At 45.0% G+C, this 124,111-nt stretch overlaps 3 protein-coding genes and 4 long non-coding RNA genes across 9 annotated transcripts; 5 read left to right on the forward strand and 2 right to left on the reverse strand.

Moving 5' to 3' along the window:
• The first annotated feature begins 11,351 nt into the window (after positions 1 to 11,351).
• On the forward strand, positions 11,352 to 17,365 carry LOC146437480 (uncharacterized). The gene is made up of 3 exons (XR_014852247.1): positions 11,352 to 11,481; positions 12,873 to 12,962; positions 13,292 to 17,365. It is a non-coding gene; the product is annotated as an uncharacterized LOC146437480 (long non-coding RNA).
• A 21,049-nt stretch (positions 17,366 to 38,414) lies between these two features.
• LOC146437481 (uncharacterized) lies at positions 38,415 to 40,293 on the forward strand. Its single transcript, XR_014852248.1, has 2 exons — positions 38,415 to 38,878; positions 39,982 to 40,293. It is a non-coding gene; the product is annotated as an uncharacterized LOC146437481 (long non-coding RNA).
• A 2,527-nt stretch (positions 40,294 to 42,820) lies between these two features.
• On the forward strand, positions 42,821 to 48,965 carry LOC146437482 (uncharacterized). Its single transcript, XR_014852249.1, has 3 exons — positions 42,821 to 43,239; positions 46,018 to 46,143; positions 48,879 to 48,965. It is a non-coding gene; the product is annotated as an uncharacterized LOC146437482 (long non-coding RNA).
• Positions 48,966 to 51,418: 2,453 nt separating this feature from the next.
• On the forward strand, positions 51,419 to 82,322 carry STK26 (serine/threonine kinase 26). Its single transcript, XM_085060540.1, has 12 exons — positions 51,419 to 51,672; positions 51,778 to 51,899; positions 66,584 to 66,814; positions 72,933 to 72,989; positions 74,640 to 74,748; positions 74,841 to 74,998; positions 77,493 to 77,678; positions 78,308 to 78,456; positions 79,119 to 79,212; positions 79,696 to 79,758; positions 79,849 to 79,985; positions 80,392 to 82,322. Exons 2-12 carry the CDS (start codon positions 51,858 to 51,860, stop codon positions 80,414 to 80,416), a joined length of 1,251 nt encoding a protein of 416 aa, XP_084916666.1. The 5' UTR covers positions 51,419 to 51,672; positions 51,778 to 51,857; the 3' UTR covers positions 80,417 to 82,322.
• Positions 82,323 to 84,970: 2,648 nt separating this feature from the next.
• Positions 84,971 to 97,540, reverse strand: FRMD7 (FERM domain containing 7). Of its 3 annotated transcripts, none has more exons than XM_085060542.1 (12): positions 95,628 to 97,540; positions 91,549 to 91,653; positions 91,156 to 91,198; positions 89,797 to 89,830; positions 89,046 to 89,143; positions 88,805 to 88,919; positions 88,503 to 88,650; positions 87,331 to 87,426; positions 86,894 to 87,057; positions 86,619 to 86,687; positions 86,451 to 86,526; positions 84,971 to 86,280 (listed from the first exon to the last, which is right to left on the reverse strand). In XM_085060542.1, the coding sequence occupies exons 1-12, from the start codon at positions 95,682 to 95,684 to the stop codon at positions 85,264 to 85,266; spliced, it is 2,022 nt and encodes a 673-aa protein (XP_084916668.1). In that variant the 5' UTR covers positions 95,685 to 97,540; the 3' UTR covers positions 84,971 to 85,263. The 3 variants fall into 3 exon arrangements, with proteins under 3 accessions (XP_084916668.1, XP_084916667.1, XP_084916669.1); XM_085060541.1 differs by having other exon boundaries at positions 89,797 to 89,875; XM_085060543.1 differs by lacking the exon at positions 95,628 to 97,540 and adding an exon at positions 91,949 to 92,085 and having other exon boundaries at positions 89,797 to 89,875.
• A 7,170-nt stretch (positions 97,541 to 104,710) lies between these two features.
• RAP2C (RAP2C, member of RAS oncogene family) lies at positions 104,711 to 114,606 on the reverse strand. The gene is made up of 3 exons (XM_085060544.1): positions 114,081 to 114,606; positions 112,024 to 112,343; positions 104,711 to 107,172 (listed from the first exon to the last, which is right to left on the reverse strand). The coding sequence occupies exons 1-2, from the start codon at positions 114,351 to 114,353 to the stop codon at positions 112,065 to 112,067; spliced, it is 552 nt and encodes a 183-aa protein (XP_084916670.1). The 5' UTR covers positions 114,354 to 114,606; the 3' UTR covers positions 104,711 to 107,172; positions 112,024 to 112,064.
• A 763-nt stretch (positions 114,607 to 115,369) lies between these two features.
• Positions 115,370 to 116,301, forward strand: LOC146437486 (uncharacterized). Its single transcript, XR_014852252.1, has 2 exons — positions 115,370 to 115,417; positions 115,517 to 116,301. It is a non-coding gene; the product is annotated as an uncharacterized LOC146437486 (long non-coding RNA).
• The last annotated feature ends 7,810 nt before the right edge of the window (positions 116,302 to 124,111 follow it).

A 124,111-nucleotide genomic window follows, 5' to 3' on the forward strand; every position in this document is an offset into this window, starting at 1 on the left:
ACATAAGGAACTCCAGAGACAGGGCAAACAAAAATCAGTCCAGGATAGTTCAGGTTCACGTCATACTGCTGTAGGATATGGGACAGACTGGCTACCCTCTCCAAGGCACTCCCAGCCTTATCTCCTGCTATTATCATTCCTGTTTGTTGCAGGAAAGCAAATTTTAGTGCTGCTCATGCTGGGATTTCTCTCCTTTCCCATCTGTGCAGGATCCCAAGCAGCACAGAGGGTGCAGCTGCAGTGCATGGAGCAGCTGCAGGCTGTGTGTGCAATGGTGTTAACCTCATTTCCAGCCCCATAAGTGGTGCTTAGCTCCATCCCCCTGGCACAGGAGCATGGATCAGTCCTCCAGGCAGCAGCATGCAGAGTGTTGCATCCAGCTGGCAGCAATGCTTTCGCCTTCCTGACCCCACCACTGTACTCCCTGTGCTTAGCTCTGGCTGTTCTAGTTTTTGCTGATCTAGACGTGTTAAAATTAATTTTTCTCTTGGTGCCTGACTCTAGGCAAGGTTGTTAGATAGCTGGGTCACTGCAGTCTGTGACTGTCAGCTGCTGAAATCATTTGCATTGGGCTGTGAGCTGGTAACCCACTAAATACCCACTTTTGATGACTAATCAGCATCAAAACTCCTGCAAGATTCATTTTTAAAAACAAGGAATGTTTTATTCAAAGAGGATAAGAAAATGCACTTCCATGTTGTAAAATGATTGGCCTTCATGTGGCAAGAGCCCAGCTCAACTTCCCTCGGGTCTGCATTCTGGAATCATTACCACACTTATTTCCAGTAGTGCAGAAAGACTTTTCCATATGCCTCCACTTCAGCCAGTAGTCTGTAGCTAGTGTTTAATGTCTCCTAGGCAGGAGGAGACGAGGACAAACCAACAGCTCTACTGTGATGACAACAACCATAGAAAACGTAAAATCTTTCTCCAAAAGAGTCCCTAGCTATGAAAGCAAGCCCTGTCCTGCAAACAGTGCTTTAGCCCCTCTGAGAAGTGTGCAGCCTTGGGACAGGCTGTGAAAGGAGCTCACAGAAAGCTTCTGTGTCCCAAAAAATCCTCTTTGGCCAGAGCAGCACTGTAATTCCTCCTGGCTTGGGAGAGAGGGCTCAGCAATGAATAAGATGCATAAAGTTAAAAATTAATTTGGACAGATGATTTTTTCTGAATTCATAACAAAACGTGTTTTGCGTGAATATTTGCTTTCACAGCATTGAAGAACCTTTGTGCCAAATGCAATGGATGAGCAGAAACCTCATCTTCTGCATTCACATAATTTGCATCACAGAACTTTTAACTGGACGCTGTCCTGGCATTTCACATTCCAGCCCGACAACAGTCCACAGGTTCTGACCAACATGCTCTATAAAAAAAGTAATTTACTGGAAAAGGACAGTAAACAGCTCATAAAAAGTGTTTCTCAGCATCAGCTGCAGACAGGAATCCCTCCCAGGAGCCCCTCTTGCTCCCTTTGTTAGAGCTGATAGGGACGTGCTGGGTCACAGGGAATTCATAGCTGCGACGTGGCTTAGAAACAGAAGAAAATAATACTCCTGTGGAAAAAAAGGGTTCTCTAGTGGGCTGGGCACAGGCAGAATTAGAAAACAGGCTGTGTTGTCCTCAAGCAAGGGCACTCCATGTCCTCCTGCTTCTGCAGCAGACACTGAGGGTTTTTTAAGGGTAGCAGATGAGAACAGTGAGAGCGCCTCAGTTCCTGTGTGTGGAAGACACCTGAGCTAACCAAACCCTGGCCATACTGACCTGTAGAGAAAGGATAAACTGGTTCTCAGAAGGGCACTGTGAGCCCCTGCTCTCAGCCATGCCAAGCCAAGGATACTCCCCAAAATACCTGCTCTATGCATTTTATCACCTCAGTGTTTAAGGATTGGGTCTCTGCCCCTCTTTTGGGTCCCTGCCTCAACAGCCACTCCAGTGGAAGAGCCTAAAGCTATATTTCTTTAGAAATGCAGATTTTTGACAAGTAGTGTATGGTCCTAGACTTTTCCAAGGGCCACACTTTTAGGAGAGGTGGCCATGTGCAGCCCAGCTGGTGACCCCAGGAGCTGCCTTGCAGGGTGGTGTCTGCAGTTACAGCTGTCCCAGCCTCAGCTCCTCCTCTGCTCCACATGGAGACAAAACAGGGTTAAGAGCTGCCAGCATCAAGTGCCCCAGATAGAGCAGAGAGCTCGTCTGATGCACAAAGTAACATACATCTGTCCCACAGAGATCTCATCTCATTTTTGACTTGGTGGTGAGAAGAGTTTTGATCTCTTACTGCTTTTGTTGCTGTTGTTGTTTTAGCATTATCTGTCCTCACTTTTCATATTTTTGATGTTCCATCCAGACCAACATCAACTACTGTGACAGCTATGAATAAAAGGCTTTCTTGCAGAAGTATAGCAAGCAACATTTGGCTTTAGTTTTGATTTTGCCCTAAGTATATAACAATAGACTTAGTTTTTGTGTTCACACATGTATCTCATAAGAAATTTGAGAATGAAGAACTGCCAAAGGCATTAACACATAAAAACATTTTTCAGCCACTAAATATCCCCTCCTGATCTGTGAAAATGTTTTTTTCCCCAATCATTATATGCTCATGGTCCATCAAATTGGTACTGGAAGAAAATCTGAGGTAGCTTTCTCTGTCACATAGCTGCTAAGTGGCTCATACTTGCTTTATCTTTTGAAACACACTGTTTTTGGTGGTGATGACATCAACACTGTCTGATGGATTTGTCAGGCCAGCTAACCATGAAGGCAGCTTGGAAAACCTGACCTTGTTTACAGATGATTGTAAAGGCCTGTGTTCCCTGTGGATTTAATTTCTGTGTTGATGCAACTACTTCAGGATTATCTTGAAAGAGCTGTTTTACAAAGAGTTGGAAATCACACATTATGAGAGGTCCTGATGGACTGCAGTTCTTCAAAAACTGCCTCAGAGTGGGTCCCTTCCATGGGGTCAGTCCTTCAGGAAAAGACTGCTCCAGGTGAATGACAGAATGTGTGGAGTTAGGTCAAACTCAGCAAATCATCCCAAATCCTGGGGAATTCAAATTCTAACATTAAAGTGCAATGTTTTAAAGCACTATCACTTGACATTTATTTTTGAATGTGAGGTTAGACACTTAAAGGAGACTGCAACTCTTGAAAATCTTCAAGTCGATACAAAACAAGTTATTTATTTTCACTCCAGCTACAACTTATCCTTTTCCTGTTTTGTTTTGCCAGCCAAACTCTTATTTTCCCATTCTGTAACTGGGAAAAAGAATCCAACTTCCCCACTGGGGACCAGCCTCACAGACCTGGGAGCTGGAAGATGTGCTGTGTAGTACACACTAAATAAAACCTTTGCCCTGCAATTCAAACAAGTCTGTAATGATTTTACACTCCCAGCTGGGAGGAAGGTTTTTCCACATGCATGCAGCTTTCTGGTGCATGCACAGCTCCTCAGGTCTAAATGTCAGCATGAGACTCTGGCATCTTCTTCTCATCATGATAGCAATCTCCAAGTGAGTAAAACAGAATTATTAATGCTTCCCCTATCAAGTCCCACCCTAGCTAATGCCACCCAGCTGCTTAATCCTTGTGGCCTCTGAGTTGGATATTCCTCTTGGCACAGCCCAACATTTTTTAGTAAGACTTGCAACATTCTGCCTGATTTTTAAAAAAATGACCCCTTCCTGAACAGTGCCACATCCTCAAATCCACCACTGTGTGTCTACCTGCCACCTTTCACTCTCCATTCAGAGTGTTTAGGTAATTTGGGATAATGATGATCATGTCCCATGGCCATGTGCCCTCTAACACAGTGGGTGCTGGTGCACTCATGGGAATTCTCAGAACTGTGATTATGGAGGCAGCAGTGACATCACTGAGGGGTACAGGAGGGTGATGGACTGTGAAAGGTCATGGCAGTGGAAATCCATGTTTGCTGCAGACAAGCCCCAGGGTGACACATATGCTGTGTCAGGGTGGCCTTTAATGACAGTTTTTCTTTCTGGACATGGATTTGCCAGGGGCTGACAGTGCTTCTGTCCCAAACTGCCCTTTGCGATTTGCCCTTGGTGTCAGTGCAGCTCTGCCTTATCAGTGTGGCCACTGCCTCCACCCCAGGACAGATTACTCAGCTCCCAAGCGAGCCCTCCTCCACAGTGGGAACTGCTGTGAAACCCCAGGGAGGAAAACTTTGATCTTTATCAGCATGAAAATAAAGACTTCTTGGAGACCACGCTTCCCCATGCTCCCAGCTGCTCTGGCCAAGCAGAGCTGCAGCCATCTCTGGCAGTCCTGGGCATGGCAAGGGAACACTAACACATGGTAGGGGATTAGGATGACACAACTGGTGGGAGAACAGCTGGCTAGACTGACCCTGGGAGCAGGCAGCTGCCTGTGGTGTGGCCAGCCAGGGTGATTATGGAATCACCTGTTGCATGGGGGGCTCCTTCTCTCAGCACTCTTGTACCCCACATGTGTGCAAAACTGATTTTTCAGCCTCATTGCTATTATTAAAAGCAATATTTATTCATGCAAGAGTGTAGTACTTCCTTGCTGTGTGAAAATCATGATTCAGCTGGGGACAGTCCATTCTACTGCTTGCACCTGCATCGTCTTTCTCTTTCCTTTTCGTCACACAGTGCTCAGTGTGGAAGAAAACAGGCAGTGGTAGAAATCACACCTGGTCAGTCCATGGTCTGTTTTAGCAGGGTGGTTGAGACCAGAGGCTGCAGTTGTCTGTAAAGGACCACAAACACAGATTTACCCAACAGGGTCCCAGCTGTCAGCAGATCCTCCTTCACTGCTTCTCTGGCCTTGACCATGAAGTAGTTGATCAGATCTGCTCCCTGCTTCCTCCACAGCCTGCTGTGAGTCCACAAGTTGTTGGGCAAATACTCACTGTTTACTTTTTATTGCCTGTGCTATCTCTCCCTTAGCAGCACAATTATCTGCTGTATGTAGGATACACCAGCTTTCCTGTAAAACCATCCATGTTTATGGTTTTGTCAGTGAGGACTTCTCCATGACATTTCTGTACCCTAAGTCCCTCCATGCTGAGGAGAATTAGACAAGGCACCAGAGCAGATACTGACACTTCCACACATCTGTCTGCTGGTCTGTATCTTTATAGTGCCACTCTTGGCTGTCCCTGATGAGCTGGAGAGAGCTTTAAGTGTGTGATAACCACCCATCCTGAAGTGAACACTGTCAGGAATCCATCAAAGTGCAGAAGGTGAACTACAAAGCAAGGAACCCTATGTGTCATGAAGTATCTCCAAAATGCTTTGCCAAGCTCAAGAGCCTCTGAATCCTCATGTCTTGCAAAATAAGGATGCCTTCAGGAGTGACAGTTGATCTGCAATGTGGCAAGGGACACCCATGCAGCTGGGCACCATTGATGCAGCAAGGCAGACACCCACTCATGGGGGATGAGAGCTGGAGCTGCTCCCTTGCTCATCCTCCATGTGGGAGGATTGGGATGGGCTCTCTCCCTCTGCTGCCCACCCAGCCAGGCTGACAGAAGAGGTTCTCTGGCTTAGCAGATCAGCAGGTGATATAGAACTCATGATAAGGGAGGACTGTGACCCAATCTGCCACATGAGTACTTACAAGGTATAAAGGGTAATATAAAGGGTAATGCAGGTCCATGGCCTTGGCTCTGCCCAAGGTGAGAGGAGCAAGAAGACCTGCTAAGATCAGATTGGCTCTCTTACAAACAAACAATAAAAAAAACCAATCAAACAAACAAACAAACAGAAAAAAACCTCAGGGGAAAGTATAAGTGTCCTTCTTTCTCCAAAAAGAAACCTCAACGCTGGCATTCAGGGGGACCTCAGGTTTCCACAGCTCCCTGAGCCTGCTCTGCCACAGCCCAACCTGCCCGCGGGGCTCAGCGTGGCTGCCTCCACCATCACAGTGCTGAACAAGCCTTTTCTCAGCTGGCAGGGGAGAAAATGTGCTGGAAGGCAGAGATAAAGGTTTCAAATTCAAAGAGCTCAAGGCAAATGAGAATGCCGGGGGGAAAAACAAGAAATGTACTAAAGGTGCACCTACTGTACCCTGGAGCAGGCAGAGAAGGGAGCATTTGTCAGCTCAGAGGTCAAAACAAACCAGAAGGAGAACATGTCTGGGTTAGCAAGACAGGGAGGAGAAAAATATTTAATCTTGAGCAATCAGAAGCATTTCGTTCAACCTGAACATTCCTGTGTTTCCTAACTCTATATTTAACTCCCCTTATACTTAAGGTTACTTGTAATGGAAAAAATGCATTTAAAAATCCTTCATTGGAAATTCAAATAGTTACAGAGGTCTTCAGGTGAACCAAAGGGAAAAACAGAAGATGTTGAATCAAACATGTTTTTCAGCTGCAGCTACTGTCAAAATCTTGAGTACTTTTTGTTCTCCCAAAATGCCTTTGTGGACTCATTTTGTGGAAGGAGATGTGAGAACTACTCATGAGCAGCAGCTTCAGGGCTGTCCAGGTGAAGGAAAAATCATTAAAGATTTTAAGAGGGAGGTAGCTCAAGCCTGTACCTGTGCCCTGGTGTGCACGTGATGAAACAGGCTCCTGACCGCCCTGAACTGATGGTGTATTTGTTATGAACACATAATCACCCATCTGCAAATAGCAGTGGGTGCCAGAGTTCATTAACCTTTGCATCTGGCAAGGGCTCGTACCCAACAAACCCCCTCTGGCTTAGTTTTTGGACTATCCAGTGCTGGAGGCAACGATGAGAAAGCAGAGCCTCCTTGCCTTGGAGTAAGAGAGGCTCAGCAGCTCAGAGGCTCTTGGTACCAGGGGGAGCCAAGGATGTGCCAAGCAGGGGAGCCTGGGGTTTTGGCTTCTATGTTTTTTAGGATGGGATGGTGCCAGACACCTTCTGGGGCCTGATCTCCTTTTGAGTGTTTATATGAGACTTGTTCTTTAGCACTTGCAAAGTGAGGGGCAGTTCAGCCCCAGGGCGGTGGTGCAGCGAGGGGCAAAGGGAGTGACATGTGGCACCTTTCCTTCTCTTCTCCTGCCAGGACACCTCCCAGCCTGTGGACTTTGTAGCAGTGTTTTTCAGCTTCCCTCTATGGGAACACTTGGAACTCACTGTGCAGTACTTTGCCCCCTGTTCTGAAAAAAGATATAACTTTTCCAACAGCTAAAGCATGGAGCAAACAACTGAATTAAGAGGGATCTTTGGTTATTAAGAGTCTTGGAGAGCAGTTTTGGACTCATGAGTTGATTACATAGAGTATGGATGAGAAGAGCAAGCATGAGTGTGTACAGGGCTCCAGCACAGCAGATCCTGGTACAAACAGCCTTTTTCTCTTTGTCTTCCCAGGGGCATCACCCCTGACAGCCATGCATCCTAAGGATCCTGGTGTCTCATGGGGAGTACTCAGGAAAGGTGTCCTACCCTGCAATGGCAGCCCCAGCAAAGCTTCAGATGCATTAGAAAAGCAGTGTCAGCATTAGAAAAAGAGTGTCCCTCAGCTAGTGTGGCAGTTTCAATTTGGACTTTACCTTGGACTGTGTCCACTGCAGGGCAAAGGAAGTCAAGCCTTAAAAACAACTTTGTAATGGCTTTTTGTATCAGAGACGTTTTGATCTTGATAAGATTTTAGGTTATCATATGCTACATACCAGCAGGTCCTTGAACCATTATCTTTCAGTTTCAACACCACCATTCCATGGGAGGGCAAACTCCTGCACATGGTAGTGAGGTGACAGAGAGCAGAAATCACTCTGTCTCTCTGTGCTGTCTGACACAGTGATCCTGGGAGCACAACCCACAGAGTGGCTCCCATGCAGTGGGGAGCTCCCACACTCCTGTACTGCTGCTGGACCTCTGGCCCTCAAAATCCAACACATGCACAAACCTGTGACACAACCCTAACACTGCCACCCAGCATCCCCCTGTGCGGTCTGAGAAGTTTTTCCTGCTGTGTCCCCCCTTCACTCTACAGAAGGCACCATGTAGTGACCATGGCTCCTACTGTAAATAAACCATCTGATCCCCAAGACAATATGGACCTGCAGCTAAATAAGGAGCTTAATGCTCTGCAGAAAAGCCACACAACTTTTATGCTGCCAATACTGAAGCTCTCACAGCAGTCATGATGATCTCCCCCTTTTTCTTTCTTTTCTTCACACTGTACTTACTGTTTCCATTTAAATAATAATGTTCCTATTACTCAGCATAGCCAGAAAAATCAGACTCATGTACCTGAGAAGCAAAGGCCTGATTCCTCCATCCATTTTGGATGTCAATAGCAGGAAATCAGTGGCATTTTCCCAAAATGAGCTTAGAAAAAGAGTAGAGCAGCAGCCTGTTTCAGCTGCGTCTGTGATTCCTTTGTTATGATTCACCTTATACAAATATCCAAATAAACAAGTTTGCTGCCAGAAATATTCTGGCGAGAGGAAAAATGTTGAAAAACCACTGAACTCTCACTCTGAATGGAGAAATCTCTTCCTGAGAGTTTGATCATTGAAGGTGCCCTGGCTTGTGCCCCAAGGTACCCACACCATGTGCTTGGCACAGAGCACAGTCACACCAGGAATATGCACAGGGTTTTCTTGGCACATCTCAAGGAAATGCATATTTTTCCGCTGTGCTGTCTTTCTGAATCCTTACATAGGAAAGTATCATTAAATGCTGTTCCAATATTTCCTTTGGTTTTGCTGATCCTGGTATCTGGGTTCACATGTTCTTTTAACCAGGACTTTGCCACCACAACAAGGATTTCTCCCTCATCAGAGACTTCCTCAGCCTGTTTTATTTCATGATAGATTCTGTGTCTCTAAAAAAGATAGCTGATTTCCCAACTACTGTGTCCAATATACCAGCAGATCTGGTGATTTCAGTAGATCAATAAATATCTAGTATTACTCTTGCTTGTGAGGACAAAACCCTTCAGCATGTGCCCCAGTGCCAGGCTCACAGTGTGGCAGCATAAGGCGGCCTCTTGACCCAGAGTGAAGCCACCACAGTGGTGTCTGCAAGGATTTAGCACAGTTGCATAGGACAGCAGCTTGCAAAATATTTGAGATGCTGAAATATATCCCGAAGACAAATAAGACAACTGCTTCGGACAGGCTGACAAATGAGCCTGTTACCTTCTGTCCCTTAGCAGATCTCGTGCCATTTATCAACTCCTGTCAGAAATGGCTCAGGGCTGATCCCCTGGGTATAATGTTCTCATGTCTTGGGGTTATGCATATGGGTCACGCAGAAGTCCAGGACCTGGAGCACACAGAGTGTGGCTCTGGAGACTCTGCAGCCATTGACAGCCATTGCTCAGGAAAGGGGGTCCATGGAGGGTGGAAAAAGAGCAGGGAGAGAGCCCTCCCCCAGATTCAGAGCCATATATTGTCTCCTTTTTCTCCCTCTTGAAAAATTCACTGAGCCTTTTTGAGCTTGTATGTTTGCATTAACACATAGTCAAGTTGTTATTTAGCAGGTATTCCAGAAAAAGAAAACACAGCCTCCAATGTATTTTAAAATCCTTTTGCTAGACGTAAGCTCAAAACTAAAACTATTCCTTCTCATTTTCCTCAGACAGTGCACACTTTCAGGATACAGAAATAGCCCAGCATCCCTTTTCAATAGTTTATGAGTTGTCAAATGATGCTCATTGTGTTCTGTGTTTAGAAATCATCTAGAGCAGCAGGATGTATGTACCAGGCCCAAGAAGTCTGTTTTATTTCGTACACATCACTATTTAGACCAGCTGTGCTTGTGAGATTTCCTCGCATTACTGCTATTGTGAGAAGAGCAAGAGACACTGAAATACTCTATTTCAGAAGGCTGCTAAATGACAGTGTTTGAAGTCTTGATTGCAGACAAAGCCTCTCTAATTCGGAATTATGGAGCTTTCCCTGGAGCCGCGTGGATGTTTCAGGAAGTCATTCAAAGGAGCAGTTTCTGTGAAGGGAGGAGGTTCACAGGAGGATCTTTTCCTCTCAAACAGGTCTTGAATGTTTCTGAAAAGAGACCAGTTGTGAGAGTTGTCTGCTGACTATTTTTGCACTATTTCATAAGGTATGTGCCCCAAGGACACCAGGGAAGGGGTTTGCAGGAACCCACAGATGGTCCCACCCAGCGGGGAAACCCTACAACCTTCCCTGCTGACAAATGGCACAAGGAGATAACTCGCAGAAATAACGACCATGAGAGAAGCTGGGGAAGGGGCAGGGGCAGATAAACGTGCAGAGACACAGGACACCACCATCCTTTCTCCAACAGAAGTTTTCATTTATATGTCAGCATTGCTGACTGTAAAAGAGAAATATACCATAACAATATTATAATAGCCATCATATACTAATGCAGAAATAATATTTGTTGGTTATGGATCTGCTGTTGAGCCAAGCAGCTCCACACAGCCCTGGCTGTGCAGTTCTGCTGAGCTGCTGGCTGTCCTAAAGGACAAATCCTGCTCTGGCTGCAGCTCCCCAGCCATGAGTCACACTCACTTGCTGCTATGAAGGGCAAAGGAATTTGTCTCTTTCAAAACTCTTGAAACTAGAAACTCATATTCCATAGTAATTTGAAGTATTCCAGGAAATTTATTCTTTCATGCATAATAGTTCTTTGCTCTTTTTTAAAAATTTTATAAAAGTCAAATAATTTTGATGCTCAGCATTTTTCAAAATCGGAAGTGCAATTGCAAAGGATGCTAAAAATGTCAGTCTATTTTCTCCAAGTCTTCAGATTTGCTCAAACACAACCATTCTCCTTTTGTCAGACATCAAAATATTTTTATAAAAATCCAGAATTTCCCTTATCCTGCATTTCTGGTGAATTTTGCCTGTTTAAAATAAAAAAAAAATTTCTTGTTCTTTGTTGGACAAATGAGGGATGAGCTGAGAGGCAGACTCTGCTTCTGCATCCTGCCTGCTGCAGGCAGCAGGCTGCAGATGACCTGCTAAACTGGGAGCAGAGGGATGCAGGCATATATGCAAAGGAATCAGAACTGCCCTGGGAATGCTCTCATTATATGAGCTGTGTGTCACTATGTGAGCCTAAAATCAGCTCTGACTGCTGCATTCAGGCACCTAAATACAGGAGGAACACAGCATTTCCATGCAGGTACGGTCAGACATCTCCATAGGTTGTTCTCTCAGTGGGTAGGAGATGTGCTGATGTCTGTGTCAGTCCAGAGCAGAAAGCAGCTGTCTGGAGAAAGGATGCTCCCTGGGGCATTGCCTTTCACATCCAGCACTCTGCAGCAGCCAGTGCTGTCGCAAATAATGACCTCCAGGCAGGCAGGAACTTTCCAAGTCAGGCAGAGTTTGGAAATGCCCATGTGGTGTGATAGGAAGCATGTGACAACACCCAGACCAAGCACGCAGGCTCAGGGTCCATTTGTGGAGCCATGCTTAGGGATGGACTCATCACAGCCCTCCTGGGACTTGCTCTGAAAAACCATTTATACCCCAGAAGCAATTAGGATCTTAATTTTCAGGCATCTGTGAAAGGATGGCAGGAGGTGAGCTTTTTTTCCTTACCAAATACATATATTTAGGAGACCCAACCCTGTCCAGTCTGGGGTGGGAGCACAAGCCAAGCTGCCCATGAGGCGATGCCCTGTGTCATTCATGACGTGCTATGATTACAAGTTACTAAATAAACTCAACTCAGTAACTAAACTAGGCTCCGCTGAGGAACAGTTCCCCGGATGCCTTTCCTTCCCCCATTCCCTGCACAGCCTTTTCCCTTGGCGCTGCCAGAGGTGTTCAAGGTGAGGAGCAGGAGACAGGCAGCCTTCACAGGCTGACCCACCCCGTACTGGGTGCCATCTCATGGCGTTTCCCCCCCACTTCTTCTTGTATTCTTGCAAAATCTGCACATCAGTGTTCCCCCAGCAGAGCTGGTTTCCTTCCTGGCCACTTTTTGAGCAGGAGTAGATGGGTGCATGGGAGAGACAGCAATAAAGGCTGAAGTTAGGAAAAGGCAGAGCTCTAACCCAGGAGGGGCAAAGGAAAACTTCTTTTGTTGTTTTTGGATTAGCTCACCCAGGGTTTCTCTTTGTTTTTCTGCCAGGGCTGCTCTTAAATGTCTGACTATACACTTTTCAATGCTTATTGAAAGATCATTGCTTCCCGCAGCTCAACATTTTTTCCACCCAGCTCATAAGCCCTCCAGTGCCACGCAGCTCCCCGAAACTGCTGTGCCTCCCTGCAGCCTGGGGGCAGAGAGCCTGGGGAGGCTCTGGGGATGTGGGGAGAAGAGGGCATCTCTGCAAAATGCATGCTATTCAGATTTCATCAGCTACAAACTTGTGAAAGTTCAGAGGCAAAAAAAAATTCGGCGCTAATGGCTCAGAACTCAGTGATAACTTTGTCAGGACTGGGTGTGAGGGAGCTGCTTCCAGCTGGGAAATTGCCGTGGGGTCAATTGGAGGAAATAGCAGAGCAGAGGTGGCGTCTCGGAACACCGTGTACTTGCAGGCAGGGCTGGCACGTGGCTGTGACAGGCACACCCGGGGGACATCAGCTCCTCTGCAGCCCACGGCACGGGAGGGAGAGCTGCCCTGCTCGCCACGGACACGCGGCGGGGGAAGAGCTGGAATTTGGGGTGCTGGGTGTCGGGGTGCTGCACTGGGTCTCCTGGTTCCTGGTGCAAACCAACCTCTTTGAAACAGCCTCACCCTCAGGTGTAGTTTAGGGAAGTGGCTCAGGCCAGCAGCTTCTCCCAAAAGGTGAGTTTGGGGCGTTGAGTTTTCATGTGGTCAGAAGAGTTTCCTTCCTTGGGCTTTCTCAAAGGCAAAGAGGGACACAACAACTTCCCCCTTCCTTGGAGGGAATATGCTGTGCTGCCTTAGCTTTCTTCCTTAGCCTCAGATGCTGAATGCTCTCTTCTTTGCTGTCACCCTCACAGGTCCCTTAATTTTAATGGTTACAGAGAAAACAGAGGCCAAGCAAGGAGCATGCCAGGCACGTAAATCCTGACTGAGAACACCATAATAAGGTTTGAAATCATACTCTGGCAGATCACCTTGAACCCCATCTGTCTGCGAGGAGCACCAGCAGTGCAGAAAGGCAGCTGGGGAAATGGGATGCCATGGGTGGAGGGAGCTGAGCAGCCCAGTCCCCTGGGCTGGGTACCATGTCCTGTGCAGTAAGGTCAGGGCTGGACCCCAATGGGGCTGGTGAGGAGCATGAGCCAGGAGATGTTGCCCCTTTCCTGGAGGCAGTTAAACTGACAGCCTTATGTAGCACACAGGGCTGGTGTCCCTTTCCTTGCCTCTGACCGCAATTCTCTTTCAAAAGTGATTTTTTTATTTCTGAATCTCACAGGACCGACCTGTGTTCAGTCATCAAGTGAACTGGCCTCCGTCTGCTGCTCTTAAGTGCTTTCAATCCGTGTGCCTTGCTAGGAAAAACACTGTCTCCCGTAAGAAAGAAATACATACGGTAAATTCAGAAGCATTTTAGGCATCCCAGCAGTGCACTAAGACGTTTAAGATGCATTTGAGGAAAGCTGCCCTTTGTTGAACTGTTTCATCACGCACTGTTTAATGCAATTGCTGTCTCCTTGCCTTGAATAATGTATGTAATAGCCAGTGTTAGTGGTGGTCTCTGGTGTGTGAATAACAAACAGCAGTGATGGTCGGAGGTTGGCTCTGGTGAGGAGGCACAGTGCTTCCACTCTCATCTCCGTGGAAGAGGAAGTCAGCAAACACTGGCAGCTCTCATAAAATAAAGAATTAATGCACGGTGAATATTGGGCAGATATATAGGCATCCTCTGTCCGAATCAGTCAGCAGTCAATGTTAGCGCCCAGCTGAGGCTTCATGAGCTGAGATGCACCAGCAGCTCTGAGAGGAGCTGCAGCACCTGGGAGTGGAGCACTGAGAACAGCAAAGCACTTGCTGCTCTGGGGAAGGCTCCTACCACTCCCTGGTATCAGGATGAGAACTGCAGGAGAAGAGGTCTTTTCCCAAGTGATATTTTGATCAAGTGGCCTCAGGAGCAAGGATCATCTAGGAAAAGGGATCCATATAGTTAGGTTACCCATGGATTGTGTAGGTAACAGTGAACTGAGGTGGTGGGCTACAGAAGGAGACTGGAGCATGAGGGACAGACTGTTAAAGCAAGGACTGCAGCAGAGCAGCCAAGAGAAGGAAAAGGAATTAATAAACATTTTTTTCCCCCTACTATGTTGCAAAGCAGGTACTGAAAACAGTCATGGAGGAATTTAAAATGTTTTAATAACCACCTCTCATCTTATCAAGGGGATTTCCCCAGTGTGTCTCAAACACTTTACCAATGAGTTTAATACCCTTTGTGCTCAAAGAACAGATAAGAGGACTGAGGCTCAGCTGGGTAACAACTCCCAGCCATCAGGCACAGAGAACTCCTGTCCCACACCAGGTTCTGCCCCCACACACTCCCCAGGGCAGAGGTGTGTGTAGCAAAATCCTCCTTCTCAACACATGTGGCCCAAAATGTGATGAAAATGGCAGCATCCCTCAGTTACATATTCCTAATGCTCCCACAGCCTGGCTGCCACCACCCTTGGCACCATGAGCCATGACACACTGTCACGAGGAAGGTGACAGTGCAGCACATTGAATACACAGAGATTGTTCTTTCCAGCTTTTGAGACTGAGATGTACCACACACACAGAAATGTCCCTTTTGACTTATCTGAAACATCCCCTGAATTATCTGATCATCCTAAATATTACAGCTCAAGTGAAAGGTGGAAAGAAGAAAAAGAAAAGCCTGTAATCTTTTCTGCAAAACTGTTGGCTCTTCACAGTGTTTTCTTCGCAGGCCAGGCAGTCCTGCAGGTCCTGCAGATGCCCAGCCAGTTTTACTAACATGTCATTTCCAAATGGAAGCAACATCTTGACAGGCACTGGGTCAAAACCCTGCAGCATCCCTGATGCCAATGACTGCCTTGGCCCATTGAGCTGGTGGACAGCGTGCTCTATCCAGCTGATCATGTCACACAGAGCAGTAAGAAACCTGTTGTGATAATTCCATCCTCTTAATCACCAGCTGCTGCTAAATTTCTCTGCAGCATGTTTGAAATCATCTACTGTTTGCACAGTCCTGCTGCTTAGCAGCTGCAGAGAGGACAGGTCTCACCAGTTGCTGCTGGGGACAGCTGTCATGTTCACTGGTCACCCTCAGCCTCCCTGGCCTTGGGGGAGATGCTGTTCTGCCCCTCACATGGCATGAGCCAGCTCCAGTGGAGCCTCTGGGCACCATCTCAATGGAAATGTGCAATAACAGAAATGATGTGTTTGGGCACACTGCAGAATCCCAAGGAAGGAGCCGTATGACACAGTGCCCTCTCTTTTATTTCTGGAGTTTCTTGCCGGAGTGCAAAGCTCTTAGGCTTTCAAAAGGTCTAAACTTCCTTGAGTACTAATGCAGGGGAGAGAGAGAAGGCAGCAAAGTGCCCTACTTCTTGCTTTCATTCTCATTGTGGCTTGACAACACATTGCTGCCGCTAGCACATCTCCTTTCCCTCTCTCTTTTATTAGCAAATGCACTTTGACTGTTGAATGATTCATGCAAATAATTTACCAGGCCACATAAAGCCAGCTTTTCTCTTCCTGTGCTATCCTCAAATGAACAGGTATTTTTTATTGATGTATTTGCTGCCCATAACTGCTCAGTGAAAAGGCTGTGAATACTTGAGATGGCGAGTTGTTTGTGAGCTGCTGTGTGGTTGGACTGACCTGTCTCTGGGTAGGAGAAGGGAGCAGCCAGGCATGGAGCAGTCTGACCCCATTTATGCTGGAAGACATGGAGTAACCATCGTCCCTTCTGTCTCCCAAGTGCCCTGATTTCTCAGAGCAGCAGCCACTGTGAATATTGTCATAGGCAAAGCCCTGCACCCACCAATGTTTGCACAAATGGGACGAGAAAAGGTGACACATAGTTGAACATATCATCTCCAGTGAACATTTTGCACCACTGGGTCAGGTCAATTGCTCATCCACCATCAATTTATGCTGCAGGAGAGATTTCAGTTGAATGAAAATCCCAGATTCATTGTAGAATATTCACAGTCATTCTGTGAAGGCAGAACTAAGACTTTCCACAAGTGTAGACAGTCCTTACCTGTTACCAGATCATCTAGGTTTTCTCCAAGTGTCACATGTTTCTAGCAGTTTACCTATCTAGTGTGGCATTTTTTATTTTTAAGGTGAATTTCAGTGCTGGTTGTGCAAAATTTAACTATGTCATCAGGTCTGGAGTCTCTTGGTATTGTAGAAGTACAAGCAAATCTGTATTTGTCTATTGTAGAAGAAAAACCTTTGCTTGAAGCAGCACCGGTTTACACCAGGGAAACATTTCCAGGATATATGACAACATCATCTAGGTATTTCTTTTATGGATATGTCATAAGTCTGGGTTGCTGGAATACAGTCTACTGTAAAGAGCATTTCCCATCAAGGAGGTTGTTGTGCTCCAGGAGGTAGAGATAATACAGCCTGCAGTGGCTGCTAGATCCACCTCTATCACTGGAAACAACTAGAAACCACCAAGGATGCTTCTGTGACTGATAGGCCCAGAACAAAATGTGTCATGCTGTTAAAAAACAAAAAAAAAAAAGATGCATTATAAGAAGTGCTCTTTGTAATACAAACTTTCTGTCTTCGTTTAGCTTCATGTAATGAAAGTGCTCCAGTTTTTCCTATTCTTACCAGATTTTTGTAATCAGACTGGTTTTTGCCTTATAGAAACTTTTTCTCCTTACATAGAAAAAGTTTAGGGCAGAAACAGAAGGAAGCAATTGTTTGCTATTGCCAGCACTTCAAATTTTGCAAATTACTTTTTAATTCTGCTCTGCTGCTGTAAATTCAGTGGGACATTAAGTTTTATCACAAATCCGAGTTTTATTCAAAAATTAATTAAAATTCAAAACTGATTTCTGCGAATGGGGGAAAAAACAATTGTTGTGCAGCAAGATAAATGTGAACTTTGTATTGACATTCACTGGCACAGCTCTGCCCATCACTGCACACTCAGTGTTTCCTGCCTCTGCAAAGACTTTCTCTGGAGAAAAATCTCATTCATTCCATGAACAAGTCTGACAAGGGTTGAAATTAGTCTGCTGAATTCCTGAAATTTCATCTCTGTGACCTCAACAGCACAAAGGAAGAAATGTTATCGTACTGGAATTCATCCTAAAACCATAATGAGTGTCCTCAAAAATGGAGATTACTGCAGAATGATTATAGGAAAGGTACCCTACTACCACTGCAAGTAATTTCCATGAATTTTTGCTTAAAAATAAAATGAAATGAGATTTTAAAGTAATGGAAGATCAGTATTAACTAATCCTACAGATACCAGTGGAGTCATCTTCTCACTAATGAGATTAAAAGCTTTAAAATATGCTGTCAAGTAGTTAAGATTTTTCTTTTTTATTGTCCAAGTGGAGTCCTTTTCCTGAAAACATATCAACCTTCTTTTCTAGTCTCATTTTCCCTCAAAAATATGGGCTGTTGGAAACGACCAGAACTGTCTGTAGTCCACCCTCTACATCTGCCTGTCCTAGGCAGCAATGCAAAAGAGCAGTACAAGGAGAATAACAAACTACTCCATCAGCATTTCTAATTCCTGAAATTCGGGAATGTAATAACAGAGGACATTGAGTCACTGTTCAGCTTGGGGCAACTGCTCCCTGCTCATGGCCATCAGGTGGGCTGAGACTGGGGCAGCTGAGCTCACTCCATCCCTGACCATCCCTCAAACACATGGCAGAGAACAGATTATTAGTAAAGCAGGAAAATGACAGAGAAGCTGAGAAATGGTGCTCAAGGCAGGTGATTTGATAACCTGGCTGATTTTCATCGGGTAATGGAAATACCCAAAATATTTTCTTGGGAAATGAGACAAAAAAAACCAACGTGAAACCAGTCACATTGTTGACTGCTGGTGAGTTGCTCTGGTTTGAGGGCACTGGTACTTCCCAGCCACCCTCACAAAATGTGGTGGCCACTGTCTAGACTGCTGCAAACCCAGGACTTCTGCTGGCACAGCTTGAAACCTCACTGTCAGCCTCAGGTCCTGCTTTAAAATGCTCTTCCCCTTTTTCAGTGGAAACTGCTTAGAAAACAAAATGGTTCCCTGCTAGGCATACAACTGACAGGCAGCTTTTCTCACACAAATAATGCATGGTAACTTGAAACTGAGATCATGCAGGACTGGTACTTGTGCATATGAAGCAGAAGTTGGTTCTACAGGCTGAGGGAGTGGAAGAGGGAGAAACAGGCAAACAAAATTCAGCACCTCCCATTCTGATGTAAATATATTCCAGGATGCTCAGTGCTTGGAAAAGGTTCAAGGGAGAGCCACAAAAATTGCTTGCAATCTAGAAACATACCTTTGGCATGAGAGCATGGAGCTGAACAGTCTGTTTATCCAGGAGGAGAAAGGAGGGTGGCTCCATCACAGTCTGCCTACATGAGGATGCATTTTTAACAACAAGCACTTTTAAAATCGACCTGAAATGGTAACATTGAACTTGAGGTGCAAATAGCTAGTAATGAAGCTAGGTAATCATTAAGACAGAAAGAAGTTAAGTTTTTCCATCACATTAATAGCAACAGAAAGTGGCTGTTGGCCTTTTACAAAATATGCTACAGGACATTCAGCAGTGACAGGCTGAATGCAGGAGCTGCTCAGTGAGAATTTAAAGCCCACATGTCTGTCTTCCAAGAGATGTCATCCCATATCCTTTCTTTCTGCTTGGAATATAATCATGCATAGCATTCCCAGATGTGAGTAATGCCATCTATTTGGCTTTAAATAGCAGAAAGACTTGAATAATTTATTACTATTAACATTAATGACTTTTCTTCATATGTCTCAAAGAGCTAGGAAGAACGCCTGTGCTGGTCTGAGTTCTGCAGCACTGATGACAGATTTGTCCCTAAAGGACTTCTTAGGAGCTAGGTCATCACGGGGAGGCTGGTAGTTAGTCTAGAGAGAGAGTGTTTATTCCAGCAGCCTTTCCAAGATGGTTTTCAGATGAATTTTTCTTCATATTCAGAGTTCATAGGGCCTTGTGACCAAAACCTGTGTGATAGTGACACAGCAGTTCTGGGATTAAATTATACAAGCAGGAGAAAAAAAGTTCATGTCCCTTTGCAAAATGATGCAGCAGCTCTGTCAATGTTGCTCTGTGCTTTTGCCATGCAGTCCTGAGCTGTTTCTCCTACCCACATTATCTGAAATATCTCTCTATTAAAACATACTAATTTGTGGTGACATTCTGTGCAGGATCTGCTCTGTCTTGGCAAAGACAGAGCACATGTCAGGAACTGGTGACTATCTCAGGTCTTGCTAATACTATTCTTCTTTATTGAATCCAGCTTCTTAAAACTGGGGTTGGTATGGACTTAACACACAAAGAGCATATTGCTGTTATGCATTACAGAGTTAATTAGCAAAATTATAACAGTTAACATGGAACCAACTGGACACAGTGTCTCCACAGTGAAAAAGAAGGTTCAGGTATAAAAATGGTGTTTTGGTTTTAAAATATGAAATTAAGTTCTTCGTTTGCAGTTTATTGCCACATGAAAAGGCTCTTTTTGCTCTTTTTAAAAAGAAAAAAAAGGAGTCTAAGATGCAAAAAACATTTCCTGATATGGAAAGCAGAAAACTCCTAACCCATTTCCCAAGGTCAGCTCAGAAAAATTAGCTGTTTCCAGACTCTAGATACAAAAATTAGCAAGCCAAAAGTTAGAATTGTCTTCTATACTTAGTCTGTTCATAAAAAAAGACTGAACACCTTGGTCCTCTCTTCACCCCAGAAACATCCTGTCTTACATCGTTGGGACATACTGGGTATTCAGTAGTCCCAGAGCTTGAGTAAATATCCAAATATGAACTCAGGAGCCTACATTTGAATCTGCTATGTAAAGAAACCCCAAAGTCTCTCATTTCAAGCAGCAAGACAGAACAGTAGCCTATAGTTTCTACATCTTCACTTAATTTAAATCTGAACCTATTCTCTCTCCTCTTCCTTTACTGTGCAAACTGCTTCCCTACAAAACAAAATTAACTCCCCAATCCAAATATCACTTTATTTAAAGCAGTGGGCAAGGCGTTTACCCTGGGAGGTGGTGAGCACACGGCAGTGCTCACTGACCCTCCCCACAGCTCCTAAACAAACAAACCAAAGTGCTGATTGTGGCAGTGCAGCCATGAAAGGACTCAGTAGCAAGCTGTGTATGTTCAAGATCAGCAGCCAGGCAAAGCACCATCGTGAGTTTTAACTTGTGTTTTCTGAGGGTGACTTGCTGTGACTCCACAGATCTGCAGTATCTCAAGACATTTACAGATCGTCCAAGTATTTTCGTCTGGATGAATAAAGGGCATGTGCCCAAAAACACTTCAGCTCCCCCAACAGGAGTCCACCTCAGTCAGGATGGGTCAAACACACCAGATATTTTCCCTTGGTGCTTAGAGCAGCCCTAGGAACAGGCTCCAAACAAGATCAGCTGCTGCTCCATCATCCTTGTCAGCAGAGATGCACTCAGCAGCTGCTCTGGCAGAGGAAGGGACAGGTATCTGTCTGTGGCTGGGTGTGTTGAGCACCTGCAGGTCAGAGCAATGTCCATCTGTTTGCTGTGAAACTGCCAGGAAGAAGCAGCAGTGCTCTGGGAGTCTCTGTGAATCTTCCACTCAGAGCAAGGTAGAGACACTAAGAGGCAGGACAACACATCAGACAAGGATGCATTAAAAATAACCAAAAAAACCTCCAAAAGTGTGACTTCTTTGTGTCTTTCTGTTCTGTGATCATCCTGAAATAGCATGTGTGATTTAGAAGCAAGCCCAAAGCCACAGCCACTGCCACCTCCCTCCAACCTGCTCACAGGAGCCACAGGACCCCACTGCCCAGAGGCTGCTGTTCAGCTGCCCTGACTCCAACTTTAAAAAATCCTGAGCTGTACTTGCTGTAATGAGTATGATCAAGACTAAGCACAGGGGACATAAATAATCCAAAGGCAACTTGTACTCTCAGCCTAATCCAGTTACAGCTCTAATTTGCACATTTCCTCTTTGAAAGCAGTTCTTTCATCTTCTATATAGAGCTGAACCTCTCCCAGATGCCATTTGCAAGGCAGGAGAGGTGCTTTGCATTGGAGCCACGGCAACACAGAGACCTGCAGGAGCATTTCTGACCCACCCACCATGCTCTCCATGCAAGGTGCAGGACTGAGTCCTTCAGTCAGCTCTTTTCATCAGCAGTTCCTCAGTCTCAGCCTCCCCAGCTTTCCTTTTTTTTTTTTCTTGCTTGCAGTTCTTTGGCTGTACTCATCAAACTGCAAAGTATCACAGAGGCTGTTCAGAGACCTTGTAGGTGAGGTGTGTAGTCAATGACAGAGGGAGAGCATAACATACAGCCTGTTTTTATGAAAATAGTTATTGTTTACCATTCCAGCATTTCCTGCAGTTTTGGGATGTCATGGCTGAGAGGTTTCACTAACAACTCTTTGATGACATTATTCTCTAAGAAATCTCATATGTATAGAAACCAAAAATTCATGAGGAATATCTGCTGGAGGTCTGGCTTGGCGTTGGAAACATCTAAATGTAGCTCCAGAGCAAAGCTGTGTTTGTATAATCCTAACCATTCAAGCTGCTCTGGGAGCCTGGGTGCCAGCTGAGCTCTGCTCTTGCAGCTCTGCCCTCACCTCACTCCTGCCCATGCCACAGGGTCTGCCTGCTCACCACAGCAGCTGTGGCTGCCCCAGCCCTGGAAGTGTTTAAGGCCAGGCTGGATGGGGCTTGGAGCAACCTGGAGCAAAGTGGAAGGTGTCCCTGCCCATGGCAGGGGCATTGCAGCTAGATGAGCTTTAAGGTCTCTTCCAACCTAAACCATTTTGTGATTCTGTCTTTCCTGATGGCAGAATTGGAAATTACCATTTCACATGGAAAAGACATTTTTGCCAACTAAGGAAAAGCTTGTATTTTCCTGTGTAGATAAATGGAAGAATTTCATATTCACAAGTGGAAAAAAAAAAGCAAAACAAAAACCTGAAAGTGACAGTTTTGTTCAAGAATAGTAAGCCTGGTTTGGCAAGAAAGTTCAGCATAAAAATTTGAATCTCAAACTCCTATACTAAGATGATGGTTAGCAAATCTATTGTTTAGAATAATCACTTTAGCATCCTTTTTTAAAACAAATGCCAGCCAAGACTGGGGGAAAAGATTTTGTAAGAAAAGTAATGGGATAATTCAGTCATGGTCTCCCAACAAAATATGTTTGTGTTCATTCAATAGAAACAAATAATGTTTTTAATCAATATGTGGACTACATCCAGTTATTCACTGTTTAGTCAAGAAATGGAACAAATCCACTAAGAATTATTATTTATTTGGAGATTGGTAAGGTATATTATAAACTAGCTTCAGCTGTCCCTGATCCAGCTTAACATACAGCCTCTGAGATTTTTTATTTGTTGTTCTGGATTTCTCAAACCCATTCAGTTCCAGCAATTTGCTTCCAAGGCCTGACCCAGTGTACCTTTCTCTACCAGGTAACTGTGAGTATTACTGGATGGCAGATGCAGGTGTTGGAGGAGCAGAAGGTCAGTAAGCTTGGGGCATTAATGGTTGTAGGTCTGTTGCTATGAGACACTTTGATTTCTCTGAGGAAAATATTCTCAGCAACTCAGTTCTGATCATTAAAGTCCCTCAAAATATTATTTCAGATAATTCTTGAGGATGCTGGCATAATTCTCTGATTAGAAGTAATTGCCACAGGAAATTTACCCTTTCCCTTTTGGCTTCTGCAGCACATGTCAACTAAAATATATTCTGTCATTTGCAGCAGCAGAAAAACAATAAGTGGATCTAAACACATACATTTCACAGAGATACACATGGCACAGCCAAAATCTTCAAGAGGCTGTACATAGATGGAGCTGCTTCCCCAGAGGAGCTGCTGGTCTAGAATTTAAGCATTGGTCTTTATTTGGGCTTGCCCAGAAGCCCCTGTGTGATCCCAAGTGGTTGGGTGCCTAGTTTAATGGGAAGCCATCCTTAATAAGCTTGTTTGGGGCACAGACTTCAGCAAGAACATGTTGTCTGGAGCACTACACTGAGCTTGCTTTATTCTGTGCTGATCACGAGGCAGAGCAGGAAGCCCAAATGGCTGTGCTCCATGAAACCTCAAACACGATGATCCACGTGTGCTGGGAACCCAAAACTCTGCATGGTGCAGTTTGCACAGAGATAAGAGCAGAGTTAGGAAGGTTGCAGTTTCTCTCCCGCAGGAATTTGACATTTCAACCTTTCCAGTCTTCCTGTTTAGGGGAAGGCTTACTGGCTTTAAACAAAGTTTCCACACTAATGATGCAGTTAATATTGTGCATCTCCACTCATGCAGAGTTTCCTTATTGCTCATGCCACATTAGAGTCTTTCAAGGCTGTCTGTGCTCTGACTGCAGCCTGTGAGCTCTGAGAGTGACTCTGCACCTCCACCTGAGTGATGCCACCTTCCTGTGGCACAGAACCGAGCCCTATCTGGCACCTCCCATGCCATAAGCTGCAGTTCCACGGATCCCAAATGCCTTGGGCAAGCCAGGAGAAATGCTTTGTACGCAGAGTTCTGCAGGTTGTGCATTATTTTCTGCCCTGGGTGCTACAGGGGCAGTGAAACACCTCCTGGCAGACCTGGCTGCTGCCCAGCTGCCTCCCATGGATTAGATGAAACAAATAAACTCAAGCTACTGCTGTAACAAGGTATCTGAAGGCAAACCAGGCGGCCAAGCAATTAGTGTCCAAACGATGCCTAATTAGTCCCTTGGGTGCATCTTATTACAGAACAAAGCAGCCGATGTCTCTGTCTGGGTGTTATATCGGGAGTGTGCGATTCTGATCCAAGTCGGGCTGGTGCAAGGCAGGAGGAGCAGGGCTGGTGGATGATCATTCCCAGGACACGTCTGGGGAGAGACATTTCTTGCTCTCATGGCACTGATGACAGCTCTGGCTCAGGGAGGCTTGTGCTGGAAGGAGAGGGCAGGAGAAGAGCTCTCAGTCTGCAAGCTGCAGGTTTTATTCTGAATTAGCTGCAGTCGATAAGATAAGGACACAAAGGCAGTTTTGTGTAGCCTGTAAGAGATACATTGTAGAACTTGAGACTTTGATACACAGTAAATTTCACAAGATGAGTACTGTAAAACGTGCTGGTTTGGGGGGTAGTCATGAGAAATAGTCTGCTTCTAATTGACAACATGAGAGACTTCCTAGCTAAAATCAGGCATTCAAAGCTGACCAAATGTTACCATTATACTCTAGATCCAAAAATAGACGAAATCTGAATGGGGACTGAAATGCTGCTCAGTAACTGTTGGTAAATCCCAGTAAACCACACTTCTGTGTCAGAAGGAAAACACAGGCATGCATTGGTTGGCTTTGGCAGAGCAGAAACAAATTTGCTTTCCCAAATCTGCTGACATGTTTGTCAGGATAACATGAGTGAATGCATTGCACTTGCCAATATAGCACACAGTGGCAGCTGAAGATAGAAAATTATTTGAAAAGAAATTACAAATTATTTAGCTGCACACCCAAGGGCTTTATTTGCCCTGCCTGCACAGTGAATTGCACTTCTGAGGAAGATGAGATCGAGCAGCAAAGCTGAAAGCTGACTGTGGCTCTGGGAAAAGAGTGGTAGGGGAAAGTCTGGGGGAGAAACAGGTCACCCAAACACTGCAGCACCCAGTGGACCCCTCCTGCTGTCTCCAATGCCCTGGGCCTCTGCAGAAGCTGAGAAGTCTTTGCCCTTAATGGATATTTATTTTTTAAAAGCCTGGAAAATATTTTCAACCCATTTGTTTTAATTCTTCTGTAGAGATTTTGCTCAGTACTGCCTGGTTGGAACAGAGAACATGCAAGAAAAAGGACAGGAGTTAATGATGAAAAATACCCTTTGCTTTCAGCTTTTTGTGTTTGCTGGAAAATAACAGATATTCTTGGCAAATATCAAGAGGATATTTGTGACTGAGCTTGCTCTAATGAACATGAGCTGTGCTGTGCCTCTAAGGCCTGTTGCACTTTCAGATGATTTCACCACTTTACAATTCAGCTCTTATGATAACATTTAACACACACTTGTTAAACCATTCAGTGCAAAGGTGGCATGAAGTCCAGCAAAGGGCAGCACTGGGCACAGTCAGCTTCGAGGTGGAGTCCATCTTACAGAAAAACTCAAGTGAACAACACAAAGGCTGAGGTGTTGTAACTTTTTAGGGCGGGGAGTAGAAATTCATTGACAGTGCTAATGTGATTTTAGCAAACTGGGCAAAATAACACGTGGAACTGTCTTTTAGTGCTCTTGTATTGTGTGGGTTTTACTTCGTCAGTTGTTTTAAAAAGCAACCAGCAATTTCTGGGAATGCTGAGTTAAAAAAAAAAAAGGAGGGGGAGAAAAAACTTATCAGGCATTTCTATAGCTTAGTAAACATGATTAATCTGACTCAGCAAGACTGAACCAAAGAGATTTCATTGACCAGTTGATATTCAGAAACGTCTTTGTTTAAATATGGTTTAAAATGACACAAAAATTGGATCTATTCCTGGAACCCTGACACATGCAAAGTTCTTGTTGTCTGTACATCTGGGCTTATGGGCAGATCTATTTCGATGTCTTTTAAAAAAAATACAAGTGCTAGTGGAAAACCAGAGAGTCTTTAAAAGATGTTCACCCAAGTTTGGGCAGAATGAAATTCATTGCCACTGCAAAATGATGCAGCACCTCTGAGCAGGGCCTCTCTCAGCCCATCTGACCCTGGCAAACAGGCCACATTAACTCCTATAATTTGTTGACTATTCTTTGAAAACCTTTGAAAGATTTTCTTTCACTGTGTCCAGAGTTACAGCTCACAGTTCCCAGTAGCTATTGGGAAGGAGAGGACAGATGGATGCAGACAATAGCAGCTCTGGGAAGAGAGACCTGTTAAAATGGCACCTGCAGAGACTGATAGGATGTGGAAAGGAGCCTATAAATTGTTGAATGATTGAGGGACTTGATTTAATGTATACAAAAGAGTCTGAAAAAAGACTGAATATCCTCTATCTTGCCAGAACACTGGTATGTAATAAATAACCCCTATGGAAATGTTTACCTCCTTTATTCCCAGCAGTGAGAGCTTCTTGACAAGACACATAATTTTCGTGAAAACATTTCTGGTTCTCCTCAAGAGCAAGGGGAAGGTTCACCTGAACAGCTGAAAATGTTTGCGACCAAAATGGAATTAAATTCAGAATTCCCATTCCTGGTTCAAGCTGTCTTCTGTAAGGATTTTATTCACAGATGATGGCTGCTATCCAGAGAACCAAATGAGGGCATTCAAGGAAAAGCACTGTTTTGTTGGCAGTTTATTGCAGGTTACCAAGTGCTGTAGTCTGGGGTGAAATAATCTCCCCCAGCCCTTCCATCACCCAGCCAGCCTTCCCTGATGGAAACCTCCTTGGGAATTGTGAGTAACTGTGAACTGGCTTTTAACAGCTCCAGGTTCTTTCTTGGCTCTGTCTCCCTCCAGCTTTCCATGGCTGGAAACTGCCAGTGTGTGTGGCTGAGCAGAGGAGGACACCCACAGCTGAGATAACAGAGGATCTGCCCCTGGCCCTGAGGTACTCAGCAACCGCTTATAAGTCAGCAACCAGGCAAATATACCAAAAACACATGGTGAGATGGAGCAAGTGCTGACCTGGAGACTTATGCAAGGGATTTCTGCACATGGATCCAGGATGGAGTTGGGCTCTGATGGCTCCAGAACAATAAACCCCTCTGTGACAGCAGTCAGGCTGCTGGAGCATGGTCCTGACAAGTCCAGGTGGGCAGAAGCCCTGGGCCTTTTTGCTATTTGCTTGATTCTGCCTTTGCCAGGACACTGCCAGCCCTGGTCCAGCAGGGTCTGCCCCCTGCCCAGGAATGAGGAGCTGCTGCACAGGAGCTAAAGAGGTCCTTGATCTATACACAAGGATGGATCAAGAGCAAAGGAGAAGGTCGGGAGCTTGTCAAAGGAGGTGAGGTGTGGCCAGCAGCTGTCTGCACTATTGTCTGTGTGCACACCACAGCCTGTGCAGAGCTCACTTGTAACACAGACTGTAGCAGGACAGCTCAGAGAGAGGAAAAACTCTGTCCTGGCCCTACCTGCACTCTGTGCAGCTTCCTGGTGGAAACCTGCCCTAACCCACCAGAATACCAGTAAGCCCTCAGCTCATGACATTTTGAGTATTTTTTTCCTGGCTGGCCCTAGTAAGGCAGCACCTCAGCAGGGAACCAGCTGGTAATTTGAAATGAATATGAAAATGCATTTTTCTAAATACCGTACCACATAGCCTACTTTCAAGCAAAGACAACCACAAATAGGCTGCTGTGATTGGGGGCTCTAATTAGAAGATAAAACCTTGCATTAAAGCTAGGTGCTGGGTTGAAATTGCTACATTTTTATTCTGTTTGTGGCTGCATTCTGTTACCATCCTGCTTTCAACCTTCTGCAATTAGTGTCTATTTTAATGAAGACTGCTGGAGCTGATCTGCATACCAGAACATCTTGTATGTGGTACACAGAAGTCTGTTTTCCCTTCGGAAGTGCTGTAGTGTTCATTTGCATCATAGAGTCATGACCAGGCACATTTAACAGGATGGATCAAAGTGCTTCTAAATGCAATGTTAGATCCATTGTCAAATCCAGGGCATCTCCAGAGTCAGCCCAGCTGTAGCTCTACCTGGGCCTGTCAGTGTGTTTCTGGATTGCTGTGGAAACACAGCCCAAAATGCCCCTTTTTTTCCCCCACTAGGGTTGCTCAGCAGGGATTGCAGGCACAAACTGCAACAGGCAAGCTCATCCAAATGCCTGGGCAGGGCTGAGGATCCTCTGCCTGAGGAGACCCTGGGAACAACGGTGTCTTTGGTGCTTGCTAACCCTCAGATGCACCCTCCAGCATTTCATGGCCATGGAGGGCGCAAAGTGCCTCTGTCTCAGCAGTTTCCTTTCTGCTGCCAGGGTTTCCTAGCCTGGGAGGAGGTGATCAGGGAGCACAGATACAAAACAGAGGCAAGCTTTGTGCCTTGAGCAAAAAAAATCTCTGCAGCTCCCACAGGGTTTCGTCTCCTTTTCCCTTCCTCTTGCAGTTTCTCCACCTTCTCCAGACCTTCTCAGCTGTTTGATGCAGAGATCTAAGCAGGGCACTTTCCCAATGGTCCTTCCCTTTTTCATCACTCTCAGCAAAAGAAACAAATGTATGTTTTTTCCCATGGTATAGAGCTGATGAACTCTTAAAAGCCTGTTTTCTTCTCTAAGAACTGAGATCCCGGAGGAATCTGCCTCCTTTGCATCTTTCTTGTGTTGAGGTGGAATTAGTCACATTTTTTGCAGATGACAGCAGTTTCTCAGAAAAAAAAGAGCAAGTTCTGGACAATTTATAGGCTTACATAAAAAAACAGTAAATCAGTCTAGTTGTTTGGATTGTGCTCTCTTTTCATTGCACACAAGCAACTTCCATCACTACTAATATGCAAATAAAGATATTTGCCCTCAATCTTCCCTACAAGGAGAAAACCCTCAGCAATGCCACATATCCTACAGCCAAGGCTGGTCACATGTCAGACCATATTTTCTTCCCTAGCCTCAATCCATACAGGCCAAGAAACCCACAGGCTCCCACATATCCATAGACAAGACCTCTAAAGATGTTTCAGCTCAGTCCTTCCTCAGGTGGTTTTTCACAAGTTATTTTTCATATCACAGAAGTGTTATAAGTACAAAGCTGTGAAATTGAGCCTCAGCTGGTGAGAGCTGTTCAGTCTGTTGTTAATGTACAGCAGGCAGCTCACAGACACTGAAAATGCAGCTTTAGATCCCTGTCCTTACCCAGGCATTTTCTGCATACCAAAATTAACTGTGGTCAACAAAGAAACCTTGGATTGGTCGACAGTGAAATCCTTTAAGCAAATGTACAGATGAATCATTGTGCCAGATCTGGGGAAGAGGGAAAATCTGTATTTAGGATGCATGCTTTCTGCAGGCCCAGAGGAGTTGTGAAATCCATGAGCTGCTGCAGATACCTCCTTGGCAAGGCTCACTTGGAGTGGTGCAAAAGGTGCTGGTGTTAAATATTGCTGCCTCGACTGTGGCACTATGTGGTTGTGCTCCCAGCAGAGCTGTGCTCTGTGGTGTAATCCTGAAGAGAGTAGAGAGTTGCATGAGGGTCTGAAAAATTCAAATTAGGGCTGTCCATCTACAGTGATGGCCTTTCTCATATCTCATGGGTGAGGCAGCTTATTCAGCTGTGGTACATCTGAGAATGGGGTGTTAGGATTGGAAATTTTCCATTTGTGGGTTTGAAGAAGGGCTCTTAATAGGGCTTGGAGAACTGTCATGAAAGAGGCAACTGCAAATACCCAGCAAAATGTGGGCTGAGAAGGGAATTCTGCCTGCAGACACTGCTGGGGGACACAGGGCAGTGGGGAGGGAAAAGCCATTCCAGCAGAGAATAAGGCTGCCTCAGGGATAGGTTTTAAAGATTTTCAGGGATAGGCAGAGTCCAGTTTGGGCCACACCTCACATTTCAGTTTGGGAGTTTGCTGGTCTCTTCTCAGCCTCTGGTGGCTCTTTTCCACTGGCTTGCTACCTGGAAGAGGTTCTTCTTGTAGCTCAGCTTATCCCAGCTCTGTAGGGAAGAGCAGAGCCTGAGATGCTGTTTGGGTCTCAGGTTTCTGTTTAAATACATGCCTGTGGTTTGTGGCTGTCTGAATGCCTCCAAGGACCTCTAAAAACTAACTCCTGCTGCTGACAGAGGGCTCCACTGACACTCCCCCTGCACCTTTGAGTACTGGCCAAGAGTTCCTGCCCTGGCTGACTCTGCTTTGCAGCCAGTCTGACAAACTGCAGCACCAGGAACCCACTGCAATGTGGGACAGAACACCAAACCCCAGCAGTGATTCCTCGGCTGCTGCTTTGGTACCAGGATGGAGCTGACTGATGGATCTGCCCCAAACTACACCTTTTATTCTTGAGGCTTCTGCCACGCTGGTCCTGGGGCACCATTTTGGGACTCTGCCCTGTGCTAGTCCAGGGATACGAGTGTCCCAAAATTCAGGGAGTAACCTGATGCACTTCTCCTACTGGTCATATGACACTAAAATCGTCCAGAATCGACAAACAGAGAAATTTGGAGGGAACACTGTCCTTGTCTCCCATCTGTGAAGCTCATTAAAGGTGGCTTTTAGCATCAAACCAGACATCCCATGAAAAGCTAAGAAAATACCAAACGTCATCTTAGCTGGGGAAGCAGACCCTTGGGCACATCCTCTGGCAGCCAGCCTTCCTAGGAATCCTCTCTCCCACCAATGTGTGAGCTGAAAGACTGGCTTCTGCAGAAAATGTTGCCTGGAAACTTGTTGCACGAAACCAGTAGAACTGCGCCTTTCCATTTCCTACTCCAAGTGGCTATTCTGGGTTAGAAAGCAACTGGAATGTTAGGAATTGTTAGGAGAGGAACAGAAAACAAAGCAGAGCCTCCCTATAAATCCGTCTCAAATATCGTGTCTGCTGCAGCCCTGCTGTCTGAGGCAGAAGCAGCAGAGCTGCAAAGGTGACAAGAGGGCTGGATCAGCTTCCCGGCAGTGGACAAAGAGATACACGAAGGCTCTTCTGGAACAGAGGTGAGCAAGGGAGAACACAGCTAGGGTCTGTAAATTTCCAGGGGCTTAAAGGAAAGAATATTCACTGATAACACTACATTTTGGAGGCACAGAGTAGTCAGAAAGCAAGCCTTGGTCCCCAGCTGGTGACACTGGGTTCCCCTTGGAGGCTGATGCCTCTGTCATTTGTCATTTGTGTTGGCTGAGCCCTCCCTGAGCACACTGCTGAGCAGAGCCTCTCCAACAGGCACAGACTGACAGGGGCACCATTTTCTAGTCAGGACTGCCTTTTGCATCAGTCCCTCCCATTGCCCTGATGCAAGACCCAAATCAGGGAGCTGAGCTCAGTGTCTTGCTGCAGAGGAGATGCCTTCCCCAGGGTGCAGGAGAGCTGTGCTGCAAGGCTTGGTGACCTGCTAGAGACTGGTCTGGCAAACAGGCAAGAGAGAGGGGCAAGCCCAGGGTGGTGGTTGAAGGGAACAAAGTAGGAGAAAAGCAACTTAAAAGAACATTAACAGGAATAAAAAACAAAGGGCCATTAAACACAGTGAGACCATATTTGGTCAAAAAGAAACAGTTTGCCAAATTCAGTGTTTGTCAAGAGAGGAATATTTGCACACCTGCACTTCTGCAGTGAGGGGACATCATTTGCAAAGAAAATAACTGCTGGCCCCACAGAGCCTGTGACCTGCATTGTATTTTGTGCATTTTCCCAACCAGCACCTCCAGTTATAAGGAGTGAAGAACCCCAATGTGCTGTTTAGGAGCTGCTTCCTGCGGGCATTTTCCCTCTTCAATAAAGGCAGTAAGTACGGATATGTCCAGCTAAAAATAAAATAAAATAAAATAAAAAAATAAATATTATGGTCCAGTCTTCACTTGTCAAGTGCTAGAATGTGGGCACTTAGAGTGGTTCCAGGCTGCTGTGGGGTTGGCTTCTGGATGTTCCAGTCACTTGTGTATCTTCATCAAAAGGCTTTTCCCATTTCACAGTTAATTCACAACAATGTGAACTCAGATTGACAGGTTTCCTGATGTGAGTGTTTCTGCCTTTATGAGGAATCAGAGTGGTGGAAGGCTTTTCTCTCCTGTATTATTTCAAATCAAATAATGTGTTTGTCAGAATGTTAGCGAGACATTGAGAAGATAAATTGTTTAATATTATGCAACATTAATTTCATTTTCTGGAATAAATTAATGTGATTTTTGCATCACTATTTATACAAATATTCCTATATTACATTAAGTTAACCTTGTAATCACTTTGTAACACTAAGTATAAATGAAGTTCTGAGGGATGCTAAAATAAGAGTTTATTATTGTAGGATAAAACTGTTTTATATGAGGTTTGGGACAACAACGATAAAATTGGAGACAATTCAGGAATGTTATTCCTGGTTGCAAGAGAGGAGCAGCTGCCCCATTTGGTGGAGTGAGCCCTTTAAATTGCCAGACATCAGCTCAGGAGGTGGGGGAATAAGGAAGGTACAGCTGTTCCCAAATGTCATGTAGAAATCTACTGAATTTTATGATCTTTGATCACCTCAAAGAGCAATCTACATAAAAATTTTACAGGCACCCTCTTTGATATGCTTGTGCACAGGATTTGTATGCACAGGTGAGTACAAGCACATGTGCATATGGAATAGCATTTATCTCATTGGTTTTATAAGCTTCTGACTTGGCATAGTTTTACTAAATCAGCTCCTGTGGGGTTTTACAAGAAAATACATTTACAAAATGTGTTCCTAAAATATTTTAAACTATTTCCATAAAAACAAATTCCATGTCATGTCACCTTACTATTACCATTTAGAGGAGGCATGTTAAAATTCAGCACTATTTGTCTTTCACCCAGAGCATTTCCCAAGGTGCAGCAAAGTCAAAAGAGAGACTGTTGGTGACTTGTCAGGGGTCTGTGGTTCAGAGATACACTTTGCACTAGCAAATGCCAGAGACACTGATTCCCAGTACTGTGACAGCCATGGGGCAGATTGCCCACATTCTTCAGTTTAAAATATCTTTTCTTTTTCATTCATGATTTCTCCTTTTTCTAGTTTGAATGTTTAGGTCTTGTCTCTGCTCAATAACACATTGAAAATAAAAGCTTGAAACATTTTCCTTTGAAAATAACTTTTTGAGTTATGTTTAAGACTCAAGAGATGGGAAGGGAAGTATGTGTTCAACATTAAAGTAATTCTTACTTCTTTGCTCCAAGTGTTGCTAATATTAGACTGGCTTGGTGTAGAAGGTGGAAATCCAGCGGGTAGATGGGTCTCTGTGAGAGGTGATTGTTATTTTCTGCACTGATGAAAATCCATTCAATTAGCAGGTCATGTGTGCTCAGTAAGCTTTAAAAAACCCCACCAAAGTGGTAAACATGATGGTGCAGTTAGTGGCTGAGTCCTGGGGCCATAAATAAGAGAGCCCTAAACTGAGCAAACATGTGCATGGAGTGTGGTTATTCCTGAAAATAAAGACTGGGATGACTCAGGTATTGAGTGTGGCTGGCTATTAGAGTAATAAGCAGTTGCTGGGAGGCATAACTCTACAGTAGCTTCCAGTGAATAAACCAAGGGGCTGAAGCTGGGAGCACACCTCAGTTAGAGGGTAGGAAGTGGTGGTGGCTGTCCCACAGAAATAAACAGGCTGGAGCCTGGGGCACCTCGTGTAAGGAACTGCAGGAGGACAGACACTGCTCAGGGGTGCTCTGATGTGCTTCATCTTCAGGGCTGGACTGGGCAGCTTCAGTGTCCAAACAAGAGAGAGTCAATGACCAAAAAGAGACCAGAGCAAAGCTGTAATACCTTTTTTTTCTTTCCTCTTCCTGGAATTGGTACTTTCATGCCCAGGGATCGAGGCACACACACTGATTGCTAACAGCAGTGTAAACCAGGGCCAAATGCTGAGACTACAGCAAGCTACTCAGTGGAAGCATCCCTGTTGCTGATACAAAAGCCCATGGACGAGACCAGGTTTTAACAGATTTAGTGAGGGATCAGTGTCCCAACAGGAAAATATGGAAGGAGGAAAAAAAATCAAAAAACCAAATGGCACTTGCAGAGTTCTACTACAGAACTGCAGAAGCTGCAAAAGCAAAACAGTTGGGAATGAGAATAAACAGCGAATGCAGAGCACACGGCTTGGGCTTGAGCTCCTTTGAAGTAATCACAAGTGGCACTGAACATGTCTGAGAGCAGAGAGGAAATCACTGCAGGATCAGCAATCCCCACCTGGACAGAGCCAAAGGAAATAACAAATAAATGATGCCTTTTTCAGGAGGCAGCAATCAGCAGAGAAGGATGATTCTGTGCTGTTGCTCACACTCGCTCCTGTTTGTGTCCCAAGAGTGTGGCAACACTGGAGAGTGTTGAGGTCTCACTGCTCTCTCAGGGCAACAAGAACAGCAATGCCTTTGCCAAAAGCAGCAGCAGGCAGCAGGAGGGACAGTGACAGTCACGTCCAGGCCCCAGGCCCCAAGAGATTCAGAGCTGCCAGCACCCATGCCCCAAAGAGAAGGTAAAGTCTTTGGTAACTCTGGGCTTTTCTGGATTTTGTCAATTCCACGTGCAGCTCCTGGGGCTCCACTCTTGGTGTGTGCCATCTGGGAGTGGCTACAGCCAGGAGCTTCTGCAGCACGAGAAATAGCCCTGGGAAGGTTAGGAAAGCACCTGGATAGAAAACAATCTCATGCTCCTGCTTAGTAATTCAGATACTACAGGTGTCATTTTATTTTGGAAGGCACGGGAAAATGTGACCTTTGCATGTTTATTGAAGTTTTCCTCTGTCACTTTGGGGAAAACTTTTGAAGGGTGAAATAGCATTTATTTTTGTAAATGCAAGAACTACAGACAAGAGATAGGCAGAGAGAGGGAGTGTGTCCCAGTGAGGGGCTGCAGGAGCACGTGCAGCTCAGGAGGTGTGACAAAGACAGGCTGCCAGCACTGGGCACAGCCTTGGTGCCTATCTCATGGTGATCCATGTGTGCTCCAAGCTCAAAAAGAAGCCCCTTGCAATCACATCTTTTTCTGCTCTGAGCAGAGCAGTGACAAAATGACCTCCAGAGTTCCCTTCCCACCCAGTTTTTTCCTAAGATTTTCTTCTATGATTTTCTAATTTTATGTTAATGAGCAGACTTCAGAACAAACACAAGCTGTTGTTTCATTTGAGCAGGAAAACGAGTTGCTCTGAAACCCTTTGCTGGCAAAAAAACCCACTGGAATTAACTTGGTAACACACAGGGTATTGCAATTAGTTTTGTAGGGCTCCCAACCTAACAAATCAGCTCATTTATTTATGCCCTACTCTGACTTGGCTGGGGATTAACCACAGAATTGCTCCTGGGTTGGGTTTCACTTGTCACCTGCCCAGAGAGGGAGATGTCTCCAGGTTTGATTTGAGTGTGAAAGAGCACGTTGACTTTGCAGTGTGCCTTTGTTCATCAATTACCTTCTCATCCTTGGTGGTTTCCCTTCTCCATGAGCATCCATCCAGTCTGAAATATTAAAAAAAAAAAAAACCCACTTAGAGAATTAGCTCTCAGAAACAATTATTCCTTTCCCAGTATTTCAATTGGTGTATCTGAAGAACTCTTTCTTTCACGTTTTCAAGAAATTTGCTTATTTGGGACTTCCTCCTGGCACACTGATCTCTTCAGGGTCACTTTATTTGCCCTGCTTGTGCTGCTGTATAAGTGGCAAGGTTTATTTTTTATCACCTGCCCAGATTCAAATTTACTTACTTGCCATTAAAACAGGCCTGTCCTGCAAATACTTTCCTAGCAATATATATGTAGTTTAAGTTATCCATGTCTCCCTTTGGAAGCAAAGATACAAGCGGGCAAACGCTGGTAAAACTGAAGGTTTGTCACCACCAGCAGGTTGCAGAAAAAATGTCTCAGCACTGACCCCTCTCTGAGAGCTGCTTTGGAGAACCACTGCAGCACCTGCTTCCCAGTGCTCAGCTCAAATCAACCGGCTGGGAAACAGCATCCTGGCTGATGGGAAGCAGCAGCAACAACAGAGAATCAATCCGCTCTTTTTAAACAGTTTTCCTCATTTCTTACATCAAAGAAATGAGGGCTAGTAGCTTACCATCTGGTAAACATATGGAGATTATTTCTTTTTATGTTTAATTCTCTCAGTGACTGCAATTTTTCTGTTTGCTGGAGAAGAACCTGAAGTTCATAGCAGCTAATATGCTAACAAAGACATAATTAATGAATTAACTGAACATCTGAAGTGAAATTAAACAAAGGAAAACTGTTGTCAAAACTACTATAAAGCATACAATTAAAGAAAGAAGAGATCCCATCTTTCTTGGGTGTTTCACAAAAAGATATACAACAACAAATCTCGTTGTTTCTTCAGTACTTAGTGTACCAAGTTTCAGGAACTCAATTCAAGCAGTTAAATCATGATGAAAGACTGGTTCAGAGATTAAAATTGTAGCCTAGGAATCAGGAGTTCCTGGTTAAGATCCCACATCAGTCAAAGATTTCCTGTGCAACTGCTGGCAAATGACCAGCCAGAATTCAGCTTTTTTCTAAAAATTCATCTTCTTTAAAAAGCCTTGAACCAATCCATACAGCTAAAAGTTTACGGAGAGAAATAGCAGGCTCACCAATGCTTTGATACGAGCACTAGAGGGTGACAAAGCTGCACCAAATGAACACAGACTACAGCAATTTCTGCCACTAACGCAATATTTGTTACTGTGGTCAAGACTGCTTCAGCAATCACACCGATAAAGATAATTTCTAACTTTTCTTATTTCTAATTCAATAAAATTTATTTCAGAGATTAGTGTATCTACTTCAAGTTCTTCTCTGTCCATATGACCAAAGCTGACATGGGATTCCCTTCCTGAAAGCATCTTTCTGGCACATGGCTTAGTTGTCAGCTCTCTTTTTTAAATATATATATGTATTACTAACATTCCAAACGAGCATATCACAGGCACTTGAAGGAAACTCTCTAGAATGTCTTTAATCTGTGTCATCAGGCATGCATTCTAGGTTTGACAGCTTTGAAAAAGGAGCCAAAATTACTACAATTTTAATCCTCAAAAACATTCATTTCCTGTAAACAATAGCAGTGATCCCACCTTGAAATGCCATGACACTGAAGTGAACATAGAGAAATTCTCACTAAATAGTAAAACACATTAGAAAAGACTCACAAACATCCAGAATATTTCACAGTACTTGTAAATTAAAAGAGAATGTTGATTTAAAGCTCAGAAATTAGGTCATTTGGAAAGAATTTCCAGGGCATACACAGCTATTGTGGAAATGGGATAAGGATGCCTTGCACTGACCACGAAATCATGAATGCTCTTAAAAAAAAAAATCCCTGTTTCCAGTGCCAGGTGAGTGAATAACTGTACATAGTGATTTGTGTTTATCCCCCATTTTTGAAACTCTACAATACATTACACCTGTAATTTCAGCTCAAACAGAAAGAAAAAATAAAAGTGCCTGCAGGTCCCAAGCACTGGTCAATGCCTGCAGATCCTCACGAGTGGCAGAAAAAAAAGATCAGTGAGGAATCTTCCACGGCACAACAAAGGGAACAGGAGTGAGGTGGTCACCCTTGGAATGGGTCAAGGAACACTCACAAAAGCCTCAGACACTACTGCTCTTGGCTCAGAATGTGAAAGGGGAGTGGTGAAATATAAATCAGAAGCTGGTTGCAATGTCTCAATATCAGTTATCTGAATAAAATGAGACTCAATTGTTGGAATAGTGGATGGATGGATGGATGGATGGATGGATGGATGGATGGATGGATGATTTCATCTGTTACCATGTGATCTGTTCTTCCTGGGTGCTGCACATTTATTAGTCAAAATTAATCTGGAGCCCTAATTAAGAAATACTGAGGAAGGGGTCATAAACCTGCATTTTGATGCCATTGCTGTGGGTTTGATAAGTAGAATCTGCTTTTATATCTTGATCTCCTGAAGGTCCTTTAATGGATATTTTTAACTTTTTTTCATGTTAGTGTGGGTATCTATGGGAAATTCCTTCTATAAGCAGGATGGAAGACTGGCCCTCAGTCAGCAACATGTCAGTGAGAGACACGTGAGGCATTATTAGTTAAAAGAGGAATAGCCCTGTTATATAATTTAGGTGATCTCTGGTTGAAATTTGGAAGAACCAGATTAGCCAGAATGAGTAAGTAGGTACTGAAGAATGAAGAGTTTAATCCTTTGGTACAGTGTTGTATGGACTTTGGTCTCACTGTGTCATTGCAAATGGATTGTCCTTCCAGCAAAAGAGGCCAATGTGCAAAATCACAGAATCTCAGAATGGTTTGGGTTGGGAAAGAACCTTAGAGATCACCTCGTCCCAATCCCCTGCCATGGGCAGGGACACCTTCCTGTAGACCAGACTGCTCAAAGCCACATCCAACCTGCCCCCTAACCAATTAAGGGATGGAGCTTCCACCTCTTCTCCGGGGAGCCTGTGCCAGTGCCTCATCACCTTCTGAGCCACGACCCGGGAGCAGAGCAGCCGGTGCTGCCCCTGGGGAGCGCGAGGGCAAAGGGACAAACGGACAAACGGACAAACGGACAAACGGACAAAGGGACAAACAGCCGCGGTGCTGCGGCGGCAGCGACTCTAGCGATCCGTTAGCTCCTCTGCTAGTTCTCCTCTCCCTCCGCGGTCTCCGTGTGCCGCTCCCGGTGTCACTGGCCCTCTGCCGGCCCTGTCCCGCTCCTCCCGGGGATGTCGCTCCCTCCCCGCCCCTGGGCGGCTGCCACGGGCTCTGCCCCGCCCGGCTCCCGCCGTCCCGGCTGTGGCTCTGCTGGCCCTGCCGCTGCCACCGCCTGCTCTGCGGGCTCCCCGGCCCGAGCTCTGCCGCTCGCTGCCCGCTCCGGATGGAAAAGCGCGGTCGGGGGCTGCCCGGACCCCGGGAAGGAGAAGGTACTGGGTTGGACCGCTGCTGGGGACTTGACCAAGTCAGCCGAAAGTGGCCAGAAGGTCCAGAAGTTACTCGGGAGCGAAGCGTTCAGCCCGTCCTCTGCATCAAACCAAGTTTGCACAAAGGGAAATGTCACATTTGAGTGCAAAGGTGACTAATGACCTGAGTGCGACCGGACAGGCCTGGGGTGCTACTGTCATCAGCGCTGACACCAGACTGCACTGCCAGCGTTGGGGACACAGAGCTGGTTGGAAGCTGGTTGGTCATCAGCGGGAACCTTGGTCGTGTCCTGGACACCTTCGGGGTGCTTCTATGGCCGTGGGTTTGTTTGGTTATTTGAGGGGTTTTGCAAGAAGAGCGTGTCTTGGGGATTTGTTTGATTTTCTGGCTGTTTTTTAAGGGGTGGGAGTGTTGATTTGGGTTTTGCTTTTGTTAAACTGGTGTTTGGAAAGCTGTTTGTTGCAGAGCCCCCGGGAGCCCCGGAGCGCGGCGCTGGCTGGAGCCGACACTGGGTGGCAGGAGGCTCCCGCAAACGACTCTTGCCCGGGCACCCCGTCCTTCCCAGCCGTCACCTCCGGCACAGGCTGCGCTGTGCACCCCCTGGGCTTGCCCAGGACCCCCTCGTGCCCGCCTGGCCACCTCTGCAGGTGCCCTGGTCCCCCAAGTGCACACAAGTGCCCACCTTGTTCATGCCCGGACACCCAGCGGCTCACCGGCAGCCTCACTGCCAGGGCTGGGTGTGCAAGGTGCTCAGGGGCGTGCAAGACTGCTGGGGGGATGCAGGTGTGCTCCGAGGTGTGCATGCACATTCCAGGGGCACTGAGGACAATGCTGAGCTCCTGGCTTGGCAGGTGAGCAGAGGGAGTGCATCCCTCCTGCTGTTTGAATAAACTGGGGGATGTCTGGCGGTGGGGATTAACAGCTCCAAGAACTTCTCAGAGCACAGAGACCTTCCATCTGAGAATGTGCCTGAACTGCAGCTTCCCACCCACCTCCTGCTCTTGTGTGGGAGTCCTCCTGCTCTTCCTACTTCTCCACTGTGGACGCAAACCACAGTGGATGCAAACCTTTACCCAAACACTGAGCAGCACCTAGAGAGACCAGAAGGGGCTTTGGTCGAGATGTAAAATGTAGCCCAACAGTGAGAAGGGAGCAGTTGGGCTCTTGTGGTGTGAACCTGTCAGGAGCTGCCTACACATCCATATCCTGAAATTCAATTTTTGTTTTCAAAGCAAATTCAGTGGCTGAGAGTTGCCTATGGCTGCCCAATAATTACGCAGTGTCAGCAGCAAGTCTTATGTTCCCTTTTGCAGAGAGGGCACTTGCAGTCACCTTTGACCCCCACTCCCTGGGAACAGCCAGTGTCTGATACTTCCACAAAATCTGATTTTTTTTGCTTTAACTGACTCTGTGTTTTCTAGGAAGGAGGACTGAGCAGCCTGTGACCTGTGACCAACCACTCTGGGATGTTTGACAATGTGCTTCACTCTGCTTTAGGGCTCCCGGTAGCAGAAAATGGGTGCTGTGGTCATTCAGCATGTGGCATGGTTAAAGCCACCTCTGCTGCTACACATTTCTGCAGGTTACCTCTGCACCACTGCCTTCCCATGGGATTGTGGACATCCAGCACTGGTGCCTGGAGGAATATTTGTCAGCACGATACAAACATGCTTTATGCTCCTGCCAGATCAAGGGGGACAAATAAATGTGCAATGGGAGAAATAAATAGGAAAGGCCTCAGGGCATGGGCTGCTCTGCCGACAGCCTGAAGTAGTAAAGCACTTGGGAATTCCCTCAGGGTAGAAGGCAGAGTGGAGTGCCCAGGCCCTGCTTGAAAGCCTGAGATGATGGGGAAGGGTGACATTATATTAGTAAACCACTAATGGCCACCTCTTTGGCATTTCCTGAAAACTACCATAGGATGGCTGGTCCCTGGAGTAGCACTGTGATGTCAGCAGCCAGAAATCCCGTGGAACCGGCCAGACTGGCAAGTGCATGAAAGTCAGCTAATCTGCTGTTTTATCGCTCCTCCGCCCCCAAATCCCCATCCACTTCAGGCATCAGAGGGAAACTAATTGACTTGAGCTTCCTTTTCGTGCTCGAACACCTTGGTTGATTTGGTTATTTTCTCTCATTTTTGTTTCATAAACAGATCATCTTCAAAGGCGGTGCTGGCGCAGGTGTTATGTGATGCATATCTACCAAATAACCAGGGAGAGGCCTTGCTTCACCAGCTGCTCACTGCCTATGAGTGATCTGGACACAGTTTTGCTGCCTCTCCCCACTAACTGGGGTGAGAGTTAATGCTGGGAAAGGATATGAGTTGTAGCTCACCTTCCTTCTTTTCCTTTATCCTGCAAAGCAGAGGAAAGTAGGGATTTTCAGGCAGCACGGGCCAATGTGGAGTGGCTTTCCAGGGAATGGGACCTTAGCAGGGACATGGCACCATTTCTCAGAGTTGCTTTTGTAGTGAGAAGGGAAGGTGTCCATGGGAATGGCTTCCTGTCTGGGGGCTGACCCAGAGGATGAGGCTCCCATCTTCACCTTACCTGACCCAGTAAGTCTGACTCTAACCCTCATCCTCCTCCACCCTGTAGATTACTGGATGGGCATGCTGCCAGGCTGTATTTTCCTTTGCCAGGCTGGAGACACAGTATAAACTTGGAGGCAGGTGGGAGGCGCTGAGCTCTTGCCTTGGCAGCAACTGGGACAACCCACCTCCTCATCCCTGCGATCTTACTGATGTGAGAAAATAGGAGCAGGTTGCATAGAGCTCCTCACAAGGGCCCCCACTCTTTAACACCCAGGGAGTTTCAGGAATCCCTGCAGGGAAGGAAACTGTAGCCCTCCCCACTGGCATGTGCCGGGAACATGCACTGAGCCAAGGACCAGCTGGGCATCACCTCTGTCCCTGGCAGGAAGATGTGTACACAGGTCTGCACCAGCCACCCATGGAAGAAGCTCTCAAAAACCACTCCAGAGCAATGGGTCACCTATGCTGGACACCAGGGAAAGCAGATAGGGTCTTTCTGTGCTGTGTCCTGCTCTTCAGGTCCCTCCTGGGGAACAATTCCAGGCTGGGGGAGTAACTGGGACAAAACAAAAAGGCTGAGGAATCTGTGCTTTAGGACACATCAGGGTGTTTATGATGGTGATGTAAAGAAGGCCATGTACACGAATAGTTGCATATGTGTGAGAGCTTTGTTGTTTCATTTGGTATAGTACCCCAGCAGTGATATCCAGCTGGCATAAAATTATCCAAAATCCAGGCACTTGCATGCCACAGGAGTACCAGCATGGGCAGGCAAAGGGAGGTGAGTTGCTGGACCTGAGAGCAAAAGCATGTGAGTGAAATGGGATCCATTTATACAGGAGCTCTGGAGCACAGCAAAGCACTGTCAGACAGTGTGTCAGACACACAGGGACAGGCAGCATGGGCACACAGCAGTGACAGAGCTGAGACACCACATGCACCTCGTTCCGCTCACGGGACCATCGACCCAGGCTTGTACCTCCTGCCACTGCAACACTTTTCCTGTTATTTAGCCTGTTTGTGAAAAATCACTTCACTTGTTTGTTTGCTTTTGCTACACGTGCCTATGTGGCCTAGCCAAACTGTCCATCCTTTTCGCTTATGCAAACCCTTTCAGGAGGCTGGCTTGTTCCTTTTGTCTGTGAGTTGATGTTTAACCAAGTCAAGCTTTATTTTGTTACAATCTTTCTGCATTGGCATGGTTGCCCTTGAGGCTTCCTTCTCCTCCCCTGATGTTTTCAAAAAGTCTGTCAGCATCTTCCTTCACTTTCCCTGCCATGAGCACAGGCATTTCACGGTTACACTGTGCTTTGTGTCCATCCTGCTTGGCTTGCACAAACTCCCAGATCACCTCTGATCTTCTATCCCCGTTGTAGTATGAGTATGGGTTGAAATGGGAAAGTTCTGTTAAAGAATGTTTCTGTGCGTTCTATGCATTTCACATGTGATCCATAAGTTGCCACTGAAACTGTAAAAGCATAAAGTCTGGTGCTTTTTTGAGTGCAAAGAGGAGAGGACAGGGGCAGGAGAGGAGGAATGGGAAGAGATGCCTTGCTGTGCTGCATGGGAGCAATCAGACCAGCATAGTGTAAAACTACAGCATGTCAAATTTGCTCTCTCTAAATCGCATGAAGACCAGCTCTTTTTGCAAGAATACACAGCTTTGCTGGGTTTGTTTCCTCTCCAGGGTTACAAAATCTCCCGGGCCCCCAGGCAACAGTCTCTGCTGCAAAGGCAAAGCGTTGCTCTGGTGGGATGCTCTCGTGGCAGGAGAGCTTTCAGAGAGCGCTGTAACCTTCCAAAGGAAGGGTGAGACCACTTTTCACAGCTTGGTTATACATTTTATCCTGCCTGCCACAAATACAACTTTGGTCCGTAAAATCGGTGTGTGAAATAAGGTTAGTCACAGGACTTCCTGGCCAAGCAGCTCATAAACAAGCTTTCCTCACTTCCCTCTTATGAAAGTTCATGTCTCCTCTGCTGCGCTGACTTCTTTGTTTCCCTCTTGTCCCATTTATCCCCTGACTCTCAGTCAGTCTAGTAAACATTTTGTCCCATGGCAGCCTCGTCAAACATAGCAGGAAGATCAGGCTCTGGAGCACACTCTTGACATATCTCCTGGTGATGGATCCATTCACACTTTCTGGTAGGTTATTTTGCTATCGTTCCTCATTCACACATTGAGCAAGGGGGAACCAATGGCCCATGTATTCAGCAGCTCGTTAGCAGTGAAGGGTAATAGGATCTTGTGAAGCTTCCTCTTCCCTTCATCCCTTTCTCACACATCTCCTCCCCCTACTTTAACCTTTGTAGTGGCAGTTTCCTGGGCTGAGTCTGCTGCACAACATCTGGTAGTAGAGGGTGATATTTAACTAGGTCTCGCAACTTTTTATGTCTCTCTGACAAATACGCCCACTTTCCTGGCTGCAAAGGTGGCCAAGCATTAGCACACATGAAGGATTCACCACCCATTGTGTGTTTCATAGATGCAGCCTCTAGCACACAGGTCACACTGTCACCGTCATGGCATTTACAGTCTCACCAGTAGCCTTGCTGGCCTTGATCCACGTTTACATCTGACTTCCTCATCAGCACAAGGGATAAGTGTATGCAGCAGTTGGACCAGACAGAGGAGAGTTCCCAAAGCAGCAAGGGGAGATGTGTGCTCATGAGTCATCTGCTCTTTGGTTGCTCTTAGTTGGCAGAAAATTGATCTGTAGTGGAAATTTCCTCTTTCTTGCTGTAGCCTCTGTCATTTAACACACTGCACTTAGATCCACGCTCTCACCACACTGGTGCCTTCGTCTCACCCATTCACCCAGAGAAATCCATGCCCTGCTTGGAGTTTTATTTTACCTACCAGACTCTGCCTGTTCCAGCCTGATTGCAGGTCTGCGACTAAGAAATGTCACACTATCGTCACCCCATCGTCACCCCATTTGCCCCCTGGCTAGTCACAGCTATGATGGCAGCTAGGTTGGTTTGTAGCATTGCTTGAGGGTTCATTTCCTGGAAACAATGATTGTGAAGCCAGGAAATTTTTCAGATCACTGTATTTACATATTCAAATGGAGATGAAAACCTAGCAGGATTTTCTGCTAGCCCTGTGTTTCCTTTTCATCTCTGTCATCCTTTCACCCTGTCTTGCTGTAAAACCGAAAAAGCTCTCAACTGTCCTCATCTCAGCCTCAGATTGCCCTCCTCTTCCCTCTCACTGTCCTTGTTGAAGTCTTGAGCATCTCCCAATTTTCTCCACACAAGAGCCACCATCTGTGACATCTAGCAGTGCACACAAAGCTGCGTGCTTGCTGTTCTTGAGTGACAGCTCAACGGGGACACAGATGTTGAGTCTCATTTCCCACAATCCGGTGGCTTTTGGACATTTTTGCAAGAGATTTGTTCCATTCTCTCCTCTTGTTCAAGCTCCCTTCTAACAACCAGCTCGATTGAGTATGTCTTTTACACAAACAGCACTTTGCTTTTTAAGCTCTCACTGAAGGCCATGTTTGTCACTTAGTGCTCTGACGGGAATTTGGGTAAATTGGATGGGAGACAAAGCTGTCTCTGTTCCCTCTCCCAGGAAGGTATCAGATTCCTGCATTTCATGTGCATTTCTGCTCTAAGAAGCTCAGTAACAGTGGTATTATCAGACTGTCTCTTCACATTGATCCCTGGCTCAACCATACTCAATTCACTCATTGAAAAGACCTCTTGCCATCATTACTAAATTCCAGCTGGAGGTTCAGCTGAGTCTCCACGACCAAAACTGTGATCTTTCCTGTGCTAAGGCACCATCACTAAAAGCAAAGGATATACATGACAAATGCAGCAGTTGGATGCACTGGCTGTGACTGTCACTGCCTCATTTGGACTCAGCTCAATGTTGTGCCTCAGCTCTGCTGCCTCTGCCGGGATATGGGAATGGAAAGCTAAACAGAGAGGTTTAATGTCCCAGTTTGTCCAGGCAGAACCTGTGGTAGAGGCAAAGGCAACAGGCCAATTCTGACCACTGCTCAGGGAGCTGAGTGTAAACTGAGAGCCATCAAACACACGTCTCCTTGAATGCTTTCCAGGGACAAATGCTTTTCCACAGCCACATCCCCCTGCTTACTTCCTCTGCCTGCATTGGGGCGACTGGGAAGAAACTGTTTGTGGGCTGGGGTGATGAGCACACATCCCATCCACAGGGAAGAAACCATGGTGCCACCGTTTCTTCCAAGCTGCCAGCATCGCTGCGGGGGCAGTGGATTTCTAAGCTGTATTCCTCCAAGGGAACCATGAAGTTATTTCTAGCTTTGACCAAAGTTTTCTCTTCTGAGTGTCCCCGTCTGTGCTCCCCACTGTGCTGTGACCGCTCCATCAGCCTGTTTTCAGCAGGTACTGATAGCTGTGATGTGCCAGGAGCCCTTGGAGGTCTGCCCGTGCATTTTGTGTGCCCTGTTGCCACGATACTGAACGCAGAGCAGATGTTTATTTCAACAGAGATGGCTTTGATTCCTTTTCAACTTTTCTCTCAAGCTGCCATCGTGTGTGAATACTTCTTCCCAGGAGCCAAGCGCGCTGTCAGGGCCCAATAGGCAGGCGTTGTGGCTGCAGCCAGTGAGGAGGGGAACAAGGCTGAGAGGCAAGTAGCAGAGCAGCACAAAGCAAGCTGATGGCCCTGGCCTCTCAGGAAGGATGGCTGAGGCTCTGGGGACAGGGACTGAAGATGTGTGTGCATCTGCATTTGCGTGTCTGCGTCTGTGCATGTGTGTGCATGTGTGTGCATGTGTGTGCATGTGTGTGCATGTGTGTGTGCATGCACATATGTGTGATCATGTGGCTCTGTTTTGGTGCTGAAAGCCTGGCAAGGTTGGAAAAAAGCAGTCTCTTTCTCACAACTAGTGCTCCCTAGCACTTCATTCTCCTCCTTTTCCCCTTCCAGCTGCCTCCATCAGATCACTGCTGCCTTGCTGCAGACATGGACCAGCTTGGCTGGGGGCTGAAAAGACCATCTTCTTGAGAGCAGCAGGAGCCAAGCACCAAAAATATTGAAGATGTAGTAGGAAAGGTAAGGAGATCCCTTCTTTTAGTACAGTAATTCCAAATGAAAATTACCAAGAAGAAATACTACTACTTTCTGAAATTTTTCCTTCTCCTTTACACTTTCCTTCCTTTTTTTTCCTGTTGGTATATTTTAAAAATTACCTCTTTTCTTTCTCTTTCTCTCTCTTCTTTAACCCACCTTGTCTGTCTTTCTCTCCACCCTTTTCTTGGTGTTGGCAGAGAAGTTCTGCCCCCACAAGTATCCTGCCCAGAGTTCTGCCCATGGCTATCAGCCTCTTTGGAAAGTGTGCTTTGCTAGAGTAGGAATTCCACCAGAATCAGCTTTTTGTTGCTGTTCCCTTATATAGAAATGTTTCTAATTCTATAAATACTGTATGCATTTTACTAAAAAAAAAAAAAATAAAAAACCAGTTTGAACTGGCTATGTAAAGACACTGTGCTGTTGGGGTTGGTGTTTTGTTTGCCCACTGGCAGGGCCTCTCACTTCCTTCACCCTTTCCACTGTTGTGACCAAACTATTTTTGGTATTCCAAGAGCACAAGCTTTGCTGAAATTCTGCTTTCCTGCTACAGGGGGGAAATTAGAGCAGGGAAGAGTTATTTAAAGTTACAAAATGTATTTGCAAACAGGGAGGAGAATATATACGAACAATAATTTGAGAAGACCAATGTTCTGTGATATTAAACTGTTGAATTAGATATAATTACGTATAAATATATATGTGTGTGTCTGCGTGTGTGTGCATATATTTAGAGATGTATAGTTTATTTCACAGATGGAAGTATATATAGAGTATATTTGTAATAAAGAGGTCAGAAACACAGCACTAGTCCCATCTCACTTAGGCTGCAATCTTAGAAGCACAGGACTATCCTGCAGAGGATCATCTCCTTTAAGCCACATATTATATTGAATTTAAAAGTTAACCAGCAAAAGGATCTTTTTGTGTTGAAGGTGGAAAGGTTGCCCTTGAACTTGTGAACAGTCCGTTCAATTTATCATAATCCTTAGGAATGCAGTGACTCACCATTCACCAGACTGGTACAATACACATCCACTATCAGCTGTCATAAAGACAACACACTGATTTTTTTTCCCGGTTATGGACAATTAAAAATTATGTCAATGCAAAATTCCTGTGCTACAGACTCATCTAGTACCATGGGAAATGTGTCTAATGGTCCTATTAGCAAGCAGCTCTGCCTACCATTGCAGGGCAGTTTTCCCACCTCAGCTGAGTACTTTGGCCAAATTTTAACCCTCCAGGTTGAAACTTCCACATGGAACAGGCCAACCATGCAATGAAAAAGCCCATCAACCACAGTAGCTCATCTCTGGCTGGAGCCAGTGGAAGGGGCTCAGGGAAGTGGGTGAGAATGGAGTGAGCAGGGGCAGTGCCTGCACTCACCTGAGGGAATTTGCAGCTCACCTACTTCCTCAACCAGAGGTGCTGGTTTTATAAACAGTATTTCCCAATGTTAGGGTTTTTTTCCTTCCATTAAACTGTCCAGTCACTTTTGGCCTGTAGCAAATAGTTCACCAGCTTAACTATACCCTGTGTGAAGAAGTGCTCTCTTTTGTTTGTTTTGAACTTGGCATCTGCTTGTTTGATTTAATGATCTTTAGTCTTTACATTGAAGGAGATGGCAAAACAGCATCCCTCACCCACCTTTTCCATCCTAGGCATTTGTGTCAGCCTGATTATTTTCCTGAAAAGTACAGGAAGTGTCAATTAAAAAATAGTTCAGCCATTTCTAAGAGGAAGATTGCAAGAAGATGTATCATTTTGCCCTGCTAAGAAATGTAATTTTGCTCCCTTGCTTTTGAGGGAGGACGTGGAATGTGATGAAGCCATCATGTTTGTGTGAAGGATGTGCCATTCTTGTGTCCTGGAGGAAATGCATGGTTTTGCAATATTACATGAAGATCTCAATTTTTTAATATTTGGTTGGCTCTGGCAGGCTCTGGCAGGCTCTGGCAGCTGAATTGTCTAAATAATCCATTTGTGCTGGAGGAACTCCAGGCACCTACACAATAACTGAGTTTCCTCCTCTAGAGGAACCCAGAGCTACAGAGGCTACAGGGAGGGTGGGATATTGAGAATAGTAGAGAATGAGGGGAGACAAGATGGATTCTAGGCATGGGAATGAAGGTGGTGAGCAGAAGAGACTGCCCACTATGTGCTGTGGTACTGTTTCTAGTCCAGTTACAAGGCTCTATAATTTTAAACAAAGCTCCCTGCAGTCTTCTGATGTAAAAATAATTATATTTTCACACCAGAGACACAAAAATAGTAGTTAAAAAACACGAAACAACTGTAGGCCTGATTTGGGTCACATCGCTACTGTGAGGCCCTGAGAGCTGCCCTAAGTGAATTATAGACACATTTTAAGTCTTGGAAAACAGCAGCACCAGGTATTTAAAGGGCAGGCTGGGAGGGAGCAGGGAAGGTCTTTCATACAGCAATATCAGCAGCTGCCCACCTGACTTTCTTAATGCACAAACTAGAATTTGCTGATTACAGAGTGGCACACAATATTACAGCCCTTTTCTTAGATGTTATGGTGCCAGTCTACCTCACTTTGCAGCCTGGCTCAATGACTCAGTCATTACATGACCAGCTGATTACTTGAGATTGCCTGACAGATTTTCCTCCCTGGCTTTGCTCACCATATCATTCCTGGGCTTTCTGACCTCCCTTTTCACAGGATGTTTTTCTTTGTGTTTTTGTCACTGCAGTTCCTTTGGCCAACCTGCCGTGGGTGGGAGACAACTACAGATATATTTGCTGGGGAGAATACCTTATCACATGCTTCACAGTTGTCCTGCAAGAGCAGAAGTAGAACTGTCTTAAATAAATCTGCTACAGTCCCTTTCATGTTATATTAAGCTGCATGCAAGTCAGAAATGCATAAAAGACCAAAAGTCTCAGAATATGGTCCCAAAACAGGAAGAATGTATTGGCAATTAGTATTCTCTGATACAAAGTAAACAGGGAGAATATATGTGAGGAAGAGTATAACATCAAGACAAGGCTGAGATAAACAGCAGGAATCTGGGGAGAAAAAGCGAGGTAATGGATGGATAGAAAGAGGAAAGCAAAGCCTCAGAACCAGAAGAGGAGCAGCAGGTCTGCAATGCAGCAGCAGCATGAAATAAAAATCATCCTATTTCATTTGTCAGGATTTGTTCAGGGATCATGTTGTAAAGGTTATTAAAAGGTAAAAGATGAAGTGATTTAAATATGTTTGAGCAGAATGAATCAGGCAGGATTCAGAAGTACCATGAGTGAATATTCATTCATTTATTTTCTGAAACACTGTACATAATTAAGAAAGCTTTTTGTCAGTAGAAATCCCCATTTCTCCCTACAGGTTTATTAATGGCAAACATTTTTTGATTTAAGTATATGATATAAATTTTCAGAAAATACTTACCTTAAACATTCCATGCATTAAAATGGACTCTATACAGGCTCATAAGTAACTTATATGTATAACTATCACACAGAAGCCTTTGAAAGTCATGCTATTTTTTTAAAGGTGCAGAAGAAAGTAAATATTTTAGTAACAGTAAAGGCTTAACAAACTGGCAAGTTGGGAAAAAAAATATTCCACCATGATGCACAAGCCAGCCCTTAACAAACATTACTGTTTGTTTTTTGGTTCAAACCACAGTGAGTTAAGGATGGAAAGACTGCCTAACTTTGAAATTCTTGGCTTCAGCCTGGTTTAACACAACCTTACCTTAAACAGAGGTGTTTTGTGCTCCTTGCCATAGTGCAACATTCTTCTGAGTCCTAAGGGAGGGAGACTGCCTGCTGTCACATCCTTTCTGAAGGGACCCACCCTCTCAGCAGGATAGCTCTGGTATGGCCAGCAATCCAACACCTCCAGCTTACCTTACTTTTTCTTGGCTTTTAGACCTAGAAACCTATGAATTTGAGCGAAATCTTTGCATACCCATGAGGATATTTGTGATGGATCCATGTGATTTCTATACTCTTGCTTAGTGCTATAAAAGATGTCAATTTTAGCTTTGCTTGACTAACTGGCAAAACTTTCATATATAGGAATGTGAATCACACACATGAATAGGTGACTCATATATGAACAGGAAAAAGGTCACTTCAAAACACTGTTATTTTCCCCTCTCCAGGCCCCGGTAGAATGTTGGGGGCAGCCCACCTCACCAGGAAAGCAGGTGGTGGTGAGAGACAGGGGTGCGTGTTGGGAGAGTCCTGCAGCAGCTGGTGCAGGGTGGGGAGAGCTGGCCAAGGAGGGGGGAGCCCTCCTGGTGAGCCCAGAAAGAGCTAACCACCCTGAACAGAGAGCTGAACCTCCACAGACGAACCGGACCTCCGCCACAGCTGGCTGCCAGGAGCACCCTGAGACGAGAAGACATCACCATTTTGTCACAAAAGCAAGTAAACCCCATCAAATATCCCCTCGGTTATTTGCTCCCTGTGACTTCCCTGTGTCTCTGGGGCGCAGGAGCCAAGGGTACAGGGGTGATGGGGTTTGGGGGACACCGGGGCCAGGGAGCAGGGCTGTGACAGTGCAGAAGGGACCGCACGGCAGCACCCGAGGGGTCAGGCACTGCCATTCATTTAGGACGCACCTCGAGTGCTGTGTCCATTTCTGGGCTCCTCAATGCAGGAAGGATATTGAGGTGCTGGAATGAGTCCAGAGAAGGGCAGCAGAGCTGGGGAAGGGTCTGGAGCACAGGGCTGATGAGGAGCGGCTGAAGGAGCTGGGGATGTTCAGTCTGGAGAAAGGGAAGCTCAGGGGAGACGTTATTGCTCTCTGCAACCACCAGAAACGAGGTTGTAGGCAAATGGGGGTCAGGCTCTTCTCCCGGGGACTCAGCGACAGGACAAGGGGATAAAGTCTTAGCCGTGCCAGGGGAAGTTTAGGTTGGACATTGGGAAGAGTTTCTGATCACCCCAGAAAGGGTGATTAGACATCGGAACAGGCTGCCCAGGGAGGTAGTGGAATCCCTGTCCCTGGAGGTGTTTAAGGTAAGACTGAACGCAGCACTCGGTGCCAGGGTCTGGTTGACAAGGTGCTGTTGGGCCACAGGTTGGACTCGATGACCTCAGAGGTCTTTTCCAACCTATTTGGGGATTCTTTGACAGCGCGGGCGGTGGCACTCCCCATCCCGCGGTGCGCGGCCGCTGACGGCTCTCCGCCGGCCCTCCCTCCCTCGCCGTGCCCCGGTCCCGGCCCGCCCGGGGAGGCGGGCGCTGTGACGCCGGGGCCGTGCGGCGGCTCCGCCCCGCGAGGCCGGAGCCGAGACGGAAGCAGCCGCCGCACAGCAGCCGCCGCCTGCAGCCGGAGCCCGACATGGCGCTCTGAGCCAGCCCCGGCCGCGCCGAGAGCCGCCACCCCGGGGGGCCCCGAGCAGCCGCCCCCGCGCCGGCACCGGGGAGCGGGGCATGGGCAGGGCCGCTGCGGGGAGCCCGGCGGGCAGGGGACAGCGGCGCTAGCGACCCCCGCCCGCCCTTCGCGCAGCGCAGCCCCGCGGCCGCGAGGTGAGGAGCCGGCGGCGGGCGGGGACCGGCGGGCAGGGCGGGGAGGGAAGGAGGGAGCGCGGCCCGCGCTGAAGCCGCCGCCTCCCCGCCGCTTTGTCCTTCCAGGCCCCGCCGCCGCCGCCCAGGAGAAGGAGGCCGAGATCGGGGAGCAGCGGGCGGCGCCCGCCCGGCCGCCGCAGCCCGCCATGGCCCACTCGCCCGTGGCGGTGCAAGTGCCCGGCATGCAGGTGAGCTCCGCGCCGGGCCCAAAATGGAGGCGACGGGCCCGGCCCCGGCTCCGGAAGCGGCGCTCGCGGCCCGCACCGGGCGGAGCCGGGCGCGGGGGGCCGCGGGTGGGCGAAGCGGAGCGGGGAGGCCGCGTTCGGCCTGGGGGAGCCGGGCAGGCCGCCTCGCCGGGGGAGCGAGGGAGGCAGGGGCTGCTCCGAGCTAACGGGAGGCCTCGGGGCCGCGTACCTGCAGCCCGGCGAGGGCGAAGGGCTTCCCCTCCCTGCCTGCCCCCTTTGTTGGCGGGTGGCCGCGCATCCAGGAGCACGTAAGAGCCTCTAAAACTGATTAAAGGCGAAGTGAAGTTAATCGCAGGGTGTGTGGGTGCGCTGTAAATGACATACCAGGCGCGCTGGCAGGCGGACCTGCTGCAGGACTTCCCCATCAACCTGGCGCTGGGCCTGTAGCGCAGCTTCCCGAGGACCTTGGCATTCATGGAAAGGTGGTAACTGCCGGGTCTGCTGGGGACAGGGAACTGGGGAGCATCATCTGTCAGAAACCTGCACCTCTTCTCGCCCGGGAATGAGGCCTGGTGTCATTTTTGTGTGTTTGTGTTACTTGCTTAGAAAACAAAGAAGTTGGTTTGTTACTGGCTTGCGTAGGAAAGGTGGAATACTTCTGACTCTTCTTTCTTAACCCCACTGGACAATTTAATACAAGTTTGGTCAGAGATCTTTATCAGTGTAAAGGAGCTGAGAACCCAGCTCATTTCAGTGTAGATTTTTGCTTGTCAGACACTGGCAGCCCAGACAGTGTTTTGAGCATTCTCTTAACTTCTGGGATAGTAATACCTGTATAACATCGGAGGTTTTTCACTTCAAATAGCATAGAAATATTTATGATGCATCTCTGTGTATGTAAGAGATACAATAGAGAGTTCAGGAGACTGAAGAACAGAAAGTTAAGATTTCTCTTGGTCAGGTACCTTTATGACTTCTAGAAAATGTAGCATTGATGTATAAACAATATCTATATATCAATTTAGGCCAGTTACAGTGCTAAGGCTTAGTTTACCTTTCTCATTTCTAATTATTTTTAGGCTTTCTGCAATCTGTTAAATTGTGGTCATACACTGACTTTCTGTTTCTATAAGAGGACACAAGCCACATCTTCTCAGTCTCCTTGTTCCATTGTGTCACAGTGACTGTTGTATTAGAACATCCTAAAGAAATTTTGTGATAAAAGATTTAAAGGCTTTAGTCTGAGCCTTTTTATTTACATCCTCTGGGCTTTCTAGTGTGTTTGTATTTGGGAAACGTCTGTTTCAATATTCTAGTTTGTCAATTTCCTATTTTTATATCTGCTTAATGTATTGCTGTCCTTTTTTCCATAACTGCCATCACAAAAGGACCTTGAAATTATTTAATACTCTGTTTTTCCATTGTTCTACCAATAAACTTTATCTTAATAGTATCCTTATCCCCACTGGTATTGTTATTAGTATAACCTACAGCCCTTAACATATATCAGTATGTTAAAAACATTTTTTAAACTGTTAGATAAGTACAGATGTATAGAATTAAAGTACAGCTTTTTCCTTGGGGACTTTTTTTAATGAAGATGTTTACACAAGTCCTGAAACCCTCAGACTACAAAGAAATGGAATTTGATGCAATATTAATTTGCTCATCCTTATTCTAGAAGAGTTATAATACAGAGTGTTTTAATTAAAAGAAAACTTAAAACCAACACAACGGCTGTGTGGCAGTCTGAGGTAGAAGAGTTGCTTCCTTTGGGTTTTTTTTAACATATCTGGACTATTCAGTCAGGATCATCTAAGTGGTGGTAAAAGCATCCTTGCTTCTGTTCAGTGTTAAAGTAAGTGTGTGCTAATTGATTGAAGAATGAATAAACAGGTTCTTCTGTGATGGAAGATCTAATAGTTATATTAAAACTGTTACTGTGGGAAAGTGCCTGTAATGTCAAACCTCTTGTTTTGTAATCTGTTGAGGGAAGATTTTATTGAATATAACAATTTGAAACTGAATTTTTCAGAGAACGTCACAGGTTTGAAGTTTTCAGTTTTATTGTAACTTTATGTTTTCCTTTATATTTCATTATACAAAAAGTATCAAGAAAAATCCGGAAATAAACATGTTATGTAATTCCCATATTCCAAAACCAGGACTTAAGACAGTTTGTCACCAAAGTATAATAGAAGCTTTTATGACTCTTTTAAGATTTTTCATCTTATGAAGAGTCAGGTCCCCTTTAAAAAAAACTCAAACATGGAAAATTACAGAAAGTCACACAGAGTTATTTTGGTGGACTTGGAGCCTGACTTTAGTCCCCTGGCAGCAATGGCAGACCCAGAGGTAGTATTATCTGTTGCCCTTATGAGTAGTTACAGAGCCATTTGTTTATGTAGTGGTTACATTCTGTTCAACCTGTCTTGTGTCCCTAACAAAACCAAATTTTATACCTAACAATTCTTGCCTCTGCAAACAACTTCCTAAACACATTCATTTTCCTTGCTCCTTAGGAAGGGCTCCACTTGATCCAGTTGTACCACATTCATTTACCCAGCTGCCAAACTTCTAAGCCCATTCAGTAAAATCTAAGTACTCAGTGTATATATATATAATGAATGCTCTGAAGCTGAATATGATACTCCAAATTACAGCATTTTACACGGAATCCAATATGAGAGGAGAAATGGAAAGGATGGTGGAGCCATGTGAGCACAGTTAAGGTGTCCTGGTTACGGGAAGCACAGTTTGCGGTGAGCTTGATTGTCAGGTTGGAGGTCTTATTCAGTACTGTCACAGTAACTTTGTTCCTTGGGATAAAAATATTCAAACTAGTTCTTAGTCTGGAATGCTTTGAGATCTCAGAGTGAGAAACCTGTTCACCAGCACTATCTTCAAGGAATCCAGTTGCACTCCTACATTTGTGGATGCAGCTGGTGAGAGAGATGTTACTGCCTCTCTGTGTTTTTTGCCAGCCCAAGTGCTGAAAACAGCTGGAGTGAAGTAGGTATTGGACGCCTTCTTATTAGTCCTACACAAGTGCTTTTGTCTTGTCCAGCAGGCAAGGCACATAGTTCAGAGGGTTGTTTGTTTCAAGCAATCAGAACATTTATAGTATGTCAGTCATTTCAAAGTGATGTGTTTCTGATGAACTTAGGTTCTTGGCAGCATCTCACACAATACTCCAAAACTTATTTACAAATAAAAGAGGTTGGAAATGGTTCACTTGCAAGTGAGCAACAATTAAGCTTTCTAAGGTGGACAGGGAGGCTACTTTTCTATATGTCAGCATTTAAATTTCCTAAACTAGTCTGTAAACTTCATGGAGAATCACTCAAGTAATAAATGCCTTTTTTAGCTGGTAGATTTTTAATGTATAAACTTATCATTTTTCTATTCTAATTTGTTATGCAAAACCTTACATCTGTAAAATGCTATTAACTGATTGAATTGTTGCATTTGTTGTTGGTGTGTGTATCTTTGGAACCTGGTTTGGGGCTTTATGTCCCATTATCTCTGCTATCCTACTCATCTAAACACTTTCTGTTTCCTTTCTCATGGCTTTGTTGCTGTCTCCTGATCCTGTATGACAGTAGTTTTGAGCACAGCCAGAAAGGTTGTTTAGACCTGCTCTCCATCTGTTTTTGTTGGCATTCAGACTATCTTGCAATAAAGAGCCTAACTTCCTCTAGAAGTGGAGCAGCCAGGAGCATGTGACCTGTCAGCCGGTGTACTCTGATTCACAATTGAAGGATTGCTTGATTAAATGAAAACTTGGATGTCAAGGTGAGCTTTGCTCTCTGTGCTGCCAGTTAACAGAGTGGCTGTAGGGTGCTGCTCACTGAGCAGCCTGAGCCTGGCAGCTGGAGAGTCCCTCCCTGCAGGCTGCTCAGGGGCAGATCACTTAATGCCTAGTTGGATGGCTAGGGAAAGATTAAAGGAGAGGTAGTGTTTAATTTTGTAAGTGGTCTTTTTCATAGCCCTAGAAAAAGACCCACATTTTCTCTTAACTTAGTGCACATCTAGAAATGTGTGGTACCTAAATCTAATCTGGAAGTTTGTCAGATTTCTAGTTAACCTTATGTACTGCAGTTACAAGAATATGGCTTCTGTTAAGAGCAACCAGCCTGCTGCTGTAAATACTTAAATGTTTAGATGGTGGATGTTAGAGGAACTTAAACCTTTGAAGAAAGATCCATTCAAGGTTCTTTTAATTTATTCCTCTCATAGGAGCTGAGCTGTATCCAGATGCTTCTACAGTGAATTTGAAAAGGCTTTAAACTTTTCCTGTTTGGTGACATGTCTTACTTGCAGGAAACTGGGAACTTGCAGGACACCAGGAGACTTCCACAGTGCCTAGAAAACTGTTTTCTTACAATTAAGTTGGTGTGGACTGTGATGTTTTGTCCAGTTTCAGTTCCTTGATTGGTGCTTTGAGCCACAGTGCAGGTAGACTGCAGGAAGACAGTATTTCAAGACTTGTGGAGAACATGCCTCTTTGCTGCTTGAAGTAGGTCTGCATTAAAATATTTGTGGAATTCAACACTGCAGTTGTTCCTTTCCTGGTTGTGCAGGATGTAAAAGCTATATTCTATCTAATAGTAGATTGCTAAATCAGCTCAGGCTTTATTAGCTGAACTTGGTTTTCCTATCTTGTGCTTTGTGGTAAGTTACTCTGGTGGCAAGAAAAGTCGGGCTCAGTCATCCTTGCACTGTCTTACTGCTGTCGAAGGAGAACAGACAGAGCTCTGAAAAGTATATGGGAGCTGTGTAGATATAATCACCTGGAATTCAGCAGATGCTTTTATCAGGGCTAAAAGAAAGAGTCCACAGCAGTCCTGCAATAGTATTTTTTTGTGCATATTGTACAGTTTTGTAGACAAATTAAGTGCTTTGACCTGGAATTCAGAGGTAAATCAGCTGAAGCTGGAGAGAGCACATAAACCAACTCACCTTAATCTCTGCTGTTCTGTACCATCATACACTGTCAGTTTTGAGCAGAAAATAATATTCCCCCAAAGGTAAAAACATTACATCTGAAAACAGAGTTTTAACTTTTAAAAGGATATAATTGTTATTTTATTCTGATTTTAACGTTGAAAATATTTGCACTAGCTGTTTTTGAACTGCTGTGTCTCAACTTCACAAGTCCTCATGAAAGTTTTGTCTTGCTTTTCTCCTTTTTCTCCAAAAGGAAAATTTATAGCAAGTAATAATTCAGTAATGCATTGCAATTTTTATTAAGGTGCTTATTTTTAGGGGAGGAATGTTTCTTTATATATAGAAACTCAACTGCACACACATATGATTGAGTGTGCCTCTGCAACAGCATTTGTCCTATGACACCTGTGAAATGTTTTAGTGAAGATAGACAAGAATAGTAGCCTTAGTTTTCAGTCATCTCTAAAAGTGAAAGGATGAATTTTAAAACCAGTAGTAAAAGTACCGCTTGTTTGCTCTTTAGTGACTGTCTTCAGATTTAGAAGTTGTGAGCTTTGGAAAATTATAGAGAGACTATTGTTTTGTCTTTCACTTATTCTTATGGACCGAATCTAATAATTGACAGAAGGGTTCAGGAATGGGTTTTGGGAAGATGAGGTTGGAGATGAGCAGTACAAAGTTGGTTTTGAAATGCTTCTGGGACAAATACAGTCATGCTGTATTGTCTGCATGTATGTTGTCTTTGCAGAAGTAAAGAGTTGGTGAGGTATCTATTGTGTCAGGAGTCACTGTTCCAAATCCTGCTTGTTCTTTCTTAAAATAATTGGAAATCAAATCACTTCCTAATACTGTCTCACCAGTATTTACTCTATTTAAAGAACTGTCATTTGTTCTTTATATTTAAACTTCTTGCAGTTCTTCTGGAACATGTCTGTTCTGGTGATTAGATGAGGATCACTGAGCATACTCCTTAGCTTTGAAGGAGAGGCTTAAATTTCATGGGAAGGGTGCCCACCTAGTGATAGGCGCTGAAATCTTCTCTGCTAGCTAAATAAATTTGGCAAAAAGAGCTCAAGGATAGAAACTGTTAATACAGGTACTGACAAGGTACCAGTAGCTTGCTGGTCTCATTCTTCCTCATATTTTTTGCACGTGTTTTTGCAGAGATGGGCTATATTGATTAGGTCCATAGCTCAGGAAAGAGCATTGCTTCAACTTAGTTCCGTCTTAAGGAAAACTGTGAGGAACTACACAGAACTGCAATTTTTGGAAGTGTGTAGCCAGGTTTGTGTTGCTAAAATCTGGATTTGAATGGTCTTGATTGAGGCAGCATATCTGAAAAAGCTTTGTGACAAGGTCTGTCGTGCTTCTGCATGAATTCTCTGTGCATCTGGGAAGGAAAACAAGGAATGAGAAATGTGCAGAAACCTGCAGGTTTCACACTTGAGCCTTGGAACACAGAGTCTGAGAGCCCAGAGTGTCTCACTGTTTACATGAACCAGAATTCAAGAACCATGTGTTCAGTCCTGGAGAATGGGCATTTTTTTTCCTGTTTCCCCCTGCTCCCCAATCTTTTACAGGCTTTCCTCTCAACTGGGTACTGTTGTACATTCTGAATATCTGAATAATGTTGACTGGGGGAGGATCAGAGGGTGTCTATGCTTTGCTAGATGTCAAGTTGTGTTTCAATGGAAGCTTCTGTGTTGGGAGCTGAATGCAGAATAATAAAAACACTGTACAGCTTGAAGTGACCATGAGTGTTGTAACATGCCTAAATGTAAAACACTGAATAAAAAAGATTGAATTTCTACTGACATAAAAATCAGTTAAAAACAGAATTATGAGGAGAGCAAAATGTTCTTGCTGTTGATCTCTCACCTAGGAAGGTGTCATCTGGCAGCTGGTCATAGCAAGAACATTTTTACATTCCTGCACAGCTTTATTCTAGCCTAGTTGGCAAGAAGAATCTGATTCTTTTTTTTTTTTTCCCAGGGTGTTTCTTTTCCTCCCCTCCCCCTTCCCCTTGCCTTTTATGTAATGAGATGCTTTGCCATGCTGTGAATGAGCTGCAAAGTAATTGAAAAAGGAGTTTCCTGAAATGGGCAGGTTGGTTCTGGCAGCAGAGGTTTCTTGCTTTCTTTGTAGTTCATTTTGGAGTTGTATTTCTGGTTTTTCATTGTGTGCTTTTTGTAGCTTCAGGTCCAGTATCATTGATATGATCAAGGGCCAGTGCTTAAGAGGAGAGTGCAGATTTCAAGCTTGTGGTCCTCTAGCCTTGGGGAGAGGACAGAAATCGAGGATTCTAGTAAACTGGTGTGTTTGCCTTCCTTTCTCCAAATGGCCTCTCCCCAAACTAAAAGAATGGTGATGCCCTCTAAGCGTGGGGTCCCACTTAGGGTTCACTGCAGACAGTTACTATGCCTGGAGACTTATCTGTGGTAACTAAACTTGTGGCTTGCTATTTAACCCACCCACACTGTGGTTTGGAGCCATCCTTTTTCAACTAGCGTGTTTCTGCCTCACTTCAATTTTGTTTTGCCTGAAAATAAGTAATGACTTCTTCAGTGGAGGGATTTAGCACAAGTACTAATGTGTGTTATACTTGCAGTCTTGTTACTACCTCTTAGTTTATGAACTGGCGAGTTAAAAACCTGGATTTTGTTATTATTTTTGTTCTAGCTGGTTTACAGTATGAGTCTAATCTTATTTACAGGAGGAAAATCTGCGTATCAAGTCCTAACTTAGAAAAAATGCTAAAATGGCTTCTAGAGTGAGAAGGCCAGTGAAATTTATGTAGCAGTTGCCGCTTAGCTGTATTTAAATATTAGGAAAATGGTTGAAATGCCGTAATGATACATTTCATTGCTGGCAGAGTTCTTAGGTGGTTGTTCCTTTAAATGGGTGTGGCAAAAAAAAATTGTTTGTGTACTGATAAGCAGGCTGGTGCTGAAAGGAAAGGCACACTGCTAAAAGTAGTCTGCAGCCCATAAATGGTTATTTTTCCATATTCCTATTAGATGCAGCCTTTGAAATCTCTCTGCAGAGTAGGTTTTTCAAAGCAGTTCTTAAAATGGAGAGGTTACAAGTGTTCTTTAGCAATGAGAAATTGCAGTAGTCCTTTATGTTCTGACTTCTAATTCAGGTTAGTTCATTGAGTTGGGTTACTCATTGAGTAGTCATTTGTCCTGCACTGTTCAACAGTGAAGATTAAACTTGTGAAAGATCAGTTTGTTGAACTCTTAATAAATGCAGAACAGAGTTAGTTGAAACACTGGAACACCAGAACCTGTTGATTTCTTGAACTGATTTCTGTCTCCATTTCAGGATGTCCATCCTTCTGGCTAGAAAACATTCAGCCACTCACATAATTTTCAAATCATAGTAAAGACTCAATCATGTAATTTGTGCCCCCTCTCCTTAATTTCTCTGACTTTTTTAATAGGCTGTGCTCCTCAGAGATCTGAACAGACTGAAGATTATGCAGCTGTATGCAGTGGTTTGAGGACTGTTTAAAAATATGCTAGGTGGTTAAAAGGTAGTGATAACATAAAATAGAAGCCAAGTGGGATTCCATTGGAAGTGTAGGATATGTAGGATACCAGTTACAGAGAAATTCACTGTCATGAGAAATTTCTCGTTTCCTTTCCTCAGTGCAGAGTACTCTTTGTAAATAATTGATATAAATTTTTTTAATTGCTTATGTCAAAGAGCTAATCTTTGGGACATATGGTGTTAGTATTTTTTGTGCTTATTTATGCTTTTTCCTAAGCTGCTTTATGTTGTGTGAAAGAAAAGCTAAGAATAGAGGAAGTGAGTTCAATGGTTTCCATTTTCAGCAAAATGTACAATTGACAGCTCGCATCTGCCACAGGTCAGAGTTGATTTGAATATGAAGGTAATTCTTTCCTTGAAAATCTGACAATAGATGGATTTGAATGCTGATTTTAGAGTTTTGATAGTCATATAAATCACCAAGCAGCTGGCCTTATGGCTGACGTGATGAAAACAAAGCCACATACATTTTTCCTTGCTATTTTTGGTTTTATATGAAGTTCTCCAGGTTCTCACTAAGAATGGCAATGAGTCTTGGCCTTGTCAGATAAGAGAGATGTTTCATAAAGGGTGTAATGGAGGTCAGGTCCCATTTAAGGACAGCAAAACTCTGATCTAGTTTTAACTACCCATTGAGTAGAAAAGCTTGTAGATAATGTAAAAGTTTGATAAATTGTTTTGTTGTTAAAATAATTTTCATAAGTATCATAGAGTTCCAGTAAATATAATCAAATCCTGATATCTGAGTGTTGAACAGGACTGCAGGGCAGCATCAGAGTTTATTTACGTGCCAAAATAGCTGAAAACAAAAGTGTGTGTGTGTTCAAGATGGAGAAAAAGAGATCTGTACAGGTTCCACCCTTGTCTTGAATGTCAGCAGGTTCGTTTTTTCTGATTCTTTGTAAGTAATAATGGATCTGCACCTGTGCCTTCATTAACTTCAAGCTATTTAAATTTTTATGTATATGCACACACACACAAATGCCTGTAGCGTTGTTTCTGTGAGGAACTTTCCTTATGCAGGTAAAATATGGAAATACATAATGTATGTGAATAAATATTGTTATGTGATTTAATATGCATGGTGTATAATTATTGTGTGTGTGTGTATATATATATATGTGTAATATCTGAAACTACATGCTGGTAGTGTATGGGAAGAAATTAAACTAAGAAGACTGTATCTGTTGATTAAGATGTTGCTCTTAAGTACTGTAGCCTATCAGGTTTGTCAGTCTCTTTGTCTGAACAGAAGAAAATTGAAGAGGTACTTTATTTTCTGAGAACAGATAAATGGCTGTGAATGGAATTGCTTGAAATGACAGTCTTTTAAACCCAGGTAATTCGGATTTCTTCCAAAGATACCAGGACCTGTTAGGCTGCCATAACGGTGGGTGCTTGAAAAATATATGAGTAAACACTCTATAGTCTTCTCTTAGCAACCTTTTATAAAATCCTTTGAACTAATTATTTTATCTAATGCATATTTGGGTAATGTGTCCCAGTGTAGGTAAGCTGTTCTGTAGCACTGCTACAATTAATTCTGAGGGAACTTCTGTTCCAGATAAAGCCTGGGAGATGCTTGAAAGTCCAGATAGTGTACCAGCATTTCTGGGTCAGGTTTTAGAAATACTGTTAAGACAAGATGATGTATGTTCTCACATTGACAGACTACTTACCAGAAATCTCTCAAGACTTAAAGTAGTTGCTTTAGGAATCCTAGATGATGCTAGATGCTTGATTTTGTTAGAATCAAGGCACTAGTTCAGTCTCTGTCCAAGATTCTTTGAAGTTTTGTTTTTTCTTTCAGTTTTACTCAGTAGCTTTTAATGAAATTGATTAATGAACGTTTTCAGAAGACCTGTTTCTGTAAAAGAGCTCTCCTGCAATGACAGATCCAGACACAGCCTGACATACTGTTTCTTCTAATTTGGTCTGTGTCATCAGATGTCTGTATAATCTTGGAAGTTACGTATTTAGTGTGTTCTAAGTTTGTTTCAAAGCAAGAATTCAGAATTTGAAGAACAGGTACATGACAAGGTCAGAAGTGGAAAGGTGAGTCATTAGGTCAGTCTTGTAGCAGAACACAGCCAGGACATTGCTTCAGAAACACATGTTTATTGGAATCAAAGGAAAATGCTGATAGAAGACAGATTGGCAGAATACTTCATGCAACAACTGGCAAAAATTATGTAAAAAAAAAAAGTATGTTGGCAAAAATGATGCTATAGTGTTTTTTATTTGGGGCTTCTGAGCAGGTGGTCAGACTGGATGACCTCCTGAGGTGTCTGTGAAGCCAAATTGTGTGACCTTCTATGTGCACATACACACGTGTATAAACACATCCAGTGATGGCACAAGGTTGGATAAGAGAGAAGGAGATATTTCCCGAAGGCCCCAGGCTGTGTGGTTGTGCTGGGCTGGTGAAATGGTGCACTTGGAAGTGAAGCAGTGCAGAGGGCTTGTGTTGTCACGCTCGTGCTGCTGCTCTTAGTCATGCTAGCGAGACAGGAGCTGGCATGTGAATGTGCCTGTGCTTGTCATGCTTGTTGCTGCTTTTGTCTGTGGGCTTAGGGAGGGGAGGAGCAAGACATTCTCTGCCTGGTTTGTCCACTTATAGGTGTTACCTTTGGAGAGGTGATGATGGAGTCCATGTACTGTCTTGTATTGTTGCCATCTGCTGCCCAACAGACATGGCTTACCATGGAAACCAGTATTTATTTTAAAAAAAGAAAACCAGGTATTCATGCAGGCATCTTTCAAAGCTTTTTTCCCTTTCAGTGAAAGATCTGTGAAACAAGGAATAACAATGGGTGTTTTTGCTCAGGAGTGTTAATAGTGTTGAAAATCTTAATTTCTACCATATTAGAAGCTTAGCTGGCAGCTATGGTGCAGAAATGTACTGGTATGTATTGAGGGTGTGTATACACACTTCTGTTTATATAAAATACAGCTCCATCCTTTTCTATACATTTGTTTACAGATTAGTCTTTTAAAGTTTTGTTTTGTTTTCACTAGTTGTCAAAAAACATTCCTGTAGAACAATAGGCTGAAAGACAAGGAAATTAAGAAAGGTAAAAGCAAATCTGTTTCCAAATGCAGTCTTTGTTCTAAGGCCATGTTTTAAGTTATGTAATGTTACAAGTTTGAAGTCTTTCCAAAGGGCATTATCTCAATATTAGCCGTAGTTGGTCAGAAATATTTGTCCTTATCCTGGAGTGTCCTACAGTCTCTTGTCAGCCTCGGTGAGTAACAGAAGCTGCAAAGCTGACTTTGCTTGCTGTGAGAGGATTTTCTGAGAATAGAAAGATGTGACTGTTTCCTCAAGTAGTCCTGCACAGTTTGTTCTCCTCTGCTGCTCCTCTGTTCCACCTCCTCCTCCCAGGGATGTACATGGAGTTCTGCAGTGTAAAGTCCAGCCATGACTGATCTCTCCCTTTACTCCAGCACTCACACATAATGGCATCAGGAGTTGTTAGAAGATCAAATAGCCTTTAAAGCTCTGATTCACCTGAAGTAGCTTAGGGGAGAGAATTTGTAGGCCTGGTTTGTTCTGTTGATGGTGGTTAAGTGGGTGTATAGGATGGAGTGATGTGCTTTTCTGCTGAGGAGCCCAGAGGAGTTTCCTGCTTAAGGTTTCTCCCCAAGCAAAATCCAGGTGCCCTTTGAGTTGATCAGACGTTTGTGAAGGGCTGGATTAGCTGAATATGTCTGTGATTAAATTGCTTTTTTTTTTATCTGACTGGAAGTGTTTAACAGGCTTAATCTCAAATCAACAACTGAAATCCCAGTTTCCAAGTATGTCTCAAATTGAAGCTAGTTTTTGTGAAGTCGAGTATTCAAGCATCAATGAAAAGTTTTGCCAGTCATCTCTCTTAACTTGGTTCTTGTAAGTGTGTGTCTTTGTTTATTGTAAATGAAGAACTCTCAATTGATTCGGTATTGCAGCTAATGCAGTTGAGAAACTATTCCTGGCTAGAGGACAGTTTGGCAGCTTACTTGGCAGCAGGGAGATGCTGGGTGGCAGTCACTGCTGCTTTTGCCACACCTGTCCCTACAATAATTTTTTGAATAGATTTTAAATTCAGATTTTTTTTAAAAGTTTTTTAGGCTTAGCAATGAAATTATGGCAGGAGCTGGTACAGTACTATATGGCAATGTGGCTGTCTTTGGACAGTCTGAAGATTTACTATTTTGGGTATATAAGGTATTCTGGGACCTTTCTAACGAAAAGCTTTGTGAGCACCTGAAGCCTTCAATCATTTTCATTCCCAGTGTAATAATACTAGTTTTCCCAGGTTTCAGATGAAATAGGTCTTTTTTTTTTTCCATTTGCTTTGATTGTGTATTTGCTCACCTTTTAGGTCTTTCACTGTCTCTATCAACAGAAGAAAATACAAATTTTTTGTTTAACTATTTCTAGGAGTTGTTTGTTTTTTAATGGAGCAGAGTAGCAATGAGCTTATTATAGAAAAAAGGGAAATTCCTCATTCTTCTTGTAATGTGCTGCTCAGGAGCAGCAGTGTGTCTTGTCTGTTTGCAAAATCTAGAAATCTTACCTCCACAGATCAGCATGAATCTGCTCTACTAATTCATGTTCCCTCCTCTTGTGATAGCAGAAATGACAGCTTGGTATATATGAGCAGTGAACTGATTCAGCTGAAAATAAACCTGGCAAATCATATGGTTAACTCTTAGCTAAATCTGTTTCCTGATTCAGTTCACCATATTGTGGAATAAATTCTGGTTCTGGTCAAAGTGAGGAAGCAACAATAAGGGCCCAGTTGTAAGAAAATGGGACTGTCCATTTTAAAGTCCTAATGTATTTTTTTTTCCAGTAAGGATTTTCTCATGAATTTACAACAACACCAGCATAAAGTTATTTTCTGGAGTTTCATGTTGATACTTGCTTATTTGGTTATGTAGGGTAATCTGTGCTTTAGGTTAAATGTCTGCTTTCGCCAAACCTGCCCCTTCCTTTGCTTCTGACTTTTGGAATGTGTGTAAGATGCAGAGCAAAGCATCTCTTCTATATTTTCAAAACTTCTGACTGAATTAGAGGTCTTTTTTCAGGCAGGGGTGTTTCTTGATTCAAGACTGATTTGTGCAGTCAGTTGCCCAGTTCTGATAGCAGTAAGGTGTTTCATTCTGTCGCTCTGTGAAGCATGGGCTGTTCTGTTCTTTTGGTCTGACCTCTTCAGAACGCTTCTCTGTAAACTTCTGTACTCTGGTCTGAAGTTTGGTGTTCTTAAACTGTGGAGTGTGTCATCCATGTCCTTCAAAAGCCACTGCTCTGATGTTTGGGTACACAAGGTTCTCTAAGCAGCCACATGGCATGCTTTATCTTGAAGGGAAAATAAGAATTTGCTTGCTTTTTGTTGCCCTCCTGACTCTTGAGCGAAGCTAAGAAATGTAAAATATTTGTATAATAACCTGTCTGGTGATTTTAAGAGTAGTTACTCAGCAGAGATTCCAAGGCAGGTGTCTTCAGCAGTGCTCTGCTCCCCTCTTTAAGGCGTGTTTGGTGATACCAGCCAGTTCTGATCAGTGCCCCGGGTTCAGTACTCTGTGACATCCTTCTGATTCCTTTGTGGAACATCTCTCAGTCCCTTTGGCTGGGCTTTCTGTTAGCACTTTTAACTGCCCTCAAGACACCTGGTCTTAGCTGATCTTGGAATCTGGCAGTCGTGCCACCCTCTCCTGACCACCCCTCACTGTGTTCCGTGACAGGGAGCTCTGCCTGTGCCTGCCCCGGGCTCTTGGCCAGGTGGGAAGCCCAGCCTTTTCTGCCTGGGTGATGATGTTGGTGCTCCTGTGCCAGCAATTGCATTCCCCAGTCTTCTGAATTACTGCACAGACAGGATTAATGTTAAGAACAGCTCTATTCTTTTGTTTTAAAGGGTTGTTATGTGAGGAAGTGAAATGAGGTTTGTACCTGACTCCCTCCCTGGTTAGGCTCATTTACCTTTAGCAGAATTGCATAATGTATGTTCTGTAACTAATAGCTGAATTAGAAGCTAGTGTGTAGGAAATAAATTCATCTGATGCAACCCTTCTGGTGATGATAAATCTGGATGATGTGCTTCTTGGGAAGTAATGAGGGCTAATAACTTTTAAGTAAATTAAGCAACTCATGCATCTTTTGTCCCTTCTTTTTTTTCTTTTTTTTTTTTTTTTTTTCCTAGAACCACAGAGCAGACCCAGAAGAACTATTCACAAAACTGGAACGCATTGGGAAAGGCTCCTTTGGTGAGGTCTTCAAAGGAATTGATAATCGGACACAGCAAGTGGTTGCCATAAAAATCATAGACCTTGAGGAAGCAGAAGATGAAATAGAAGATATACAGCAAGAGATAACTGTTTTAAGTCAGTGTGATAGTCCTTATGTAACAAAATACTATGGATCATATTTAAAGGTAATGTATAATATTGAACAAAGATTTGCTGGAGTGCTGCTAGGAAAAGCATCTGAAATTAAGGAAGATTTTTCATGCCAATTTGGCATTTTTAGTAGGTTTTTGTTTTTCTTTGAACAGAGTTTTTCACTTCATTTTTCTCTTTTTGCTGCTCACTCTTTGAGGCTGGGATTTACACAAAATGGCTATAGAATGAACAGAGTTAATAGAGGATTCTTTTTGCCATTGCTTTTGGATCTTGGTTTTCTCTTCTCACTCCACAGTCCCTAGCACAATCCTGTGGCCTTTCTGGGCAAGAAAAAAATACCTCCATAACTATAGAAACAAAAGCTGTTCCTGGTGTGGAAAGAAATCCTGCACCATGTAAAATGTGTTGACAATTATGCAGCTTAGTAGGCCTGAGACAAAGTAACACTGACATCAGTGGAGTTATGTAACCACTGTGTGAAATGTTATCTAAGCCATAATTTAAAAAAAAACAAAAAGGAAAACTTACAGAAATCCAAAAAGTTGAGTAAGACCTTTCAAATTTACAAACTCGGTTACGATCACTTTAAATAATTTGCAAATGTTTTGTGCTGCAGACATACTTTAGGTGATTTAAAAACATCCTTAAAGCCATTTAATCAAAGCTAAAGTGTTAATCATAGTTAGAACTGTATTAAATATCTGGGAGGGGTTATTTGCTTGCACTTGGGGTTTTTGTTGCTGTTGGTTGGTTGGTTTTGGTTTGTTTGCTTCGGTTTGGGAGGTTTTTCTGGTTGGTTTTGTTTTGTGGTGCTTGGTCTCCCCCTCAGCATTTCTGCTTTCTTAAGGTCCAGTGTGGCTTTTTTACATTCTAAAGACAGATCTCTGGTGAGTGTTCTGTGTCACACTTGGGCTGTATCTTTCAGTGACACATAAAAGTATTTGCAGAATATGTTTAGTCATATCCTTTCTAGATTTTGCTTTTTTCCTGTTTAAATTGCAAAAGTGTTCATTTTTTTATATTTTAATACTAAGTGGGCAAGTTATTTTTTCCAATATTTCCAGTATATTTAGTGTACTCCAAATACTAACTTCTCATTTGGACTAATGTAAGACAGCTACAGTAGCTTTGCTGTTCACTGTGAGTTCTTCATACTCAAGTAAACATACAAATTGTCACTGCTACCCCATTTTTGCTTCTCTTTATTAGGCGCAATCAGTGGAATTTTTGAGTTTTTTGTTATTAAGTAATAACGGTCTGAGAAGCAGGATTCACTTTCCTGTATCACAGTCTATTAGAACAGGCAGTTTCCTCTCGAGATAACTTTGAATTCAGCTACTGAGGTTCCTCTGCAGCAGTGCACAAATGGTACTGCAGATCCAGACATGATCAGTCTTTTCTACAGTCCTTTATTTTCTGTGATGAGCTAGGCCCTAAATTCTACCCTCCTGAATATCCATCATTTCAACTTTGTGCTGTGAAAACCCAGTTGTTTGCCCTGATGTACAAACAGGTCAAAGTAAAGTCTTGGAACGTGTTCTTACTTGGAAGTGTTTTTGCTTGGAAAAGTGTTTTGTGAAATCTCAGAATTAAGCAGTGATTTCAGCAGCTATGAATGGAGGAATTAAACTTTGATTGGGTGGGGATTTGTTGTGTTTGTTCTTTGTTTTCTGGGGGCTGATGGGTGGAAAAAGCTTTGTAAGTCATGGATTGAATACAGAAAGAAAATAGTATTTTCATTATTAACAGCCATATACTTGAAAAATCAAGTATAGTTATTCTATCACTGCTATACAACTACTAAATTCTGCTTAGGGTGTTTTATTTTTCAAAAATTCTTGGCAAATGTAGGGTCATGTTAATGCTGCAGTACTCTCCTCACCACTCTGTGAGTTCTTTCAATTTCTATTCTAAATTGATAATTTCTGAAAGATTAATGCTGATCTCCTCTTTACTTTTCACACTTGTAAAGTTTTTGTGGAAGGAAAATTTCTACGCATGGAGCTTAGGGAGGTGTTTGTGGAATTTTGGTTACTTTCCCATTCCTTTAAGAAATTCCTCTTCAAAAAAAAAACCCAAACACAAGCACAAAAACCCCCTAAAAAGTGGTTCACAGGAATGTTTTTCATCCCTGACTAGCATGATAGGTAATTCTGCTGCTTGCTGTTCCCCAAGTAAATAAATAAAAATGTCCACAAATAAATGAGTACCTTTAATTCTGTAACTAAAAATTAATAAATAAAGCAACTTTTTAAGTAGTATCTTCTATCTAAATTATTCTTGGACTAGATTAATCCCTGGTTGCTATTCTAGATCTTTCATCTTGAGACTCCTTAGGGGAAAGAGGGTATTGGCTTTTTACAGTGTGCAAAGAATCTTTTATGCTGCCTTTTCATTTTAGTAATAACAGGTATTTTGAGAGGTGTATCTATCTACTTTTTTTACTTAATTGCTCTAGCTGTTAACTTTTTACTAGCTATTTCTTTGAGAGTGGCTGTCAGCCTGACTATTCAGCTGTTTAATACTTCTTTCAGGATTTAATCTTTCTATACACTGTAAGTATCTATTTGAAACACTGAAATGGGTACAGTTGTGTACCAAATGACTGTATAATTAAAGGTTAAAAAATACTGAGTTCAAATTCTGAAAATTAAGACCTCTTACTTCTTACAAAGCCAAGTCCTAGGCTGCAGAGATCAGAAGCAGTTTGCCATGGATATAAGTGGTGTGAAGTTCACATTCACAGTGGTCCCATGTTTTTGTTGCTGGATATGTCAGTTTATATATAAAGATCACTGGAAAATTCCTGGAAATACCTTTTAAGATAATGGTTTAAAAGAGTATAAGGTAAATAGAAGGTATTTCGAAATTTTAAGATGCTTTTCCTTTTTTCCTTTGCATCTTTATTTACTCAGAAACAAAATAGTTGAGCCAGTGTGCTGTTTCAGATCATGCTTATGGACTAGAAGTAGTTTACTGGAGTGTATTAATCATATACGTAGCTCTCTCTAAAGCTGTAAAAATGCCATTAGAAATGTTTGTCGTTTTACACTGTTCAAAGAGACTTAGTATTTTCCTGAGTAAATACCAAAGCAAACTCTCAGTGCAAAGGCATTCAGGTTGCCTACAGCACTTATTGATATTTCTCTAGTTCAGTAATCTAGGTCTGCCTTAAATCTTTAAATTTTATCATTTTCACTTTGAAGAAATTGCAGCTGAGACAATGTGTTGGCTTCAGTTTTATCATGTCAGCCTCAGTTCATCCAGTTGAACAGTAATGGAACATCTTCTGTTGTAACTTACTCTGATATTTAAATCAGTTTTAACTAAGCTTTGAGTAAGCAGATTGTCCTTGTCATCATTTTGTAGTCTTTGAGTTTTCCCTCCAGCAAGATAACACAGTTGATAGTTAAAAGTTTTTACAACTAAAACGCGAAAGAAGAGATGTAATAGTGAGGGGGTTCTAATTGCAAACATTTCAGATGAGAAATTTTGTTTCTGTACAGTCTGTTCTGCATATTCTGTATCTTGACAGTTTCTTCGCACTTCAGGATGCAGAGGCAGCCTTGTGGCTGATGGAGATGGAGTGGCCCAGTCCCAGGGAGCCTGGGGCTTGCCAGCTGCACACAGGCTCTCCCACATGCCCCTGCTGCTGAAAGGCAGAAGGGAAGAGTGTCTTTATTTCAATTACTTGACTTACTAATTTGTAACTTAGTCAGCTCAGCTGATGCCATGTAAGTTACTCTCACATTCTGCAGCCAAGCTGTTCATTAGCTACAGCTTGTACATCTGACTTGTAAATGTGATTTTAAAAGTGTGGACAGTCCCTTAGTAGTTTTCCTAGCAGTGCAATGTTACTTGTCTATTATCAGGTATTTTAGTCTTTAAAAACCTTGTCATTGGTACAAGGTGGCAAGGTATGCTTCCTTGAGGTTCTTATGATAAAGTAGATGCCAGTTTTTTGTTGTGACACAAAAAGGTACAAAAACCCCATATCGTTATAATGTGGGGTATCTTAAAGTTCAAATGGGAGTTTCGCATTGAATTAACCTTAAAGTTTAGGTATTAGTAATTTTTTCCTCAATTTTCATTGGGTATTTGGCAAGATCAGTTTTCTGAACATACTGATGGGTGATGCGCAAGCATGTATACAGTCAAAGAATGGACCTTAATAAACACATTTGTGTACAATAATAAAATGTTTTACCTTTATATCATGCCTTTCACTAATGAGTGTGGAATCATACAAACTTCAGCTGTGTGGCAGCTTTTGTGGCTGTAAGATAACTTAAGTCCTGGTGGAGGTATTTGTAGATGTTCATGTTTGTAGAAGGTCAGGATGTAAATTTGTCTCCTCATCCCCTCTTGCGCTTTGATTGCAATAAATAAGCCATTGGGTGTGGAGGGTACCCTTGAAAAGTTAGGTTAGACAGCTGAAATGAATGTTTTCCTTCAGCTTGTTGGCTTGTCAAAGTGCATTACTACCTACCAGTTCAGGCAAGAAAAAGATTAAAGGTATTAAAAGTTACCCTAGTTCTGGCATGTTCTGGTTACACAAATTTGGGAAGCTTGATGAAGTGCTTCAGCTGTACTTTCCTTCTGTACCATAGAGATAGACTTCTGTTGGTGACAGGAATTCCATGATTGTTTTACTTATTTGTGCCATTTAGACCAAGGTTTTCAGTGTCTAGCCTTGTAACTATTACAGCCACCTGGGCTTGCTCTTTTCTTATGCAATTAAAACAAACCCGTAGTTGTTCTCAGCTTTTCAGATTCGAATATGGAGAAATCCTACAGTAGCATCCAGAGGCTTCCATCAGAATTGTGTAGCACTTTGTGCAGCAAAGCGTTGAGACAATCCAAAGATACTGGTTGTTCTGCCCTGTCTATTTATACTTGGCTGACAGAAAATAGCTAGGAAAAGGTTGTTCATGCCTGGCTAGAAAATATCCACACCCGGTTAAAGTGGATAGTAGCAATTTCTTTGAGACATTATTTGAGAAACAAGGTACTTACTCATTTTCACCCTGTACTGTTTTCAAGTAATAGTCAAATCCTCCAAACATGTCTGGTAACCACAATGTTTGCCTTGAACAGGAGTTCCTTGCAGGTCTTCTGAGCTGACAAAGTTGGGCTTTATAAAAACTGCTAAAATTAGCCAGCCCTTCCCTGCTGAGATCATAATATTGGAATAGACTCTCATAAATGGTGTGGGTTTTAAATTCAGTATAAATCTAATAAAGCACACTTTGTTAGGATGATTGGATGTGGTGCTTTCAGAAACTGCACCTTTGTTTGCTTGCTCAGTTTTCTTTAGATTTCCATCCTTGGGCAGGCCATAGGGTGGGAAAGTATACAATGGAGAATGCAAGAGGCTTTAAAGAGTACTCCTGCCCTAAGCTTGTGCTCTGAGGAACTAGCATCAGTAAATATTTGCTGGAAACTTACACAGTGTGTGTGGTACTTCACCAGCTGTGGTTCAGTTGAGTATTTTTAATAACTGGGTTTTATTTTAAATAAAGAATACATTTATTCACGGAATTTTCTAGAGCAGTAGCCCATAGATTCATACTTGAGTTTTGTCTAAAATGTGAGGGCACTCAGGCAAGCAAGTAGTGTGTAGATTTGCTGCCAAATCTTTTTGGTTTTGTTTCTATGAACTAGCCACTTTTTGCAGTGACAAGCCAAGGACAAAGTCAGCACCTAGAAATCAGTGCTAGAAGAACTTGTCAGTTCTAGAGGTTGAGATGTCTCCACAGAGGAAGTGCAGAAACTCACGTATTCGCAAGATCCATTTTAAATAATTACTTGTATTTAATTAAAATTTAAACCACCACCTAATCACTTTTCCCCCTCTAAGTTCTGTTCCTTGAAGTGAAATAACTTTAGATACTATTTAGCAGAAATTGGTCAGTAGTGATGGAAGTTTTTCATTGCTTTTTAAAATACAGAAGTCAAACTTAGTAATTAGTATTTTAGACTTCACAGGAGCTGTGTGATGATTCTACAAGAAGTAATTACATATAACTGGGTGATTAATGAGACTCTGTATTTGCCTTCTCCTAAGAGTGTGCTGGTAGTCTCTTGAAATATACATAAATTTTTTTGTTGCAGCCTTGGACTTCTAACAACTTATGCCTTCCTTTCCAGGGCACAAAGCTATGGATAATAATGGAATACTTGGGTGGAGGGTCAGCTTTGGATCTTGTAAGTATATGATTTTTTTTGCATTATAAGTATCAGTGAGCTTTATTTCATTATGTTTTTATATCAATTCATAAAAGTAAGTATGTGGAGGCAACTGATACTACATCACTGCTATGTGGTAATGCTCCAAAAAGTGAATTTGAATGGTAGTTAATTGAATTCATGTTAATTTTTTAATTTTACTCTTTGTCTCTAAGCATTAGGAAGCATCCATTTGTTCTCAGTCAAATGAAGCAATGCTTTTTTTTAGGTTGAGAAATCCTTTTCTTGCTGTATGTGGTGGGTTTTTGGGTTTGGGGTCCCCTGTCCATCCCTTCTCACCTCCTAGTAGAATTCATTACACTTAAGTAAAAAATGTTTCCTTCATGTTTGGGTCACAGGAATGAATGCAGAGTGTGTCTACAGACACAGTTAATTTTAACTGGTTAAAAGGTGTTGGGTTTTCCATGTTCAGGTATTTTCACTTGAACGTGAAAGTGCCTTTTACTTCAGATAGTGTGGCATTCATGGAGGGTGTAGCCTGGAGAGTGCACAAGCTCAGTCCACTGAGTGTGGATGTGGTTTCCCCACGGTTTCAGTGCAACTCTGCTTCAGCTGCAACGCTACAGACCCACCCTTTCCTGTAAGATAATGTAGCTCAGTCTTTCTGTGATTCTGAAGGGAAAATATCATGTCTTCATTATTACAGAATGGTGATAATTATGTATTTGCTAACGGGGGTCCTGTCTGCAAGAGTTGAAGTATGTGCTTGACTTCACAAATCTATTTTAACATCTTTATGAAATTCATCACATCAGCTCATCGAAAGCATAGTAATTAGGTGTAGCATGTGGTAGTTTGTAGCTCTGGAACTTGGTCTTTTTGAGAAAGGGGCTGTGTGATACTCTTTAGCACTTTTGGATAATTGATAGTATTCTGTGGATTGTCAGAAATAGGGAAATAGCTTTTACTAGTGTCAATTTAAATCACTGAACCTGTAGAATAAAATTTTAGAAGAATAAAATTTAAGTTTTGCCTCATTTGCCTCACTTTGCTTTACCGTAATTTCATGGTGTTCACTTTTCCAGTGCTGTGTTGGTATTTTTTTAATCATTCACCTTAATTGCTTCTGTTTTATTTGCATAGCTTTCTAATGTGCGAAGTTTACACTTAATCTATACCAGCAGCTTTATAGTAGCATGTTATGTTCTTGATACAAAAGCAAGCATGGAATCAAAAATGCTGGAACAAGTTAGAACTGCATCATTAAATTTAAAACCCACAGTCAACAGGTGGATCTATTTTGAAATAAACTGGTTTTCTTAATTTACTTAATCTAAATTGCAAAATTCAGTCTGCCATGTTTGCTGCCTGTAGGGAAATACAACTTCGTGTAAAGTTAGTTGCTGCTTTTCATATGCTTTGCATGCTGAGGGGAGCACAGTGTATGTTAGAGGAGTAGCAGTATTTTCAGTAGAGAATATGTGAAGGTGATCATTCCAGTGGCACCTATTTCAATTAGAATTTTGACATGTTTCATTGAATGTTTCATTTATTTTGTTCGTTCTTTACTTTAAAAAAATGTTTCAAGTTTAAAATTTAATTTAATCAAATCAAGACAAAAATTAGATACAAGACTAAAACTATTTTAATGTGTGTTTTTTTCTGAAGCTGCGTGCTGGCCCATTTGATGAATTCCAGATTGCTACTATGCTAAAGGAAATCTTGAAAGGTCTTGACTACCTACACTCAGAGAAGAAAATTCACAGGGATATAAAAGGTATGCAACATTTCAAATGTTATTTTGTTAAAACCCTTAAAAACCTTAAAACCATGTTCTAAAGTAGTTATTATGTTATTTCCCCTTGGCAGCTGCCAATGTCTTGTTATCAGAACAAGGTGATGTTAAGCTTGCTGATTTTGGAGTTGCTGGGCAGCTGACAGACACACAAATCAAGAGAAATACCTTTGTTGGAACCCCGTTTTGGATGGCCCCTGAAGTTATTCAGCAGTCAGCATATGATTCAAAAGTAAGTATGAGAGAAGAGCTTTTTTTTGTATCTGATTATCCAACAGCATTTATTTTGATTTTTAGCTTTTAGCTCTATCAGTATAGGAGGAAAAAATGCAGATTTGAAAATACAGGATTTCAAATAATAAAATTAAAAGTAGAATTAAACTGGTTTTATACAGTAGTTACATGTCAGTGCACTCAGGTGCAAAGTCATCAAGTAAATTGATGATGTCATGTCTCAGAGCAGCTCCCTGGATGTGGGATGGTTGGTTTGATTTGGTTTCAGTTCAGTGTTTTGCACTTAATTCAGACAGTAATAAAGCACTCACAATGTAAAATGCCACCAGAATGTGACAGCTTATTTAAAGCCAATATGGTGGCTGAAATGTTAATCTCTTCTCAGATTTTTATACACAGCTGTGGGTATAATTTCTTGATTGGTATTTCTGAGGATTTGTGTAATTCTGAAAATTTTAGCAAATGTCTTCAGAAGGTAAAAAATAACTCAGTAGCTGTGGTAGCATTATGGTACCTTGTGCCTTTCTTTGTCATGGGAGCTCTTGATGGATGATTAATTGCAAAGGAGAGTTTCCCTATGTGAACCAGCATAGGTGAAATTTTCACATGTGAAAAGCAGAGTTCTTTTTTGAGAGTTGAGAGCTGGTGCTAGAAATGACAATAAGGAGGGAACAGTGTCCTTTCCTGTGTGTAAAACCACAAGATGTCCTAGAGTATGTGGTTGGAGAAGTGGCAGCATGTTTCAGTCCCACATTGGACTTTCCACACTGTAGAGACAGCCGTAAACTGGATCGAGAGATCAAAAATCTTGACATGTGTGAAGTAATACTTTGTTACTGCTGTTTCTCAAATAGTAAACGTGAAACTGTACTTACATGATGTGCATATAAAGAAAAGATTGTTGAATATCTGAAGTATCCTGAAAACATTCACACTCCAGGAGACTTTCCCAGGATCAGTCAGACTTGAAGGAATTTGTGTACTTGTCACAAGGGTTCTTGCTGATAAAAAAGTTGGAGTTCTCCTGTTTCACATTTCAGTGGTCCCACTGTCATGTTCCCTAGGGCATTTTGGAAAAGCCCTCTACCTTGCTTTAAAAACGTGTGTTGGCCAGGCAGATTGGGATTAATTCCTCTTCTGCTTGCCCTGTCTATAGATCAGCTTTACCACCTCTTCATTTACATTTCCCCAGCAATCTAATCTTTTGCCTTCCCTATCTCCTCAGCATGTTGCAAGAGAAATGTTCTCCCCGTTTTTTTCCATGCCAGTACTCTGGTGAGAGAGCACAGAAGATACAAGCCTTTGGTAGGAGAGATGGAGGATTTGGATAGGATACACTTCAATTTCTAGACTAATACTGATAACTATTTTGGTATCTGGACTGAATTTTAATCTTTCCTCTCCCTTCTCCAAAATGATGGAAAATAAATTAGAAGTTCATACACTTTAGTAGCAGTGCCAGAGATTTGCAAGCCCCATCTCTTCTTTGAAATAATTTTGTTCCAATACACAGTTGTTGGTTATAGTATTTCAATAATAAACAGTGAGTTAATTTAATTCTTTGCTATTAAGTACAGCTATTTCAGGTCTTGGGAACAGAAAAGGAATATTGGAGAGATGCAGATTGTAACCCTTGTTTACTCTATGGGCAGTTTTGGTTTATGATTCTATGCCAAGTGTAGTCAACTATTGCCGAACACTTCTTAGTGAGAAACACCTGTAGTGATCTAAGTAGCTATTGTAGCTCCTGAAAAGATGTAAGTAATACATACTTCTCTTGGGAAAAAAAAAACTCAGAATCAGAAAAGAATTTTAGAATACTAGTATTTTATACATTACTTCAAAATACCATACGGTGTTTTAATACAAGGACAGAATTTGTTTATAATGCTTGCTTTTAGCTAAAATAAATGGCACTTCATTATTCTTCCGTGACTTACACTGTGAACTTGGTGTTTCAAGTGGTGTTTCAAGTCTAACTAGTTGTCAATAATTCTCCAGCTAAATTCATCAAGCAGTCTGTTAGGAAAGGAATTAAGTGATCCCCTGCTGGATTTGGTTCAGCTTTCTGCCTTGTTCCTTTAAAGTGAGCTGTCAAACAAGGTTGGATACCTAAATCAAGGCTGAATTAGACATAGGAAATTCGTGGCAGTTTGTCATTAACATACGGAAAAAATCAAAGGAAGATCAGTATTTCTGAAGCTTTTCTAAAAGTGTGTGAATTTAGGTGTCCATTTAACTTGCTGACATTGTTAGAACACCAGCTGCAACAAAAGTGATGATCTACATGTCTGTCATTAAAGACTGATTAAGTCAGCCAGGTCTTTGTGAGTCAAATGTTCCAAAGTGTTAGAAAGGAATGTTTGCATTATCTACTTAGACCAACATTAATTTTATGATATAGATGCCTTACATGTGAAGATTTCAGTTATTAAATACTTAGTCATGACAGCCCATAATTTTGTACTAACAGTCCCTTTTCCCTCTCTCAGGCTGACATCTGGTCCCTGGGCATCACTGCAATTGAACTAGCCAAGGGGGAGCCTCCCAACTCGGACATGCATCCAATGAGAGTTCTGTTCCTCATTCCGAAAAACAATCCTCCCACTTTATTAGGAGACTTCAGTAAACCTTTTAAAGAATTCATTGATGCATGTCTGAATAAGGACCCAACATTTGTGAGTAGATGCATGTGTGTGTGTGTACAGATGTGTCAGTTTTGTTTTCTGCTCTCCTGTGCTTGTGAAGTATTTTGGTGTGCTGGGCATTATCAGTGGTTGAAATAATTTTTGAGACTATACTTTCCACTGTAAATTCTAGTGGTGCTTTTTAATATCTCTGTCTATATCCTAGTTTGTTTTGTTTAAAATACTCAAAGGAGGAGGGTGAATGCTGAAAGAAATTACAGTGGTGGAGGCAGATTCCTGAAATGCACTCAAAACTAGGATAATGTCAGAAAAGAGGCTTTAACAGAGGAGAAAATCATCTGAAATCCCTTTCTCCAGCACTACTTTTGCTGTCTGAATTCAACTGACAAGGAAACGTTGCATTGGACATTTTCATTAGTCATTTTCCTGGGTGTGACCTTCTAATGTAGAAGGATAAGCTGTATAGTCTGTGGGTGACTTGATCGTATTTTTAGCGCGCTCGTAAATGTGGATTACTGGCTTTTCTGACTTCCTGTTTCACTAATTTCCTGATATTATACAAGTTAGCTCTAGAAGTCTGTCTCATTAAATCTACCCTATTAGCATTTAAAATCATGAAATGTTAGCATAACATTAAATATTTAAAGTGTTTCTTACAGCGCCCCACTGCAAAAGAACTTCTGAAGCACAAATTCATTATGAAAAATGCCAAGAAGACTTCCTATCTGACAGAACTGATTGATAGGTTTAAGAGATGGAAAGCAGAGGGACATAGTAGTGATGAAAGTGATTCCGATGGTTCAGATTCGTAAGTTTATTTTCAGTTTAGTCTTTTTGGGTGTGTCTTTTTGTTCAGATAGTGTTTCTAAAGTAGGTTTGCTGCAGCTTTTCTGTGTAAATAACACCATTTCTCTACACCTGTCTCTTTTTCTTTTTTTTTTAAAAATTGTCTTCTTCCAAGAAAACCCCCTGTGTGACCCTAAAGACTAACACATAAATCAAGCCATACATTTGTTGCCTCTTTAAACTTTCTTTCTCTGAGCTCAATTTCAGTTCTGTTTAAGTGCTATGTATTTCCTAGTCTGAGGCTAGTGGTTGTACCAAAACCACTGAATCACAGTTAGAGATATTGCAGAGCAGGGCTGAGGTGCATGGAGAAGTTTGCACAATGCCTATGGAACAACATGCTTTCTGTAAGTCTCGCTTTTCTGGCTATCAGATAACTGTTCTAAATGGGATTCCATGGGAGAAGGTAAGCCTTGTGGGTAGATAACATCTTCTGTTTGCTTTGATCATGTTTCAATTTATTCAGCTTCTTTTAAAGTTCAGTTAATGTTTCAATACATGTTTTTCTTATTTTAAGGAATATGGAACTAATCCTGATAGACTTGTTACATGTTTGGGTTACCTATGCTTGCTTGGTGTCGTGTTGTGGCTAGTATTATGTACATCGTGTCCTTTTTTCTTCAGGGAGTCCAGCAACAAAGAAAATAATTCTCACCCTGAGTGGAGCTTCACTACAGTTCGGAAGAAGCCGGATGCAAAGAAGCTCCAGAATGGGACGGTATGTACAGACTGAGGAGTTCTTTCTTCTATCTGCTGGTTCTGAAGCCAACTTAAGGAAGATAGTGATAAAACTTAGTAACTTCACTTTTCATAGGGACTGACTGGTTTTTTTGTAGTTCAAGGGATAACGCATGTTAGTGATATTTCCTATGCCATGTCAGCTTCAAATGCAAAATATACTGCAGATGTCCTGTAGGTCAATATCTCTTCATAGAGATGATAATTTTAAAGACTCTTATTAGCAAGGAAAAACTGAACTGTTTTTCTGATGCTGTATGACATTGTTTGGGATGTGCCGTCAGGCATCTATTTCAACATCCCATAAGATTTGTTGATGTACTGTGCCTTTGTGGGTTTTGTAATGTATTTTAAGCACTTTGTTAGATTTAACTGAACTTCCAAAATCACATGTGCTATGTTAAAGGCATTGTGTGTGTTGTATGGTGATATGCTGATGTCATCTTTATTTGTTAATTTCTAGGATCAGGATCTTGTTAAAACCCTGAGTTGTTTAACTATGATAATCACCCCTGTGTTTGCTGAGGTGAGTGTTGGCTTAAAAATCGTCTTTGACAGTACTAGCCAAATGTCTGATAATGTTTCTGAGTTTTATCTGTTTTGGTTTGCTTCTCAGCTCAAGCAGCAGGACACAAATAATGCTAACAGAAAGAAAGCAATTGAGGAACTTGAGAAAAGCATCAATGTGGCAGAAGCAACGTGTCCAGGGATCACAGATAAGATGGTGAAGAAACTTATGGAGAAATTTCAGAAGTAAGTAATTTAGTGATACGGGAAAGATCTGCTATGTCCAGTGCTTTAAACCTTTAGCTTTGTAGTTAGAGGTAACACTTCTGTTTGAGACTAAAACTAATAGTAACAATTACTGTATCTGGTCTTGAAGTCCTGCAGCTTTACTGTAGTTGCTATAGCTTGCTTCCTTGAATTTAGCCTGCAGGTTTGTCTTAAGTGTATTTACGGGGAATAAGGGAGACAGAATCTTTTTCTTACCTCTTTCAGGAATGTTTTCTTGAGAATGTCACTTCTGGTGGGTTTTTTCCTGTGAGCCTTTGAGATGAAAGCATGGACTAGTTTGGTGATGCAGAAATATTTATGTGCTGTTTGCCTAGCTGAAACAATATAATTAACACATTTTTTTACTTGCTTTTTTTATCTGTAGATTTTCTGTTAATGACTCATCCTAAGAAACTTCACAAAATTGACTGCTGTTTCGTATGGACCCAGTGAAACCCACCAAAACTACTTCAAGCTTGGCAGTGCTTAGCTCATGAGCTCCTTGTGCCTTTTGGATCTTTGCAACATATTGATGGTGATTGAGGATTTGAAAGAACCTACTCAACTATTTTGTGGCAGTGCACATGGTTTTATATTTTCAGGAAATTATTTTGTAAAGAACAACTTTTAATATTGTAGTTTCACCTGTTTAATCTGATAAATGTTGAGGTGCAGTTTTGCTTTTAGAGGTAACCATTACTTTAGTTAATAGAATGTGCAAGTACAGTATGTTTTGATGCTATTTTGTTCCTGTACATGGGGTTGTACAGGTCTTTTATATTCATGAGTTAAACTTTTGTAAATCACTAACAAGCTTCAGAGAAAATAGCTTTTTCACAAGCATATTGAAAACATGTAATGTAGTGGCAAGGGTATTGCTGTAGCACCTGCTTCAACCAGCATATAGTATCGTGCCCTAAACAAACAAACCTGCAACAGTATCTATTTTAATTCTAAATTGGTACAGTATTTTAGGCAGCTCTATGATTAAATACATTTGAGAGCAATATGTCAATAGTTTGCAGGTGATATGTAGCAACAGGTCTATCCTGATGTACAGTCTGTGTATTACCTTTTAGAACAGGTTTTGAAGTAGTAACTCAATCTTATATCATCATGGTAGAAAATTTAGAGCAATACAGTTGAGGGGGTGGGGCTTTTGGCAATAATGGACAAAACCTGAAGTCCAATTTAACTTAATTTAATTTTTTTCCTCTGAGTATACATGCCTGGGTGGAAGGGAGCCAGAGAAGCCGAGCGTCGCATGTTACATACCTCACATGCAGGTATCGGTGTAACACCAGCGTTCTGTGTGGTGGTGTTGTTTCTCCTGTAAGATATTTATACACCTTTTCTGTTCTGAAATACATTAAATACAGTACATCAACATAATTTGTTTATAATTTTCTGAAAGTGTATTTTAAATATGTATTTACCAGTTAATATGCAAAATAACTGAGTTATAGATATTCTTTCACAAAAAGGTAGTACTCTGCAGTACGGAGTGATTTTTTTCATAAAAAGTAGGTAAGACTATAAAGTTGCTTTCAGTTATATATTTATGGTACTGCTAGATGGGTAATCTCTTATGTTGTTTTGTTTTGATTTGTTTTCTTTTTCCCTTTTTCAACCCAGTATGTATATTATGCTGAAGTTTTGAACTGGGATTGTTTTTCAGTACTTAGCTGTGGAACTGTTGGTGTAAATTTATTTTTGATAAAGGCTGGGTGTGTTTATTTTATGGTTCAGACCTGCACATTTTGTTTTTGCACAAAAGTCATTTTAAAGAATCTGAAATATATCTGCCAAATATTGAAAAAGTAATGGTGTGCAAGTAAATACTGCATTTTTCGTCAAATGTTGCCATTACATCATTTTTATATAAAGGACACTCGTGAGAGATGGTGGTTAGATATGCCAAGGACAATTATTTTCAATGGTGCCTACACTGTAAAAAAATTACTTTTAACTCCTTGTTTTAATTTTTAAAAAAATGTTTCTGTTTAAAACTTTCATCTGCTATATAACTGAAATTCAATTAGAATTTATATCTGAGAAAAAAAGTCTGGAAATAGTTTTTGAAAACAATAATGTTATGGATTAAATAAATATTTTTATAAATGTAAAAGCAGCAAAAGTTGTAAATACAGTTGATCTGAAGCTTTACAAAATAACTGCATCACAGAAACAAATTGTAGTGCTCCTCTAGCTTCTGTAGTTGTTAGTCTTGTAAATCTGTTTATAGATGAAGCTTATTTCAATGTTTTGGGGGGTTTTAAATGGTTTAAAAATAAATATTTAAGTTCTGTAAACTTTCATGAGTTTGTTCCGTTGTCATCATTTTATTCTGGATTTCAGCAGCTGTGCAGAGGTCTGCCAAGGCTCGTGTTCTGACAAAGGTGTTCCCTGCCTGGGTGCTTTGCAAAGCTCTGGGTGCCCCACACTGTCCTTGTCCAGAGGACACCTGCCAGCTGCCACAGCCCAGGGAATGGATGGAGCAGCCCTGGGGCTCAGGTTGGTTCCTTTCCTAGAGAGGAGACTCCAGGATGTGTGAGCTCAGACAGACGTGTCTGGCAGTGCAGGAGCGATGTCACTGCTCTGCCCATGGCCTCGGCATGTGGCAATGAAGGGACACAAGGGGGACAGTGCCACAGCTCCTTCGGCTTTCACCTCGGCAGCCTCAACACAAATCTCATTTTAAGGAGCTCCATATAAATTTTGCAGAATTTAAAACGTGTTTTTACTTCTATGTCACTTCCCTTAAGTTGTTCTTTTTCTATGGGAGTATGAAGGAAGAGCTGATGGGAATTCCTTCCAGATTTTGTAACTGGTGTCTCTACCCTGTAGACACAGGATCTTTAATCTGTGAACCTCTATGAACAATTCTGGGTAAGTGGGATTAGCAAGTGACACACGAAATTGGAACCTGACGTGTTTGAGATTCAGCTCAACAAGCTGCTGAACTATGGTGCCTTTTCCTGTGAACTGGGTGGGATGTATACCTACCTCATGGGACAGCATGGGGAAAAACTCACCCACATGTTTACATAACAGATTCCTTATAGCACAGTCCATTCACGAAGGGTTTTTATTGTGCTGCATGTGCCTAAAGTTTCTGTGCATCATAAGACTATAATTAGCTCCTAAGAATGGTTGTCTGTGTTGCTGGTTCCAGAGAAGAGCTGTCTTTTTCCCACATGTGTTAGTTATTGATGAACTGTGTAACTTAATCAGCAGTGTTCTGTTGCTGGCAGATAGCTAATGGAAAGATAGGTCAAAATATTCATGCAGGAACCATCTTCTTGCTCGTTAACAAGAGTAGCTGCTGAAGTAATCTCGAAGTAGTGTGAATTGCAGAATAGAGAAGTGTATTTGTTCTTGCATAGATGAGTCCCTTATCAGTGTAACCATTCTTTAAGCCCTGGGTCTCTGACCCCTCTACTCATTCCTGTGCAGTCAGTGTAGTGTCATCACACCTGCTCTTGCCTTGGAATGTCAACAGCTGAGTAGGAGAGTGCCTAGGTTTTAATGTATTTGCACAAAGCTTAGTGATTGTTAAAAGTCTGATTTTTATCACACTGTTTTATGACTTAACACTGGAGTAAAATTATTTTCCTCCTTGCACCGTTTAGTGGTATGTCTGTTGGCTTATTTCACAGCTTTACATATTTTGTCTAAACCTTTATCTGTTTTATATAAACCAGTCACTTCAATCTGAATGCAAACTGAGTAGCTTAATGTTTTCACTCTGTGATGCTGCTGTGCCTCCTCCCCTTCAATAATCCTTTGTGTCAGGACTGTAACAATTTACATTTTCCAGGTACTGCTGCTTGTCTTTCACCACCAGCAAACCAAATCTTTCCATGTCCTCTCTCCATTCTTGTTTTCTTCGCTAGGGAAACACAATTGCTTAAATAGATGTCCTTATCTCAGGGGTGAGTAGGGCTGAGCAAGGACCGAGGGGAAGGACTTGGTCCAGGGTTGTTTCAATTGTTCCTTGACAAGTGAGCTACTGCATACTGGTATTGTTCCTTAATTTTAATCAGTCCCAAGAAAGTGGTTTACACAATTAATTTAGCTCGGCGATGTTAATTTGTCTCACTTACTGACGAGGTGCTTTGTTCTTCTGCTGTTGTTGACCATGTGTAGGATGTGCTGAGGCACAGTGCCCACGCTGTGCCCCAGTGCTCCCTAGCCCATGGAAAAATCCAAAAATAGTTCCCAAGTCGTCATTTCTCACTCAGTGCTGTTTTCCTAGCATAGTCTTGAAGACCAGAGCTGGCAGCTCCCGGAGGTTTGGACAGGGTGTTTGTGCAATGATCCCTTGTTGTGGGTCTGTGCTCTGGAACATGCTCAAGGTAAAGCTGACCTGGGCCAGCCCTCACCTGTGTCCACATGTTTTGAAGAGCTAACGGATTGTGGATACATCTCAGGGCTGTGTGTGCAGCCTGTGTTGGAAACACTGCTGCTTTTTTAACTCTCTACCAAATTGTGCCCACAGGCTGCCATTCTTAAATGGTGTACTGAGTGGTGATTCTTGCTTTTTCCAAGGTGCAGAGCCTTGGGAATGGGGAAGGAACTCTCTAACCAGAAAGATTATCCCTTTTTTCAACAGGACGTGTGCCAGAGCAGCCAGAGGGATCACTGCAGTTCACAGCTTCAGCACACGGTAATCAGGAGCAGAGGCAAACCTTACAATGTGCTCACTTGTTGGGCTAATGCATTTCTTTGGGCAGCCAACCAAGAATGTGGCTCTTTTCAGCAGTGTTCAGGGATCTCCACAAGTCTCCCAAGTTGCTGGGATAGCAAAGGCACAGAGGAAGCCAGGAAGCAGAGCAGGAGAGGGAAACCAGCTCCTTGGATCACTGAGGAGTGCTCAGGAGATGGGAGGCACAGGGGAAAGTGTGCTGGGGGGTGCCTGCAGGACTAGGGGTGCAGACAGGGCAGAAGGAGAAACTCAAAACTACTGTGTGAACAATTGGTTTTTATTGTCCACCTTCTAAAACAAGCAAGGCCCCCCCTCTCAGAGCATGGTGGCAGAGGCAAGCCAGCTTCCAAGTGTGGTGCAGGGGTTGAATACTCCTGAACATACCCCTGCTGTCCATTCACACATCCTCTGTAGCTAAGAGTGCTCACACAACACAATCCCATCAATGTTTCATTAGCTGTAAGCAGACCTGCAGACAAAGAGTGTCACCATTCTTTGACCCCGGGTCAGCACCAGCCACCTCTGCTCCCTCTGGCCAGTGTCAGGCACCTAGGTGAAATACTTGGAGGCCCCTCTGGAAATCCTCTCTTCAGCAGCACTGGTGGCCAAGGACACCTCCTCATCCTCCTCATCCAGCTGGAGGCTGCCGGAGGAGAGCCGCACGCGGGCCATGGGCGAGCGCAGCACGCGGCCGTACAGGGAGCAGTAGTCAGCGGCCAGCAGGTCTGAATCAGAGTCGCTGGACTCAGTGCTGCTGCCCAGGTAGCGCTCAGTGGAGCGCCGTGGCCCCGGAGCCAGCCCTTGCTGGGCTGGGACGTGCCAAAAAACGCCCCCTTTCCGGCTGCTCAGCGCGGGGCATGGCCCCAGGGGCCTGAACTCAGAGCCGTAGGGGAAGCGGATGGTTTTCATGTCCGACTGGCTCCAAGAGCGCTTGGGAGGCTGCTCCTGGAGGCCATAATCGAAGGAGCGAGCCAGTGACCTGCTCTCCCCCACCATGCTAGTGGCCATGGCCCTGCCTGCAGCCTCACGATGGAACTGCCCAGCCTGGCTCCCACTCGGGCTCTGTTGGGGTGGTTTTGCTGCCACAGGGCCACCTGCACCGGCTGGTCCTGCTGTGTCCTCGCCAGGAGCTGGTGCAGGGCACGGGGACTGCGGGGCCTTCTCCGGGTAGAAGAGCACAGCCGGGGCCACCATGGGCACATCCGTGTACACCACAGGCCGGGCGCTCACCTCCCGCATGTTGCCCACAGAGGTGCTTTTACTGTTCCCAGCAAACTGGTGGTGGGGCCGAAAGGATGTCAGGGGGTTCCTGGCTCCAAAGAGGTCCATGGGCTCCCACGCCCGCTCCATCTCCAGCTCGGCGTAGAGCAGGGGGAAGGCAGACGAGCTTTTGGAGTGGGGCAGGAAGGTGGGGGACGCTTCAGGCTTGGAGCGCTCCAGCTCAGCGGCGAACGTCACCTCCATGGTGGAGCTGCGGCACCGGCTGTCCAGGGTGGGCTCGGAGCCGTGCACTCCGTTGGCGTGATAGGAGCCCCGGCTGCCGTAGGCCAGGCGCAGCTCCTCCACCTGGGCAGGGCACAGGGGTGGGTGCCAGGTGGGTGCCCCAAGCAGAGCGGGCAGCCAGCACCCAGAGCTGAGGGCCTGGCTTGGCCTCCAGCTGAGCTCTGCCAGCTGGCGCTGCAATGCCAAGAGCCCTGGGCACAGAACTGACTCTTGCTGATGCCATGGGGACTTACCTGCTTGGACACATCCGTCAGGAGGTCCGGGGAGGAGCGGCACTGCCTCTCGTCGTAGCGGGATGCATAGTGCTTCCTGCAGGACAAAAGTGTGGGTGGGTGCATGGCCAGGAGGGTCCTTCCCCTCTCCCCAGCCCTCTCAGGCACCCCTCTCTATGCCCCCAGTACCTCTCGAAGGGCAGGCTCTTCATCTTTGACTTCCTCCCGTGCTCCAGCAGCTGCCGCTGAGTCCTCCCACTGCAGCATGGAAGAAGTGTGAGCAGCACCATCAGCCTGGGCAGGCCTCGTGCCCCAGGGGAGGGGAGGAGGTGGGGATCGCCCCAGAAGTAGCTGTTACCACCCCCTTGGATTCAGCCAGGGCTGTCATAAAGGGGAGGCTCACAGCCATCCCCAGGCCCTTCCCAGCCCCAGCAGTTTGGTTTTCCTATTTTTTGGGAATCTACCTGTAGCGGAAGCTGGAGCCTTTGCTGCACAGAAGGGCTTTGGGCTTTGACTTGGGCTCTTCAGAGAGCCTGAAGAAGGCATGGTACTCCACACACGTCTTCCAGAAGGCCTTGCAGGTGTCCCGGCTTGCCATGGTGAACTCCAGGGTGTCCTTGCACAGCGCCTGTGTGCCAGAGACAAGAGAGGCAGTGTCAGGGGCATGGGACAAGCTCTGCCATTTGCCCTCCTGAATCCCCAGGGGTTATTTGGGCTGTCAGTGTTTTCAGGCAGTGCACTGGGGATGCAGGAGGAGCACATACCACACTCAAGGGGAAGGAGCATCACCCATGAGAAGCAGGAATGGATTTTATTCAAAATTGGGAACTTCACGTGGCTGACCTTCCAGTCAAAGCTGTCTGCTCCTGAGCCCAGCAGCTGCCTGTAGTTTTGTACTTACAGAGATGTTTGCATGGAGTTTGATGAGAAAATGCTTCCTCTTGAAACTCAGTTTGCGAATTTTGGACCAGTTGAAGGTGTTGATCTTTGTGTTGCCCTGCAAGGACAAACACAGTGGTTACAGCAGGATGGGGCAACCTGTAAATATAGAAATGCAGTGGGCCATGGTCCACTTTTGGAGCTGCTGAGGTCTGGGCAAAGGGTGCTTGGGGTTTGGTGTTGGACTCCATCAGCTCGTTCTACAGCTAGAAATTGAGGTTCAGGGCTTAACTGTGCCTGCTTAAGCTCTTTGCAAAAGTCCAGGATCCCCAGACAAACCTCAGAGGGGTCAGGCAGGGAGAGTCTTATCTGTCCCAGCTCAAACATCACAGGAGTTAATCCAGAATCAGCCTCCTAAAGAAATAAAATCATCCCTCCTTTGCTGCAAAGTGTAGCAGTGCTCAGCTCACACCCACTCCTTTAGACTTGGTTTAAGCAGGCTGCAAGCACACTTTACCCCCTGTTATCATTTTGCACCAGGTTAGAAGCAGCCACAAGAGCTGGTGTTATAGGAGAGCCAGGAAAACTCCACTCCGTGGCACCAGAACCCTCTCAGCTTTCTGGGAGAGCCCAGTTTTTAATGGGATCACAGATGCTCTAATCATGCATGAGGGGTGTTTATGGCTCTGAACAAATAACCAGGTCTGGCAGCACTAATTACAAACAGCAGACCCACAGCTAGGTTTTATGTTTGGGTTGGTTTTTTTTTTCTGGCTGTGACAAGATGCTCACAGGTTGAAATCAGCCGGTGCGGGAGCAGAGCACTGCCTCACGCCGGCTGCGAGGAGCTCTGTATTTACTGTGCAGCTCGGCAGTGATTACAGCGTTATGTAATTGCACAGACGTGAGGGGGCTATTTTCGCTGGAAGATTACACGGTGAACACATGGACAGAGCCGTGGAACCTCACACGGCCACCTCGCTCAGGGGACAAGGGCCAGCAGAGCCGGGGCAGGTTCAGTGGCCCGCAGGGTGGACAGTGGGGCTGAGCCCTACAGCAACGTTGAGCATCACCTTCACCCCCGAGGGCTGTGGAGCACAAGCCCTCTTGTAGGTTTTGGGAGGGCTTGGAGCACTCAAAGAGGAGAGGCCACCCCGCCCGGGTGCTGGCAGCCCCCCTGAGCCCCGGGCTCACCCGCAGGACCAGCACCCCCATGTGTGTCACGGCCAGGTTGATCTGTGTCCCCTCGCCGTCGCTGGCGGGGTGCGGGCGGATCCCGTACATCTCCAGCTTCCTGGCCACGTCCAGCAGCTGAACGTCCGACTCGGCTGGCGTCTTTCCTCTGGAGACACAAGGAGCAACGGGAGTGAGAAGGCAGATGCTGGAATGGGCTGAAAAAATACCGTGTTGGATGTGCACACCTTGGCATCACACCCACCCCACCGGCAGCCCCTCCTGTCAGCAGGAGTCCACCGGGGGATTTGGGCAGCACTCACCTGTGTCTCCGGTGGTAGTGCATGATCTTGTTGTCCAGGTACTCCTGGTTGGGCAGGTACCTGTGTGTGGCCAGGTGCTGCTGGTCTGTCTCCTCGTGGAAGTCGCCCAGCTCGGCTTTGGGGACACGGGAGAGCACGGGTTAGACCGAGGGGTCAGTGCAGCAGGAACCCTTGGCGACAGAGCCCCAGGGCTGTCCCCAGGGCAGGGGCACTGTCCCTGCAGGCACCCACTCGCCCTTACACTGCAGCAGGTGGGAGACCAGCAGCGCCGCGCTCTTGTCACTGCAGGGCAGCCGCCCCTGGGCCAGGTCCTTCTTGATCTGGAGGGTGAAGAGGTACCTGTGGAGGGGACAGGAGCATGCCCGGGGGGGAGCCGGGTGCTGGGCTGAGCCATGAGGGCCATGCCTGTTCCCAGGTCTCAACCCATGGGATGCACATCCACAGGGTCACAGGAGGAGCATGCAGAACCTGCAGAAGGCTGCAGCTGGGTACCACCATGACCAGCACATCCCTGTCACCTAAATGCTCATTAGTAGCTTTCAGAATTAACATTTCTTTCTGTTTTGGAGGGCATTTGCCTCTCTTGGGGCTGGTGTTCTGCAAAAACACTGTCTTGGTTTTATTTTTAGTCCCTGTTTGCTTTCTCTAAAATTGTAAGAGCTAACAATGTCGTTTTTAAAAATAAAACTAAAGTTGTTCTTTCAGAACACAGCTTGAGGCAGGAGCTAGACTGAGCAGTCAGACTCAGTGCCCAACTGCTAAAGTGTTTGGCAGTAAACAAATTGCAGCCCTGTAAGACAGCTGATCCTTCAAGTGGATTGTGTTTAAAAACAGAGGATCAGGAAAAGATACTCTCTAGTTTCGTTCTGTAAAGCATCATACTTAGGATAACCACTGCTCACAGACAGGCTGGGGTGGATGAAGATAAAGAACTAACACATTGCAAAAACACAGAGCTGTGTGGTAAGAAAGTAATAAAACAAATGCTGTACCTGGTCAGTTCTTCTCTCAGGTGGCCGGGGTCCACTGGGAAAAATTTCACCATAAATTTGAAAAGAACCTCCTTAGGATCTTAAAACACAACATCTTCATAAGTTTTCTTTTACACGTCTATTGAGAACATTTACAACTCTCTTCACACATACTGCCTCCTTACAGGGTAAGTTAATCTGGACCCTTACAAATCAGGGAGTACTGCCTGCCCTCCCCAAAACCAGCCTGCCCAGGCCCCCAAGAGTACTAATGGATGCAAATGGGGATTTGTATATCTAAATAATACTGCTAAGAGAAATAGCAGTAAGTAATACTACTAAGAGAAAATCCCCAGCAATTCTTTAAATTGCAAAAATCCCTGTTGGGAGGGGGTTTCCATGAAGCGGTGCCCAGGAGTGTGGCCAGAGCCTTGAAGTAATTGCCCTCACTGGGGCTGTGTGGTAAACTCAGCCCTCCAAGCACTTGGGATGCAATAGCTCCATAGGAGGCTGCTTGGGCAAAGGTTTTTTTGTGGGACGAGTGAGAGCAAGCAGCCAAGCCCAAGGCAAAGTGCATGGAGGGAGGGAAGCAATTATGTAGGCACCAAGTGTCACAGAACATCCTGGGATGGCTCAGAGGGACAGGCCAGAAGGCACACAGTAAAGGAAATAGGTGCCTGGATTAATTCCACTTGTGGTGTACCCAGAAAGGGAAGGCTCCCTAACAGGCTTTCCCCTTTCAGGGAAATTCATGCAAACACTTCTGCAGCCTCCCCATGGCAAAGACTGGGGTCATGGCCTCAAGCTCTCGGTCATTTCACAGCCATCCTGCACTTGGGGAAAATATTACAGGGATGGAAGGAGGCCTGTGCTGAAAGGGGCACTGCATTAACACTGGTCAGGGCCATGGCAGGGGAGGCTGGGCCTGAAATCAGGCCAGGCTCTGCAGCATCTCAGTGGGGCTGGGGAGGAGCAGCAGAGCCTGCAGGGCACAGGGGGGACTCTGCCTCATGCTGCCTGGGCTGCTCTGAGCTGCAAAGGGGAAAGGAGGGCATGCAGGAGCAGTGCCTGCCATGCTGCCAGCATGGCCACGCAGGCACACAGCCACCCCTGTTCCTCTGCCAAGCTGTCAGGTTATTAACAGCTCCAGCCTGAAATGGTGCAGATACCAGATTGCAAAGGCAGCGGAATTTCCATGGGATTTTGTATGGACTGAGGCATCCTTGCAAACAATCCTGCCCAGCCTCACCTTACAAAATTATCTCAGATAAGTGCTGGAAGCTAGAGATCCCATCCCCAAGAAACAACACTGTATGAACATGTCTGTGCTAGACTGTCACTGGTAGTGATTTAGAAGAATTCTATTCTTGAAATACTTACTTTTGACTTGCTTTGTGATGGGTTTTAGTGCTTCCAACCAGACCTGAAAAAAGGCAGTGAAGAGCCAGGTGAATAAACAGCACAAGAGATGGGGAATAAAAGCAGCAGCATCATGACAGAATGCAACACAAGAGAGAATTTTGGCCAGCTTGGCTTCTGTGACAAGTGTCCTGCTGGGCAGCCCCACACAGATGGCCATGCATAGACCCCATGAGCTGTAGATATCACTGGGGTTTGTGGCTCCCCCCTAACTCCCATTTTCAGGGTTTTTCTGCCATCATGGCAAAACTTTCTATTTAAGTTTCCCATGTGGAATTTCAGGGACGTGCTAACAATCCCCCAGCCTTGCAGGTGATGGCACCTCCAGGGCCCCACGCTGCCAGCTACACTCACCTGGTTCCCAGCCTGGCTGCGAAACTCCAGCCCAAAGTACTCCTTCTCTGCAAGGTTGAGGTGGCTGCAGGTGAGGTTGAAGAGCCCTTTCCCACAGGATTTTTGCTAGCAAACAAACACAGCACAGAAGCAGCAGGTTAGGCAATGCTGACAGCAGCCATGATGGGATTTCAGTGAGATGGGGAAAAGTTTCAGCTCCCTGCTTTCACCCTTTTCCTAACTGGGCAGCAGCAAAATCTTAACAAATGCTGTTGGCTTCAGCATGTAAAAGAGGACAACTGCATGCTGTATTCCCTGCTTTTGGAAATCAGATTCCTTCACATCAATTCTCTCCTTTATTAAGGACTGTAAACCAGAAAGGAAAGCAAAAGAACAGAAAAGAAACCTTCTTTTGACTCACCTTTTGCAACTATCACTGTCTGGGCAGTTTTGTCCCTGGGAAACCAGTGAGTGATCCCAGGAGGAGCACCTGCCTGAGCCAGGGACAGCCATGGCAAACGTGCTTAATTAAGAGCCAACGGGAGCAGAGCTCAAACCTGTGCAGTGGCTCCGTGTGCCCCGACAGCCAGGGATGAGCTGCTATTATGGTTAATGGTAATTAACAGCAACAGGACCAGGAATCCTGTGCTGTGGGCTCTGAGTCATCCATGAGCTTTGGCAATATTAATTAAGTGGCACTACATGCTGATAAGGGAGGCCAGGCTGTAGTTATTCCCAGTAAACAGAAACACTTGGAGGGTGTTTTGCTTGACTTGATGCCGAGCTCTGTGATACAGCAGGAGAACAAGCCAGGAGGCCCTCAACTCTGGAAAATGCTCCAGAAAGCACCAGAAATTAAACTGGCAGTGACCTATCCCAACAAAACCCTCATACTCCATCATCTTGCAAAAAGCAGACCAGAAAGAAGTGTGGGTTGTTGCAAAAGCAAGCTGGAGCAGAGAGGCCAGGTTAGACAGCTGCTAAATTATGGCATGCCTGGTGATGGAGGGGAAGACAGGCTGCAGCTCCCTGTGGCTGTTCCCAGCAGGGACAGGAGGGACCCGGCTGCTGGTGGTGATGCACACTAATAACCACCTTTCAGGGCTTCTCCTGGGATGAAATTGCTGGCTCTGCTCTGAAAGGCTGCAGAAAAGTGATAGCATAATTACAGCATTCCCTCTGCAGCACTCCCGGTTCTCCTCAAAATTACTGGATCACAAGGGTAATTAAAACGATTATAAATGTTTATTTCCAAGCTAGAATTTTCTAGCATGAAAGGCCTTGGCCTTTGTCAGGCAGCCAGGAAAGACAAGCATTTCTTACTGGGTTATTACCTACCACATGTCTGCTGGGAGTGACCCACTCTGCTCCAAGCCAGGGCAGGCACCGCAGGAAAGGAGCAGCCCCAAACCCAGGAAAACCTGCTCACTGGGAGACACAGCCCTGCTGCTGCAGGGGCTGCTTTAGAAGCAGAGCCTTTCTCTTGTAGAGTGTTGCTTGCAGGTGTCCTGTCCTGGATTTTGGGGTGCTGAGGCCGCAAGCACTGGGCTGCAGTCATGCTCAGCAGCATCAGCCCTGCACTGCACCAGGTGAGTGAAGTGGGTGCTGTGCTGGAGGAGCACAATGCAGGGCAGAAACAAGACATGTGGGGCTGTTTGCCCCATGTCCAACCCTAAATATGCCTCTGAGAATGATGCAGGGCCAGGTGAGCACCCACAGGCAGAAACCCCAGAGAAGAACAAGGTGGAAAGGAGAGGCTGCACTTGCCCCTCCTCTCTTCAGTGAAAACTGGGACTGTGAGCAGAATCAGCAAGCCAGGGGTACTTCCACAGGCAGAGAGTCACAGGTGCCACTCTTGGGGCACACACACATCCCTGTCCCCAAAGGGACTATGGCAACACCTGCAGTCCAACAGCAAAGCCCATTTCTGCAGTATTCCCCTTAGTAAGGGCTGCTGCAGCCAGGTCTGTGGTTTGGGGGTGAGCACCAGCTCGTGGGATTTGCTATGATCTTTTCCCACCACCTTAGGAGATGCCTGCCCTGTCAGGCATGCTGCAGCTGGCACACAGTACCATGCACCAAAAGCCACCAGCCCCAAGGCTCCCTGTGCCCTCACTCCTCTGCCACCAGCCCCACACACCTCCTGTCAAGGAATTCCCACCTTTACAAGGGACACACGACCACAGGAGACTCTGTCCTTCACTCAGCCTCAGCAACTAGTTTTTCTAGGTTTGTTTGGTTTGCCCAGCAGCATCCCAGCTAGATCCCACCTGCTCCATGGCTCAGGCATGGGGTGTTCAGAAGGGAGGCAACAGCAGGGGACATTCAGAAATGTGCCAGGCCCTTCCCTTCCCCTGCCCTGGGGGCTCAGATCTGTCATCCTGGGAACCTCCAGCACTCAGCTGAAGGAAATGCCAGGAACTCAGCAGTCCCAGCTGTCAGCAAGGATGTGAATGGAGGCAGAAGCCCTCTTGGGTCAGCATCTAGCACCAGGAGAGGAATCTTTTCTCAAGCAAAGCAGCCTGGAAATGAGCCCTTGCTGCACATGCCAGAACCTGTGACACCCACGTGAGGCAGGTAGAGATGTTTACACCAAGCGTGAGGAGCAGGGGGAATCAGGCCCGCTGTGTGTTCTCTCTTTTGTCCTTTTCCTTCCCATTATACTGAAGTACTCCACAATCAAAAGAGCTATCCAAAGTCAGGAGGGGTTTAGGAAGAGTTGCTTAAAATATCTGCTCAAAACTTAGCCCAAAGCAGTGCTTTTATATTGGAGAAGTCACTAATTCAGCTACTCATTTATCGTACCCACACAGCAGCAAATGCATGAAATGCCTAAAAGGGGTTTCCAATACCATTCCATGCTAAAAAAGGAAATGACCAGGAGTTCCTCTAATGGAAGCTATTTGCTGCAATAACATGTCGTGCAGAGCTATAGTGCTGTGTTTTGAGCAAATAAGAAAACAGAGATGGAAAAAAATGCAGCAACATTGTACCAGCAGCATCTTTTGAATTGTGTCTCGCTATGACCTGATCTAATCAATGGGAGGAGGAGGGGAAGGCATTTTAAAATCACTAGTCTCATTTTTAAGCTGACTCCTGGACTAGGATAGATTATTTAAACTAAATCAGACAATTCCCCATACTGTGTCAAGGGATGGAATTGCTTTATAATCCTCTGTTATGCAAATTCTATTGCAAAGAAACACTTCCCAGGCTGTGCTATAAATCACAGATCAGGACAGTATGAGAAAAGCAACAGAACTTGAAAAAAAAAGTTTTACATTAAACACTCTGGTCCCACCAGAGATGCAGATAAATACTAGAACAAATCTACTTGAGTTAGCTAATTCAATTAGCTACTGTGATTATCAAAACCTAACCAACAGTAAATGTGCAATCACACTTGTAAAAAGATGCTTCTAACACACAGTCAAGACATATCTGCTTTCAGTTATCTATACACATATGCATAAATCTAACACCATAGAAATTAATACTAAACATTTTAAACCTAGTTCACAGCTATCATTTGTTAGATGTGAATTATTAATCCCTATGTGTTCTGGGACACTGCCATGCAGAAAATAATATACAGTAAGGTTTTTCCTCAGCCATTCAAAAAACCACACAGTTTTCTTTTTCAGCTGAATGCCCAGGAAGAGATGTGTGCAGATGTTTCTCACCAGGGATAACTTGGATAAATATGCTATTTTTATTCTCTTCCCAGACTTTACTTCCTTGTTGAATGTTTACATTGGCAGCCAGACAAATGAGAGAAGAACTCGACACTTGTCAGGACCATCACTTCATATTAACTGATTTACTAAAAACGACACCAGATAAGTAAAAGCCATTCCTCCTTTTTCATAAATAATGCCAATAACAGGGGAGAGCAGAAGTGTGTTGATACCAAAAAACAGTTTCCAATTAGTACTATAACCTCTCATTTTGAATTTGAGATCGGTTTTCTTGTTTGTTTGCTGTTTCTCTTTTTTTTTAAGCTGAAAACCAGAAACAATCAAAGACCATGCAATCTTTCAGAGCAGCAATTACTTAATAATTAACACCAAAAAAACAGTAAGAATATGATACCCACTTACATCAACTACAAAGATCTTCTGGGAGTCATCCAGGAACTGGACTTTCAGGTGCAGCATCCTCGAGCACACGGCTGGGTGTGCAGCAGGCACGGCAGTCCTAGCAGTGTGAGCCGGGAGCCAGGAAGGGAGCCCTGACTCCTCTTGCACACATAATTCCCTCTCAGCTGGATGGAGAAGGCTGCAGTCACAGATGTGGAGCAGAGGCTGGAGCAAAGGAGCTGACAGCCTAAAAACAAATTTAAAAAAAAAAAAAGAAACAACAAGCCAATACCTCCCCTGGTTTAAATGTCACCGCTGCAATAAAGGATGTTTTCTGCCTGTGAATTATGGGTGTATTAATAGGGGGAAGATTGGCAGTAATGGGGCTGAGATAAACACTGAGCTCTTACAGCTGGTGGTGAGCAATGTGAGGGCAAAGCAAGCCCACGCTGGGTACCATGGGGTGAGGGGAGAAGAGCGGAGCATCGTTCCTGCCAAAGTCACCCGGCAGTGAGAGCCACCTCTGCTCTTCTCTGGTTAAGGTGCACTGGGACAGCAGCTGGCTGGCAGCTGTGCTGGCTCCATGGGGTGGGCAGATCACATCCTGTCCACTGAGTGATACGTGGATGGTGCTGATGTACTTCACCAGAGACTGGAAATGTTTCCAGCTGGACTTGAAACCAGTTGTGAGTCCTTCCTGGAGAGGCAGAGGAGAGCCTGCTCCTAATTCCCAGCTTGCTCCCTGGTTGAACAGCTTAGTGAAGTCTCACAAGCCTTTGAGACATCCTGGTTCCCACTTCAAATCTGAAAAGCACATGTGCCCACTCAGCAGGTCATCCTTGGAGTGCCAGAGCCAGCTGCCCACCCTCAGACCCCAGGCTCAGTCCTGCCAGGTGCAGCCTCACTTGGTGTGGTGAGTGCCTGGGGACACTTGTGCTGCTTCTCTGCACCAGCTGCTGTGGGACCACCAGGAGCTGTTTGACCTCTCTGGCTCCTCTCACCCATCAGAGACTCAGCAAACCAAAAATGCCACATTTAGTGCTGCGGAGATTTTGCTTGTTGCTCCCTTGTCTGTTTCTACTGAAACTTTCACTCCAGACCGTTTGCCATGGCCTCTTACACTTCCCAAATACTCCTGGGGATGTCAGGACAGATGCTGTCAGGACAACATAACAGCTTGTCATCTGTTATGATGACTGGGGTGCAGAGAGGAAAACCACAGAGCTTTTTAGCCACAGAAAAATGCACAAGTTTTCTGCTAACCAGGACAAAAAGAAGCCTGAAAGTCAAAGCCAACCTGCTTTTCCACGTGAAGCTGCTGCACAAAGCAGCAGAGTCCATTGTGCTCCACTGCCAGGAGGGGATGGCTGTGCCCCCTGTGCCAGCACTGCATCAAGGACCAAATTTCCTGCACTGCCCATGGCCCCAGGGTCTGAGCTCTTTGTGTCACAGGAGAAGGGCAGCATCACGTACAAACCATCTAGGGGGGCTGAGTGCACTTTCCCTCTGCAGTTTAAAGTGCTTGTGCTGTCAAATTTTGACAGACATCAAGGAGAGGAGCAGCTCTCCTGTGAGTGGCTCTCATGTCACAGGCACAGCTCTGCACTGGGAGCACAGCAGGGATACTGGACTGGCAGAAAGGATGTATGAGGTGCAACAGAGGAGCCCCCAAAGCCCAGAAGAAGCCAAGCCTCTCTGCTACAGGCTTTCCTGGCATGCCAGGGGCACTGACCCTGGGCTCCACGGATGCTGTTAGAAGCATTGCCCAGTCAGGTTGTGGGCAGAAGAAAAGATTTTATTTCACTACCTTGCTATGAAGCAAGGCTGTGTTGGGTCAAACAGGACCTCTGGCCACCCTATAAAGCCATCCATGGAGACAGCATGGAGCCAGCAGCAGCAAACTGGATCAAACTAGGTAAACGAGAATTTTTTGGCAGAGGATACTAAAGGACAAGATATGTGGGACAAGCAAGGTTTGCTGCCTGAGCAGATGAGAAACCTATTTCACCCCCACCTATCTCCTTCTTCTAGAGGTGACACTGGGGCCAGCTGGAGCAGCACACAAGGGAGCACCAGGAGTAATCCCAGATCCTGGCCTGAAACAATGCCGAAGTCCAGCCTGGTATGTATGTCCTCCTTATCTGCAGGGGCAGGGAATAATGTGAAAAGGGGCAGGAAAGCACAGAACCCATGAAGGGCAGGTGCAGCTCTGTGCTATGCCCTGCAGAGCCTCCTGGAATGGTAAGCCATTGTCACTGGGCACAGAGCAAGTTCAGCTGCCAAGTCTCTCCAAGGGACTTGCTTTGGACCAGGGGATGGGCAAGGAAATGCCCCAAACCTCCCCAGTTGCCTCCTGAGAGGAGAGCAGGCTGTGCGAGAACAAACTCTCTCAGAGGAGGGATGTAACATCCTCCCCCTGCATCACTGCAGCTCTGTGCACTGCTGTCCCTTGGGCTTTGCCATGTTTATCTTCAAATTTGCTTTAGAGGAAAGGAAATGAAGATGGATAGATAAAGTCATTGAATAGAGATCTGCCAGGGGATTTTAAACACTACAGTCCAAGAGGCAAGAACCCACACCCAGCTCCTTGCTGAGCAGACAGAAGTGCACACTTGAAATGCCAGAGACAGGGCTCACCCAGGTGGACTTTGGTCAGCTGTGACCTTTCATACACTCACATTTCACCTTCCCTTCCTCAGCTGGAGCTGCCAGGAGAATATCCACATTCCCTCCTCACCCAGCCGTAACTCCCCAGCTGCAGGGCCAGGGAGCAACACAGATCTTGGCTGCATCACTGGGAGCAGATTCTGGCAAAACCAAAGTCCTTCTGAACAGCTCCAGGCACACAACAGGATATCCCAGCTGGTTAATGAATCCAAGGCACCAACACTGCAGACAGGGACAGTTCTTCCCAGGATAAGGTACCTACCACATTCCTGCTGCCACACCAGGAGGAAGGGCTTCACTCTCAGCTGGGGTCCTGGCTTATGCACAGTAGTTACTTTAAATTTTTTGTAAAATATACCATCAAAAGAGTATTTTCAAAAAGCAAAGCCTGAAAATTTTGAGTTTGTTTAGCTTAAAAAGATATGAAAGAAGGAACAACAATCACCTGATTGATGCAGGGCCACTCCAGAAGAATGGGTCAGCTGTGTTCCCAAGCTAAAAAGAAAATGAAGATTTTGCTGGAAATTGCAGGGAAGATCTGAGTTAGGTCCTGGAAAAGACCCTTAAATTGTGAGGCAGGAGAAATACTGGAGCAGGCTGGAAAAGCCAGGATTTATTTAGACACGCCTGTTACGGACAGTCCAGGCACATGGTCCTGCCTTTAAACCTTTAACAATGACCATTGTTTTACATTTACTTCACAAATCAAATTTATCTTGAACATATCTCAACAGTTAGAGCTGACTTGTCATGTCCTGCCCTTCTAAAAACTTCTGCCCCAAAACTTCTATTTTTTGAATATAATAAACAATGATACATTTACATTTTCATAAAATTTTGCTTGCCAAACATCAGATAAATAATCTGACATCACTGTGCTGAAACTCATTACTCATAAGTAGTTGCTGGTAAAATGGAAATAACTGCATTTTTTATTTTATGTTTAGGTGGGGTTCACCCATTAGCTTCCAGCTGCAGGATAAGACATCTCTGACCAGCATTTTGATACCAGAAGGTGACATTTTCCTCTTCAGTTTGCCACAGTCCTACCCAAGGCAAGATTAGTGCATAATCTAATGCTCAAGAATCATAGAATAAAAGAAAATCTTATTCTTGTGATCATATTTTTATTCCAGCTTCAGCAGCTAGGGTGAGTGGCTCTTTTTACCTACCTGCAATAACAGAGTAGGAAATCTCAAATAACTTTGATTCCGCACTAAAGACTGCAAGCACAATTGCAATTCCAGACACCTGAGACAAACGAACCCTAAGTGCAAAACTTTCTCTGGAGTCCCAAAGCCCCGAAATATACCATTTCTGTTCTGTTTTCAACCTGTGCTGCACCGTGTTTGACTCCGAGCCTGGAGCACCGCCCCACTCTGAGCTGGACCATCCCAGGACAACACTCGTTGATTCCACACTCCCTCTCGTGGTGCTGGTGCCCCACAACAAGCACAGGAGAGGACTCTCTGCAGGATTTGGTGTCCAGCAATCACACATTCCTGCGTGCAGCCATGGGCATTGATGACTTTTCCTCCTTTTTCAGATTTTACATGCTATGTAAAAACTATTACCAGCACTGCAGAAGGCAGCTTGCTATAAGCAAATGCAATTGACTGCACAAGCTGTACAGGAAACAAAATACCACCCTGACTCTGGTGATATCCAGAGTCAGATATCCACTTCACCTCATTTTTAACACGCCAGTTGCACTCTGTTGTTGGCACAGCTATTTGAAAAGCACTCTGTGATGTTTAATTCAAACAGGTCACTTCGAAGACACAAGAAAGCAATTTATACAGAAAGAGAAAGCCTTGTAAATGTACTGAATCAAAAGAGCACTGAGGCCCCTGAGGACTTCGAACCTACAGCAGTCAGTGATTTCCAGCTGGGGAGATGCACCTCACCATGCCTGTAGAGCAGTGCACAGCACAGGGCTGGCACCTGCTGTCCTTTATTTTTTCACACATGTTGCTGGGCAACTTGCTGAGCATCAGGAAGGATCCTACAGCCAATGGCTTCATCTGGGGAAGCTGCCAAATTGAGTCAGGAATGCCAGGTGAAGGGGCTGAATCCTAGTGGAAAGGATGGAGTTTTAAGGAACTACAGTACTGATTTTCATGACAGATGTGGTTTCCCTCTTGGCTCAAGACAATTCACTCTGGTTGAGTAAGCTTTGATTACATCTAAACAAAGAAACACACATGTTCTCCAGATACCTCCAGGCCAATGGATCAGACCATTCCAACTTATGGATCTTAATCCTGAGTTTTATTAACACTTCCCTCCCAGGTAACCTCTCTTCCCCTACTTCTTTTTTTCCTTTTATTCTTCCTCAAAACACCCTTATCACACTTCAGTCCTACCAAGGCACACCAAATTCCAGGTACACAGCTCACAGCAGAGGGAAAGGTGTGTCAAAGCCACTCCTCACAGCAGGCAGTGGAGGACAACAGAGCAGCATCCACCTGAAGCTGGGAGCTTGGTAGTGATGAAAGGTGATTCCCACTTCATGGCTCCTCTTCCAGGCCCTTCTGGTAGGTGGTGGCAGCTACAAGAAAGACATATTTGCAAAACCAGGAAACATTCTTACATTGTGACTGTCCCAAGGTCTCAGGGGTACATTCACAAAATCTTTCTAGATTATTAAACTGAGCCCCAAGATGGAGCCATTTGGATGGCCTGAGATCCTGTGCTGACAAACACTTCACAGGACAGAGAGCTGAAAGGGACACAGCCAGACACCCAAGCACTTCTAACATCAGCCTGACACTGGGCAAGCCCTGCAGCTAAAATCTTTCTTCTAACATATTAAAACATCTGCATTGCTGAGATTAGACCTAGAGCATTTGGCAAGGCTGTGCTAATTCCTGGAACAACGAATGGAAAATAATGACAGCATCAGCAATGTGACTGTGGTCACAGAGACACGGCGCTGCAAGGGACTTCAGAGATCCCATGTGACAGCCAACACACAGAGGCAGGAGCTACACACACCTCACACACTCCTTCCTCCAGCACGGGTTATCCAGTATCATTTCTGAAAACCCTTCACCACCCCACGGGGCTGCAGCTGGCTCCAGCACTTACCTGTGCTCTGCGAGCAGCATTCTCTCTTCCAACGTAAATCAGCTTTGCTGAAAATTCATTTAATTTCTCCTTGTTTTCCCACAGAAGCCAGGCTGTTGGCGATTACATAATCACTATTAATTTGCAGAAATAGGGTCTAAGATCTATTCCAGCTATAGGATGAATCCCAAGCTGATGACTGATCACCCTATCTGCCAATTCCCAAGAAGACAAGTAGCCCTTAAGGAATGTCACAAACAGCAAGTGTATTTTCTCTGTTCTGGGCTGACCAAATCATTTAAACCTAATGTCAAGGTAAATCTTCTAAGGACATAAAACTATCTGAACTAGTCAGCCTAGTGGCAGGAAAAAAGAAATTCTGGAAGAGCCAGAAATTTCCCAGAAAGCTGATTGTTTGGCTTACTGAGTTAGTCATCAATCAATTACGCCTTTTAGTAGAAGCCTAAGTCTTAGGACTGAACCAGTTACATTGTAATCTCACAAATGTATGGAAGATACTAACTCTTCTCATAAGTCCGAGAAATTTTCAACTTTGTTATTTAAGTTCTAGTCCACTTATTTACATGCAAGAAGTCGAATTTCAAAATTATTTTACACTGCTGGTGCATCTGATTCCAAGCGAGTCCAAGCACCTCTGAATCTCTAACACACCCTTCCCCATATGCCCCCAGGATGGAAGTGCTACAGTTATGACTTTTCTGCCCAGACAAGAACAACTGAGGTCACTCAGTAACTAGCACTGTCACGGAGTCTCAAATCCCACGCAAGCCTAATCACTGGAAATATGCTTAGGAGGAAGTTAGGCACTGCTAGAGAGCTGTCACAGTGCACTCAGACTGAACCACAGAACAGCAAGGAGCACAGACACGCCTCAAACCAAACAAACAGCAAAGCCTCTCCTATAAGTGAATATTTTACAGGGTCCTGCAACATAAGAGATTCTTTCCCATCAATTATTGCAGCTATTGCTCCAGACCTTTTAGAGGGACTTGAAGAGAACCTCAGCTTTGAAGGAGAACGCCAGAGGCAAGTAAGTTGATTCCATACCAAATACACTGTTTGCACAGAGAACAAGTTTGATCCCTTGCAATCCTGCAATCAGCACTGTCACTGCCAGCCAAGCTCAATGCTGCCCTCAGCAGCACCAACAAACTACTACCAGTGGGACAGTAACTGAACTGAACGCTGTGCTGATTTACAGCTCAGAGTGCTTCTTCTCTGCTGCTCGCAGCTGTATTGACCAGGCAGAGATAAAAGCGGCTACGTAAAAACCCTGAAACCCACATTATTTCATTTTCAGAGTACAGAACATCAGGCCACGTCACCTCCTGCCAGAGCCTGCCCGCAGCTCCGGGAGCTGTTTGCGCTTCCTCCAGCCAGCGAGTGTGCAGTGACTCACCCAGCCCAGAGACTAGCAGCAAACCCAGCTACCCGGGCTGCTGGCCTTCCAGCACAGATAACTCACACAGGTCAACACACACTGCTTGGCAACCCGTATCTCATTTTAATTAAGACTAGACACTTCCACCTGGTTTCACACTGTAATTACAGCCCAGCCTCCTGGGGCAGATGCCAGCGTGCAGCTCCACACGAGGTGTGGCTGGTGGTTCAGCCTCCACCCTTGCAGGGTCCCTGTGTCCCCACTGTGGGGTTTGTGTGGCTGTGGGTTGTACCCCAGCACACCCAGCCGGGCTGCAGGACCCAGCTCTGCCCTGGGCAGTGACACAGTTACGTGTCACCCGTGCTGGGTGGGGGAGCAGGGTGGGGACAGGGCTCTTGCCTGCGCTGCAGTTGGCTCCTGCTCTCTGATGGCTCTGGGGGGACATCCCTGTCCTCTGGCTGCATGGAGGAAGCAGGACACTGGGAGATTTCTGCAGGCACCTGTATAGCAGGAACTGGTACACTAAAGAAAAAGCTGCCATGAAACACTACATAAACAGCCCCAAAACCAGACAGAGCAGCAGTGCCACACCTATTTAACAAAGGATGCTACACAAGTCTGTACAGCAGCAACTGAGGTCACTCTCACCACCAAGACTTCAGAAATATAATAGCCCTAAATATGAATCTTATGTGCTTTCTTAAAATCCCCAACCCAGCCCGTATCATACTGTCACCTGGAAACAAACCACCACTTCCCAACCTCCAAGTGGAAACAGGAAGCAGCTTCCTTAGTTACACTGAGTGCTATAAGGAATAGGGAGCATTATTGCTGAATTTGGCTTCTTTTAAACCACATGAGAAATCAGACTCAGACAGTGGTGAACCCACTAGTTACATCTCAAAGCAGACTGGTCCTAAAGTGTCGGCTCCCACTCTCAGGGACACTAATGAGAACAGGGAATGCTCCAACCCCACCTCCCAGCGAGGTTAGGGAAGCAGACATTTCACTTAAAAGAGCACTCTGTTCTTCTCTATCATTTTCCTCTCGAGATGGAAACTACTTCTCTATTTCAGCAAAGGAAGTGTGAGCAGGAAGAAGAAACATCACAGAAACCTACCTACAAGATAAGGCTAGTACTGCTTCAGCTGGAGGAGGGGTGGTGAGCAGGCAACGTGGTTTTTGCCTGTTGACACATCACTGAGGACTGAAGGTACCAAGGTACAAAGTTTTTCTCAGCATGAAATCACATTTTACACTAATGCACAGCTTTAGTTACAAATGCAGCATTAAAGGTCAGTGCCAAGACTGTGTGTCCTGAGGAAGATGCACTTTTTGTTACAGGGCCCAGATGACAATCATTGGCTTGGCAAATTCAGAGCTTTTACTGAGCATTTAAGATAATTGTTATCAAATAGCTTTGGGCATTTTGGATTTCTGGAAAAATCTTGTGCCTCTCCTGTGGCAGAGTTCCAGGAGCACTCACTCCACCAGGGTGGTAGAAAGATGTCAGCTCTGGCTGGAGGGCAGCTACAGACACTGCAAGGTGAGGTCAAGACTCACAGCCGTCTTCACACACAAAGCCTGTATGAAAACAAGAATGTTAAAGATTCACACAAGACAAACACAGAGATTTCTTTTGGACAAAGCTCCATCACACTGGCCTGTGAGGAGGCTGCTCTGAACTGGCCCCCAGCTCAGTGAGTGCCTGCCTTGCACAGGAAGGCAATGCACAGCTCTTGTTCTCCCTCCTCTCTCCTCAGAGTACTCGAGACTGTGAGCTTTACATCTGGCTGGGGCACAGCTGTACACCCTGCTCCCCCACAGCAGGACTCATTCAAGACAATTCAGATGTAGTTAGTGCATTTAGAATAACCAAAACCAACCCACAAAACAAAAAGCAGCAGCAGCAGCTTGCCAGTTCAGCCCACTCCACAAGAAACTGAACACAGACTACTCACCCTGGTTTGGTAATACAGGTATCTATTTTATTAAAAAAGTTACAAACAGGTGGACTGTAGGGTTGTCTTACAAAATGACAAGAATGAATTCTACTGGAAAAAACTTTTTACAAAGCATTATAGGTAATTGTTCCATTTTTGCACTTGTTATTCCAGATTTCACCTATCACTGATAAAGATACAGTACATTAGATACAAGATGTTAGGTTACATTTTTTATTGTAGAGCCCTACTGCAGTGATTTGAACAACTCCTAAACAGATGCCATAGTAAAGACAATACATATTGCATTTATTATTAGCCTCTTACTCTAATAAGCAACTTCACATGCAAACTATTGAGGAAGCCTAAATAAACTTTTGGTCCCTTTTTCCCCCCAAAGTGTGCTGAAGAAACCATCTCTCATTTTCCCAGTCCTGTCACTCTAAGCTAGTTCAAGTTTAAGGTTTTTTTTTTTCTTTTTTCTTTTTTTTCGCTGAGGTCAATGAAAATGAACACTGGCTTGAAAACTACCCATAGGAATGAACCACTGATCAATATCAACCAACTTTTTCCTTCTTAGACAAAGGAAAACTAGGATCTTTATGAATTACTTTCGTATCCTATTACTTCCTTACAACCTACAGAAAAGATCAACAACCATCACTTAAAAAAAAAGTCTACTTTGAATACAAGGTTTGGTTTAATTCTGATATTAAAGTGCAAACCTAAGTATTAGCCTCAGCCTGTTTATAAAGTTTGTACAAACAGGAAAAAAAAAATTTCAAGTAACCCCACAGAAAAAAGTCAGGTGTTTCAATAACCAGGCAGAAATCCTGGTGTCCTCTTCTTCTCAAGATTCAAATTCAACACTGAATGTAGACACAGAATCTTTATTTCTGCTAATATTGTAAAGTCAGCCTGCATTATTACCAATAAAACACATTAATATGGAGATACTGTACCGGTGATCTTTTATTGTTTTAAATGCCATCATCCACAATACAATTCGTGAGTTTTCAACTGCTTAACCTCATATATCCATCACTGCTTTTACTGGAGCTTTTCTCATAGATATTTAGCTATTACAGGGAAAGAATGTACATTTCTAGAAGCGTGTTCAAATGACTAAAGCTGGGCTCCTAAAAACCTAGAACTTTGGTGCAGTAGGTGAGCTGCAGTTATTAAATTTCTGCAAAAAAAAATTACACATTTTAAACCACTGCTAGAAAAAGCTCTCATGTATGCAACACGTTAATAAAAGTGAACAAAAAGATTTTGTCTGTTCTTTGTACATTTTCATTCTGCTCTTTATACCTGTGTTATTGTTAAAATTTTCAAGTATTCAGAGAAAATGTTGATCAGGTAAACAATAAGGAAGGCAATGGCTGTTTAAAGCACGCTTGCAGTTAGTATCACTGAAACCTGGTGCTTTTCCCCTTGTTACACCAACTTGTCTCCAATATTAAACTCATTTATTGGGGAAAAAAAAACCAAACTAAAAAGCAATTTGTGACAGTGCAAGAAAAACTTTAACAAATATTGCTTTAAAATATTATTCAGAAAGACAAATATTAGGAACTATAAAATGTAAAGGGATCTTATTTGCATTAGATTTACATGTGCAGAGGTCTACTAGATGTCTTTTACTGTGCCAGGCAAAGCTGAGCTGACAGAGTAGGCATAGAGCCTGTTTTGAAGGATACATTATCCCTTTTCAAAGGCATAGAGAAGCTATTTGTAAACAAGCAAGTTTAGAAACTCAGTAGAAGGAAAAGTGTGCTGCTGTTTTTCAATGCTACAATTGTCATTTTCGATGAAGAAACCCGAGATTGCGAGAAACATCAGCTGGAGACTTTATATCCCATTCCAAGTAATCCCTACTGCCAAATCAGACCAGTTACAAACACATTGTCACAGCTGCATTTGCCAAGAAAAGGGATACTACATCCATACAACAGAGGTGCCTTCAGTATCTTTCCATGACACTGTCACACGTAAACAAAAAGTCTCAAAGAATAACCAACTACATTGTAGGAGAAAACCTTGCAAATAGAAATAAGCACTGATGCGAGGTAATATACAGAAGTAACCATTTGTTTAAGGCTCAATTTATTCTCCATTAAAACTCTCTTCTTTTAAAAGGCATTGAGTAGGTAATACTGAGTTTAAGTATTTAATAAATACAAGTTCAGAAATTGATTAAAGAAATCAATTAAAATATTAAAAATGAACTCTTGCATATTAGCCATTATATGAACTTAGAAAGCTATAAAAGGACTGATAGATAAAGAACAGATTTTAAAACTTATGGTAAACATGCTAAGCATTCTGATTAAGGTGTGTGGATCCTGGAGGCCACCAACCTTATGCACTTAGATGTATGGCAATGTGCTGTAATAGAGACAGGTTTACCAAGGCTCAGCTCTGCAACCTGGGCTGAAAGTTCTCCAAAGCAGCATCTGTGCAAGTTTCCTCTGAGTTTTATCTGCAATTTAAACAAAACAAAAAAAACCTAATGAAAGCCATATTCAATACAAATCCAAATCCAAAGTGAATACATCTTCCACTGCCTGGAACAGCCAGTTTTCCATCCTGAGGTCCAAAGCACTGTTTTACACAGCAGTATTCCCGAATTCTCAGCTTATTCTGGTAATACAAGAGGCAAGCAGGTAACAACTTATGGCCATTAATTTTGTAACAGCTGCTGCTGTGGGATATGAAATTGCATCTACCAATCTGAAAAAGCCAGGAAATTTAAGTTCTCCTGTACAGATGCACCAATGCAAGACTCAGTGTATGTGTAATTCCCAGTAATGTACAGCAACGGCATTTAGCACAAGTTCTGGGAACAGGCAGATGAGCCAGCTAATTCAGTTTTGACATCAGAGTTCTCAGCAATCAGATCCTCTAAATGACTCCTAAAAAAGCCCCTTAGCATTCAGGCAGCCTCAGCAGGGACAGAGCTGTACACCACCATCCTCAATCAAGCACACCAACGTGTTAACAATGTGATCTTTGTATTTCAGATAATTTGCTTGTAACTCCCAGGATTTATCTGCAGAGATATCCTAAAAGTCTCAGGCAAAGCTCAGAGTCTGTAGAAACCAGTCATATGCACATGCATGTATCTGATTCTACCTTGACCTGTGGTTTTTCAGGAGCCTTCTCAATTCTTGAAGTGGTTTCTCCAAAGGAGTCAGGACCTTATGTTTCTTACTGCACCATTTCTTTTCAGCTGTTGATTTGCTGCCAGTTAACAGTTTGTCACGACAGAGGGACCAATATGTCATGACAGAGTGCTCTGAGATAGCCAGGGTTCCCCTTCTTGCCTAACAACTGGTCACTCCCAGTGTTCAGAAGCAGCACTCCTCCCTGACAGGAGCACACAGCCAGGTTTTTCTTGCTTATTTGTATGTTTTCCAACTAACAGCAATTCTCCCTGTCTGGTGAGATCATTCCCACCCCAGACACTGTTGCTGGTCCACAAGTTTTAGACAGGAAGGGTTCCTGTACTGTCAAAAGCAGCAAACCCACATTTAGCTTCTAATGGGGATGGATTAGAGCTGCTTAATAGATGTTTTATCTTTGCTTAGAGCACAGAAGAGGCAAACCAGTTACAGTGCAGCTCCTCATCCTAACAGAGTTAGACCCATCCCAAAAACTTCATCTAAATCCAGCATTCAATAAAGTTGCCAGCAAAGAATTGCTGGGAATAGTAAGAACAGAAAAATGAAGTAATGGTATTTTCCTCCATATGCCCTTCAGCACCCTTGTATTTGCAGGTTAGGGACCTCCCAATTCAGATTTGCTGTCTTTCCATTTAACTTCCGTTTAGTTACTACAATTAACACTATACAGTATCTTATCTGGCTTCACTTGCCTGTGATATTTTATAGAGCTCTCTGGTCTCTTCTGTAAGCAGGCAGAAGAGAATGGAAAGTTAGAATATCTAGTACAATAAACATGTCTGTGTTGCACAGCCACTTAGACCAGAAGAGAGTACACTTTCAGTTTTTATTCCTTGAGAGGAATGCTCTTCTTCAACCTTTTTAATACCAATTACTCATTAACAGAGGGCAGAGAAACCACTAATCAGCATCAGCCTTTCATCCCAATTTCAAGGTGTTACCAATCCTATTACTATCAGAAAGATTTTAGTGCACCAGCAATGTAACAGGTACCATATTTTAAAGAAGATTCAAAACACAAAACAGTGTCATACTGAAAATTCAAGGGAAATACTAGAGCAAAGAACACAAAGCACCTCCTGGAACTCTCCTATCTCTGAATGCAAGAACAAAACGACAGAAGACCACTGCAGAAACAGGAAAGGGGAGGCGGGAAACAGGATGTGAGAACACCACACATTTTTAAAAGCAACTATGGGTTATCCTGACTATGCAGTTATGTTCCATCCTTCATTTCACTGAGGCAGCTGACTGGAACAGCAGTTTAAGCAAATGCTTCTCAAAAATGTCATGAAAGAACCTACACATCATAGTTGACAGACAGGCAGAGGTATCAGTACCAAAGAGAGGTTAAGTGGTACCAGTGAATTAAAACTGACACTGGAACAGCCTCAGGCAAAGTCAGGCCCAGCAAAAATCCACCCCCAGCCCTCCATGGATTTGTGCACCAGAACTGCAGGGACACAAACTGCTGCTCTGAGAACTGACACACACCTAAGGCTCCTCCTGGCCACAGCCTGGTTACAGAACTCAGAGATGATGATGATTATACCAGAACACAGCTGTAGTTCAAGCCCACTTCCTACACACAGGTTTTCAGACAGCTGGTTCCACTTCCTCAGTTTCAATTTACCTAGGAGGGGTCACTCCTAAAACAGAGGTTTGACAAGTAGCAATTGTTTCCTGGATCACAGATAAGCAGGAGGATTACAAAGCTGATTAGAGCTATCACAAGACACCATCAGCACCTCTCCTACACCAGAGCACATCAGACAGAAATTATCAAGCAGCAAAGGCTTATGATAAAGTTAATGAGATCCTACTCAATCAAAGAACAAGGACAGAGTGGGAGCCAGGAAGAGGAAAGTACTCCAGAAGTGTGGGGCTGGAATGAAATATACAGGGCATGAAGCCTGTGAAGAGACAGAATGAGTAATAAAAGTTCCAAACACAGTGAGAACTGGACTGAATAGGAAATGGTTCAGGAAGGAAAGACTTGTTTGGGACAGGTGATGAGACCATACTGGGTACAGATAGCATTACCCAGCAGTAAGGAAGCAGTTTGCTGCTAAAGGCTTGGGATGACAGTCTAAGCCACGCAGAAGCAAGGAGAGGAAATCTGTATCACAAAAGCTTGTGATCCTCTGTCTCAAAAGCTCACAGACATAAGAATACAGACGTTTCTTCTGAAGCGTTCAGGTAACCCACCAAATCTAGGCATAAATTGTCATTCAAAGGAGTAACACGTGGCCCTGCCCCTACATGAATTTCCCCTTCAAGATTAAATGTGCTACTTAGAGCTAAATTCAGAAGCAGACAGGTTACAAAGCCTCCCTTAGAAGCAATCAATTCCTGAACAATAAATTTCAAGGATGAAAGGCCTGATTTTGTCAGAGTTTAAGACAGTAACCTGCACCAGATGAACCATTAGTACCCCAGGGGATTGCCATACCCTTTGGCATGGTATTTCTAGTCCACATAATCTTGTTTGTGAAGCTGCCTTAGAAACAGCTGTGACATTGCATTACTATACACAATTCAGGATATTACCCCTGCAGCAATCAGTCTTTAAAAAAGCAGTAATTTCTCAGATTAATTTCTTCCTAGAACTCTGTACACTCTGCAGGTGTGATTAATGTACAAGTAAAGACTTTATTTGCATTTTTCTCTGCTCCAAAACAAGAAGTTTGCTCATCTTTCAGCAAGCAAATCTCAAACTTACACACAGCTCTTACACAGTGACAGCAGCCCTTCCTAATTTCACAGAAATGGAGATAAAAACATCATGTATTATCTGTAGCATGACAGTGCTAGAGCCATGAGCACCTAAAATTTTATATTCACAAAGCACTTGATAACAATCTCAAAGACAAGCTTTGAGACTTCACTCTCTGACCTTGCACTCAAGATTAGAGAGGATACATGGTCCAAAGCTTCCAGTAATAACCTATTTTCCCTCTTGTCACTCAGACAGAAAAAGCTCCTTTGAGTTAAGCAAGTCACTAACATGGCAATGGGAGTCTGAGCCTCAAGCAGTGCAGCTGTCAGGAGGGGCAGTTCCTTCCCCCAAATTTTCATGTCCTCCCTCATTCCTGCACTTGCCCTCGGAGATCATGACGAGTTGTTTGCCAAGACAGGTCCAACAAACAACTGGAGGTCTGAGGGACCAGCTGGCTGCACACAGAGCACACTAATGGTGCTTTGCAGTAACATGGACTCGAGCCAGAGGTGAAACCAGACCTGCAACAGTTACAGGGGAAACAAGAGTGTGAGGGGTCACAGAACCACACAGGGGAATGCACATGGGGGAGGAACAGACCCGTTCACAGGTTAAAAAGGTGCTGAGAAAGACCACGTGCGTGAAGGGCCAAAAGCAGCTGTCCTGGAGGAAAAAAATAAAAATCAAAGCAACACCTAACACAGGGGAAGCTGTACAGAGGCCCCTCTGAACGCTGCACTCTCGTCACACCTCTTATGAGTCACTGGGAAAGGAGAGTTGGGCACTGGGAAGCCATTTTGCAGTGCGTTCTCTGCTCTGGAGATCTGAGGTGAAGAGCACTTGGTGCACGCCCTTGGCTATTGCACGTGGGCTTTGAGCCACTTCTCACCACTCAGGGTGGCTCTCTTGCAAGAGAAACTTATTCCACTGATAAGGCAGAAGAGTACTCTTAGTACAGTCAGCTCCTGTACCACAGAATTTTATTTCTTTCAAACAAGCTCAAAGTCTTCTCAGAAAAACTACTGCAAACCTTGATCACAATAATCCCACTGAACTCCAAGGTAATTTCCATAACATGAAAATAATTCTATACCAGCTACAAGAATAAACCCACTGCAACATCACAAAACATTATTCAGAATAACATAACATCAAATACAGCACTGACAGTCAAAATAGGTGCAGATGAGATCATTTACTTTGTGTCATTGTAAAATTACTGCAAACAAATGCAGCACTCCCTGACTAACCCTACTGAGGTAACACAAGAAGTCCATTTGAGTCAAATAATCATGTGCACAAGCTCCCATCTCTTTTGGAGGAAGGCTGCCTCCAGATTAGACTGCCTCATTTCAGACTCTCTGCCACTTTATCTCTTAATTAAACACCATATTTGGGCACCTCAGTTAGTTATGACTGTTCCACCAACCTGCTCTGTATGGCCATGGTTGAGGTTTTTCTTAATTTCTCTCACTGGACGATGCAAGTTGTACAACATTGATCTTGTTTTTCAGGCAGGGAGGCATAGTTCATTTGCCTGACGATCTCAGCAAACAGTTCATCCACCATTGTTTTGCTCTTGGCTGACGTCTCCATGAAGGGACAGCCCCACTCCTGAGCCAGGGCTCTGCCTTCTGCAGATAAGACCTCCCTCTCCGACTCCAGATCCACTTTATTCCCCACTAGGATCAGAGGAACTTTCTCGTATCTCTTCACCCGGACAATCTGGTCCCTCATCGGCTTGATGTCCTGATCAAACAATCCAGCTGGTTAGTACACGCAAGGAATCACAGGGAATTGCTACAGAACCACTACAGAAACACATTTTAATAACCCTCACGTGTAACTGAACATTAAAAATACATCAGAAGACTTCTTTAACTCATAGTCACAGAGATCTAGAACTCAGAGAATATTTACTACCTATCTCTAAGTTATTTTTTCTTTTATATCAATGCATGCACAATCTGTAGAATTTCTGTGCATTTACAGACAGAAAGTGACTGCTGTGCTCTCAGACAGTCGGTTCAGCCAGAGGAGGACACTGTATCGCTGCTCTGAAGGCTGGTTTCAGCTTTCTGAAGAAGCTGTCTCAAGTCTAAGGACCTGTAACCCTAGCAGGGGCATGCCATTACACAACCATTTAGGAAGTTTGTGCTTAGTTTACAGCTTGAGAAAGCCAGCAATTTAAATAAAGCCTTCTCACTCCTGGAATGCTTGGAATAATTCATTGTGAACACATTTAATCACATGTAAGTAACCAAATTAGATGTTGTAAAGAGATTTTATTACCTAGAGATGCATTTATTCAAGTCTGAGCCGACATGGGGAGTTTACACTTGAAAGTCTGAGTCAGCCTGCTCTGCCCCCTGAGTGTTTTAAGTTACTATCAGTACTACAAATTCTTGCATAGTTCTGAGACAAAGCAATCCCAGCGTTTGAAGTTACCACTGTGTAAAGAACTGCAGAGTGGTTTACACCTACAGCCTTCAGAGCAAACACACTACAGACAGACAGGAATAATTAAATATTAACAGGGTGGATTACTGTACATCCATTCCTCAAATAATGAGGGCTCGCTGGAACCCAAAAAATCAGTGAAAATGAGTGCAGAAGCATCTCAATGTCGCTGCTGTTGTTTTCGAGAGATAAGCATGTCTTCAGCTTGCACAGGGCTGTTTCGAGGCCTCTGCTAAGATAACGTTTAGCCTTCAGCAGAAGCAAACAGTGGGGGTGTGCAAGGTCTTGCCAAGCAGCTGGAACACACCCAGCTCAGCAGCCCAAGCCAAGGCAGGAGTTGCAAATCCCTTCGCTGCACACACTGCTGCTAAACTCACTTACTGCCCAAAAAACAAAGCCCTGCTTCTACAGGCAGCTTAGACCAGTTACTGGCTGATATATTTCCATTTTTTGGAGAGTTTTAATAGTAAAAATCAAACCCAGATCTACAAATTGTCACGTGCAGCTGGTTTTGCTCTCCAGTACTCCACCTACGCTGTGAGAGCATCGAGCTCATGCTGGACAGGAATATATTTTGGGGGGAGGGGGCGGAAAATAGCAGCTCACTTAACAAGTCACAACTGCAGAACAATGAGACTCTCTTCAAGAGCAACTGCAGAAACATGCCTTTTAGGAAGGAGAGGGGGTTGGAAGGGGAAGTCTCGATTTTAATATCGAGTGATTTCTCCACAAAAGGGGATTGCCAAGAGATTTCTGTCGGGGAAGTGGGGGCTGGTCATTGTTCTCCAGCACTGCGTGGGACTTAACAATGGTGGCACCCTGATAAGTACCTGCAAAGCAAGCAGTTTTCCATCAGGAAGTAGGGCTGGTAAACGCGCTTTCAAGCTGGGCATTTACACTTTTGGCCCTTCTGGGATAAAGCGCTTCCACGCACACGTGGCTGCCCCTAAAACTTCCTCCTCGGCCCGGCGCCTTCCCCGGGGCAGGGACGGCTCCGTCCGAGGACGGGACGCCGGGCGAGGTTACCTGGAAGGACTGCTGGTTGACCAGGCTGTAGACGAGGATGAATCCCTGCCCGTTCTTGATGTAGAGGTCGCGCATGGAGGCGAACTGCTCGGTGCCCGCCGTGTCCAGGATCTCCAGCACCGAGGGCGACGAGTCCACCTCGATCTCCTTGCGATAGAAGTCCTCGATGGTGGGGTCGTACTTCTCGATGAAGGTCCCGGTGACGAACTGCACGGTCAGGGCGGACTTCCCCACCCCCCCGCTGCCCAGCACCACCACCTTGTACTCCCGCATCGGGCCCCGCTCGCCGCTCCCCGCCGGGCCCGGGCCTAGCGCAGGCGGCACCGCGGCCCTCGCATAGCCCCGGCCCGCCTCACGAGAAGGGCGAGGCCCCGCTGCTACCGCGCCGTCCCGGGGGAGCGAGACCCCCGTCAGCGCCCGGCGCGGCCCCGGCCCCGCTGCGCTCCCTCACCGCCGCGCTCCCGCCATCGCCGCCTCGGCCGCGGGACCCGCCCGCCAGGGCCACCCCCACCCGGAAGGGTTTTGCTGAGGCACCGGAGGCGGCCCCGCCCCGCCCGCTCACTTCCGGCGTGCTGCGTCACGGCCCGCCCGCACTGCGCCCGGGGGGACGGGTTTGAGTGTGGCACCGAGGCACTCGGGGTGTGGCGGGGGACAGATTTGCGTGTGGCACCGAGGCACTCGCGGTGTGGCGGGGGACGGGTTTGAGTGTGGCACCGAGGCACCGTCCCTGCCGCCCCCAACATGGCGGCCGCTCCGCAGCCCCTCACGGGCGGCTCTGCGCGGGGCGCCTTGTCCCTCCGTCCCCGATAGCTTGAGCTCCTTAACAAACCCATCCGAGCTCCCTGCCGGGAAGAGCCCCGCGGGAGAGGGGAGCCGGGCTGTGACACCGGCGGGTGTCGCGAGTGGGACCGCGGTTCCCTGGTGACAAAGAGGGTCACCGAGTTGATCGGAGGGATGGAGCACCTCTGACATGAGGAAAGAGAGAGAGAACTGGGATTGTTCAACCTGGAAATGAGAAAGCTTCGGGGTGATCTAACTGTCTATTCCAGTGCCTGAAGGGAATTTACGGGAAAGACAGGGAGGGAGTGTTTACAGATAGATGTGGTGACAGGAAAGGGGGGGTGGGTTCAGATTGTAAGAGAGTACGTTATATTAGATACTTGGGGAAAAAATCTTTACTGTGAAGGTGGTGAGACCCTGCCACAGGCTGCCCAGAGAAGCTGTGGCTGCCCCATCCCTGGAGGTGTCCAAGGCCAGGCTGGACAGGGCTTGGAGCAACCTGGGATAGTGGAAGGTGTCCCTGCCATGGCAGGAAGTGAAACGGGATCATCTTTAAAGTCCCTTCCAACCCAAACGGGATCATCTTTAAAGTCCCTTCCGACCCAGACAGGATCATCTTTAAAGTCCCTTCCAACCCAAACGGGATCATCTTTAAGGTCCCTTCCAACCCAAACGGGATCATCTTTAAAGTCCCTTCCAACCCAAACCTCCCTGTGATTCTGTGGAAGTTGCTTCCTCTACCTGCAAGCTTTGCCCCGTGTCTCTACACCTTGCCTCGGCTGCCTCTCTCTCTCGCAGAGGTTTTGCCTTCTCCTCGCCTTTCTGTCGATCCTTTTCCATGAAAACCCTTCCCGAATGCTCCCGGCTGAACGGGTCGCTCGGCAGGGCGGACAGCAGGTGTCAGCACGGCTCCAGAGCCATCCCAGCCTCCTCGGCAATCGGCCCCGCCGCTTTCCCGTCCGTGAAACTCCCCCGGTGCTCAGAGGAAGTAACTAAAAAGAATCAACGTCTGTTTTCTTTCTAAAATGCAATCCCCCGATCGCTTCAGACCCAGCTCCATCATTGCCAACCGCAGGAGAAGCTGCCCTCTAATATAACCAAATTTGCTTCTGCTGCTTCCTGCGGTCTGCAGGATTTCAGCAGACACGTGTGAGGTGCTGGGTTCGTCCCTGTCCCCTCTGCATCACCTGTTCGATTGCAAGTGCACGGCAGACACAGCCGCTGCCTTGTGCCATTCTGGGCTTCCAGCAGCCCCGGAGAGCTGCCTGGTCAAGGCTAAAACCGTCCAGAGGTACTGAGGAGGTGACTCTGCTTGGGGCTGTTTTCACAAACAGCTTTATTTTATTCATTTCCTTTCTACAGAGAGAACATGTCCATTATGGGAAAAGGTTCAGTGAGGACTTTTGTCCTCCAGAACAAATCTTACTTAAGTTACACCAAATTCGATTCACTCTCCTTTATTACATGTAAGTAAAAACCCCTCTCCTTCGCCATTGCCTCCAAAATTCTGTTGTCAAGTGAATTGCTGTCAGGAGGCAGACGTGCCTGGATGGAAGATTTTCATGTGGCTGGTGAATCAGCTCGAAAATGCAAAAAGGTGAGCATTAAAACAGGCTGCCTCCTACTTCAACCCCATTAGAAATCACGAGTTGTTGCAAAGTACCTTAATGCACTCAGGGTGCTCGGGATAAAGGAAAGCCGCGGTTGCTCCCAGAGGAGCTTCCCATCTAATTTTAACCATGACACAATCGGCGACAGTGACAAATGGGGGGAGGGAGAAAGGGGGCAAAGGAGGATGAGGGTGACAATAATGAGATTACACGGTCACTTAGGTTCATTATGTGCATGTCTTTGTGGCACTGCTGGTCCATTATGTTTGTGATGGGTGGAGGAATGACTGCGGGAGAGGAAGGGGGCAAAGAGCACAGCAGGAGAAAAGCCAAATATATTTTTGTGCAATTGACTTTAACCAGCAACGCCTCACTCTTGGGCTGAGGGGAAGCCAAGCAGGTGGGCACGGGATTGGGAAACTGGATTTTTTTTCCTCCTCCAGTATTGATTTGGATTCTCAAGATTTATTTCCTAAGTCACAGCACTTTATACTTGGGCATAGGTTTCTACAGCGGAAAAAAAAGACCCATCTCAAAGTGCACCAGTTTGTTCGTTATCCTTAAGACAAGCCATTCCCTTTGTTAAACATTTTGCACAGCTCTTTCACCGCCTTGTGCCCTACCACATATCCTGAGCCACAAAAATAGCTGGTGATGCAAAAGGTTTTGAAACTCTGGATGGGAAGAGCTGCTTCTGCCATAAATGGCCAAGCCCTGAGCCAGCCAGGCAGGGCACCTCCTGCCGATACCGCCTCTGCCACTCCCTCGCTATCACCATCTCCTCCCGGTGAGGTGCGGCACATCCCGGGTCAAAGGCCTGATTTAATCTCTTCTGCCACTTTCTCCACGGCTCCTGCCAAGGAGAAAGGAGCAGGGCTCAGCCCTCGGTGCTGCCCCAGGAGGGTTTGCCCTTTCTCAGCAAAACAACCTTCCCAAATGAACATCCGGGTAGGATTCGATTGCTGCCAGAGCAGCTCTGTGCTGTTGATGGACTCAGCTGCTCTATGCTGTGCCTGCAGCCAGCAACAATAAAGCAGGCTCTTATTAAATTAACCTGCTAAGACACAGATCCTGCAGGGATGTTCAGGGAACAGACAGATGGCACAAGCAAGGGCCAGGAATAATTGCAATCCCCATCTCACCAATGTGAGAGATGAATCCTGCCCGGTGCTGTGCCCAGCAGGGAGGCAGGGCTGGGAGCAGCACCCCGAGAGGTGGCAAAGGAGCATCTCCAAGCCGTGGATGCAGTGAGGAGTCTGGAGCATGTCCTGCAGATACCAGGGTGGAACTGCACCACACCCCAGCAACAAAAGCCTCCCCACCGCAGCCACAGCATGGACATTGTGCAGCCGTCGCTGCCTCATCGATCAGCTCTGACTCCCCGTGTCTGCCCGAGCTACAAACCAGGCTCTCCTCTGCCAGGAAGCCTGCAGCAGGCTGCTGAGCCAGGGCAGCAGGGATAGCCCGGATTTCACCTCAGTTACCGTCTAGCTGGGGACATCATTTGCGTAAATACATGCAAAACCAGCTTAAGACCCAGTGTCATTTCTTCTTCGCCTCTTCCAGGGGTTTTGCTAATCCACTTATTGTGCCTTATGGTGTTCAGCATGGAAGCTGCAGGGTAGGGAGCAGCTCCTCAGGGCTTGAATGGCTGCTGGAGCATCGGGGGCTGCTCTCACACGCAGCTCGTTCAAGGAGGTCGTGTCACACCAGTCATGTAACTGCAATGACAGCTTTTGATCTCAGCCCTGTCAGGTTATAGTGAAATGTGTCTTAGGGGCTGGATGTGTCCTCCTGGCCCAGACTCCTAATTCTGGGGGTGTTGCAGAACCTGCAGAGATACTTTTCTTTTTTGCCAGCTTTTCTTGCCAATATAGAGATGACTCAGAGGCAAATCCTGAGGACTTTTCTCAGAAATTTCTGATTTTCTGCCATCCCTCAGCTTTTAGCCATTACTTTAGTAGCAACAAAAGGCATGATGATGCTTCAAAAGAGGTAAAGGTCATTTTCCAAAGCAATTACTGATTCTGAAGGAGAAGTAGGGCTGCACTGAAATATAATTGATACAACAAGGAGGCTATTGGGATTTCTGGGAGGAGAAGCATCTTTCTTTGGCTCCCAGACTTGGTACCAGATCGCCAGCCATTTAGAAGAGCTTCGCCCAGAAGCTGAGCAGCACCACAGGGGAAGATGCTGCTGCTACCCCCTGCCACACACTGCCTGCAGCCCCTCTCCTCCCCACCAGCCCTCCCTCCTGGTTATCCCCTCTGATGCTGCATCTCCTGCCTGCAGGATCAGCATCCGAGCAGGTCTCTGGGTCTCCGGGTGGTGATGAGTCACCGCTCCGTGTGAGCAAGCCGGTGGTGCAGCCAGAAATGTGGTTTCACGGGTCATTCCTCTTCCTATTTTCTCCAGACGTCGAGCTCTCTCCTCGTTGCCCTTCACAGTCCGAGCTGCTGTAATCCTTTCTGCAGTGTGCCTCCAGCTATCGCTCACCAGGTCTGTGTTGGGCTGCAGCTCCGTGGCTCCCAAAAAATCGTCTGTCCTCCACACACCCGACATGATGCCAGCACAGCACCCTCTCCTTGGGTACCAGCTTCCACAAATTCCTGCAAAGCTGAGGGGACAGGGCTGTCCTTAGATTTGCCCTTGTTAAATCACCAACACATGGGACAGCCTCTTCCTGGAAATACATATACATACATATTTTTAAGTTTCTAGCCAGCAGTAGAGTAAAACTGAAAATACAGCTCCTTAAAGCTAAAACACTGTAAGGCAACAGTGAACACATAAACCAAACCTGTTGCTTTAAACCCCAAATGAAAAGAAAGGAGGGGGGAAGGTAAATACTCTGTCAAGATATATTTTTAAAATTTGTGAAAATAAAGCAATTTTAAACTGGTATCTTACAGAAAGGTTCCCGTTTGCTTTTAAAATTCCATGTGTTTTCCTTTTTTTGTCATATTCCTGCAGCATTTGCAATTCAAATGCTACAGAAATGTGTAACCTTGCTCATGAAATTTGCTGGCCAAATGAAGCAGCCAACAATTAATTAGAGTGAAACCCTCTGCTTTACTCCCATTGGTGAGAACAAGAGAGAGAAAATGTAAAATTCAACCCAAATGGGGTATTGAGAAAATACTTTAATATGATGTTGATCTTAATAAGCAAAACCATTTCTTTCCTCCCTCTTTTTTAGTAAATTGCTTTTCACTTGACAATTTCCTCACAGCAAAGTGACAAGTATTATTCCGAATCGTTAATTCCTCCATGCAGGCTCCGGCGCTGAGCTCATTAAAGCGTGCTGAGTCCCCAGGCAGGCACTGCCAGGTTGTGCGGTGACCTGAGACCAGAACACCCACTGCCTTGTCCTGTCCCCAGCCCCAGCACAGGTTCTGTCACTGAGAGCTTGTCTTGGTGGCAGGACCTCGGCACCTTGGGTGGGTGACACGGGGATGTTCCTGCTGAAATGCTGGTGCCTCTTTCCTGGAAAATCACTGCTGGCTGGGATGGGATGTACAGTACCTGAATCCTGGCAGCATTCGTGACATGTGGGAGATCCACTTCCCAGGTGGGCAATGCCACTGTCACCAGCTCCTGCAGGGTGGCACGTCCTACTTGATTTAGAGTTATGGAATATCAAATCAGAATATCACAGACCATCTGCCTGTTCCCCATGCTGATGGCACTCACTTTCCCGTCCATCTCTTTTCCCCAGCCACAGCAGAGGATGTGCAAACACAGCAATATCAGTGCAGAGTCCCTGTGCCAGGCACATGTCCCCAAAGGGCCACACCACATGTGCCTCTGATGAGGGCAGAGGCACATCTTGGATGAGATGCTTCTGGAAGAGATCAACCTGAGGCCAGAGGGAAAAGCTTTCCAGAGCAGTGCAGTGGGCGATGGGAGCCAGGCAGAGCTTCTCCCCAGGCTGCCTTTGCCAACAGGCAACAAACTGTCTCTGGAGTGGGAACACAGCAAGCTCATTACGAGACACTTGATCAGCCTCCCTGTCAAGGGAGGCCGACGGTACAAAGCTGTGTGTCTTCCACACCAGAGCCTGTCAGCTCTCCTGGAAAAGACACCTGGCTGCTTGGAGACAATCCAGGCACCAGCAAGGGTCTTCACAGCACCCCGGAGAGCTGCAGCCTGGATAACATGTGGCATCCATCATTGTCATCCAACAGAGCCAAACCAGCAGAACTCAGAAACAGACTTGCTCCAGGAGCCCAGGAACCAATGGGTTAAAGTGCTTGGCCAGGGAAGGTCCTGGGAGGAGGAAAGAACCGAAACTGCTTAATTAGGGTATTCAAATTGGATGGGGTTGAAAAGCAGTTAATTTCTCAACTTGAAAAAAACAAAATTAATATTTGCCAGCCAGGATCAGAAGCAGTGGGAGCCATTGACAGCTTCACTAGGGCTCCTCATACTGGGGAGGACTCCAGAGTTCTCTGCCATAATTGCCTGCAGTCTTTGGTATTCTGTTCTGCAGTTTATGAACTTGCTTGAGCATTTTGTGGATAAAAGCCAGTGATCCAAACCCCAGCTGTGTTTCTGCTTTAAGAAGCGAGGAGCTGCTGTCTGGTATTGCCTTCTGACACTTTGGTGTTTCAAAGAATTTCCTAATTTGCACAGCCTGGAGAGGATCAAATCAGTGTCTGGTGGAAACACAATGTGGTTCTGCCAGGCTGGTGCTCCCTCCCAGCCTGCAGGACAGGCAGCCACCTCCCGTCCCTGACAATGGACCAACAAACAGCCCTGCACAGAGAGAGCACCACTCATGCCACTGCCTCATTGATCCATTGCCTCATTGATCCACAGCCATGGGCACCTTGCTGTCAGCAGCCCCTGAGCAAGCCCAGCATGCCAGTGCCAGGGAGAGGATGCTCTTCCCTCTGCCTTGTGCCACAGCAGACCTGGAGACAGCTCCAGTGTGGGAATGTGGACTTGGGATGCTCTGGGGACAGTGCCAGGGCTCATCCCTAGGTTAGTCGTTGTCCATGGGCTGGCAGCTCTCCTTGCTCTGGTCTGTCTGCCTTACCCCTCAGGCTTTTATCACCTGCTTTTTTGCTTTTCTAATCTTTTCTCTAGTATTTAATCCCATGCCAAATTCTTTCCCATCCTCTTAAAATTCTGCAATTCTCTTAATTATTTTTTTCCTTAGCTTGTCTGCATAGAGAATCATCTTGAATCCCTCTGCGCTTAGTCTTTGTGCCACCACTATGTTCCGATCACTTAAACATGAGATCTTTGCATATTATTCCTGTGGAGACAAATTTTTGCATGTTCCCTAGAAAGAAAGTCATCCTCCATTAGCCAGGGCTTTGTGGTGAAGAAGAGGGGGCGTCACAGCAGGAGCAGAGGCAGCAGCACAGGGTGCCACCCTGCACAGTGCCTCAGCATGACACTGATATCTGAGCCGAACTGGGATTTCTTTCCCAGCAATATCTTTGCTCTACAATGGCCATGAGTGAAAGGCTTTGACATCATCCATGGGGACAGCACCAGGTGAGGGCTGGCACACAGTTCCCTGTCACCCTCCCACTGGTGATGTGGCTGCCACCTCCCCTGGTGTCACCCACCAAGTCTCAGCATGATGGGAAGGGGAAGAAAAAAGCCACTTCCCCCTGCACAGAGACATTGTGCCAAGAGCAGAGAAAATTGATCTCTGGCTGCTGAGCCTCTCTAGCACTTCGTGTTGCTGAAAGGAATAATCAAGCCCAGCCCTGGAAAAGCCAAAGACGGAAAGGAAATAAAAGCTTTGCCTGTCTAATGATTTCTCTCTGGGGTTGGGGCCCTCCCTAGGGACCCCAGGGAGGTGCTTTTGGGAGATGCACTGGGGTTGCTTTTGCTCCAGGGGCTGTTTCAGCAGCAGATGCACAAAAATCCCACAAAACTTTGCTTTTCCTGCTCATTAGGCAGATCTGAGGGAAGGGGAAGAGGCTGCGAAGGCTCCCAGCTGAGCCCCCAGCCAGGGGATGGCCACATGCACTCACACTGGCCTTGCCAGCACAGCACAACTTCTCTTCTGTCCTTCACACAGCAGCCACGGTCTGGTGCAGAAGCCTGGCTTTCTCTGGGTTAGGGCCCTCAAATGGCTGCAGCGTTTGGAGTTTGGAGACAAGGATCAAAGTGCTGAAGTGCCACTCATGGGGCTGAGCAGGAACAGAAGGCTCCTCACCTGCCCACAAGCCAAGGGCTGAGTTTTGCCTGCCACAAGAGCATGGGCCCTTTGCCACAGCCACCACCAGCAGTAGCTCGAAATCTAGATCTAACACTCTGTTGCCCCAACAATTACCAGATTAAAGGAATAATCCACACTGAAAGGGGAGTCTGGAGGCTCCTCCTGGCTCCCAGCAGCACACCCTGAGCTGGCCCAGCCCCAGCTTCAGCTACTTGCAGTCCGGGGGACACTTTTCAGCAGGCAGCCCCCCCAGCCCCATCTTAGCCAAGCTGTCCAAGAGCCATGGGCAGGGCTGTGGCAATGCCAGGCACCTGCAAGCAAGGTGTGAGGGGACCATCACATCCCCACACTGGTCCAGGGGAGCTGACCTGTCACCTCAGCCCCAGGTGAGCCTGCCAGAGGGATGCTCCATCATTTGGTGCCCTATGGATGATGCAGGTTGGTGAGGCTGCAGGTGGGGAGAGGCAGGGAGGAGAGGAGGTAGGAGATCTCTCGCAGCTCCTGCCGGTTCCCTGCAGCCCTGTGCCAGGACCGGCCAGGCTGGCTGGCTGTCGGTGGGCGTTCGTGACTCATGATCCCTGATCACCATGCGATGACACATTTACTGCCAGCAGGATGGGCCTCCTGCCAGCACAGCAGCCCTGGAGCCTCACAGGAGGGTGGCTGGGCTTTGCCAGCAGCTGTGCTGATGCAGATGGGCTGGGAGGTCACCAGCTGCAGCCCTGGGATGTGCAACCTGATGTACCCCCTGGTTGGGTGCATAATGGGGGAGAGCAGGACCCTCTGTCCCAATGCTCAGTGTGGGAGAGCAGGGGCAGAGATGGGACCTGGCCAGGGCCAAGTGCAGCAGGCCACAGAGCCAGCCCAGCTCCCCCATGTCCCACAGCACCCTCTCTGCCTCCTCAGAGACCTGGCACCCGGCACCAGCCCCACGGTGACAAATGCCTCTAAAACATTCTTTATTAAGTGAGAAATCTCACTGCGCTCCCCACGCCAAGCCCTAATACAGTGCAGACCTAAATACAGCACTAATGCGAAAGCTTAAAGGATTTCCCATAATTGAGCAAAGCTGGCAGAGGGGCAAGAGCCAGGCGGGGGGAGCTGCAGCCCACCTCCCTCCTCAGCATGGGCTACCCTCAGTCTAACCCCACTGGTCCAAATGTGGCCACAGCCCCACCCTTAGACTGTGCAACATAGAAAATTAAAGTCTTCCAAGGCCTCATCCTGCCCAGCCCAGAGCACCAATTTGCCCTCATTACCCTCACCAAAATCCCCTTGATTTATGCAATATCACAAGTGGCATTGTCGTGTGTGACCTGTGCGTCACCCACCCTCCTGCTGCCAGCACTGCTGGGGCCCTGCCTGTCCCAAACCTCGCTGCAGGTCACGACAGGGCCAGGGCAGCAGGACTGGGCACATCCAGCTTCCAGAGCACAAGGGATGCTCTGGGCAGGGGA

The sequence above is a fragment of the Lichenostomus cassidix genome, chromosome 4A (genome assembly GCF_008360975.1).
Source record: "Lichenostomus cassidix isolate B80296 chromosome 4A, HeHo_3.0, whole genome shotgun sequence".
Classification (NCBI taxonomy): domain Eukaryota; kingdom Metazoa; phylum Chordata; class Aves; order Passeriformes; family Meliphagidae; genus Lichenostomus; species Lichenostomus cassidix.

Coding starts and splice junctions, on each gene's coding strand:
- STK26 (XM_085060540.1), top strand. CDS start 51,858: ATGGCCCACTCGCCCGTGGCGGTGCAAGTGCCCGGCATGCAG. Junction 74,749..74,840: donor AATTCACAGGGATATAAAAG/GTATGCAACATT, acceptor TCCCCTTGGCAG/CTGCCAATGTCTTGTTATCA. Junction 78,457..79,118: donor GATTCCGATGGTTCAGATTC/GTAAGTTTATTT, acceptor TTTTTTCTTCAG/GGAGTCCAGCAACAAAGAAA.
- FRMD7 (XM_085060541.1), bottom strand. CDS start 95,684: ATGCTGCACCTGAAAGTCCAGTTCCTGGATGACTCCCAGAAGATCTTT. Junction 88,651..88,804: donor CACTACCACCGGAGACACAG/GTGAGTGCTGCC, acceptor TTGTGTCTCCAG/AGGAAAGACGCCAGCCGAGT. Junction 86,527..86,618: donor AAGAGCCTGCCCTTCGAGAG/GTACTGGGGGCA, acceptor TTTGTCCTGCAG/GAAGCACTATGCATCCCGCT.
- RAP2C (XM_085060544.1), bottom strand. CDS start 114,353: ATGCGGGAGTACAAGGTGGTGGTGCTGGGCAGCGGGGGGGTGGGGAAG. Junction 112,344..114,080: donor TCAACCAGCAGTCCTTCCAG/GTAACCTCGCCC, acceptor TTGTTTGATCAG/GACATCAAGCCGATGAGGGA.